This window comes from Pagrus major, chromosome 2 (genome assembly GCF_040436345.1).
Source record: "Pagrus major chromosome 2, Pma_NU_1.0".
NCBI classification, from domain to species: Eukaryota; Metazoa; Chordata; class Actinopteri; order Spariformes; family Sparidae; genus Pagrus; species Pagrus major.
The window spans coordinates 35,702,349-35,846,527 of record NC_133216.1 but is presented as its reverse complement, the minus strand read 5'-3'; the positions used below and the strand labels follow the sequence as shown (position 1 = coordinate 35,846,527).

At 42.2% G+C, this 144,179-nt stretch overlaps 3 protein-coding genes across 3 annotated transcripts; 2 read left to right on the top strand and 1 right to left on the bottom strand.

Annotated features, from left to right (window-relative positions):
* The first annotated feature begins 43,962 nt into the window (after positions 1–43,962).
* On the top strand, positions 43,963–47,131 carry LOC140991991 (uncharacterized). The gene is made up of 4 exons (XM_073462182.1): positions 43,963–44,556; positions 44,587–45,235; positions 45,278–45,972; positions 47,102–47,131. The coding sequence occupies exons 1-4, from the start codon at positions 43,963–43,965 to the stop codon at positions 47,129–47,131; spliced, it is 1,968 nt and encodes a 655-aa protein (XP_073318283.1).
* Positions 47,132–47,265: 134 nt separating this feature from the next.
* Positions 47,266–62,651, top strand: LOC140991981 (uncharacterized). The gene is given in 3 exon segments (XM_073462169.1): positions 47,266–49,606; positions 60,300–60,571; positions 60,573–62,651. Coding segments are annotated over 3 exon segments (4,692 nt in total).
* Positions 62,652–91,426: 28,775 nt separating this feature from the next.
* Positions 91,427–112,045, bottom strand: LOC141016076 (EF-hand domain-containing protein D2-like). The gene is made up of 2 exons (XM_073490333.1): positions 111,757–112,045; positions 91,427–91,480 (listed from the first exon to the last, which is right to left on the bottom strand). The coding sequence occupies exons 1-2, from the start codon at positions 112,038–112,040 to the stop codon at positions 91,447–91,449; spliced, it is 318 nt and encodes a 105-aa protein (XP_073346434.1). The 5' UTR covers positions 112,041–112,045; the 3' UTR covers positions 91,427–91,446.
* Positions 112,046–144,179: the final 32,134 nt, after the last annotated feature.

Below are 144,179 nucleotides of genomic sequence, written 5' to 3'. Positions count from 1 at the left end.
TAACACCTTCGTCAGTTGTCCTCAGGAGGCCATTGGCAATCAGTGTACCAAGTTTTGTGTTAATCCGACCAACCGATGTCGAGATATAAAATACTTCAATTTAAATAGCGCCACCTAGTGGTCATGGGCCAAGATTTTGCACAGAGCCTTAGGGGCTCATGGGGAAGTAGTGTTCTGAGTTTCATGTCATTTGGACACACCAATGTGGAGATATGCAACACTTCCTGTTTTGACCCAACTCTACAGGAAGTTGTTATTTAATAACTTGAGTATTGTTTGGAATAGCACAATTCTTTTAATAACTTTTTGTCAGGAGGGTCCACAGATGCTGTGTGCAAAGTTTGGTGCAAATCGGTGAAATTGCCTGGGAGGAGTTCGAAAAAGTAGGTTTGCGACATTTCGCGAGCTAGCGAAAAAAAACGGTAGGCGAAAATGGGCGTGGCCTATATCAGGAGATTCAGCAACATTCACTGAACGCGTGGATATAAGGTTTTTGAATGTGCGACAAAGTCTGTGGGAGTTATTAGCCAAAACACACTTTCCTTAATTATTGCGCCACCTAGTGGTGGAAGTTCACAACGACATCAGATTATCAAATTTTTCGCCAAGCCTAATGACTTTGCCAAATAAAATCGCGTTTTCATTCATATTCAGGCAGTGAAAAATGCGATCATTTTGGCAGAAAAAATAAAATAATAATCACTACAATTACAATAGGGTCCTCGCAGTTTCACTGCTCGGGCCCTAATTAAAGCTGCAAGCAGCGATGAACGGGCCCTCGCAGTCCACGCGGGTCGGGGCGTGCTGCCGTCGGGACATGCTGCTGTCGTGACATGCTGCTGTCGGGGCTTCTACTTGCAACAACTTCCATTGAGGAAATGAAAGTGAAGGCAGTCAAGCTGTCATTTCGTCATTTAGCAATAAAAGCGCCACCTATTGGTGGATATGCACCGAATTTGGCACAAACCCTCATGTGGGCATGGAAGACAAATCAAAAAAGTTTTGTGTTAATCGGACTGTATTTCATCAAGATATGCAAGACTGTGTGGTTTACCACAACATGCAGGAAATTGTTGTTTTATATTTTGGTCGTTCTTTAGACTATCACAATTCTTTTAATAACTTTTTGTCAGGAGAGTCCACAGATGCCGTGTGCAAAGTTTGGTGCAAATCGGAAAAATTGCCTGGGAGGAGTTCGAAAAAGTAGGTTTGCGACTTTCGGCGAATTTGCGAATGGAAATTCAGTGCGAACGTGGGTGTGGCCTACATCACACGGTTCAGCTGTATTCAGGGAACATATAGATATAATGTTTAACGATGTGCACCATATTATGTGGGAGTAATTAGCAAAAAACGTTTTTTCTTGATGATAGCGCCACCTGCTGGTGATTTTTGGTGTGTGAGTTACAGATGCCAGTCTATACCACCCCAATCAGTTTCATATCCATAAGTGTTATGGTGTGGGCACAGTGCCAATTATAAAATGAAACTGCCACCAGAGCGCCACCTAGTGTCAGATCGATAACACCTTCGTCAGTTGTCCTCAGGAGGCCATTGGCAATCAGTGTACAAAGTTTTGTGTTAATCCGACCAACCAATGTCGAGATATAAAATACTTCAATTTAAATAGCGCCACCTAGCGGTCATGGGCCAAGATTTTGCACAGAGCCTTAGGGGCTCATGGGGAAGTAGTATCCTGAGTGTGACGTCATTTGGACAAACCAATGTGGAGATATGCAACACTTCCTGTTTTGACCCAATTTTACAGGAAGTTGTTATTTAATAACTTGAGTATTTTTTGGAATATCAAAAATCTTTTAATAACTTTTTGTCAGGAGGGTCCACAGATGCTCTGTGCAAAGTTTAGTGCAAATTGGTGAAATTGCCTGGGAGGAGTTCGAAAAAGTAGGTTTTCGACATTTCACGAGCTAGCGAAAAAAAACGGTGGGCGGAAATGGGCGTGGCCTATATCAGGAGATTCAGCACCATTCACTGAACGAGTGGATATAAGGTTTTTGAAGGTGCGACAAAGTATGTGGGAGTTATTAGCCAAAACACACTTTCCTTGATTATAGCGCCACCTAGTGGTGAAAATTCACAACGACAGCAGATTATAAAATTTTTCGCCAGGCCTAATGTGTTTGCCAAATAAAATCGCGTTTTCATACACGTTCAGGCAGTGAAAAATGCGATCATTTTGGCAGAAAAAAAAAAAAAAAATTAAAGCTGCAAGCAGCGATGAACGGGCCCTCGCAGTCCACGCGGGTCGGGGCGTGCTGCTGTCGGGACGTGCTGCCGTTGGGGCATGCTGCTGTCGTTACATGCTGCCGTCGGGGCATGCTGCTGTCGAGGCTTGTTCATGCAACAACTTCCATAGAGGAATCAAAACTGAAGGCAGTGAAGCTGTCATTTCGTCATTTAGCAATAAAAGCGCCACCTATTGGTCGATTTGCACGAAATTTTGTAGAAATGCTCATCGTGCCATGGAACACAATTGCCAAAAGTTTTGTGTTCATCGGACTGTATTTCATCAAGATACACAAGAATGTCTGTTTGACCACAATGCGCAGGAAATTGTTGTTTTATATTTTGGCCGTTCTGTGGACTAGCACATTTCTTTTAATAACTTTTTGTCAGGAGGGTCCAGAGATACTGCGTGCAAAGTTTGGTGCAAATTGGAGAAAGTGCCTGGGAGGAGTTCGAAAAAGTTGGTTTGTGACATTTTGCGTATTTGCGAATGGAAATTTTGCCCAAAAAGTGGGCGTGGCCTACATCATACAATTCAGGTGAATTCAGGGAACACGTAGATATAAGGTTTAACAATGTCCGACAAATTATGTGGGAGTTATTAGTCAAAAACTGCTTTGTGTTGATAATAGCGCCACCTGCTGGTCATTTTTGGTGTGTGGGTTACAGGGGCCAGTCTATACCACCCCTATGAATTTCATATCCATAAGTGTTATGGTGTGGGCACAATGCCAAATCTAAAAAGAAACTGCCACCAGAGCGCCACCTAGTATCAGATCAGTAACACCTTTGTCAGCTGTCCTCAGGAGGGCAGTGGCAATGAGTGTACCAAGTTTGGCGTCAATCCGACCAACCGATGTCGAGATATAAAATACTTCAATTTAAATAGCGCCACCTAGTTGTCATCAGCTGAAATTTTGCACAGAGACTTTGGGGCTCATGAGCAAGTAGTATCCTGAGTTTGACGTCATTCGGACAAACCAATGTGGAGATATGCAACACTTCCTGTTTGGAACGAAATGTGCAGGAAGTTGTTATTTAATAACTTGAGTATTGTTTGGAACACCAAATTTCTTTTAATAACTTTTTGTCAGAAGGGTCCACAGATGCTGTGTGCAAAGTTTGGTGCAAATTGGTGAAATTGCCTGGGAGGAGGTCGAAAAAGTAGGTTTGCGACATTTTGCGAGCTAGCGAAAAAAAACGGTAGGCGGAAATGGGCGTGGCCTATATCAGGAGATTCAGCACAGTTCACTGAACGCGTGGATGTAAGGTTTTTGAATGTGCGACAAAGTACGTGGACGTTATTAGCCAAAACACACTCGCCTTGATTGTAGCGCCACCTAGTGGTGAAAATTCAGAATGACAACAGATTATAAAATTTTTCGCCAGGTGTGACATATATTCCAAGTTTGGTGAGTTTTGGGGTATGTTCAGGCAGTGAAAAATGCGTTCATTTGGGAAAAATAAAAATAAAAATAATAATAATAATAATCATTACAATTACAATAGGGTCCTTGCAGTTTCACTGCTCGGGCCCTAATAATTAAAGCTGCAAGCAGCGATGAACGGGCCCTCGCAGTCCACGCGCGTCGGGGCGTGCTGCTGTCGCGGCGTGCTGCCGTCGTTACATGCTGATGTCGTTACATGCTGCTGTCAGGGCTTGTTAATGCATCAACTTCCGTTGAGGAATCAAAAGTGAAGGCAGTCAAGCTGTTATTTAGTCATTTAGCAATAAAAGCGCCCCCTATTGGCCGATTTGCAACAAATTTGTCAGAAATCGTCATGTGGCCATGGAACACAACTGGAAAAAGTTTTGTGTTAATCGGACTGTATTTCATCAAGATACACAAGAATGTCTGTTTGACCACAATGTGCAGGAAATTGTTTTTTTATATTTTGGGCGTTCTGTGGACTAGCACATTTCTTTTAATAACTTTTTGTCAGGAGGGTCCACAGATGCTGCGTGCAAAGTTTGGTGCAAATCGGAGAAATTGTCTGGGAGGAGTTCGAAAATGTAGGTTAGCGACATTTTGCGCATTTGCGAATGGAAATGTTGCGCAAAAGTGGGCGTGGCCTACATCATACAATTCAGGTGAATTCAGGGAACACGTAGATATAAGGTTTCACAATGTCTGACAAATTATGTGGGAGTTATTGGTCAAAAACTGCTTTGTGTTGATAATAGCGCCACGTGCTGGTGATTTTTGGTGTGTGAGTTACAGATGCCAGTCTATACCGGCCCAATCAGTTTCATATCCATAAGTGTTATGGTGTGGGCACAGTGCCAATTATAAAATGAAACTGCCACCAGAGCGCCACCTAGTGTCAGATCGGTAACACCTTCGTCAGTTGACCTCAGGAGGACATTGGCAATCAGTGTACCAAGTTTTGTGTTAATCCGACCAACCAATGTCGAGATATAAAATACTTAAATTTAAATAGCGCCACCTAGTGGTCATGGGCCAAGATTTTGCACAGCGCCTTAGGGGCTCATGGGGAAGTAGTGTCCTGAGTTTCACGTCATTCGGACACACCAATGTGGAGATATGCAACACTTCCTGTTGTGACCCGAATCCACAGGAAGTTGTTATTTAATAACTTGAGTGTTCTTTGGCGTATCAAAATTCTTTTAATAACTTTTTGTCAGAAGGGTCCACAGATGCTGTGTGCAAGGTTTGGTGCAAATCGGTGAAATTGCCTGGGAGGAGTTCGAAAAAGTAGGTTTTCGACATTTCGCGAGCTAGCGAAAAAAAACGGTAGGCGGAAATGGGCGTGGCCTATATCAGGAGATTCAGCACAGTTCACTGAACGCGTGGATGTAAGGTTTTTGAATGTGCGACAAAGTATGTGGACGTTATTAGCCAAAACACACTTGCCTTGATTGTAGCGCCACCTAGTGGTGAAAATTCAGAATGACAACAGATTATAAAATTTTTCACCAGGTCTGATCTATATTCCAAGTTTGATGAGTTTTGGGGTATGTTCAGGCAGTGAAAAATGCGATCATTTCGTCAGAAGAAAAAAAATAACAAAAAATAATAACCATTAGAAAAACAATAGGGTCCTCGCAGTTTCACTGCTCGGGCCCTAATTAAAGCTGCAAGCAGCGATGAACGGGCCCTCGCAGTCCACGCGGGTCGGGGCGTGCTGCTGTCGGGCGTGCTGCTGTCGGGGCATGCTGCTGTCGGGGCATGCTGCTGTCGTGACATGCTGCTGTCGGGGCTTCTACTTGCAACAACTTCCATTGAGGAAATGAAAGTTAAGGCAGTCAAGCTGTCATTTCGTCATTTAGCAATAAAAGCGCCACCTATTGGTGGATATGCACCGAATTTGGCACAAACCCTCATGTGGGCATGGAAGACAAATCAAAAAAGTTTTGTGTTAATCGGACTGTATTTTATCAAGATATGCAAGACTGAGTGGTTTACCACAACGTGCAGGAAATTGTTGTTTATATTTTGGTCGTTCTTTAGACTATCACAATTCTTTTAATAACTTTTTGTCAGGGGACTCCACAGATGCTGTGTGCAAAGTTTGGTGCAAATTGGAAAAATTGCCTGGGAGGAGTTCGAAAAAGTAGGTTTGCGACATTTGGCGAATTTGCGAATGGAAATTCAGTGCGAACGTGGGCGTGGCCTACATCAGACGGTTCAGCTGTATTCAGGGAACATATAGATATAATGTTTAACAATGTGCACCATATTATGTGGGAGTAATTAGCAAAAAACGTTTTTTCTTGATAATAGCGCCACCTGCTGGTCATTTTTGGTGTGTGAGTTACAGGGGCCAGTCTATACCACCCCTATGAATTTCAGATCCATAAGTGTTATGGTGTGGGCACAGTGCCAAATATAAAATGAAACTGCCACCAGAGCGCCACCTAGTGTCAGATCGGTAACCCCTTTGTCAGCTTTCCTCAGGAGGGCAGTGGCAATGAGTGTACCAAGTTTTGTGTTCATCCGACCAACCGATGTTGAGATATAAAATACTTCAATTTAAAGAGCGCCACCTAGTGGTCATCGACCAAAATTTTGCACAGAGCATAAGGGGCTCATGTGGAAGTAGTATCCTGAGTTTGAGGTCATTTGGACACACCAATGTGGAGATATGCAACACTTCCTGTTTGGACTGTAATCTACAGGAAGTTGTTATTTAATAACTTGAGTATTCTTTGGAATATCATAATTCTTTTAATAACTTTTTGTCAGGAGGGTCCACAGATGCTGTGTGCAAAGTTTGGTGCAAATCAGTGAAATTGCCTGGGAGGAGTTCGAAAAAGTAGGTTTTTGACATTTCGCGAGCTAGCGAAAAAAAACGCTAGGCGGAAATGGGCGTGGCCTATATCAGGAGATTCAGCACAATTCACTGCATGCGTGGATATAAGGTTTTTGAATGTGCGACAAAGTATGTGGGAGTTATTAGCCAAAACACACTTTCCTTGATTACAGCGCCACCTAGTGGTGAAAATTCACAACGACACCAGATTATAAAATTTTTCACCAGGTGTGACATATATTCCAAGTTTGATGAGTTTTGGGGTATGTTCAGGCAGTGAAAAATGCGATCATTTTGGCAGAAGAAAAAAAAAAACAAATTAAAGCTGCAAGCAGCGATGAACGGGCCCTCGCAGTCCACGCGGGTCGGGGCGTGCTGCTGTCGGGACGTGCTGCCGTCGGGGCATGCTGCTGTCGTTACATGGTGCTGTCGGGGCATGCTGCTGTCGAGGCTTGTTCATGCAACAACTTCCATAGAGGAATCAAAACTGAAGGCAGTGAAGCTGTCATTTCGTCATTTAGCAATAAAAGCGCCACCTATTGGTCGATTTGCACGAAATTTAGTAGAAATGCTCATCGTGCCATGGAACACAAGTGCCAAAAGTTTTGTGTTCATCGGACTGTATTTCATCAAGATACACAAGAATGTCTGTTTGACCACAATGCGCAGGAAATTGTTGTTTTATATTTTGGCCGTTCTGTGGACTAGCACATTTCTTTTAATAACTTTTTGTCAGGAAGGACCAGGGATGCTGCGTGCAAAGTTTGGTGCAAATTGGAGAAAGTGCCTGGGAGGAGTTCGAAAAAGTAGGTTTGCGACATTTGGCGAATTTGCGAATGGAAATTCAGTACGAACGTGGGCGTGGCCTACATCACACGGTTCGGCTGTATTCAGGGAACATATAGATATAATGTTTAACAATGTCCACCATATTATGTGGGAGTAATTAGCAAAAAACGTTTTTTCTTGATAATAGCGCCACCTGCTGGTCATTTTTGGTGTGTGAGTTACAGGGGCCAGTCTATATCACCCCTATGAATTTCATATCCATAAGTGTTATGGTGTGGGCACAGTGCCAAATATAAAATGAAACTGCCACCAGAGCGCCACCTAGTGTCAGATCGGTAACCCCTTTGTCAGCTGTCCTCAGGAGGCCATTGGCAATGAGTGTACCAAGTTTTGTGTTAATCCAACCAACCAATGTCGAGATATAAAATACTTCAATATAAATAGCGCCACCTAGTGGTCATGGGCCAAGATTTTGCACAGAGCCTTAGGGGCTCATGTGGAAGGAGTATCCTGAGGTTCACATCATTTGGACACACCAATGTTGAGATATGCAACACTTCCTGTTGTGACCCGAATCCACAGGAAGTTGTTATTTAATAACTTGAGTATTCTTTGGCGTATTAAAATTCTTTTAATAACTTTTTGTCAGGAGGGACCACAGATGCGGTGTGCAAAGTTTCGTGCAAATCGGTGAAATTGCCTGGGAGGAGTTCGAAAAAGTAGGTTTTCGACATTTTGCGAGCTAGCGAAAAAAAACGGTAGGCGGAAATGGGCGTGGCCTACATCAGGAGATTCAGCAAGATTCACTGAACGCGTGGATATAAGGTTTTTGAATGTGCGATAAAGTATGTGGGAGTTATTAGCCAAAACACACTTTCCTTGATTATAGCGCCGCCTAGTGGTGAAAGTTCACAACGACAACAGATTATAAAATTTTTCGCCAGGTCTGATCTATATTCCAAGTTTGGTGAGTTTTGGGGTATGTTCAGGCAGTGAAAAATGCGATCATTTTGGCAGGAAAAAAAAAAAAAAAACAAATAATAATAATCACTACAAAAACAATAGGGTCCTCGCAGTTTCACTGCTCGGGCCCTATTAATAAATTAAAGCTGCAAGCAGCGATGAACGGGCCCTCGCAGTCCACGCGGGTCGGGGCGTGCTGCTGTCGTGACATGCTGCTGTCGGGGCTTCTACATGCAACAACTTCCATTGAGGAAATGAAAGTGAAGGCAGTCAAGCTGTCATTTCGTCATTTAGGAATAAAAGCGCCACCTATTGGTGGATAAGCACCGAATTTGGCACAAACCCTCATGTGGGCATGGAAGACAAATCAAAAAAGTTTTGTGTTAATCCGACTGTATTTCATCAAGATTTGCAAGACTGTGTGGTTTACCACAACGTGCAGGAAATTGTTGTTTTATATTTTGGTCGTTCTTTAGACTATCACAATTCTTTTAATAACTTTTTGTCAGGAGAGTCCACAGATGCTGTGTGCAAAGTTTGGTGCAAATCGTAAATATTGCCTGGGAGGAGTTCGAAAAAGTAGGTTTGCGACTTTCGGCGAATTTGCGAATGGGAATTCAGTGCGAACGTGGGCGTGGCCTACATCACACGGTTCGGCTGTATTCAGGGAATATATAGATATAATGTTTAACGATGTGCACCATATTATGTGGGAGTAATTAGCAAAAAACGTTTTTTCTTGATAATAGCGCCACCTATTGGTCGATTTGCACGAAATTTTGTAGAAATGCTCATCGTGCCATGGAACACAAATTCCAAAAGTTTTGTGTTAATCGGACTGTATTTCATCAAGATACACAAGAATGTCTGTTTGACCTCAATGCGCAGGAAATTGTTGTTTTATATTTTGGCCGTTCTGTGGACTAGCACATTTCTTTTAATAACTTTTTGTCAGGAGCGTCCACAGATGTTGTGTGCAAAGTTTTGTGCAAATCGGTGAAATTGCCTGGGAGGAGTTCGAAAAAGTAGGTGTGCGACATTTGGCGAATTTGCGAATGGAAATTCAGTGCGAACGTGGGCGTGGCCTACATCACACGGTTCGGCTGTATTCAGGGAACATATAGATATAATGTTTAACGATGTGCACCATATTATGTGGGAGTAATTAGCAAAAAACGTTTTTTCTTGATAATAGCGCCACCTGCTGGTCATTTTTGGTGTGTGAGTTACAGGGGCCAGTCTATACCACCCCTATGAATTTCATATCCATAAGTGTTATGGTGTGGGCACAGTGCCAAATATAAAAAGAAACTGCCACCAGAGCGCCACCTAGTGTCAGATCGGTAACTCCTTTGTCAGCTTTCCTCAGGAGGACAGTGGCAATGAGTGTACCAAGTTTTGTGTTCATCCGACCAACCGATGTTGAGATATAAAATACTTCAATTTAAATAGCGCCACCTAGCGGTCATGGGCCAAGATTTTGCACAGAGCCTTAGAGGCTCATGGGGAAGTACTATCCTGAGTGTGACGTCATTTGGACAAACCAATGTGGAGATATGCAACACTTCCTGTTTTGACCCGATTTTACAGGAAGTTGTTATTTAATAACTTGAGTATTCTTTGGCGTATCAAAATTCTTTTAATAACTTTTTGTCAGAAGGGTCCACAGATGCTGTCTGCAAAGTTTGGAGCAAATCGGTGAAATTGCCTGGGAGGAGTTCGAAAAAGTAGGTTTGCGACATTTCGCGAGCTAGCGAAAAAAAACGGTAGGCGGAAATGGGCGTGGCCTATATCAGGAGATTCAGCACAATTCACTGAATGGTTGGATATAAGGTTTTTGAATGTGCGACAAAGTATGTGGGAGTTATTAGGCAAAACGCACTTTCCTTGATTGTAGCGCCACCTAGTGGTGGACATTCACAACGACAACAGATTATAAAATTTTTCGCCAAGCCTAATGACTTTGCCAAATAAAATCGCGTTTTCATTCACATTCAGGCAGTGAAAAATGCGATCATTTTGGCAGGAAAAAAAAAATAATAATAATAATAATAATAATCACTACAATTACAATAGGGTCCTCGCAGTTTCACTGCTCGGGCCCTAATTAAAGCTGCAAGCAGCGATGAACGGGCCCTCGCAGTCCACGCGCGTCGGGGCGTGCTGCCGTCGTTACATGCTGGCGTCGTTACATGCTGCTGTCGTTACGTGCTGCTGTCAGGGCTTGTTCATGCATCAACTTCCGTTGAGGAATCACAAGTGAAGGCAGTCAAGCTGTTATTTAGTCATTTAGCAATAAAAGCGCCCCCTATTGGCCGATTTGCACCAAATTTGTCAGAAATCGTCATGTGGCCATGGAACCCAACTGGGAAAAGTTTTGTGTTAATCGGACTGTATTTCATCAAGATACACAAGAATATCCGTTTGATTGCAATGTGCAGGAAATTGTTGTTTTATATTTTGGGCGTTGTGTGGACTAGCACATTTCTTTTAATAACTTTTTGTCAGGAGGGGCCACAGATGCTGCGTGCAAAGTTTGGTGCAAATCGGAAAAATTGCCTGGGAGGAGTTCGAAAAAGTAGGTTTGCGACATTTAGCGAATTTGCGAATGGAAATTCAGTGCGAACGTGGGCGTGGCCTACATCACACGGTTCGGCTGTATTCAGGGAAAATATAGATATAATGTTTAACAATGTGCACCATATTACGTGGGAGTAATTAGCAAAAAACTTTTTTTCTTGATAATAGCGCCACCTGCTGGTGATTTTTGGTGTGTGAGTTACAGGGGCCAGTCTATACCACCCCTATGAATTTCATATCCATAAGTGTTATGGTGTGGGCACAGTGCCAAATATAAAATGAAACTGCCACCAGAGCGCCACCTAGTGTCAGATCGGTAACACCTTCGTCAGTTTTCCTCAGGAGGCCATTGGCAATCAGTGTACCAAGTTTTGTGTTCATCCGACCAACCGATGTTGAGATATAAAATACTTCAATTTAAATAGCGCCACCTAGTGGTCGTCGCCCAAAATTTCGCACAGAGTCTTAGGGTCTCATGGGGAAGTAGTGTCCTGAGTTTCACGTCATTCGGACACACCAATGTGGAGATATGCAACACTTCCTGTTGTGACCCGAATCCACAGGAAGTTGTTATTTAATAACTTGAGTATTCTTTGGCGTATCAAAATTCTTTTAATAACTTTTTGTCAGAAGGGTCCACAGATGCTGTGGGCAAAGTTTGGTGAAAATCGGTGAAATTGCCCGGGAGGAGTTCGAAAAAGTAGGTTTTCGACATTTCGCGAGCTAGCGAAAAAAAACGCTAGGCGCAAATGGGCGTGGCTTATATCAGGAGATTCAGCACAATTCACTGAACACGTGGATGTAAGGTTTTTGAATGTGCGACAAAGTATGTGGGAGTTATTAGCCAAAACGCACTTTCCTTGATTGTAGCGCCACCTAGTGGTGAAAATTCACAACGACAACAGATTATAAAATTTTTCGCCAGGTCTGATCTATATTCCAAGTTTGATGAGTTTTGGGGTATGTTCAGGCAGTGAAAAATGCGATCATTTGGGAACAATAAAAATAAAAATTAAAGCTGCAAGCAGCGATGAACGGGCCCTCGCAGTCCACGCGCGTCGGGGCGTGCTGCTGTCGCGGCGTGCTGCCGTCGTTACATGCTGATGTCGTTACATGCTGCTGTCAGGGCTTGTTAATGCATCAACTTCCGTTGAGGAATCAAAAGTGAAGGCAGTCAAGCTGTTATTTAGTCATTTAGCAATAAAAGCGCCCCCTATTGGCCGATTTGCAACAAATTTGTCAGAAATCGTCATGTGGCCATGGAACACAACTGGAAAAAGTTTTGTGTTAATCGGACTGTATTTCATCAAGATACACAAGAATGTCTGTTTGACCACAATGTGCAGGAAATTGTTTTTTTATATTTTGGGCGTTCTGTGGACTAGCACATTTCTTTTAATAACTTTTTGTCAGGAGGGTCCACAGATGCTGCGTGCAAAGTTTGGTGCAAATCGGAGAAATTGTCTGGGAGGAGTTCGAAAATGTAGGTTAGCGACATTTTGCGCATTTGCGAATGGAAATGTTGCGCAAAAGTGGGCGTGGCCTACATCATACAATTCAGGTGAATTCAGGGAACACGTAGATATAAGGTTTCACAATGTCTGACAAATTATGTGGGAGTTATTGGTCAAAAACTGCTTTGTGTTGATAATAGCGCCACGTGCTGGTGATTTTTGGTGTGTGAGTTACAGATGCCAGTCTATACCGGCCCAATCAGTTTCATATCCATAAGTGTTATGGTGTGGGCACAGTGCCAATTATAAAATGAAACTGCCACCAGAGCGCCACCTAGTGTCAGATCGGTAACACCTTCGTCAGTTGACCTCAGGAGGACATTGGCAATCAGTGTACCAAGTTTTGTGTTAATCCGACCAACCAATGTCGAGATATAAAATACTTAAATTTAAATAGCGCCACCTAGTGGTCATGGGCCAAGATTTTGCACAGCGCCTTAGGGGCTCATGGGGAAGTAGTGTCCTGAGTTTCACGTCATTCGGACACACCAATGTGGAGATATGCAACACTTCCTGTTGTGACCCGAATCCACAGGAAGTTGTTATTTAATAACTTGAGTGTTCTTTGGCGTATCAAAATTCTTTTAATAACTTTTTGTCAGAAGGGTCCACAGATGCTGTGTGCAAGGTTTGGTGCAAATCGGTGAAATTGCCTGGGAGGAGTTCGAAAAAGTAGGTTTTCGACATTTCGCGAGCTAGCGAAAAAAAACGGTAGGCGGAAATGGGCGTGGCCTATATCAGGAGATTCAGCACAGTTCACTGAACGCGTGGATGTAAGGTTTTTGAATGTGCGACAAAGTATGTGGACGTTATTAGCCAAAACACACTTGCCTTGATTGTAGCGCCACCTAGTGGTGAAAATTCAGAATGACAACAGATTATAAAATTTTTCACCAGGTCTGATCTATATTCCAAGTTTGATGAGTTTTGGGGTATGTTCAGGCAGTGAAAAATGCGATCATTTCGTCAGAAGAAAAAAAATAACAAAAAATAATAACCATTAGAAAAACAATAGGGTCCTCGCAGTTTCACTGCTCGGGCCCTAATTAAAGCTGCAAGCAGCGATGAACGGGCCCTCGCAGTCCACGCGGGTCGGGGCGTGCTGCTGTCGGGCGTGCTGCTGTCGGGGCATGCTGCTGTCGGGGCATGTTGCTGTCGTGACATGCTGCTGTCGGGGCTTCTACTTGCAACAACTTCCATTGAGGAAATGAAAGTGAAGGCAGTGAAGCTGTCATTTCGTCATTTAGCAATAAAAGCGCCACCTATTGGTCGATTTGCACGAAATTTTGTAGAAATGCTCATCATGCCATGGAACACAATTGCCAAAAGTTTTGTGTTCATCAGACTGTATTTCATCAAGATACACAAGAATGTCTGTTTAACCACAATGCGCAGGAAATTGTTGTTTTATATTTTGGGCGTTCTGTGGACTAGCACATTTCTTTTAATAACTTTTTGTCAGGAGAGTCCAGAGATGCTGTGTGCAAAGTTTGGTGCAAATTGGAAAAATTGCCTGGGAGGAGTTCGAAAAAGTAGGTTTGCGACATTTGGCGAAGTTGCAAATGGAAATTCAGTGTGAACATGGGCGTGGCCTACATCCCACTGTTCGGCTGTATTCAGGGAACACGTAGATATAATGTTTAACAATGTGCACCATATTATGTGGGAGTAATTAGCAAAAAACGTTTTTTCTTGATAATAGCGCCACCTGCTGGTCATTTTTGGTGTGTGAGTTACAGGGGCCAGTCTATACCACCCCTATGAATTTCATATCCATAAGTGTTATGGTGTGGGCACAGTGCCAAATATAAAAAGAAACTGCCACCAGAGCGCCACCTAGTGTCAGATCGGTAACTCCTTTGTCAGCTTTCCTCAGGAGGGCAGTGGCAATGAGTGTACCAAGTTTTGTGTTCATCCGACCAACCGATGTTGAGATATAAAATACTTCAATTTAAATAGCGCCACCTAGCGGTCATGGGCCAAGATTTTGCACAGAGCCTTAGAGGCTCATGGGGAAGTAGTATCCTGAGTGTGACGTCATTTGGACAAACCAATGTGGAGATATGCAGCACTTCCTGTTGTGACCCGATTTTACAGGAAGTTGTTATTTAATAACTTGAGTAATCTTTGGCATATCAATATTCTTTTAATAACTTTTTGTCAGCAGGGTCCACAGATGCTGTGTGCAAAGTTTGGAGCAAATCGGTGAAATTGCCTGGGAGGAGTTCGAAAAAGTAGGTTTGCGACATTTTGCGAGCTAGCGAAAAAAAACGGTAGGCGGAAATGGGCGTGGCCTATATCAGGAGATTCAGCAAGATTCACTGAACGCGTGGATATAAGGTTTTTGAATGTGCGACAAAGTATGTGGGAGTTATTAGGCAAAACACACTTTCCTTGATTGTAGCGCCACCTAGTGGTGGACATTCACAACGACAACAGATTATAAAATTTTTCGCCAAGCCTAATGACTTTGCCAAATAAAATCGCGTTTTCATTCACATTCAGGCAGTGAAAAATGCGATCATTTTGGCAGGAAAAAAAAAACAAAAACAAATAATAATTAAAGCTGCAAGCAGCGATGAACGGGCCCTCGCAGTCCACGCGGGTCGGGGCGTGCTGCTGTCGGGGCATGCTGCCGTCGTTACATGCTGCTGTTCGGGCATGCTGCTGTCGAGGCTTGTTCATGCAACAACTTCTGTAGAGGAACAAAACTGAAGGCAGTGAAGCTGTCATTTCGTCATTTAGCAATAAAAGCGCCACCTATTGGTCGATTTGCACGAAATTTTGTAGAAATGCTCATCGTGCCATGGAACACAATTGCCAAAAGTTTTGTGTTCATCGGACTGTATTTCATCAAGATACACAAGAATGTCTGTTTGACCACAATGCGCAGGAAATTGTTGTTGTATATTTTGGCCGTTCTGTGGACTAGCACATTTCTTTTAATAACTTTTTGTCAAAAGGGTCCAGAGATGCTGCGTGCAAAGTTTGGTGCAAATTTGAAAAATTGCCTGGGAGGAGTTCGAAAAAGTAGGTTTGCGACATTTGGCGAATTTGCAAATGGAAATTCAGTGCGAACGTGGGCGTGGCCTACATCACACGGTTCGGCTGTATTCAGGGAACATATAGATATAATGTTAACAATGTCTGACAAATTATGTGGGAGTTATTAGTCAAAAACTGCTTTGTGTTGATAATAGCGCCACCTGTTGGTCATTTTTGGTGTGTGAGTTACAGGGGCAAGTCTATACCACCCCTATGAATTTCATATCCATAAGTGTTATGGTGTGGGCACAGTGCCAAATCTAAAAAGAAACTGCCACCAGAGCGCCACCTAGTGTCAGATCGGTAACCCCTTTGTCAGCTATCCTCAGGAGGGCATTGGCAATGAGTGTACCAAGTTTTGTGTTAATCCGACCAACCGATGTTGAGATATAAATTACTTCAATTTAAAGAGCGCCACCTAGTGGTCATCGGCTAATATTTTGCACAGAGCCTTAGGGGCTCATGTGGAAGTAGTGTCCTGAGTTTCACGTCATTCGGACAAACCAATGTGGAGATATGCAACACTTCCTGTTTGGAACGAAATCTGCAGGAAGTAGTTATTTAATAACTTGAGTATTGTTTGGCGTATCAAAATTCTTTTAATAACTTTTTGTCAGAAGGGTCCACAGATGCTGTGTGCAAAGTTTGGTGCAAATCGGTGAAATTGCCCGGGAGGAGTTTGAAAAAGTAGGTTTTCGACATTTCACGAGCTAGCGAAAAAAAACGGTAGGCGGAAATGGGCGTGGCCTAAGTCAGGAGATTCAGCACCATTCACTGAACGCGTGGATATAAGGTTTTTGAAGGTGCGACAAAGTATGTGGGAGTTATTAGCCAAAACACACTTTCCTTGATTATAGCGCCACCTAGTGGTGAAAGTTCACAACGACAGCAGATTATAAAATTTTTCGCCAGGCCTAATGTGTTTGCCAAATAAAATCGCGTTTTCATACACGTTCAGGCAGTGAAAAATGCGATCATTTTGGCAGAAAAAAAAAAATAATAATAATAATAATCATTACAATTACAATAGGTCCTTGCAGTTTCACTGCTCGGGCCCTAATTAAAGCTGCAAGCAGCGATGAACGGGCCCTCGCAGTCCACGCGGGTCGGGGCGTGCTGCCGTTGCGGCATGCTGCCGTCGTTACATGCTGCCGTCGTTACATGCTGCTGTCGTGACATGCTGCTGTCGGGGCTTGTACTTTCAACAACTTCCATGAGGAAATGAAAGTGAAGGCAGTGAAGCTGTCATTTCGTCATTTAGCAATAAAAGCGCCACCTATTGGTCGATTTGCACGAAATTTTGTAGAAATGCTCATCGTGCCATGGAACACAATTGCCAAAAGTTTTGTGTTGATCGGACTGTATTTCATCAAGATACACAAGAATGTCTGTTTGACCACAATGCGCAGGAAATTGTTGTTTTATATTTTGGGCGTTCTGTGGACTAGCACATTTCTTTTAATAACTTTTTGTCAGGAGGGTCCAGAGATGCTGCGTGCAAAGTTTGGTGCAAATTGGAAAAATTGCCTGGGAGGAGTTCGAAAAAGTAGGTTTGCGACATTTGGCGAATTTGCAAATGGAAATTCAGTGCGAACGTGGGCGTGGCCTACATCACACTGTTCGGCTGTATTCAGGGAACACGTAGATATAATGTTTAACAATGTGCACCATATTATGTGGGAGTAATTAGCAAAAAACGTTTTTTCTTGATAATAGCGCCACCTGCTGGTCATTTTTGGTGTGTGAGTTACAGATGCCAGTCTATACCACCCCTATGAATTTCATATCCATAAGTGTTATGGTGTGGGCACAGTGCCAAATCTAAAAAGAAACTGCCACCAGAGCGCCACCTAGTGTCAGATCGGTAACCCCTTTGTCAGCTATCCTCAGGAGGGCATTGGCAATGAGTGTACCAAGTTTTGTGTTAATCCGACCAACCGATGTTGAGATATAAAATACTTCAATTTAAATAGCGCCACCTAGCGGTCATGGGCCAAGATTTTGCCCAGAGCCTTAGAGGCTCATGGGGAAGTAGTATCCTGAGTGTGACGTCATTTGGACGAACCAATGTGGAGATATGCAACACTTCCTGTTTTGACCCGATTTTACAGGAAGTTGGTATTTAATAACTTGAGTAATCTTTGGTATATCAATATTCTTTTAATAACTTTTTGTCAGAAGGGTCCACAGATGCCGTCTGCAAAGTTTGGTGCAAATCGGTGAAATTGCCTGGGAGGAGTTCGAAAAAGTAGGTTTTCAACATTTCGCGAGCTAGCGAAAAAAAACGGTAGGCGGAAATGGGCGTGGCCTATATCAGGAGATTCAGCACAATTCACTGAACGCGTGGATGTAAGGTTTTTGAATGTGCGACAAAGTATGTGGATGTTATTAGCCAAAACACACTTGCCTTGATTGTAGCGCCACCTAGTGGTGAAAATTCAGAATGACAACAGATTATAAAATTTTTCACCAGGTGTGACATATATTCCAAGTTTGATGCGTTTTGGGGTATGTTCAGGCAGTGAAAAATGCGATCATTTGGGAAAAAGAAAAATAATAATAATAATAATAAGAATCATTCGAAAAACAATAGGGTCCTCGCAGTTTCACTGCTCGGGCCCTAATTAAAGCTGCAAGCAGCGATGAACGGGCCCTCGCAGTCCACGCGGGTCGGGGCGTGCTGCTGTCGGGGCGTGCTCCTTACCCGGACCCATTGCCCCGTCATTGTGCGCGCATGTCTTAACTGATAGCCAAAAACGGTTTAGTGTTGATAATAGCGCCACCTGCTGGTGATTTTTGGTGTGTGAGTTACAGATGCCAGTCTATACCACCCCAATCAGTTTCATATCCATAAGTGTTATGGTGTGGGCACAGTGCCAATTATAAAATGAAACTGCCACCAGAGCGCCACCTAGTGTCAGATCGGTAACACCTTCGTCAGTTGTCCTCAGGAGGCCATTGGCAATCAGTGTACCAAGTTTTGTGTTAATCCAACCAACCAATGTCGAGATATAAAATACTTTAATTTAAATAGCGCCACCTAGCGGTCATGGGCCAAGATTTTGCCCAGAGCCTTAGGGGCTCATCGGGAAGTAGTATCCTGAGTTTCACGTCATTTGGACACACCAATGTGGAGATATGCAACACTTCCTGGTTGGAACGAAATCTGCAGGAAGTTGTTATTTAATAACTTGAGTATTTTTTGAAATATCAAAATTCTTTTAATAACTTTTTGTCCGAAGGCTCCACAGATGCTGTGTGCAAAGTTTGGTGCAAATCGGTGAAATTGCCTGGGAGGAGTTCGAAAAAGTAGGTTTGCGACATTTTGTGAGCTAGCGAAAAAAAACGGTAGGCGGATATGGGCGTGGCCTATATGAGGAGATTCAGCACAATTCACTGAACGCGTGGATATAAGGTTTTTGAATGTGCGACTAAGTATATGGGAGTTATTAGCCAAAACGCACTTTCCTTGATTGTAGCGCCACCTAGTGGTGGAAATTCACAACGACAACAGATTATCAAATTTTTCGCCAGGTCTGATCTATATTCCAAGTTTGGTGAGTTTTGGGGTATGTTCAGGCAGTGAAAAATGCGATCATTTGCGACAAAGAAAAACAAATAACTAAAAATAACAAAAAATAATCACTACAATTACAATAGGGACCTCGCAGGTTCCCTGCTCGGGCCCTAATTAAAGCTGCAAGCAGCGATGAACGGGCCCTCGCAGTACACGCGGGTCGGGGCGTGCTGCTGTCGGGGCATGCTGCTGTCGTGACATGCTGCTGTCGGGGCTTGTACATGCAACAACTTCAATTGAGGAAATGAAAGTGAAGGCAGTCAAGCTGTCATTTCGTCATTTAGCAATAAAAGCGCCACCTATTGGTGGATATGCACCGAATTTGGCACGAACCCTCATGTGGGCATGGAAGACAAATCAAAAAAGTTTTGTGTTAATTGGACTGTATTTCATCAAGATATGCAAGACTGTGTGGTTTACCACAACGTGCAGGAAATTGTTGTTTTATATTTTGGCCGTGCTTTAGACTATCACAATTCTTTTAATAACTTTTTGTCAGGAGAGTCCACAGATGCTGTGTGCAAAGTTTGGTGCATATTGGAAAAATTGCCTGGGAGGAGTTCGAAAAAGTAGGTTTGCGACATTTGGCGAATTTGCGAATGGAAATTCAGTGCGAACGTGGGCGTGGCCTACATCACACGGTTCGGCTCTATTCAGGGAACATATAGATATAATGTTTAACGATGTGCACCATATTATGTGGGAGTAATTAGCAAAAAACGTTTTTTCTTGATAATAGCGCCACCTGCTGGTGATTTTTGGTGTGTGAGTTACAGATGCCAGTCTATACCACCCCAATCAGTTTCATATCCATAAGTGTTATGGTGTGGGCACAGTGCCAATTCTAAAATGAAACTGCCACCAGAGCGCCACCTAGTGTCAGATCGGTAACACCTTCATCAGTTAACCTCAGGAGGACATTGGCAATCAGTGTACCAAGTTTTGTGTTAATCCGACCAACCGATGTCGAGATATAAAATACTTCAATTTAAATAGCGCCACCTAGTGGTCATGGGCCAACATTTGGCACAGAGTCTTAGGGGCTCATGGGGAAGTAGTATCCTGAGTTTCACGTCATTCGGACACACCAATGTGGAGATATGCAGCACTTCCTGTTGTGACCCGAATCCACAGGAAGTTGTTATTTAATAACTTGAGTATTCTTTGGCGTATCAAAATTCTTTTAATAACTTTTTGTCAGGAGGGTCCACAGATGCTGTGTGCAAAGTTTCATGCAAATCGGTGAAATTGCCTGGGAGGAGTTCGAAAAAGTAGGTTTTCGACATTTCGCGAGCTAGCGAAAAAAAACGGTAGGCGGAAATGGGCGTGGCCTATATCAGGAGATTCAGCACAATTCACTGAACGCGTGGATATAAGGTTTTTGAATGTGTGACAAAGTATGTGGGAGTTATTAGCCAAAACGCACTTTCCTTAATAATAGCGCCACCTAGTGGTGGAAATTCACAACGACAACAGATTATAAAATTTTTCGCCAGGTGTGACATATATTCCAAGTTTGGTGAGTTTTGGGGTATGTTCAGGCAGTGAAAAATGCGATCATTTTGGACAAAGAAAAACAAATAACAAAGAATAATTAAAGCTGCAAGCAGCGATGAACGGGCCCTCGCAGGCCACGCGGGTCGGGCCGTGCTGCTGTCGAGGCGTGCTCCTTACCCGGACCCATTGCCCCGTTATTGTGCGCGCATGTCTTAACTGATAGCCAAAAAGCGGTTATGTGTTGATAATAGCGCCACCTGCTGGTGGTTTTTGGTGTGTGAGTTACAGATGCCAGTCTATACCACCCCAATCAGTCTCATATCCATAAGTGTTATGGTGTGGGCACAGTGCCAATTATAAAATGAAACTGCCACCAGAGCGCCACCTAGTGTCAGATCGGTAACACCTTCGTCAGCTATCCTCAGGAGGCCATTGGCAATCAGTGTACCAAGTTTCGTGTTAAGTCGACCAACTGACGTCGATATAAAATACTTCAATTTAAATAGCGCCACCTAGTGGTCATGGGCCAAGATTTTGCACAGAGCCTTAGGGGCTCATGGGGAAGTAGTGTCCTCAGTTTCATGTCATTTGGACACACCAATGTGGAGATATGCAACACTTCCTGTTTTGACCCAAATCCACAGGAAGTTGTTATTTAATAACTTGAGTGTTCTTTGGCGTATCAAAATTCTTTTAATAATTTTTTGTCAGAAGGGTCCACTGATGCTGTGTGCAAAGTTTGGTGAAAATCGGTGAAATTGCCTGGGAGGAGTTCGAAAAAGTAGGTTTGCGACATTTCGCGAGCTAGCGAAAAAAAACGCTAGGCGCAAATGGGCGTGGCCTATATCAGGAGATTCAGCAAGATTCACTGAACGTGTGGATATAAGGTTTTTGAATGTGCGACAAAGTATGTGGGAGTTATTAGGCAAAAATGGTTTGTGTTGATGATAGCGCCACCTGCTGGTCATTTTTGGTGTGTGAGTTACAGGGGCCAGTCTATACCACCCCTATGAATTTCATATCCATAAGTGTTATGGTGTGGGCACAGTGCCAAATATAAAATGAAACTGCCACCAGAGCGCCACCTAGTGTCAGATCACTAACCCCTTTGTCAGCTGTCATCAGGAGGGCAGTGGCAATGAGTGTAACAAGTTTTGTGTTCATCCGACCAACCGATGTCGAGATATAAAATACTTCAATTTAAATAGCGCCACCTAGTTGTCATCGGCCACAATTTCGCACAGAGCCTTTGGGCCTCATGAGCAAGTAGTATCCTGAGTTTCACGTCATTTGGACAAACCAATGTGGAGATATGCAACACTTCCAGGTTGGAACGAAATCTGCAGGAAGTTGTTTTTTAATAACTTGAGTATTTTTTTGAATATCAAAATTCTTTTAATAACTTTTTGTCAGGAGGGTCCACAGATGCTGTGTGCAAAGTTTGGTGCAAATCGGTGAAATTGCCTGGGAGGAGTTCGAAAAAGTAGGTTTGCGACATTGCGCGAGCTAGTGAAAAAAACGCAAAGCATAAATGGGCGTTGCCTATATCAAGAGATTCAGCACAATTCACTGAACGTGTGGATATAAGGTTTTCGAAGGTGCGACAAAGTATGTGGGAGTTATTAGCCAAAACGCACTTTCCTTGATAATAGCGCCACCTAGTGGTGCACATTCACAACAACAACAGATTATAAAATTTTTCGCCAAGCCTAATGACTTTGCCAAATAAAATCGAGTTTTCATTCACATTCAGGCAGTGAAAAATGCGATCATTTTGGACGAAGGAATAAAATAATAATAATAATAATAATAATAATAATAATCATTCGAAAAACAATAGGGACCTCGCAGGTTCCCTGCTCGGGCCCTAATAATCACTACAAAAACAATAGGGTCCTCGCAGTTTCACTGCTCGGGCCCTAATAAGAATCATTCGAAAAACAATAGGGTCCTCGCAGTTTCACTGCTCGGGCCCTAATAATAATAAGAATCATTCGAAAAACAATAGGGACCTCGCAGGTTCCCTGCTCGGGCCCTAATTAAAGCTGCAAGCAGCGATGAACGGGCCCTCGCAGTCCACGCGGGTCGGGGCGTGCTGCCGTCGCGGCATGCTGCCGTCGTTACATGCTGCCGTCGTTACATGCTGCTGTCGTGACATGCTGCTGTAGGGGCTTGTACTTGCAACAACTTCCATTGAAGAAATGAAAGTGAAGGCAGTGAAGCTGTCATTTCGTCATTTAGCAATCAAAGCGCCACCTATTGGTCGATTTGCACGAAATTTTGTAGAAATGCTCATCGTGCCATGGAACACAATTGCCAAAAGTTTTGTGTTCATCGGACTGTATTTCATCAAGATACACAAGAATGTCTGTTTGACCACAATGCGCAGGAAATTGTTGTTTTATATTTTGGGCGTTCTGTGGACTAGCACATTTCTTTAAATAACTTTTTGTCAGGAGGGTCCAGAGATGCTGCGTGCAAAGTTTGGTGCAAATTGGAAAAATTGCCTGGGAGGAGTTCGAAAAAGTAGGTTTGCCACATTTGGCGAATTTGCAAATGGAAATTCAGTGCGAACGTGGGCGTGGCCTACATGACACTGTTCGGATGTATTCAGGGAACACGTAGATATAATGTTTAACAATGTGCACCATATTATGTGGGAGTAATTAGCAAAAAACGTTTTTTCTTGATAATAGCGCCACCTGTTGGTCATTTTTGGTGTGTGAGTTACAGAGGCCAGTCTATACCACCCCTATGAATTTCATATCCATAAGTGTTATGGTGTGGGCACAGTGCCAAATATAAAATGAAACTGCCACCAGAGCGCCACCTAGTGTCAGATCGGTAACCCCTTTGTCAGCTATCCTCAGGAGGGCATTGGCAATGAGTGTACCAAGTTTTGTGTTCATCTGACCAACCGATGTTGAGATATAAAATACTTCAATTTAAAGAGCGCCACCTAGTGGTCGACGGCCAAAATTTCGCACAGAGCCTTTGGGGCTCATGAGCAAGTAGTATCCTGAGTTTGACGTCATTCGGACAGACCAATGTGGAGATATGCAACACTTCCTGTTGTGACCCAAATCTACAGGAAGTTGTTATTTAATAACTTGAGTATTGTTTGGAATAGCAAAATTCTTTTAATAACTTTTTGTCAGGAGGGTCCACTGATGCTGTGTGCAAAGTTTGGTGCAAATCGGTGAAATTGCCTGGGAGGAGTTCGAAAAAGTAGGTTTGCGACATTTCGCAAGCTAGCGAAAAAAAACGGTAGGCGGAAATGGGCGTGGCCTATATCATTAGATTCAGCACAGTTCACTGAACGCGTGGATGTAAGGTTTTTGAACGTGCGACAAAGTATGTGGACGTTATTAGCCAAAACACACTTGCCTTGATTGTAGCGCCACCTAGTGGTGAAAATTCAGAGTGACAACAGATTATAAAATTTTTCACCAGGTGTGACATATATTCCAAGTTTGATGCGTTTTGGGGTATGTTCAGGCAGTGAAAAATGCGATCATTTGGGAAAAAGAAAAATAATAATAATTAAAGCTGCAAGCAGCGATGAACGGGCCCTCGCAGTCCACGCGGGTCGGGGCGTGCTGCCGTCGCGGCATGCTGCCGTCGTTACATGCTGCTGTCTTTACATGCTGCTGTCGGGGCATGCTGCTGTCGAGGCTTGTTCATGCAACAACTTCCATGGAGGAATCAAAACTGAAGGCAGTGAAGCTGTCATTTCGTCATTTAGCAATAAAAGCGCCACCTATAGGTCGATTTGCACGAAATTTTGTAGAAATGCTCATCGTGCCATGGAACACAATTGCCAAAAGTTTTGTGTTCATCGGACTGTATTTCATCAAGATACACAAGAATGTCTGTTTGACCACAATGCGCAGGAAATTGTTGTTTTATATTTTGGCCGTTCTGTGGACTAGCACATTTCTTTTAATAACTTTTTGTCAGGAGGGTCCAGAGATGCTGCGTGCAAAGTTTGGTGCAAATTGGAAAAATTGCCTGGGAGGAGTTCGAAAAAGTAGGTTTGCGACATTTGGCGAATTTGCAAATGGAAATTCAGTGCGAACGTGGGCGTGGCCTACATCACACTGTTCGGCTGTATTCAGGGAAGATGTAGATATAATGTTTAACAATGTGCACCATATTATGTGGGAGTAATTAGCAAAAAACGTTTTTTCTTGATAATAGCGCCACCTGCTGGTCATTTTTGGTGTGTGAGTTACAGGGGACAGTCTGTACCACCCCTATGAATTTCATATCCATAAGTGTTATGGTGTGGGCACAGTGCCAAATATAAAATGAAACTGCCACCAGAGCGCCACCTAGTGTCAGATCGGTAACACCTTTATCAGCTGTCCTCAGGAGGGCATTGGCAATGAGTGTACCAAGTTTTGTGTTAATCCAACCAACCAATGTCGAGATATAAAATACTTCAATTTAAATAGCGCCACCTAGTGGTCATGGGCCACGATTTTGCACAGAGCCTTAGGGGCTCATGGGGAAGTAGTGTCCTGAGTTTCACGTCATTTGGACACACCAATGTGGAGATATGCAACACTTCCTGTTGTGACCCGAATCCACAGGAAGTTGTTATTTAATAACTTGAGTATTCTTTGGAATATCAAAATTCTTTTAATAACTTTTTGTCAGGAGGGTCCACAGATGCTGTGTGCAAAGTTTCGTGCAAATCGATGAAATTGCCTGGGAGGAGTTCGAAAAAGTAGGTTTTCGACATTTTGCGAGCTAGCGAAAAAAAACGGTAGGCGGAAATGGGCGTGGCCTATATCAGGAGATTCAGCAAGATTCACTGAACGCGTGGATATAAGGTTTTTGAATGTGGGCCAAAGTATGTGGGAGTTATTAGCCAAAACACACTTTCCTTGATTATAGCGCCACCTAGTGGTGAAAATTTACAACGACAACAGATTATAAAATTTTTCACCAGGTGTGACATATATTCCAAGTTTGATGAGTTTTGGGGTATGTTCAGGCAGTGAAAAATGCGATCATTTTGGCCTAAAAATAATAATAATAATAATAATAATAATAAGAATCACGAGAAAAACAATAGGGACCTCGCAGGTTCCCTGCTCGGGCCCTAATAATAAGAATCATTACAAAAACAATAGGGACCTCGCAGGTTCCCTGCTCGGGCCCTAATAATAAGAATCACTACAAAAACAATAGGGACCTCGCAGGTTCCCTGCTCGGGCCCTAATTAAAGCTGCAAGCAGCGATGAACGGGCCCTCGCAGTCCACGCGGGTCGGGGCGTGCTGCCGTCGTTACATGCTGCCGTCGTTACATGCTGCTGTCGTGACATGCTGCTGTCGGGGCTTGTACTTGCAACAACTTCCATTGAGGAAATGAAAGTGAAGGCAGTGAAGCTGTCATTTCGTCATTTAGCAATAAAAGCGCCACCTATTGGTCGATTTGCACGAAATTTTGTAGAAATGCTCATCGTGCCATGGAACACAATTGCCAAAAGTTTTGTGTTGATCGGACTGTATTTCATCAAGATACACAAGAATGTCTGTTTGACCACAATGCGCAGGAAATTGTTGTTTTATATTTTGGCCGTTCTGTGGACTAGCACATTTCTTTTAATAACTTTTTGTCAGGAGGGTCCACAGATGCTGCGTGCAAAGTTTGGTGCAAATTGGAAAAATTGCCTGGGAGGAGTTCGAAAAAGTAGGTTTGCAACATTTGGCGAATTTGCAAATGGAAATTCAGTGCGAACGTGGGCGTGGCCTACATCACACTGTTCGGCAGTATTCAGGGAAACACGTAGATATAATGTTTAACAATGTGCACCATATTATGTGGGAGTAATTAGCAAAAAACGTTTTTTCTTGATAATAGCGCCACCTGCTGGTCATTTTTGGTGTGTGAGTTACAGGGGCCGGTCTATACCACCCCTATGAATTTCTTATCCATAAGTGTTATGGTGTGGGCACAGTGCCAAATATAAAAAGAAACTGCCACCAGAGCGCCACCTAGTGTCAGATCGGTAACCCCTTTCTCAGCTATCCTCAGGAGGGCATTGGCAATCAGTATACCAAGTTTAGTGTTAATCCGACCAACCAATGTCGAGATATAAAATACTTCAATTTAAATAGCGCCACCTAGTGGTCATGGGCCAAGATTTTGCACAGAGCCTTAGGGGCTCATGGGGAAGTAGTATCCTGAGTGTGACGTCATTTGGACAAACCAATGTGGAGATATGCAACACTTCCTGTTTTGACCCGATTTTACAGGAAGTTGTTATTTAATAACTTGAGTAATCTTTGGCATATCAATATTCTTTTAATAACTTTTTGTCAGAAGGGTCCACAGATGCTGTGTGCAAAGTTTGGAGCAAATCGGTGAAATTGCCTGGGAGGAGTTCGAAAAAGTAGGTTTGCGACATTTTGCGAGCTAGCGAAAAAAAACGGTAGGCGGAAATGGGCGTGGCCTATATCAGGAGATTCAGCAAGATTCACTGAACGCGTGGATATAAGGTTTTTGAATGTGCGACAAAGTATGTGGGAGTTATTAGGCAAAACACACTTTCCTTGATTGTAGCGCCACCTAGTGGTGAAAATTCAGAATGACAACAGATTATAAAATTTTTCACCAGGTGTGACATATATTCCAAGTTTGTTGCGTTTTGGGGTATGTTCAGGCAGTGAAAAATGCGATCATTTGGGAAAAAGAAAAATAATAATAATAATTAAAGCTGCAAGCAGCGATGAACGGGCCCTCGCAGTCCACGCGGGTCGGGGCGTGCTGCCGTTGCGGCATGCTGCCGTCGTTACATGCTGCCATCGTTACATGCTGCTGTCGTGACATGCTGCTGTCGGGGCTTGTACTTTCAACAACTTCCATGAGGAAATGAAAGTGAAGGCAGTGAAGCTGTCATTTCGTCATTTAGCAATAAAAGCGCCACCTATTGGTCGATTTGCACGAAATTTTGTAGAAATGCTCATCGTGCCATGGAACACAATTGCCAAAAGTTTTGTGTTGATCGGACTGTATTTCATCAAGATACACAAGAATGTCTGTTTGACCACAATGCGCAGGAAATTGTTGTTTTATATTTTGGGCGTTCTGTGGACTAGCACATTTCTTTTAATAACTTTTTGTCAGGAGGGTCCAGAGATGCTGCGTGCAAAGTTTGGTGCAAATTGGAAAAATTGCCTGGGAGGAGTTCGAAAAAGTAGGTTTGCGACATTTGGCGAATTTGCAAATGGAAATTCAGTGCGAACGTGGGCGTGGCCTACATCACACTGTTCGGCTGTATTCAGGGAACACGTAGATATAATGTTTAACAATGTGCACCATATTATGTGGGAGTAATTAGCAAAAAACGTTTTTTCTTGATAATAGCGCCACCTGCTGGTCATTTTTGGTGTGTGAGTTACAGATGCCAGTCTATACCACCCCTATGAATTTCATATCCATAAGTGTTATGGTGTGGGCACAGTGCCAAATCTAAAAAGAAACTGCCACCAGAGCGCCACCTAGTGTCAGATCGGTAACCCCTTTGTCAGCTATCCTCAGGAGGGCATTGGCAATGAGTGTACCAAGTTTTGTGTTAATCCGACCAACCGATGTTGAGATATAAAATACTTCAATTTAAATAGCGCCACCTAGCGGTCATGGGCCAAGATTTTGCCCAGAGCCTTAGAGGCTCATGGGGAAGTAGTATCCTGAGTGTGACGTCATTTGGACAAACCAATGTGGAGATATGCAACACTTCCTGTTTTGACCCGATTTTACAGGAAGTTGTTATTTAATAACTTGAGTAATCTTTGGTATATCAATATTCTTTTAATAACTTTTTGTCAGAAGGGTCCACAGATGCCGTCTGCAAAGTTTGGTGCAAATCGGTGAAATTGCCTGGGAGGAGTTCGAAAAAGTAGGTTTTCAACATTTCGCGAGCTAGCGAAAAAAAACGGTAGGCGGAAATGGGCGTGGCCTATATCAGGAGATTCAGCACAATTCACTGAACGCGTGGATGTAAGGTTTTTGAATGTGCGACAAAGTATGTGGATGTTATTAGCCAAAACACACTTGCCTTGATTGTAGCGCCACCTAGTGGTGAAAATTCAGAATGACAACAGATTATAAAATTTTTCACCAGGTGTGACATATATTCCAAGTTTGATGCGTTTTGGGGTATGTTCAGGCAGTGAAAAATGCGATCATTTGGGAAAAAGAAAAATAATAATAATAATAATAAGAATCATTCGAAAAACAATAGGGTCCTCGCAGTTTCACTGCTCGGGCCCTAATTAAAGCTGCAAGCAGCGATGAACGGGCCCTCGCAGGCCACGCGGGTCGGGCCGTGCTGCTGTCGGGGCGTGCTCCTTACCCGGACCCATTGCCCCGTTATTGTGCGCGCATGTCTTAACTGATAGCCAAAAAGCGGTTTTGTGTTGATAATAGCGCCACCTGCTGGTGAATTTTGGTGTGTGAGTTACAGATGCCAGTCTATACCGGCCCAATCAGTTTCATATCCATAAGTGTTATGGTGTGGGCACAGTGCCAATTATAAAATGAAACTGCCACCAGAGCGCCACCTAGTGTCAGATCGGTAACACCTTCGTCAGCTGTCCTCAGGAGGCCATTGGCAATCAGTGTACCAAGTTTCGTGTTAATCCGACCAACTGACGTCGAGATATAAAATACTTCAATTTAAATAGCGCCACCTAGTGGTCATGGGCCAAGATTTTGCACAGAGCCTTAGGGGCTCATGGGGAAGTAGTGTCCTCAGTTTCATGTCATTTGGACACACCAATGTGGAGATATGCAACACTTCCTGTTTTGACCCGAATCCACAGGAAGTTGTTATTTAATAAGTTGAGTATTCTTTGGCGTATCAAAATTCTTTTAATAACTTTTTGTCAGAAGGGTCCACTGATGCTGTGTGCAAAGTTTGGTGAAAATCGGTGAAATTGCCTGGGAGGAGTTCGAAAAAGTAGGTTTGCGACACTTCGCGAGCTAGCGAAAAAAAACGCTAGGCGCAAATGGGCGTGGCCTATATCAGGAGATTCAGCAAGATTCACTGAACGCGTGGATATAAGGTTTTTGAATGTGCGACAAAGTATGTGGGAGTTATTAGGCAAAAACGGTTTGTGTTGATAATAGCGCCACCTGCTGGTGATTTTTGGTGTGTGAGTTACAGATGCCAGTCTATACCGCCCCTATGAATTTCATATCCATAAGTGTTATGGTGTGGGCACAGTGCCAATTATAAAATGAAACTGCCACCAGAGCGCCACCTAGTGTCAGATCGGTAACACCTTCATCAGCTGTCCTCAGGAGGCCATTGGCAATGAGTGTACCAAGTTTTGTGTTAATCCGACCAACCGATGTCGAGATATTAAATACTTCAATTTAAAGAGCGCCACCTAGTGGTCATCGGCCAAAATTTAGCACAGAGCCTTAGAGCATCATGAGGAAGTAGGATCCTGAGTTTGACGTCATTTGGACAAACCAATGTGGAGATATGCATCACTTCCTGTTTGGAACGAAATCTGCAGGAAGTTGTTATTTAATAACTTGAGTATTTTTTGGAATATCAAAATTCTTTTAATAACTTTTTGTCAGGAGGGTCCACAGATGCTGTGTGCAAAGTTTGGTGCAAATTGGTGAAATTGCCTGGGAGGAGTTCGAAAAAGTAGGTTTTCGACATTTCGTGAGCTAGCATAAAAACGGTAGGCGGAAATGGGCGTGGCCTATATCAGGAGATTCAGCACAATTCACTGAACACGTGGATACAAGGTTTTTGAATGTGCGACAAAGTATGTGGGAGTTATTAGCCAAAACGCACTTTCCTTATTACAGCGCCACCTAGCGGTGAAAATCCACAACGACAACAGATTATAAAATTTTTCGCCAGGTTTGATCTATATTCCAAGTTTGGTGACTTTTGGGGTATGTTCAGGCAGTGAAAAATGCGATCATTTTGGCCGAAAAATAATAATAATAATAATAATCATTCGAAAAACAATAGGGTCCTCGCAGGTTCCCTGCTCGGGCCCTAATTAAAGCTGCAAGCAGCGATGAACGGGCCCTCGCAGTCCACGCGGGTCGGGGCGTGCTGCCGTCGGGGCGTGCTCCTTACCCGGACCCAATGCCCCGTTATTGTGCGCGCATGTCTTAACTGATAGCCGTCGTTACATGCTGCTGTTGTTACATGCTGCTGTTGGGGCTTGTTCATGCAACAACTTCCATAGAGGAATCAAAACTGATGGCAGTCCAGTTGTCATTTCGTCATTTAGCAATAAAAGCGCCACCTATTGGTCGATTTGCACGAAATTTTGTAGAAAGGCTCATCGTGTCATGGAACACAATTGCCAAAAGTTTTGTGTTCATCGGACTGTATTTCATCAAGATACACAAGAATGTCTGTTTGACTACAATGCGCAGGAAATTGTTGTTTTATATTTTGGGCGTTGTGTGGACTAGCACATTTCTTTTAATAACTTTTTGTCAGAAGGGTCTACAGATGCTGCGTGCAAAGTTTGGTGCAAATCGGAGAAATTGCCTGGGAGGAGTTCGAAAAAGTAGGTTTGCGACATTTGGCGAATTTGCGAATGGAAATTCAGTGCGAACGTGGGCGTGGCCTACATCACACGGTTCGGCTGTATTCAGGGAACATATAGATATAATGTTTAACAATGTGCACCATATTATGTGGGAGTAATTAGCAAAAAACATTTTTTCTTGATAATAGCGCCACCTGCTGGTGATTTTTGGTGTGTGAGTTACAGGGGCCAGTCTATACCACCCCTATGAATTTCATATCCATAAGTGTTATGGTGTGGGCACAGTGCCAATTCTAAAATGAAACTGCCACCAGAGCGCCACCTAGTGTCCGATCGGTAACACCTTTGTCAGTTCTCCTCAGGAGGCCATTGGCAATCAGTGTACCAAGTTTTGTGTTAATCTGACCAACCAATGTCGAGATATAAAATACTTCAATTTAAATAGCGCCACCTAGCAGTCATGGGCCAAGATTTTGCACAGAGCCTTAGGGGCTCATGGGGAATTAGTATCCTGAGTGTGACGTCATTTGGACAAACCAATGTGGAGATATGCAGGACTTCCTGTTGTGACCCGAATCAACAGGAAGTTGTTATTTAATAACTTGAGTATTCTTTGGAATATCAAAATTCTTTTAATAACTTTTTGTCAGAAGGGTCCACAGATGCTGTGGGCAAAGTTTGGTGAAAATGGGTGAAATTGCCCGGGAGGAGTTCGAAAAAGTAGGTTTTCGACATTTTGCGAGCTAGCGAAAAAAAACGCTAGGCGCAAATGGGCGTGGCTTATATCAGGAGATTCAGCACAATTCACTGAACACGTGGATGTAAGGTTTTTGAATGTGCGACAAAGTATGTGGGAGTTATTAGCCAAAACGCACTTTCCTTGATTGTAGCGCCACCTAGTGGTGAAAATTCACAACGACAACAGATTATAAAATTTTTCGCCAGGTCTGATCTATATTCCAAGTTTGATGAGTTTTGGGGTATGTTCAGGCAGTGAAAAATGCGATCATTTGGGAACAATAAAAATAAAAATAATAAGAATCACTACAAAAACAATAGGGACCTCGCAGGTTTCCTGCTCGGGCCCTAATAATAATAATAAGAATCATTCGAAAAACAATAGGGTCCTCGCAGTTTCACTGCTCGGGCCCTAATTAAAGCTGCAAGCAGCGATGAACGGGCCCTCACAGTCCACGTGGGTCGGGGCGTGCTGCTGTCAGGGCGTGCTCCTTACCCGGACCCATTGCCCCGTTATTGTGCGCGCATGTCTTAACTGATAGCCAAAAACGGTTTTGTGTTGATAATAGCGCCACCTGCTGGTGATTTTTGGTGTGTGAGTTACAGATGCCAGTCTATACCACCCCAATCAGTTTCATATCCATAAGTGTTATGGTGTGGGCACAGTGCCAATTATAAAATGAAACTGCCACCAGAGCGCCACCTAGTGTCAGATCGGTAACACCTTCATCAGCTGTCCTCAGGAGGCCATTGGCAATGAGTGTACCAAGTTTTGTGTTAATCCGACCAACCGATGTCGAGATATTAAATACTTCAATTTAAAGAGCGCCACCTAGTGGTCATCGGCCAAAATTTAGCACAGAGCCTTAGAGCATCATGAGGAAGTAGGATCCTGAGTTTGACGTCATTTGGACGCACCAATGTGGAGATATGCAACACTTCCTGTTGTTACCCGATTCCACAGGAAGATGTTATTTAATAACTTGAGTATTCTTTGGTGTATCAAAATTCTTTTAATAACTTTTTGTCAGAAGGGTCCACAGATGCTGTGTGCAAAGTTTCGTGCAAATCGGTGAAATTGCCTGGGAGGAGTTCGAAAAAGTAGGTTTTTGACATTTCGCGAGCTAGCGAAAAAAAACGGTAGGCGGAAATGGGCGTGGCCTATATCAGGAGATTCAGCACAATTCACTGAACGCGTGGATATAAGGTTTTTGAATGTGCGACAAAGTATGTGGGAGTTATTAGCCAAAAAGCACTTTCCTTGACTGTAGCGCCACCTAGTGGTGAAAATTCACAACGACAACAGATTATAAAATTTTTCGCCAGGTGTGACATATATTCCAAGTTTGGTGAGTTTTGGGGTATGTTCAGGCAGTGAAAAATGCGATCATTTGGGACAAAGAAAAAAAAAAAAAAAAATAATAATCACTACAATTACAATAGGGACCTCGCAGGTTCCCTGCTCGGGCCCTAATAATCATTCGAAAAACAATAGGGACCTCGCAGGTTCCCTGCTCGGGCCCTAATAATCATTCGAAAAACAATAGGGTCCTCGCAGGTTCCCTGCTCGGGCCCTAATAATCATTACAATTACAATAGGGTCCTCGCAGTTTCACTGCTCGGGCCCTAATCATTACAATTACAATAGGGTCCTTGCAGTTTCACTGCTCGGGCCCTAATAATCATTGCAATTACAATAGGGTCCTCGCAGTTTCACTGCTCGGGCCCTAATTAAAGCTGCAAGCAGCGATGAACGGGCCCTCGCAGTCCACGCTGGTCGGGGCGTGCTGGTGTTCTGGCATGCTGCTGTCGGGGCGTGCATGTCTTTCCTTTAGAAAATTTAGGACAAATATCATTTCGGCTGTGAATAGATGTTTGGCCAAATGTTTGAGCAGAGCTTCAATGGCTTTAAAAGTAGTATTGTCAGATTCTCCTGTCATTTCAACTAAAGCGAATTTGTAACAACTTGTCAAATTTCCAATACTTATTGAATTGTTTTTCTGCTTTCTTTTCACAGTATAACCAAAATCAGATTGTTGTGAAACACAAACTTGCTCTGCCATTCAACAGTAAAGACCGCCATCAGGTACACTTGAAGTGTTTATTAATGTACCACAAATACATCCAATAATTTTGGCCTACTGGCTGACTATGTTACTGTATTGTAACTACTCTACAGTGATTTAATTTGATGTAGTGCTGTTTTTTACTGATGCATGTCAATAAAGGTGAAAAAGATTTAGCAGAGGACAGCAGTTTGTATTGTAAGCACTTCTGCCTTCTCTGCATTACTTGTTGCATGTAAATGTCCTCTGAAAGGGCTATGACATTTGTTTGTCTGCTTGAAACAGGATATAATGAGTTTGGATTTAAAACTGTGAGGAATCCAGTGTAGTCAGTGTTAATGTTGGCTGGGACTGTCCTTAGCTTTTTAATGATTGTGATTGTAAAATGTAGCAGTTATGAAGAATACATTTATTGTGTCATCATAGAAATGTGAACATTGTCAGTGTTTTCTGTTGTATATAATGGCAGATTGAAAATGCATATAATTTTAACAATGTCCACATGATTAATTTTGTTATCACAAAAACCTGAAAATAAGTTGTAGCCATGTTTATCAGTAAGTTGTCAACTTTGTTGCCTTCTCCTTAACGGTGATGTTTCTGCTTGAATGTAAACATATAGTTTTACAACTATGTGTTATTTGTATAAATGTGCTATATCAATAAAGTCTGATTGATGGATGTGAGGCTGACTTCCTATTTTCAGTGGGTGGTGTCTTGGAAAGGTGTCTACCTAAATATGATACATGTTACCCAAAACACAACAGTGACGGTTTTCATCTGCAATCTGTAGGAGATGTTACTTAAATTTGTGCCTGTGTTATGTGTGAGAGAATGTGTGTGTGCGTGTGCGTATGTATGTGTGTGTGTTTGTGTGTGTTTGTCTGTCTTTGCTTTTGTGTGTCTGGCTTTTGTTGTATTGTTTTGACACTTTGAAGAAAAATCACTGGACTACACAACACACTAAGGACACTGCACTACACACTGACCGTTTTTATATGGGGACTCATGTGTTTCGCCAATTGTCCGATGTTGTTTGTACACACATGGCCAGCACCTCCAGCGTAAAGGACTAACCAGACTGTAATTCACACAGCAAGCCGACACTCCTCCTGCAAAAGGTGCGTCACGGTGCACGTCATAATGATCACGTGTGTGTTTGTCTCAAGGTGGTTCCCCGGTGTCCTCCTGGTAATTTGAAAGTATACTCGCTGACTGTTTTAAATCATAGAGATGTCTTTTAATGTGTTGTCATTGACGTCCTCGCCCACCAATCGTCATGGAAAGTGACAAAGTGACGATTTGCGTTTTAAATTACATAATAACATAATCGCCATCAGTGAACATGACGCTGTCTGACTCATTCTGTCGCGGGGAGGGAGGCTGTTTTCTGGGGGAAACTTCACTGAAGTGAAGGAAGGGATAATCGTCGCGGTACCGCGACAAAGACTTTGTGAGTTAGAGTGTTATGGCGGAGATTGACGTTGTTTTTCTGGCAGACATGTCACTAAGAGTGTGTCGAACCGACAGGCTGAAAGACACTTCTCGACGTATAACTGCGGTATTTTTTATTCGCATAAGTTGCCAAAGACGGTATGAATTACTACGTCACTGGTGTTTTGTCCTGTAAAGTTGCTTTTTGGGAAATTTGTCTGTATTTTGTTGAGTGAACGACATGTTTAGTTATCGGACTGTCAGATCGACTACGCCTCTGACAGGCTACCACCTCCGGAGGCGCATCAGAGTCGGATGCGGATGCGGAGAATTAGCTCGGAGTTCCCGCATGTAAATGACAGTGTGAATGTGGTAACTGTACACTCTTAACAGGGTAAATTTCCCAAATCTCAGAAATTACTTAGCTAGTTATCGCTATCTCGTCGCTATTGTTTTCACTCTTTCGCTGACGTCACTTTGACAACTTTCCGCTGTTGCTGAGCAACCAAATACCGTGCGCTGCCATGTCATTTGTAGATTGATTAATGTGTTGCATTTCTCCATCAATAATCACAGGGTGTGGTCATTTTCATGTTCTCGCAATCAATTTCGTTTGCGAGCACTGTCCTGAGAATATTTATCGTTTTTCCTTCAGCAAACGCACATCAAACGTGAGTAGAACATATTGTCATTATGTAAATTATTTTTCATAAGTGTGGTTTTACTTTGCTTAGCAGCAAATGCAAGAAGTGGTATATAGTCAGAAGTAGGCACTTTCGATACAAGTTGTGGAAGACAACGATTCGGCTGCGTGTGGTTGCGTATGGTTGTTACGTCAAGTGCGACGTGATTGTCAGTCAACGTTGTCTCCATGGATTCCAGAGATTTCTGATAGGTTGTTTGAAAAACGTCTACTCCCATCTTCTAGCAGGCTATAAATTTCGCGGTACCTCTGCTTTGCCGGTCTTTTTCTCTGCGGAATAAAAGGTAAGTACCTCACCTCTCATTCACCTGTAAGACAACAGCTAATATGACAATATTAAAGGTTAACAACGACACATACCTATTAGTAACACTGATAGTTGTTAAGTTAGGTTGTTTTATCTTTTGGAAATTGTGTTGAAAGTGTCTACTCATGTTGCAAGTTATTGCTGGTTAGCTAGTTATCTGATTAACGTCAGCTATGAAGTGGCAACGTTTGCGTTGGGTGAACACAAATTAAAAAGTGCATTTTACAAGTAATATTAATATTGGTGTTGTTAGTGCTGTGATTGAGTGATATGTAATAATTGTAGATGGGTTGTATTTTTCTACAGAAAATGGCTTTTCTACACTCGCCGACGAAGCTCCCCAAGAGTGAAGACCCTGAGATCAGGCAGCTCAGGGACAAATTCAGTCTTTTTGCTGTAAGTGTGCCTATTTATGTTGCTTTGAGTGAGAGTGGTGTAATGTAATGCATGGATTAAAGTTTTCGGTCGCTACGATTCAAACTTCACAGAGGCGACTTGTGAGATCAATGTAGATTAGAGTAGAACTGTTGGCTGATATTTATTGACAGAGTTTCGAACTGTACAGCCAATTGTATCGTTAACAGCGTGTTTGCGCCTGACCAATGACAGTGCAGTGACCCACACAGAGCGGGATGTCAGCACGGAGCGGCGCTATAGTGTAGATGCTTAGCTAGCAAGGATTCGTCTCGCTGCTACGTTATCAATTGAGTTCAGTCAGCACGTGAGAACTCGTGTGACACGGAGATTCTCATGTTGTGTGCTACATGTGTGAATTAACAACTGTCGTCTGGACTTTGTGTGCAGTGTATGTGTGTAAATGGCTTCATTCAGCATCTCTCCCTTACCTGTGGCACTGTGCGTTATCATGGTTAGAGGAACGTCCTGAAACTTTATAATTATCAATAAGAAGTTTCTGGTTAGTTTAACTGTACAAAATCATGAATGTTGCCTGTTTGTAGCTCAATGCTTAAATCTTGTATTATAACATATACAACAAAGCGTCAGAGCTTCCTTGAGTACTAACAGTATGTTAGTGATGACAGAAACGTCATAACTCCCCTTCACACTGACAGGGCTGCTAAAGTTGTTGTTTGTTTGATGTATTTTTATGTGAAACGATGAGAGGTTCACGTTAAACAATATTATTAATAATAATAATTAATAGTGATGCGAAGAAGAAGTAGAAAAATAGCTTTCTGAAAATTTGTGTAGATTGTTGATTATGTAAAAGAGTAGAACTTGAGAGAAGCTTGGCAAGAAAAGGCACAAATTGATTTCATAGATAGAAAATGACGTTGAAAAGACAAAAAACATTTTAACTGTGAACAGAATAGTTTTTTAGATGATGTTACGACAAAACAGTGTTGGTCAAATATTCAACTGTCATTTTTGCACTACACAGCATGTTGTAGGGTGAGGTTGTAAATGTTTTTAATTTTTTTAGCACCTATCTAGTAAAATGGTGTGTAACATGTATGAGAACTTACAAATTGGGAATATGATTTGGCTACAGCTTGACGAACCATTTCAGTCAACATATTTTTCTTTTTCTTTAATACATGTGTAATGTGTGTTAGTGTGCGAGTTGTTTTACTTGTGAGTGTTGTTAGGTAAATTTGTGTACGTTGTGTATGTTGCAGTATGGTTGTCTCGACCCAGCCATAAAACCAGATGACCGCTACCGTCAAATACTTCAACTTGGCGAGGAGAGTATCGATATTGCCATGAGGCACAAAAGAAAGGCCAGTGCTGCCTCTCAGCAGGTGGCGGTTTTGAGGCGGGAGTGCCAGAAGAAAGGCACTGCACTTCTTCAGCTGCAGGCACAGCTGGAGGAGTGCAAGGAAAAGCTGCAGCCTGTTACAACTGGTAAGTATGGTCATTGTGTAGGAAGCGCAGTACAGCGTTAGTGCTGGTAAGTAGAGTTACTGTGTAAGCTAGCAATATAAGTGTATGGAAATGAAGTGTGGGAATAACTTAACGACTTCATGTAACAGAATGGTGATTGTGGGTATTTTCAGAAATCAGTGACGCAGAGATGCTGGCAGCATGTGAGGACGGTAAGTGTTAAATTTGCCTTTATATGTGAGTGTAATTGAAGTGTAATAAGTTATTTGATTGTGTGTTTTATGTTGTTGTAGGAGCAGAAGGTGGCGGTCCTGCAGCTCCTCCTGGCTCTGCTGCCATGTAAAAGTTCATGTTCATGTTCCTGTTCGTGTTTGTTGTTTTAATTGTTAAATAAAGTTATTGTTTGAAATTTGGATGTGTGTTTGTTTATTTCTGTGTACATTTTGTATGGTGTTGAGGGCGTTTGAAATTGTCATAAGTTTTCACACAAACAATCATAATTTTACAGTATTGGGGGGTAAAGTCTTCCAGATGTGTTAGTGTTAGTCATTAGTTATCTTTGTGTTTGTAAAAGATGGAAGTCAATTTTTGTGATGTTTGACTAGCATGTGAGAGGTGGTTGGTTTTGTAATGAAAAACTTAACATCATTGATGGAGGCAAGTAAGCATTATTTGAAGTATAAAGTTAAGTTTATATTTCTCCTTAAAAGCTGTTTACTTTGACTTGTTTGGTGCTATTGTTTTCAGTACAATTTCAATTGTGTGATTTTAGACTTTAGACTTTGATTCATCCCACATTGGGGAAATGTAATTGTAATACAAGAGCAGGTACACAGACCTCCAACATGTACAGGGGACAACAAACAAGTAGACTTAAAAAATACTGAAAAAAGATTTAAATAAGACAAAGAAAAAATATAAAAATGTAGGAAAAAAAATATTGCACAGAGTAATTGCAGAAGATGGTGGAGGTAGAAATGTTAAGTAGTGCAAGATAAGAAAGGTGCTTATGGTGATACATTACTTTTCCTGTAATATTTTCATTTTGACATGTTGTATTAATATATTTAACTTAAAATCGCACAAAAAATACAATGTCAGTAGGAAAAAGTGCGATTTATTACTGTCAACACATTGTCTTTTTCCACCAATAAGAACAGGGGGTTATTTTGCCTGCATGGAGTGAGGCTGTGTGTCGCTGCTACGTTATGTAAAATCTGTCATCTGCCACCTTCTCGTCATTTTTGGTGTGTGAGTTACAGTCGCCAGTTTATATTACCGATGAATTTTGTTGACATAAGTGTTCTGGTGTTGGCACATGGCCAAATGTTTAATATATCAGACTGAAGAATTAGGTGGCATTTATGGTAATCTGTGTCTTTCTCGCGGTAATATGCCTACCTGGCGGCTATAGTCTAACAATGTATCATATCTGTTGTTTATGGAAAACGCTGCGAAATAGCAGCGGAGTTTGATTTGACTTAGCTTTTGAAATGGATTTGAACGCATCAACCAATCACGTCGTGAGAAGAACGTGACGTCACAGCTGCAACGTTTGAATGTCTTTGTCTGTTATCTGGATTCCGTCCTGTGCAGACTCATCTACCTTGGCTCTACTGATTTTTCACCACATACACAGAGATTTACAAAGATACATTTCCAAAACCTTTCGGATTAAGACAGCAGCATTCTTTCAAGGAACCTCAACTTGCTCAACACGGTGAGTTAATTTTGATTAAGTTCGCTGTTTGCCGTCGCGGCACACAGAGGGCTTCTGTGCCGCGATACGAGCTAACATCCAGGCTAGCTGCCTCATCGACCTGTAATGTTGAATGTGTAGTTCTGAATTTATCTAAAATACTGCTAACTTTAGTAAGGTTAATTGCGTGTATATGGTTTGGAAATGAGTATTATCAGTGCTGTTATTAACACTTTTGGCTGGTTTGCTGTAACGACAGAGCTAGTTAGCAAACTTTGTTAGCATTGCTCGGCAGCAGAAACCTTTGGGTGCTTTGTTCTAAACGAGCTGAACGTTACCGAGCCTTCTCCTGCTGTAGCTACTGTAACCAGCTGCCCTGTTGTCATAGTAGAGGTGGTTGGCTGTTAGCACAGTTATAACCACATGTTTGTTAGCATATGAGTGCCTTTGGGGACTATAACCACGTCTTTGGTAGCATATGAGTGCCTTCGGTTTGTTTGCTAACACAGCTACAAGCTACTAGCAGTGCTAGTCTTTAGACAATGTTCATTTATTTTAATATCACAAGTCATTTCAAGTGTCACATCGACGCAATGGTAAACAACTACGTTATTGCGCTGCGATTGGTGCGAGTAATTTCAAATTTCGCTGGTGTTGTCGCGCGGTGGTTGTCGGGAGTACATTTTCAACCTCGAGCCGTTTTTCGCCATGATTGGCTAGAGCACAATTTTGAACTTCGCCGGTGTTGTAATGCTTCACTGCAGACAGAGAGAGAAAAAGGTGTGTGTCTGTGTGTGTGTGTGTGTGTATATATATATATATATATATATATATACACATACATACATACATACATACATACAGCAAGCATGTATTTGGGAGAATGTTATTGTAAAATGGCTACATGAAAATAATTCCTGTGTTTTCATGGTCAAAAATGACTGGCACAGGAAATGAAAGGGTCCTAGATGATTTTTGTTCTTCTCTCTGTGTCTCTGTCTTTCACACATTCACTCACTCAAATACTCACTCAACTCACACACACAGAGATGACTTTTCATGTTGATTTTCTGATGTTCTGTGAATTTGGTTTGTGTTTTGATGATTGTTCTAATTTTCAGTGTCTATTGTTTGGATGTTCACTGCAGTTATTGATGTTCACTGCTAGTTAGAAACATTATTTACAGCATTAAAAGGTGTTAAATAGAATTTGGTGCTGATTATGTTTGAATGATGTGTTTTTGTAATGTTAATGTAAGAGCAGTTACACCAGAATGGTCAAATTTGAGTGGGAACACCAAAGTAATGGGGGTGAAACAAACATCATACAAGGGTTAAAGTAAATTATCACCATTTTAGTGTAGTATTTTGCGTGTATGAATATTTAAAGTTAAGTCACAATTTAATTCTTCTTCTTCCATCACTGGTTTTTTGTTAAATGTGTGTTTGAGATGTATTTGTCCAATTTTGCAGGCTAAAGATGGGTTGTAATGTCAATATTAATCAATTGTCTACATGTTATTAGATGCCACGGGGCAAGTCTTATCGTCGTTCGGAGGCAGCCAAAAGACGCATGGCAGAACGGCGAACGGTTGACGTGGAACCGCAGCAGTCCGCCAATGTCTCTGTTGCACGTATGTACAATTTTTCCTTGTATGGTGTATAGATTTGCCTAGTGGCAAGGTGTGTTGTGTTTACATGATTTGTAAGGTTTCATTAACAGTGTGATCTTGATGTATTTTTTTTCTCTGTGTATTAATAGAGCACGGTACTGGTTACCGCAACCCTGTGCGACAATGGCCAAAGTCGTCACTGACGGGACGACAGCACAAGTTGGTCATTCCGCGCCAACTCCCTGACGAGAAGGTAAAATAATGATAATAACAACAACAACAGCATTTGTAATAATTAGTGCATTTCATTCTATAACAGTCCAATTTTTGTTCCAGTTCGTTCTTCTTGTAGGAGATTCCCATCTGCGTGCTATCGCAGATGGCTTTGTCCCGATGCCAGAGGGCTCCCTCTCCTTTGGCATCATGTCCACGCCCGGGGGCTGTGCGAGGGAGCTGAGGACCGAGTTGCTGCATGCTGCTGTTCCTCGGTCTCCTGACGCAGTCCTGGTCTTGGCACCTAGCAACAACCTGACATCCAGCAGGACCATCGACGAGGCAGGGGCAGACTTCGCTAAGCTCCTGCACGCTGCCTGCGATCGATGGTCTAACGTAGGTTTTTTTCTATTGTATGTATTGATATATTACCATAGTTAATGTAGTTGTATGAACTGTTGCAGAATAATGTATATTTATATTATTAGTTATGGCATTTTCAGACAAAATGTATTTGTTATTAACAACTACTTTGCTCTACAGGTGTGTGTCGCAGACTTCCCACCTTGTTTGGCCGCTGAAGTCCTTCAGCAAGACTTCATGCGTCAAGAGTTCCGCCGTGTGGCAGCACGTATGGGTAAGCTTTAAAAAGACTAGTTCGACCACAGTTCCATGTATGATGCATGATATGTTGTTAGGCAGACTGTTTGAATGAATATTATAATTTCCATAATCATTCCTTTAAAATTTAGATATTACATAGAGAGATATTACAATAATGTTTGTTATTTTTCTGTTTTAGGTGTCAGGTACTTCCCTACAGCTGAGCATTTCCCGATGAACCGCCGTGAGCTGTGGAGCAGAGATGGTGTAAGTAGAACACATAGTGTCATCTACACTTTCTCTGTAGTTGAATGACAAGTTTATTGCAGCTCCATATCATTTAATCTGTTTCATTTTTGTTATTTTCACAGGTTCACCTCAGCGATAGTGACGGCATGCCCATTCTAGCTGAGCTGCTGTGGACGGCTGCGTTCGAACAACTGCAGCCTCCAACACCAAAGCTACTGGTCGCTCCCAGAACATCGCCGCCTCGTAGGCACGTCGTCCCAAAGGTGGTTGTCATGGGACAGGTCACCGTACCTCGTCCATCAAACCCCTTTGGGTGGACAGCTGTTGGCAAGGGCGGGAAGGTAATTGTTTACACATTGTAGCGGTGTGGTTGATGTAATATTGATCAGCTGACCTCTGTAATGGTTGACAGGGTGTTTAATACAGAATATCTTATTTTGTCATTACAGAGGAGAGCACCTGAGGAACTTGAGCAGTCCTCTGGTGCAGAGAGGGTGGTTCAGCAGCAGGTATGTTACGATCGATTGAACCTGGACTGTTTTTTGACATGATTGTTGAGAAGATGATGGCGATTTGACAGAGCAGTCGTTCTCTATATGTATTTCACAGGTTGACGCAAGTGCACTGCAGCACTGTTTCATCCAGCCAAACCCTGTTTGGTTCAGCAGTTCAGTGTTGGCTGCGATGGATGCTGCTGTTCCATCCCATCTTCCTAGCCCTGAATCAACTGATGTTCCACGAAGCTCAAAGGTAAACTGCATGCAAGTTGTATATGTTGGTTTGTTGAAGTCTGTTTAGTGTCTTCTTTTTGCTGATACACTCACAACAACATGCAAAACTGCACAATATGTTCCACAATGACTTTTGCTCAAATATGGCTTAATAAAGTGTATTTTGTTTTTCTTCCATTAGCGTCCAAAAGTGGAACATCGTCGGACTTCTGCGAGCCAGAAGGTTTGTCTTGATTTTATTCAATATTTCAGTTATTGTGACTTTTTTTTGGTGCGTGTCTGCAGTATTACGTCAATAATTGGATAATCATTGTAAAAAATCTTGTCTAGGTCCCGGCGAGAGCTTTGCCCATGGTGAAACGTGTGCCACCGCCTGCAACTGCTCATGTGAAAGTGGACGCCAGGGGGGAGGTTAGTACAGTTTGTGCAAAATGTGTGTCTAGTACCTTTTTATAATAATGGTAGCACAGTTTATTTGTCCAGATTATTTAATGGGTTTTTTTTTTTTTCTAGGTCGCCACCGCCGTCGCCGCCGCTGCCACCGTCGTCGCTGCGCCGGGGGGGGACCTTCAGCCTGTCGTCGATCTTGGTGTCTCGCCGACACCAAGGTCCAACAATGGTAAGTGTGACGCTAACCCCGTTTCTTGCAGGTGTGCAGAGTCCCTGCAGTCTGTTGTTCCTGGTATTTATGTCAGAAGTGCACCAGTCACTTATGACATAAATACACCCATGGCATGTGGTGTTGCAGCAGTTATGCAACATGTCATGTCTCCAGTGTGTACGTGGAAAGGGACAGATATTGATAACATAGGCGTAGAAGGTGGCAAACTGGGAAGTTACATTGAAGCTAGGCAGAAGAGCGGTGCTAAACAGGAGTTGTGCAAGTTGATTGAACAGCACAATGTGTTTGGTAGGCAGTGGCAGGTAGCGATTCCTCCTCCAGCACGTAGTGATTTTAATTGGCTGGATGAGGACACCTTGATGTACGAGAAGCTGCAAGAGCACTTGTTTAACCACGGCACGTGTCTGTTGAACCTCGGGGGTGCGGTTAGTGCCATTATTCTCCATAACGAGTATTTTGTGGTTGTTGATTGTGGTACGCGTGATGCATCTGGGATGGCATCTAGTATTGGCACATCTGTGGCTGTTTTCAACACGTGCCTTAATGACTTGATGCTTCACATCAGTCATTTGAAGGAGTCTTTAGGTGCGAAGTGGTATGCCGTCCATGGCATTTCTGTCGTGTTGTGTCCAGTTGATGGCGACAGGGAGAGTGCTACATTGTTTGCAGGCGAGACTGTCGATGTTGGTGTTGCAGCAGAGGTCCAGGACAGCATTTCAGTAAGGCCAGAGATTGACGTAAGTTCCATCAGGGGAACTTTTCATCAAGGGGACGATCGGTTCCAACACGCAGGGCTCCAGTGTATGGCTGTAAGTTTGGTAGCTTTAGCCAAACACAGCATCGATTCTGTGTTTTCGTGGCAGTCTGGTGATCTGGATAAGGTTGTAGAGTTAGGGGATGAGCTCTACACGTCGTTGCGGGAAAGTAATTCCATCAGTGGGAGGTCTCAACTGCTGTGTGTTCCAGATTTGCCCAAAGAGTCAATTATTGATGGACAGAAATTTCAGTTTGAGTATGGTGACTACGTTTCTGGTGATGTTGATGTGGTTGACAGACAGCTTATTGATGCAGGCGTGTACACCACTCTCAGGAATGGTTTGAGAAAGATGTGTAGTAAATATGACACATGCTTTCTGACTGTGAGTGGCACCACGTGTGCTATCATTGGTCAAGATGGGCAGTATGCCGTTGTTGACTCCCACGCACGCGATGCAGATGGCATGGTAGATGAGAACGGGTTAAGCGTTGTTGTGTATTTTAGTTGCCTTGACCATGTGTTTGATCACATATGCAAATTTGCCACCGCAATGAACGCTCCAAAGCTGTTTGAGATTGCCGGTGTTTGTGTCACTCACAAAAGTCAAAGTGCAAATGAGGAAAGCAGAGAGGTTGACTTTGGTTGTAGCTTACCTCTTCAGCCAGCACTTAAAGTGTTGGCTGAACAGGTAACACTTGACAGCACTCATCAGAGAGGTGTGAAGCGCAAGATTTCAGTGGGTGATCGTGGATCGAAAAAGTTGAAAAGCAGGGATGTTAATGTGGTTAATTCAGACGTTGTATTTGTCAGCGATGTGACAAGTAAAAGTCTTGAGTTTAATCCGCTGCGTAGTGACATTGTACAAGCTTTATGCAAACAGTTGAACGTAGAGTCAGAGAAACTTTATCTGGTATCGACAGAGGTCGGTGCATTAGGGGCTCCTTGTAAGAACGAGCAAATAGTTGGTGATGGTAATTGTTTCTTTAGAGCGGTTAGTCAAGCTGTGTGTGGCACACAGAAGAATCATCGAAAAATTAGATTAGCTGTGTTTAAGCAATTACGTGCCAATCCTTTAGCATATACTTTGCGTCCTGAGTATTGCTCGATGGCAGATTATCTCAGTAGATCGAGAATGAGTTATCTTGGTAGTTGGGCCACTGAAGTAGAGATTCAAGCAGCAGCAGATTGTTTAGGAGTGAATATTTTCACATATTGTGGTGATCGCTGGCTTGAATACAGTTGCAAGAATAGGCGGTTGTCCAATCAGGCAGTGTATTTAGAGAATTGTAACGGTAACCATTATGAGAATGTTGTTTGTGTCATGCGGCCTCAGATGCAGACTTGTTATATGTACTGCAAAGTGAGCAGGTCCTGTTCTGGAGGGTACAATTTTAGAGTTCAAAGTAGAGAGGGTCGTGTTTGTGCTGTGAGTTCAAGTCCAGTTGTAGGTACAGGTTGTGTAGCTGAAGAAGTTATCGATATTGAAGATAATGTTAAAGAACAGCAGGATAGTACTGTGTGTACGCAAGAGCAGACTTCATTTACATTTAACACAACTAATGTTAGTCCTTCTAAGTATTTGAAAAGTAAAAAGAACTTAAAAAGTAAAATAAAGTACCAGGTAAATGATTTTAGGAAGAAAGTCATTGAAATCAATAAAAAGAAATATATGGAAAATGTTGTACATAAGCATAAACTTAAGGAGATGAGTAAAATGAAATATAGGGAAAATGTACTACATGAGCATAAAGTTAAGGAGATGAGTAAAATGAAATATAGGCTAAATGTAGTACATAAGCATAAAGTTATGGAGATGAGTAAAATGAAATATAGGCTAAATGTAATACATAAGCATAATGTTAAGGAGATGAGTAAAATGAAATATAGGCTAAATGTAGTACATACGCATAACGTTAAGGAGATGAGTAAAATGAAATATAGAAAAAGTGAAGTGCACAGGCAGCATGTAAAAGCCATCAGTACAAGTAAGTATTATGGAAGTCTTGAGCATAAGAAGCGGGTTATAGCTAGAAACAAATTGAAAAGGGAACAAAATAAAGAAAAGGCAGAGCAGTTTGATTATGTTAGAGAACAGTTTTGGGATAAAGTTAAAGATGGGCCAGATTTTGTGTGCTGTGTGTGCCACAGAGGGTTGTTTAAAAAGCAGGTTTTAAAGTGTAAAAGAGATGATTACACAAAAAGTAAAGAAATAAGTGTAATTGCAGATAAATGTATTAGTGAAAAGTATTTACATAAATGTGATGAAGACTGCGTATTGCCATGTAAATGGTTGGACACAGCTAGAGGAGAGCTATGGATTTGTAGCACTTGTCATTCTAAGATTAGTAAAGGTGTGGTGCCACCTGAATGTGCTTTGAACAATTTGGCGGTTTGTCCCATTCCACCAGAATTGGCGTGTTTGAACAGTTTAGAGCAACATTTGATAGCGTTGCATATTCCATTTATGAAGATGTTGGCGTTGCCTAAAGGTGGGCAAAATGGAGTACACGGACCTGTAACATGTGTTCCTGCAAATATTGTGCAGACGAGCAATTTGCTGCCACGTACAGAGATGGAAGGATCTTTGTTGCCAGTAAAGTTGAAGCGGAAGCTAACTTATAAAGGACATTATGAGTATCAGTTTGTTGATACTATGCGCGTAAGGCAGGCTTTGCAATATTTGAAACAGACAAATGTCCATTATAAAGATGTAGAGTTTAATGAAGCGTGGATAAACCAGTTTTGTAGGGAATTGGATACTGATTGTAATGGTGGTGGTGAAGCATCTGCAGATGTTGGGGAAGATGAGCTTCTGCATGATAGACAACAACATTGCATGTTCCAGGACACTTGTCTTATGCCTGTAGATATTGGTCAGGAAACACTGGATCAATACTTTGATGATATATTGAATTTGGCTCCAGCAGAAGGGAACTCTCCTGTCAGGTTGTTGTCTGATCATACAAATGAAGCAAAATGCTTCCCGGTGTTGTTTCCTGGTGGACTTGGTACATATCGTGATAGTAGACAGCATCGTTTGACTTTGTCGCGTTATTTTAATAACAGGATTTTACATGCTGATGGTAGATTTGCACAAAATGTTGAATACATCTTTTTTGCTCAGTACTTATCTGAGGTAGAACAGGTTGTGTCAAATGTATCAATAGCATTGCGGAAGGGTAAAGGAGGTGCTAGATCTCAAAAAGTTAGCAGAAATTTATTGAATGACGAAGAATCTTTGAAAAAGTTGTTGCAGTTTGATGATGGGTTTCGTTTTCTTAAACCTATTCGAGGTACCCCATCTTTTTGGCAGGCAGCCCAGCGTGATTTGTTGGCTTGTGTTCGTCAGTTGGGTGTCCCCACCTGGTTTTGTTCGTTTTCTTCAGCTGACATGCGGTGGAGAAATCTCCTCAATAGTATTTTGAAGCAGGCAGGTAGAACAGAGACAGCTGAACAGTTAGAATGGGCAGATAGGTGTCAACTTTTGCGTGGCAATCCGGTCACTGCGGCCACAATGTTTGATTTTCGCTGGCATTGTTTTTTAAGAGAGGTGCTCATGTCTCCATCTAATCCTATTGGCAAAATAAAGGATTATTTTTATAGGGTGGAATTCCAGCAGCGTGGATCACCACATGTTCACTGCCTCTTTTGGATAGAGAATGCCCCAATAATCAATAAAAACACAGATGAAGAGGTAGTTAAATTTATTGATCACTATGTCACATGTGAATTACCTGCACAGGATGAAACATTATTGGACATCGTTACATCTGTGCAACAACATTCAAAACGACATTCAAAATCTTGTAAAAAGAATGAAACTGTTTGTCGTTTCAATTTTCCTAAGCCGCCGTCTGCAAAAACTTTTATTTCATGTGAAGTTGGTGAAGAGGACGGCACAAAATCTTGTAAATGTAAGGTAGATGAAGCACAGAAATTGGACAGCTGTGCGTGCAAAAATGAGGGGCAGAAAAAACCTGAGATCATGAAAAAAGACATTGCAGTCGCCATTATGACAAAAATTAAAACAGCTCTTTCAGATGAGAATGCCAGTTTTGATAGTGTGGAACAGTTGTTTAGACATTTAGGATTAAATCAAAGTGTTTTTGAGGCCGCGTACAATCGTGTTGGCAGGAAGACGCATGTTGTTTTGAAGAGGCAGGCGAACGAGGTTTGGATAAATCAGTATAGCAAACCACTTTTAAAATGCTGGAATGCTAATATTGACATCCAATATGTCGTTGATGCCTATGCTTGTGTCGTGTACATTATTTCTTACATCTCCAAGGCAGAAAAGGAGATGGGGTTGTTGTTAGGAAGTGCTCAGAGGGAAGCAGCTAAAGAGGGTAATAGTAGTGCTAAAGATGCATTGAAAAATTTAGGAAGTGTGTATTTACACAACAGGGATGTTTGTGCTCAAGAGGCAGTGTATAGATTGACAAACATGCATCTTAAGGAGTGCTCTAGGAAAGTTGTGTTTGTGCCGGTAGGGGAGAACACAGTTAGAATGAGTTTGCCTTTAAGTGTGTTAAAACAAAAGGCATCATCACATGATCTTAACGATGAAGATATGTGGATGAGGAACACTGTTGACAGGTACAAGAATAGGCCGAAGGATGGTACATTTAATGACATGTGTTTGGCAACATTTGCATCAGAGTATCGTGTTGTGAGTAAAAATGAAACGTGTGTCAATAGGGTTAAATTAAACAATAATTGTGGATTTGTTGTGAAAAGAACACGCACGCAGCCTGCTGTTGTTCGTTACGTGCACTTTTCGGAGACTAAGAATCCGGAATTGTTCCATCAGAGCATTTTGCAGTTGTTCCTGCCGTATTGTCAAGACAGCCATCTCAAACCGGCAGGGTTTGAGACGTTTGAGCAGTTTTATAGTCATGGTCATGTGAGATTAGGTGATAAACTGCTACATTCGGTTAAAGTGATTGTTGATCAGAATAGATGCAAATTTGAAAGAGATGCAGACGGGCTTCCGGGTGGGACACGGACAAGATGGCAGCTTAGTTAGGGAGCTCCCGTCTGCACCCTCTACAAAGTCATTGAATTAACCCCCCAAAAAGCGAAATATCACTTTTATATACTCTGTTAAGCGGGGGTAACGATGGATACCAGGCTAAAAGGCAAGAGGGGGACTCAGCAGCCAGAAATAAATGTCGACGAAAGACCAGGCGACACGCAGACCACCGCTAGCAAACAGGCTAACGCAATGCCAGGCGAAGAGAAAGTTGATCTGGACTTGATCCTTCGGGAGCTGAGGGGCTTTCGCCAGGACAACAAGCAACAGTTGGAGGACATTAAGGGGGAAATTTCAAAGACCAACGTAAGACTAGACGAGGCGGAAGAGCGAATAATGAAAGTCGAGGAACGAGTCCAAAACACAGAGGATATCTTAGCAGAAATGCTTAAGCTACACAACTCGCTGGATGCCAAGATAACCGACCAGGAGAACCGGTCGAGACGTGAAAACATACGGCTCTATGGGGTCACCGAGGGAGCCGAAAAGCAGTCCCAATCCATGACTTCATTTGTGGAAAAGTTACTCCGCGAAAACCTCGACATACCCGACGACATGCCCTTGCACCTGGAAAGAGCGCACCGTGCGCTCGGTCCACAGCCACCTGAGGACGCAGCGCCGAGATCCATCCTGGTGAGATTCCTCAGCTCCAAAACAAAAGAAAATGTTCTCCGCTTAGCCTGGCAGAAAAAGGGTTTTACCTGGCAAGGGAGGCGAATAAACCTGGACAACGATTATGCGCCGCGTACTCTTCAGAAAAGAAGGGCATATACAGAAATACGCAAGATCCTGAAGGAGCGCCAGATCCCGTTCCAAACCCTGTACCCAGCGCGGCTTAAAGTCAAATACAACGACGAAACCCAGATCTACGAGAGCGCCGAGGAAGCGGCAACTGACATGTCAAACAGAGGATACCCGGTAGAGATCGTCAAACCTCCAGAGACTCTGATGGACAAAATGCGGCAGCTGACGTGGGTGAGGAACAGCCAGCGGAGGGGGAGACGCGCATCCCACTCCAGACGAGAGTCCAACTTCAAGGAGAGACTACAATCTTTCAGGCGGGCCTCACCTCCAACAACTTCAAGTTAAGACTGGTCATGTTTATCTGGTAAATGAGCCCCCCTTCATTTTCATTTTTTTTATTTTTATTTTTCCCCTTCAAAGTCAGGTAGATTGGGCTGGTGTATTTACAAATATAAAAACCTAAATCTAAACGGGGAAATGTCACTATTACCTGGTCATTCTGATCAATGATGTTAAATTACTAAATGCAAGACTACAGGGTGCAGAGGGGGTCTTGTTGGTGCAGCTATCTTCAGTAGGGCCCCCTCTTCTGGATTCAGGGAGGGACTTTCCCTAGAGACTCTAGTAGGGTCACATCAAAGACCTCTGAAGTGGAAGTCATACACAGTTTTGTTATATTTCATGTTTATTTGTTCTGTATTTTTGGTTTAACATTCTTTTTCTACGTTCATTCCCTGTCAGTTCTTTCAGGGAGGGGAGGCTTCCCTAGGAAGTATATGGAGACTGATTTCTGTTCACATGTATGCAAGGTAAAACTCTAAAAGTAGCTTCTTATAATGTAAATGGTATACATAGTCCAATCAAAAGAGGGAAAATTTTGTCCAAATTAAAAAAAGAAAAAATTCAAATCGCTTTTCTACAGGAAACACATTTGAGTGATATAGAGCACGATAAGCTAAACAAAATGGGCTTCAAATACATATATTCATCTTCTCACAAATCAGGACGCCGCAGAGGAGTCGCTGTATTGATATCTGGTCAAGTTAAATATGAACTGTGGAGGGGGCGTGGTGCATCGGCTGCAGGAGAGAGGTGTGGGGAGGGCTCAGGAGAGCAGCGCCAGGTGAGAGTGATTGGCACACCGGTTTCCTGTTGAGCTAATCACTCTCTCCTTTAAAACACAGTAGCGTGCTGGACCTGGAGGAGGACGAGTGAGCCACACATGGACGGATGCTCCTGGCGGTCGGCAGCAAAGGACGCCTGTGATCGACCCCGAGAGAGCTATTGTGTGGCCTGAGTGTAGAGAAATAAAAGAGCGTAAAAATCATCCCTCCGTGTGTCTTTTCCTGCCGAGAAACCCACAGTGGCATCAGACTACGCCACATTGGCGCCCAACGTGATTCGGCAGGCGAACGCAGAGACGGGGGATGACAGAACCGCAGCAACCAATTATGGCGCTGGCTCAGATGCTGGCAGAAATAGCGGCCATGAACCGAGACCAGGCCATGCTCAGCAGGCAGCAGCTGGCAGCGCTTCAGGGTCAGGCCGAGAAACAGACCCAGCTGTTAGAGGTGATGGTGAATCGGGCGGGGGCAGCGGCACCGGCCCCCTCGCTCGTTGGGTTGGCGCTCCATAAAATGTCGGAGCAGGACGACCCACAGACATTTCTGGGGATGTTTGAAGAGACGGCGAAGGCATGCGGCTGGCCGGAGGCGGAGTGGGCCGTGCGACTGCTCCCCCTTCTGTCGGGGGATGCTCAAACTGCGGCGCTCGGCCTGCCTGCCCCCTCCCGACAGTACGAGAACATAAAGAGGGCCATCCTGGACCGACTGGGATTCTCCGCGGAGGACCATCGCCGCAGGTTTCGGGGAGCCAGGCTCGGACCCGTAGAGCGGCCGTTCGTCTTCGCACAGCAGCTGAAGGACGCGGCAACGCGATGGCTGCAGCCCGGGGATTCCGCCGGCGAGGTCCAGTTGGTAGACCAGGTCGTCTTGGAGCAGTTCACGGAGGGGCTTCCAGCTGCCACCTCGGACTGGGTGCACTGCCACCGCCCGGTGGACCTGACCGCGGCCATCACACTGGCGGAGGACCATCTGGCCGTGCTCTCCAGAGCCCGGGCACATGAGGGTCGGCCAGCCGCTCCCGCCCGCCCCACGCCGGCACCCCGGAGAAGACCTGCGCCCGACCCACACACATACACGCACACACCCGCTCGACCCTCTCCTCCTCCCCGATCTAATCCCCCTTCTCCTCTCTTTCCTTCCCAGGTTCCAGCCGCTACAGGGGCTGCTCTCAGCCCACAGAGGGTTCCTCAGGCGGCAGGGCAGGAGTGCTGGAGGTGTGGACAGCCCGGACACTTCCGCCGTGAATGCCCACTCATGGAGGTCGGTCAAGTGATTCGGGTTGTCGGCCCTCCAGCACCTTCCCCCGGTCCAGGAGGGACGTACAGCGTTCCGGTAAGGATTCAGGGGGGTACATATCAGGCGATGGTGGACTCGGGCTGCATGCAGTCTATAGTTCGCCAGAGTCTGATTCGACCCGGGGCTCTGATAGAGGCTGGATGGGTGGATATTAGGTGTGTGCATGGGGATATTCACAGATACCCTGTAGTACCAGTGGAAATTCGGTTTAAGGGAAAAAAGCATAGTGTGAAGGCTGCGGTTAGCTCCCGCCTAACGCACCCCCTGATTCTGGGTACTGATTGGCCGGGGTTTGATAAGCTAGTGGGGCAGTGTGTGGGGGTGCGCTCACGGCCGACAGGGACATGGGATATGTGCGCTGTGCTCAGCGGTGACGCGAGGTTGTCCGACACTGCAGACGGGGAGGGGGAGCCAGCGGAGCCTTCTCAGGAGGCTCCGCAGGTTCCTGTGTTTGACTCCATGGAAGATTTTCCACTCGAGCAGTCTCGTGATGATACTCTACGCTTTGCCTTTGACCAAGTGATAAAAATTGATGGTCACACGGTGCGCCCTGACACGTTAACATATCCACACTTTTCATTACGTAGGGACAGACTTTACAGAGTGAGCCGTGACACTCAGACAGGAGAAATAATGACCCAGTTGTTGGTACCGAAAAGCCGCCGGGAAATGGTCTTTCAGGCGGCTCATTATAACCCGATGGCTGGACATATGGGGTGTGAAAAGACACTTAACCGTGTAATGGCCCGATTCTATTGGCCTGGTATTTGGGCGGACGTGCGCCGCTGGTGTGCGTCTTGTCCCGAATGCCAGTTGGTTAACCAACCGGCCACCCCGAGAGCGCCTTTGCGCCCATTACCACTGATTGAGGTCCCTTTTGACCGTATTGGGATGGACCTCATCGGGCCATTTCACCGGAGCGCACGTGGATATCGCTTTGTGTTAGTTCTTGTGGATTACGCAACACGATATCCAGAGGCAGTGCCGCTGCGCACCATCTCTGCAAAGAGTGTGGCGCAGGCGCTGGTTCAAGTTATCTCCCGAGTCGGGATCCCGAAAGAGATCCTGACTGACCAAGGCACCCAATTTATGTCACGAACACTGAGAGAACTGTACGGATTATTGGGCATCAAGTCAATTCGGACCAGTGTTTACCACCCTCAAACTGACGGCCTCGTTGAGCGCCTGAATAAGACGTTGAAGTCCATGATCCGTAAATTTGTTCACGATGATAGTAGCAATTGGGATAAGTGGCTAGATCCTCTGTTGTTTGCAGTACGCGAGGTACCCCAGGCCTCCACGGGATTTTCTCCCTTTGAACTGCTGTTTGGCAGGAGACCACGCGGGGTTTTGGACCTGGTTAAAGAAAGCTGGGAGGAAGGTCCAAGCCCCAGTAAAAACGAAGTTCAATACGTCCTGGACCTGAGAGCAAAACTCCACACACTAGGACAGTTATCACGTGAGAATTTGCTCCGGGCCCAGGAACGTCAGCAGCGGCTGTACAACAGAGGATCTAGGTTAAGACAATTCTCACCGGGAGATAAAGTGCTTGTATTGCTCCCATCTTCCAACTCCAAATTACTCGCCAAGTGGCAAGGGCCCTTTGTGGTCACACGGCGAGTGGGTGAGGTTGACTATGAGCTTGTGCAATCTGACCGGGGAGGGGCTACACAGATTTATCACCTCAACCTCCTTAAAGCTTGGAGAGAGGCGGAGTCTGTTTCCCTGGTGACGGCAGTGGCAGAGAGAGATGAGTTGGGGCCTGAGGTACCAAAATCGACCAATCCTGCCTCGCTCCTATGTGAAAACCATCTCTCGCCGTCCCAGAGAGCAGACATTGCCAGGTTGCAGCAGCGTTACGCTGATGTGTTCTCCCCCCTGCCAGGACGCACAAGCCTTATTCAACACCACGTGCAGACTCACCCGGGCGTGACAGTGCGTTCACGGCCCTATCGTTTGCCTGAACACAAGAGAAAAGTGGTCCAGGCAGAATTGAAAGCCATGTTGGAGATGGGGGTAATAGAAGAGTCCAACAGTGCCTGGTGTAGCCCCATCGTTCTTGTAACCAAGAAAGATGGGTCTATCCGGTTCTGTGTGGACTATCGTAAGGTGAATGATGTTTCACGGTTTGACGCCTATCCTATGCCCCGGGTCGACGGACTCCTGGACCGCTTGGGCACTGCTCGTTTTTTCACGACGCTGGATTTGACCAAAGGCTACTGGCAGATTCCCTTATCTCCAGAGTCTAGGGAGAAAACGGCCTTCTCCACTCCGTACGGTTTGTACCAATTTGTTACACTTCCATTCGGGTTGTTCGGGGCCCCAGCCACGTTTCAACGCCTCATGGACCGGGTGCTGCGTCCACATGCTGTATATGCTGCCGCCTACCTGGATGACGTCATCATCCATAGTAACACCTGGGTGGAGCATGTGCAGCAGGTGGCCGCGGTGCTCGAGTCACTGAGGCAGGCGGGGCTCACGGCCAACCCGAAGAAGTGTGCAGTTGGACGGAGGGAGGTACGGTATCTGGGGTACCACTTGGGCGGCGGGCAGGTGCGTCCTCAGGTAGATAAGACAGCAGCGATTGCAGCCTGCCCAAGGCCCAAGACCAAAAAAGAGGTGCGGCGGTTTTTGGGGCTGGCCGGCTATTACCGGCGATTTATTCCCAACTTCGCAGAGCTGACCAGCCCCTTGACTGACCTCACCCGAAAGGGTGCCTCAGATCCGGTCCAGTGGACGGAGCAGTGCCAGGGGTCGTTTGAGAGGGTTAAGCAGGCCCTCTGTGGGGAGCCTCTTCTCCACACACCTGACTTCTCTCTCCCTTTTGTCCTGCAGACTGATGCGTCGGGCAGAGGGCTGGGGGCCGTTCTGTCCCAGCAGGTGCGGGGCTTCGACCGCCCAGTGCTGTACATCAGCCGCAAGCTGTCCGAGAGGGAGGCCAGGTACAGCACGGTGGAGAGGGAGTGCCTGGCCATCCGGTGGGCGGTCGATGCTCTGCGGTACTACCTGCTGGGGCGCCCATTCACCCTCTGCTCGGACCACGCTCCCCTCCAGTGGCTCCACCGCATGAAGGATGCCAACGCCCGGATCACCCGGTGGTATCTGGCTCTTCAGCCGTTTAAGTTCACGGTGATCCATAGGCCGGGGGTGCAGATGGCTGTGGCCGACTTCCTTTCCCGCTCTCATGAGGAGGGGGGGGGGAGTGGGTTAGGCCGGACGGCTCCCCGGCCTAAGTCGGGCGGTGGAGGTATGTGGAGGGGGCGTGGTGCATCGGCTGCAGGAGAGAGGTGTGGGGAGGGCTCAGGAGAGCAGCGCCAGGTGAGAGTGATTGGCACACCGGTTTCCTGTTGAGCTAATCACTCTCTCCTTTAAAACACAGTAGCGTGCTGGACCTGGAGGAGGACGAGTGAGCCACACATGGACGGATGCTCCTGGCGGTCGGCAGCAAAGGACGCCTGTGATCGACCCCGAGAGAGCTATTGTGTGGCCCGAGTGTAGAGAAATAAAAGAGCGTAAAAATCATCCCTCCGTGTGTCTTTTCCTGCCAAGAAACCCACAGTGGCATCAGACTACGCCACATGAACACGTGTCAGAAATTAGGGACAAGGAAGGAAGATTTGTTTTGGTTACTGGGAAAATTAACGGAGCCTTAATAACCCTTCTGAATGTCTATATCCCCCCTGGAAGTGACTGGCTATTTTACAAGAAAATATTTGAAATAATGACTACAAAAAGCCAGGGCACTTTAATCTGTGGAGGAGACTTTAATATTCGTTTGAATCCTAGATTAGACTCCTCCAATAAAAAGTCAGACTTAAAAGCTATCAGTAAGAAAGTGAATGCTTTGATGAAAGAAGTGGGAATTATCGATGTTTGGAGAGAATTGTATCCGTCTGGCCGAGATTTTACCCACTTCTCCTCACCTCATGCAGTTTATTCCAGATTAGATTATTTTTTCACCTTTGGCAAAGACTTTCACAGAATAAGACAATGTAATATTGGCCCGATTACTTTATCTGACCATAGCCCCATATACATGTCAATACATTTAGACAATGAACCAAGATCTTTACCTTGGCGCCTGAATTCGAATCTTCTAAACAACTCACAAATTAAGGAAAAAATTAGGAAAGAAATTAAAATATATCTGGAGCTGAATGACAATGGGGAGGTGACGCCATCTGTGCTCTGGGATGCGCTCAAAGCAGTCCTCAGAGGGAAAATAATAGCTATCTCGTCGTACGAAAAGAAACTCAGAAAAGAAAGGCTCATTAATTTGGAAGAGAAATTAAAGGAATTACAAAGAGACCATGTAGAGACTCTAAATAAGGAAACTAGATTAAAAATGAATAAAATCAAAAAAGAAATAGATGAAATCAGTACTTTGGAAATACAGAAAATGCTGTTATTTACAAAACAACGTTATTATGAAGCTGGTGGAAAATCTCTTAAACTCCTATCTTACAGATTACGCAAACAACAAGCAGACAATTCAATATATAAAATAAGAAATCCTTATTCGGGGAACATTGAAACAAAAACGGAGAGAATTCAGCAAAGTTTTGAAATGTATTATAAATCGCTGTATTCCCAACCAAGAATGAATAATGACTTTCAGATTGAATCATTTTTAGCCACTCTTAATTTACCTACCATTACAAATGAGCAAAATGATAAACTATTGTCTGAAATAAAAATAGAAGAATTAAATGCAGCAATAAGTAAATTGAAAACAGGAAAGTCGCCGGGTGCAGATGGTTTCACCTCTGAATGGTACAGGACTATGAAAGAAGCACTGGCACCAGTACTATTGAGAACTTTTAATTGGGTGTTGAAGAAGAAAGAGATCCCGGCCTCATGGAGACATGCTATTATTTCTGTGTTACCAAAGGATGGAAAAGACAAGTTGGAGTGCAGCAATTACCGACCGATTAGTGTACTGAATATAGATTATAAATTATTTACAACTGTCCTGTCCAAAAGAATTGAAAATATATTACCAGAACTAATCCACTTGGACCAAACTGGCTTTGTAAAACAAAGACAAACACAGGATAATATTAGGAGAACTTTGCACATAATAGATCGGATTATCGAACAAGGAATAGAAACAGTCATTATTAGTCTAGATGCCGAAAAGGCTTTTGATTCAGTCAGGTGGTCCTTTTTGTATAAAGTTTTAGAAAAATTTGGCTTTCATAAATCTATTATTGAAGTATTTGAAGCCCTATATGATAAACCTTCTGCAAAAATTAAAATTAATGGTCACTTATCTAATCCATTCATCCTTGAAAGAGGAACGAGACAAGGCTGTTGCGCCTCACCTCTCCTCTTCTCTCTATTTATTGAACCCTTGGCCCAATGGATCAGACAAAATACAGACATTAAAGGAATAAATATGCCATCGGGAGAAAATAAATTGGCCTTATTTGCGGATGATGTATTGATATATTTATCACAACCTACACAGTCACTTCCAAAGCTTATGAACCTGCTAGAACAATATGGGTTGTATTCAGGATATAAACTTAATATACAAAAAACACAGGTAATCACCTTCAACTATAACCCACCTAATCACATCAGAAGCAAATACAAAATGAAATGGGATGCAGAATCAATTAGATACTTAGGGGTAAACTTAACAAAGGATATCACAAAATTATTTGATTCGAATTATAACCCCTTAAATTCCCAGTTGAAATCTGACATTTCGCGTTGGAATGTTATCCCTTTCTTGAGTCTAAGCTCCAGGGTGGAGTCCATTAAAATGAACATATTGCCGAGATTGCTTTATCTTTTCCAAAGTCTTCCAGTATCAATACCAACCAAGCAATTCATAGAATGGGATGTGATGATATCCAGGTATTTATGGCAGGGGAAAAAACCCAGGATTAAGTTTAAGACCTTACAACTAAGCAAAGAGAGTGGGGGTATGGGTCTCCCCTCCTTAAGAGAGTATTACTTAGCAGCACAGTTGAGGCCTCTGGTTTGCTTATGTACCCCAGCTTATACTGCACGTTGGAAGGAAGTTGAAATTGAGCTACTAGAAGGGATACCTATTGAAGCTACTATTGCAGATAATGAACTGTTAAATAAACAGCTGAACATAGGCAACCCTTGGTTAAACATACTATTGAGAACTTGGCAGGAAACTGCGAAAACTTGTAATTTAAATGATTCAATTAAACTACTGCGATGGTGTGCTTATGACACCGAATTCATTCCAAACAGATCTGATGGTAAATTTAAAAAATGGGCTGCCAAAGGTCTAACAAATTATTTCTCATTTACGAAGGAGGGGACATTCCATAGTTTTGAGTACCTAAAGAAAAGATATAATCTTGAACAAAAGGATTTCTATAGATACCTTCAAGTTAGAAATTACTTTAACCAGAATCTGAGACCAAATTTAGGTAAAATAGAAACAGGAATTCTGAAAATTCTTTTGTTGGTATCAGAATCTCCCTGTACTAAGATTATCTCTAAACTATATAAAGCTATACTTCATCACAAATCAGGAAATACCTGGTATATAAAAGAAAAGTGGGAAAGAGAAGGCAATTTGATTATAACAGAGGATGCTTGGAAAAGAATATGTCTCATACAGTGGACTTCATCCTGCTCGACTATTTGGCGTGAATTCTGTTGGAAGAGTGTAATTAGGTTTTTTATTACACCTTTACAAAAAAGATATGGGGGAGGGGGTTCCAGCTGCTGGAGACAATGTGGGATGGACAATGCCAATCATTTCCATGTTTTCTGGAATTGTCCAGTCATTGTTCCTTATTGGCAGGAAATCCACAAACATATTAACAATGTATTTGGAGTCAATATCCCTTTTACAATTGATGCAATTTATATGGGAGACATTCAATTTGACGGATGGAGAAGTAACGATAAAAAGTTGGTCCAAATTCTCCTAGCTGGAAGCAAAAAACTTATCACAAGAAACTGGCTGAAACCCCATCTACCCACTATAGATGAATGGATAGACATGATTTATGAAATTTATGTAATGGAGCGGCTGTCATATTCCCTTAAAGTCCAGAAAGATAGATTTTACATAATCTGGAGTAAATGGACTGAGTATATCAAACCTATAAGAATGGACTTCTCCTAAATTACTGAAGAAAGGTCAGGAAAACTGTTCTATTGACCTAGGTTTTTTCCTTTCTTTATTTATTTTTTTTAACCTGAACCTATTTATTTTGTTATATTGCTACACTGGCATTTTGTTTTCTATACCTCTCCAATGTGAAAGCTTCCCATGTTCCTTTCTGTTAATAGTTCTCAACAATGTTACATAAAATGTTAAAAACATCTGAAAGAGCTACATAGAAATATACGCAGGTAATCTGTGACTATTTATTTGATAATGTCATTGTATACATACATGTGCTTGAGGCTGTTTGCAACAGACTGTGGCATTGTCATTTGTAAATGCTCTTTCTAAATAAAAAATTTAAAAAAAAAAAGAAAGAGATGCAGACGAGTTGGATGATATTCAAATTTCAATCAGTAGTGATGGTGTTGTGGAAGATGCCTGGTGCGAGCTTTGCCCAGAGCAGGAGTTGGAGCGTTTAGAGTGTATAGAGGAACGTAGACAGACCGAACAGATAGTGGACGAACCTGTAGATAGCATTCCAGATTTAGCAGTAAACAATAAAGATGTTGCACATTTAGAAAAGAGGAACAATGTCCTCTGCAGACGTGACGGTTTGGCCTTAGTCAGGTCTCTGAATGAGACACAGATGTGTATTTTTTTTTCAGATTAGGCAGTGGTGCTTAGAGACAGTAAATGGAGCAAAGCCAAATCCGATACATGTGTTTATTACAGGTGGTGCGGGGACAGGTAAGAGCCATTTGATCAGGGCTATACAATACGAAGCAATGAGGTTGTTGTCGAGAGTGTGTCACGATCCGGACGACATTTGCGTTCTACTAACAGCTCCGACGGGGATTGCGGCACATAATATAAATGCGACTACTATTCAAAGTGCATTTAGCATTGGTAAAGATGTACGCTTACCTTACACTCCATTGGGTGAGGAGAAGCTGAATTCTTTACGTGCTAAATACAGTAGTTTGCAACTTTTGATAATGGATGAAATCTCCATGGTTGATCACAAACTATTGGCCTATATCCATGGAAGATTAAGACAAATTAAACAATCTGGTGACTATTCCCCGTTTGTAAATGTTAGTGTAATTGCAGTTGGAGATTTTTATCAGTTGCCTCCAGTGAAAGGGAGAGCTCTGTATTTAGACGACGAAGGTGTTAATTTGTGGTCTCAGTTGTTTAAGGTCGCAGAACTGAAAACTGTTGTTCGTCAAAAAGATAAGGTATTTGCAGACTTGTTGAACAGAGTTAGAACTCGTTCAAAAGGTACCCCGATGTTGGAGAGTGACATAGAAATGTTAAAACGTTGTGAAACCGGTGAAGTCAGCTCAGATTTGCACATATTTCCGACAAATAGACAAGTAAATGAGCATAATGTAAAGCAGTTGTTTGAAAGTTGTCCGGATTATGTTAGGATAGAGGCTCTGGATTATGTTAATAGTAAGAAAACAGGCAAGCTGGAGTTGATAAGTGGACATCATTCCAGAGCATACGACACATGTCTGGATGAGACACTGCTTTTAGGGAAAGATGCCCGTGTAATGTTGTTTAAAAACTTGGATGTAGCGGACGGATTAGTTAATGGGGTATGTGGCACTGTGACACACATAGTTTATCCAGAGAATGAGGAAAGGCGGTTTCCTCAGACGGTGTATGTGAAATTTGATGACGATAGGGTAGGCACACAGAAGAGGAAGCGCTGTGCATTTGCCTGTGCAGTAGAAATGGGTTCCACGGGCATTGAACCAGAAGAGGATAGAGCAACTACGAAAGGTGGAATGCGAAGGCAATTTCCACTGAAGCTTGCCTGGGCTTGTACTGTCCACAAAGTACAAGGCATCACAGTAGATAAAGCGGTAGTGTCGCTTGAAAAGATTTTTGCAGCTGGACAGGCGTATGTAGCTTTAAGTCGGGTTAGAAATTTGTCAGGGTTAGTGATTAGGGACTTTAAGGAGAAAGCCATTTATTGTAAGGAAACAATTAAAGAAGCAATTGAACAGATGCCTCCCTTCATGGTCACCAACATTACAAGCCACAAATTCAGTACGCAGACCTTTACTGTGTTTTTGATGAATGTGCAGAATTTGGCACAACATGTATCTGATTTGGCATTGTGTACACAGCATTTGCAGCTTAACTGCATTGCTGTTACAGAAACATGGCTGCCTGCAGTTTCCTCATTTGAAACTGTAAAGATGGATGGTTATGTCTTTCATAATCAGTCAAGGAACTTATCCTACAGTAGCAGCAACCCAATATTGACAGAAATTCAAGGCCAACAACATGGTGGAGTTGGCCTTTATAGTGCAGACAATTTGGCATGTAATGTTCTCCAGGTACCAAATGTAAATGTAGAATGTTTGGTTTACCACTGCACTACATACAGCATAATGATGGCAGTTATTTACAGACCACCATCTTATCCCATGACTTTGTTTAAACAAAATTTAAACAAACTACTTGATTGGCTGAATCCACAAAGTGATACAATTGCTATCATGGGAGATTTCAATGACGACATGTTGAAATCATCGTCAGTCGCCAAATTCATGACAAACAAAGGGTTTGTTCAATTTGTGAAACAACCAACAACAGAAAACGGCACACTAATTGATCATGTGTATGTGAAAACAACACATTATATTGTTGAATCATTAGTGGTGCCAACTTATTTCAGTGACCATGAAGGGATCATCTGTTCTTTTACATCTAGGACCTAGAAGAACTGTCAGGGACCAGAGCAGAAATAGCAGTAGTAATATATATATGCGAAATATATGCATGTTTCCTTTGGAGTTTTGTGTAGTTCCATATTGTGTGTTCAAGAAAAAAAAAAAACAACAAAAAAATTTCTATAAAAACACAAAAAAAAAGTTCTTCATAATGTTTAGTTATTTATATATGCATTTTTCCTTAGGAGTTCACTGTAGTTCTATATTGTGTGTTCAATATAAAAAATTGTAAAAAAAAAACACAAAAACAAATGTTAGATATAAAAAGGGTTTTGTTTCCTGCATTACAACAGCATTTTAAACTAAAACATGTTATAACAAATAGTAATAATAGTTCTAATCACTAATGTCAATGATACACATTTGGAGTTTTATAGGTCAAACATTTTATAGAAAACGTTAAAGCTGATATATAACACTGACTATACTGCAGTAATTGCACAATATCAATTGTTGCTAGTCATATGCTGTTGCTAATGCAGGTTTTGCTTTACCTGTCATGTAGTCTCAAAAAGCAAAAGGCACTGGTAATGGTACTCCTGGTTTACTGGGACGGGGTTCAATTCCCTGCGGTGTCCTGCTGATTGTTTTGGCATTTACATGAAGGGCCATATTTTACTCAATAAAATGTATAACAAGTGTGACTAAAGTCCATAACAGAAAATCAACATGAAATTGCCCCTTACATGACCACAAAGAAACATCATTCAAACACAATTATAATAATAATAATCATCTTTTGACGACCTATGGTTGCAGTGTCTGTGTTGTGTTTCTTGTGCTTGTCTGTTGTGTTTGCTTGCAGAGGTGCACTGGAAGGCTGGGCGGAGTTTACAATCTCGGGTAGCATCACACTCACGCACTTGCAGCTGCATGACAATCACTGCTTGCTAGGGATGGGCGATACCACACTTTTAGGATTCGATACGATACCGATACTTTTTCTTGCATTTTCATCGATACCGATACCGATACCATTAATTTCTTATTGGCAATTTTTGTCAGTCAAAATATTATTACTATTGTTATTATTTAAGACAAATCACAAGACAAATACAGACCATTTATACCACATTTATTATGGTCAATATATAATAAAAGTAAAATTTAAATAAATAACATAAATATGAAAAATAAATAGAAGACCCTGCACGAGAGTCTGCAAAAAAGCCAAGTGTATCCAGGTACAGACATTTGCATCCTACCTTTGACAGTGTAGTGATAAAGTAAAAATAAATTAAATATAAACAAAAATATACACATTTTAACTTTTCTTTTCTTTTCAAAAAGTCTTGGTAGAAAAAGCTTTAAAAAAAACAACTAATCATAACAATGTTATGCTTCGAACCTCTTTGTGGAAATAAACTTGTAACACTTCACTCAAGCAAAGTCATAATTTCCTTATCACAATAAACTAGGATTTCTTTATCCTATAAACCTGCATACAATGACAGTTCCCTGAGAAAATGAACTTGGAAAAATTAACTACAAAAATGTCTGACACCATCACACCTTTAGTGTACTCGAGATATGTCGTCACACAACACACTTTACTGAAGTCTCAGATTGCTGTTCAGAAAAAGTAACATGTTCACATTTTCTGCTTTGAGACGATTACGCCTTTGGCTGATTATTTCTCCGGCCTTAGCGAAGAGTCTTTCTGCTGGAACAGACGTCGGAACAGTTCCAAGGTATTTTTTCGCAACTTTGTTCAGCAGTGGGAATGTGGTATCATTTTTTTTCCACCAAACCAAAGGGTCCTCACTCCTTGGGATCACCTTTTCTTCCATGTATCTTCTCATTTCAACATATGCGTCTGTGTTTGCTGTGCGATTGCTCTGAAAAGCCAGAACACGACTGTCAAACTCCTGCCATAATCCCTTGGATGATGAGCACTCAGCAGGTGACTCTTGTGTCACAGTTGATGCAGTCGCGGCGGCCTCATGTCTCATTGACTGTGTTTCAGCGCAGGCCAGGGCTTGCATTTCTGTGATGATCCGTGATTTAATCATCTCCACATTTGCAGAATCACTGAACACAATGTTTTTGAAGCGAATGTCCAAAAAGGTGCTGGCTGCAAGAGTGTGGTTGTGTTCAATGTTTTGGAACCTTCGCTTGCATTGTGCTGCAAGTTGTGAAGCCAGACTGTTACCCTGGTCAGCAGATGTGGTTACTTTCTGGAGAAGACAGACCAGAGGTATGACTTTGGAAATCGTGACATAGTGCTCTGCTGAAACCTCCTTGGTGGCCTCTTCAAAAGGCCTGAGGACGTCAATGGCCTGTCTGATGTGGGACCATTCTTCATCACATAGGCACATGTTGTTTCTCCCAAGAAGACAAAGTGCTGTTGTGATGGCTTGTTGTTGCTCATACAGTCTGTCAATCATGTACAACACAGAGTTCCATCTAGTATCCACTGCTTGGATTAGTTTATGCTGTGGCAAGTTCAACTGATTTTGTACTTCTTTTAGCTTGTCAGTTGCTCTGGTGCTGTGATGGAAGAACCGAACAATGGCACTGCATTTCTCCAAGCTGGACTCAAGACCTGTGTCAGCCTTAACGGAGTCCTTCACAATGAGGTTGAGTGTGTGAGAAAAACAAGGAATATGTTTCCAACAAGTTTTACGCACAGCAGAGACCATATTGGCTCCATTGTCTGTAACAACTGCATGAACCTTACTGGTGATGCCCCATTCATCAGTTGTTTTTTTGAGGAGTTCAGATATATTGTCTGCTGTGTGCTGCACAGCTACATGGGTTGTTGCAAGATTGCAAAACTGCATCTGCCAGTCTTTGTCAATAAAATGTCCTGACAGAGTCAAATAAGCTTCAGTGGTTCTTGCAGTCCACATGTCAGTTGTTAAAACCACACTGCTTGCTGACTGCATGGAGTCCTTTACTGTTTTTTGTGCATGCTCGTACAGTTTGGGAATTTCACCTGTCATCATGGATTTCCGACTAGGGATCTGGTATCGAGGATCTACCACCTTCATGAAATGCCGGAAACCTTGGTCCTCCACCATTGAAATTGGTTGCAAGTCCTTCACAATCATTTTGGCAAGGCTCGTTGTGATCTCACGTGCTCTTTGAGACTCATCTGAAAAGAATAATATTTTCATGTCACAATAGGGAAGATAAAATGTATTTGTTATAAAAGATATTAAGGATTTAATTAGATATTAGGGCTTTCCAATTAACTGTCAAATCTGAAACACAAGAAGCTGCAGTTATTTTTTAAAGTTTGTGATATAATGAGCAGTTAATGAAATGTGAAATAGGCTAATGTTTTCGAAATGTCAGAAATCATGTTACAGATTAAAACCAAAATCACATTCAATCATATATTTCAAGATTTTCTTGGGAAAAAAAATAAAACTGTCATGCAAAGATGAAGAATCTCCAAATTTTATTTCAGATTTTCTTATCTTGTTTTAAATACTCAAGCAATTTTCAACTTCAGTAAATTCCCCTTTAAGGTGGAAATTATTTGAATTTAGGATAATCATTTAAACAAAAATATTCAGTAACCCTAAAAAAAAATGCCTGTTTTAAGTCAGCAATTGGACAACACTGGATACCTGAAGTGTCTGTTAAAAGTAGATTATGGTCGGAATATTTATAGACTTTATCACTACACTGTCAAAGGTAGGACGCTAACTGTCTGTACCTGGATACACTTGGCTTTTTTGCAGACTCTCGTGCAGGGTCTTCTGCCGGGCTGCGGGTGGCGGTGCAGGTTCTTTCACAGCAGCCTGAGCCTGTCTTTTTACCAGCTCACTGTGGCTCTCGGGATGTGTGGTCTTCATGTGTTTAAATAAATTGCTGGTGTTGCTGCTGTGTAGTACTTGCTTGTCACACAGTTCGCACCGTGCCGTGGCTTTGTCTACTGGTGAAAAATAACACCACACCACGCTTCGTTTCTTGTCTGCCATTATCGCGCCTCTGGCTTTTCCTCCGGCTCCCGCATCCGTGGCCGTGCTAGCCTCCTGGCCTAGCTGTGTCGCTGTCGGCTGTGTGTCGCACGTTGACGACGCTCATTCGCTGTCTCCTGTCACGTGACTGGGCCAGCTCAATACTCTGCCAGGTACAGGGGTGTCCCAGCACAAAGTAATTTAAGTAAGTAATCAAAAACAGCTGAAAGTGATGCATGCACCCCCACGCCCTTTTTTTAGTTTATATCGATACTTTTTTCAGAAAATTGATGCCAAATGAGTAGCGTGTGAGTATCGATATATCGATACCACAGGATCGATACGCCCATCCCTACTGATTGCTTAAAAGCCCTGGTCGTCACTGTAGCTGCTGCCAGAGGATTTTGTGAACGACACATGGTACAGGGCTGTGTAAATAGTGTTTTCTAGGCTTACTCTAGTCCACCTGTGTTTTCCAGTACAACGACAAACTGTGCCTTGCTTTGTGTACGGTCTCCATCTGAGCACCGACCAACGTGTGACTCTGCTCCAGCGCACCGATTCCTCAGCACCTCTGCAACACTCAACCTGTCTTGCAGTCGTCCGAGCAGCTAGACACCACACAGCTCTCCAGCAGCATCGACCTCAAACCATCATCAGCTGTGAATTCAGTTGTATTCAAATAAAGAACCTTTTTGTCCTGCTCCGGACTTGTGTCCACTTTTGGCTTCAACCAGGTTCTATCAAGTTTGCTCCGTCTAGAATCAACAGAGCTATGTAGGCTTGGAGGTGTACCATGTCCAATGCTCCACGTGCTAAATGTAAAATCAAAAGCGAAAATGAAGCTGTTCTTTCATCATTTAGCAATAAAAGCGCCACCTATTGGTGGATATGCACCGAATTTGGCACAAACCCTCATGTGGGCATGGAAGACAGATCAAAAAAGTTTTGTGTTAATCGGACTGTATTTCATCAAGATATGCAAGACTGTGTGGTTTACCACAACGTGCAGGAAATTGTTGTTTTATATTTTGGTCGTTCTTTAGGATATCACAATTCTTTTAATAACTTTTTGTCAGGAGAGTCCACAGATGCTGTGTGCAAAGTTTGGTGCAAATTGGAAAATTTGCCTGGGAGGAGTTCGAAAAAGTAGGTTTGTGACATTTGGCGAATTTGCGAATGGAAATTCAGTGCAAACGTGGGCATGGCCTACATCACATGGTTCAGCTGTATTCAGGGAACATATAGATGTAATGTTTAACAATGTGCACCATATTATGTGGGAGTAATTAGCAAAAAACGTTTTTTCTTGATAATAGCGCCACCTGCTGGTCATTTTTGGTGTGTGAGTTACAGGGGCAAGTCTATACCACCCCTATGAATTTCATATCCATAAGTATTATGGTGTGGGCACAGTGCCAAATATAAAATGAAACTGCCACCAGAGCGCCACCTAGTGTCAGATCGGTCACCCCTTTGTCAGCTATCCTCAGGAGGGCAGTGGCAATGAGTGTACCAAGTTTTGTGTTCATCCGACTAACCGATGTCGATATATAAAATACTTCAATTTAAAGAGCGCCACCTAGTGGTCATCCACCAAAATTTCGCACAGAGCATTTGGGGCTCATGAGCAAGTAGTATCCTGAGTTTCACGTCATTCAGACAAACCAATGTGGAGATATGCAACACTTCCTGTTTGGAACAAAATCTGCAGGAAGTTGTTATGTAATAACTTGAGTATTATTTGGAATTCCAAAATTCTTTTAATAACTTTTTGTCAGAAGGGTCCACAGATGCTGTGTGCAAAGTTTCATGCAAATTGGTGAAATTGCCTGGGAGGAGTTCAAAAAAGTAGGTTTTCGACATTTTGCGAATTTGCGGAAAAAAAACGGTAGGCGGAAATGGGCGTGGCCTATATCAGAAGAGTCAGCATAATTCACTGAATGCGTGGATATAAGGTTTTTGAATGTGCGACAAAGTATATGGGAGTTATTAGCCAAAACGCACTGTCCTTGATTATAGCGCCACCTAGTGGTAAAAATTCACAACGACAACAGATTAGAAAATTTTTCGCCAGGTCTGATCTATAGTCCAAGTTTGGTGAGTTTTGGGGTATGTTCAGGCAGTGAAAAATGCGATCATTTTGGCAGAAAAATAATCACTACAAAAACAATAGGGACCTCGCAGGTTCCCTGCTCGGGCCCTAATAATAAGAATCATTCGAAAAACAATAGGGTCCTCGCAGTTTCACTGCTCGGGCCCTAATAATCACTACAAAAACAATAGGGACCTCGCAGGTTTCCTGCTCGGGCCCTAATAAGAATCATTCGAAAAACAATAGGGACCTCGCAGGTTCCCTGCTCGGGCCCTAATAATCATTACAAAAACAATAGGTCCTTGCAGGTTCCCTCCTCAGGCCCTAATAAAGAAAGTTGGGAAGAGCCTGACCCCCCTCATCTATTGGTAATTGTACAGTCTTCATTTTTAGTCAAGGTTTCTTTCCATGCCATATAAAATTTGAGAGAAATCTTTCGATATCTAAATTAGTTCTCCTAGTAATCTTAAGTGGCAACATTTGCATTGGGTATAATATTCTAGGGAGCACATTCATCTTTATTAGGCTAATCCTACCCATCCATGACAGGGGGAGATCGAACCATCTGTTAAGATCACTTTTAACTGCTGCCATGGTTGGTGTTAAGTTTAGTTTATACAGCTCTTTAATATTTGCTGATACTCTGATACCCAGGCAAGTAAAGCCCGAAGGTGACCATCTGAAAGGGAAATTAACCAGGAAACCCCAGACATACCATGGTGGCTCCTAATATTTTCGGCCAATGGCTCCAGTGCAAGTGCAAATAATAGTGGTGAGAGGGGGCAGCCTTGTCATGTACCTCTACTCAAGTCAAAAATATCAGACATAGAGCCATTTACAAGAATTCTAGCAGTAGGAGATCTATATAGAAGTTTAATCCATTCAATAAAACTCGAGCCCAAGCCAAATCTATAGAGAACATCAAAAAGATACTCCCACTCTACGCGATCAAATGCTTTTTCAGCGTCTAATGAAACGGCGAGGACTTTTTTCTTTGTACTATATGAAAATTGTATTACATTCAGGAGCGTGCGAACATTGGAATAAGAATAAATATTTTTAACAAATCCTGTCTGGTCTGGCTTAACTAAAACAGGTAGCACCTCCTCCAATCTTCTAGCCAGGAGTTTTGATAGTAACTTGCAGTCAACCCCAAGTAAGCTTATCGGTCTGAAAGAAGCACACTGATCAGAGGGCTTATCTATCTTTAAAATCAGAGAGATGTGGGCCAGATTTAGAGTTGGTGGGAGCATGCCTCTTTCAAAAGATTCAATAAACATGTTGGTCAGAGGTCCAACCACCAACTTTGCCATCTTCTTATATAATTTGGGGCCAAACCCGTCAGGGCCAGGAGCTTTCCCACTCTGTAAAGATTTGATGGTCTCCAGGACTTCCTGAGCTGTAATTGGTCTACACAGATCATTTTTACATTCTTCAGATAATGTGGGAAGGTTTATTCTATCAAGAAAAGGTTTCCTTTGCTCTGAAGTGTTTTGGCACTCTGAAGAGTATAGTTCCAGATAAAAATCCTCATTATTTTACATATAGTTTTAGTTTCAAAGTGTTCTGTGCCAGCTCTATCCCTAAGTGATGGAACTGCATAAAGCCCTGTACGGCCCCTGGCCAGACGAGCAAGGAGCCTACTAGGTTCATTACCAGATTCAAATAATCTATGTTTAGCAAAGAATATTGCTGATTCTGCTTTTTGGGTTAGCAGTTGATCAAGAGCAGATCGTGCCGCTTCTAATCTTTTAAAAACAGATATTGAGGAGGTAGCTTTAAACTCTCTATCTAGTGTTGTAATTTGCTGTTCGAGTTCTATTTGTTTTGCTAATGTACTTTTTTTCTTTGCAGCTGTGTATGATATTATGGCACCCCTCAGGAAGGCTTTACCTGTTTCCCATAAGGTTGAAGCAGAGACGTCAGGCGTATCGTTTGTAGAAATAAAAAGTTCCCATTGTGATTCTAATTATGTTAAAAATGTAGGATTTAGACGCCAGTGTCTGGATGTGGGGTCAAAATAAGGTGGTAGAAGATCAATAGTGACTGATGAATGGTCTGAAAGGGTACATGTGTTAATAGAGCAAGTGTTGGTCCTGTCTAGAACTAATCTTGAAACAAATATATAATCAATTCTTGAAAAGGAATGATGAGGACGGGAGAAAAAAGTAAAATCTTTCTCTTGTGGGTTAATCATCCTCCATGCATCAAACAGACCGAGATCAGAACAGAGCGTCCTTGTGGCTCTAGCCATCTTGGAGAGAGGTAGGGCACTAGGTGGGCTATGATCCATACCTGGGGCCACACAATTAACCCTCTAGGCGCCAAAGTCGCATTATTGCGACAGGCAACATTGCTCATTAAAACAGCCCATATCTTTAAATCTACTGCCTTGTGCCGTTACTGCTTGCTACCACTAGATAGCCAATAGATTCAGCTTCAATCCTGACGTCATTTGGGGGTGTGTTTCTATGCAAAATACCTGAGAAAAAAAAGTTTGAAACCCGACACCAGCCGTCAGAGCGGCAGCGGCTAAACGGCAGAGTGGGAGAGGAGAGAGCCACGGAGCGGTGGCAGAAGTGTGCTGGACAGATCGAGAGACAGATAGCGATTTTTGTAATAAAAAACAAAATGCCCAAAAGACTTTACAGTGCGGATGAGGTGCTTGCACAGATCTTTGCTGATCGCGATTCAGAAGGGGACGATTTGCCCTCTGATGACGATCGCTCGTCAGAGACGAGTGACTGACGATGCTGCAGCTGCACACACTGTCACACAAGCAACACACGCTGATCACTGCGAGAGTTTTCTTTTCTTTTTACAAGTTAGATTAGGAAATTTACTCCTATCAGATTCCTGTTCATTTACTCTGAGGATGAGAGGATGAAAAAAATCTATGAAAAAATGAAATGAAAAAAAATCTACTGTGTAAATATGTTCAGAATTCCGTTTTACTGAATTTTACCTGGTGACATACAAATTAGATTAATAAATTTACTCCAATCAAACTCCTGTTCCTTTATTTTGAAGATGAGATGACAATATAAATATTTATTTTCTGTGTAAATATGTTCAAAAATCAGTTTTACTGAAAGTTACTTTCAGTCACCTGGTGACGTCACAATATGCAAATTAGATGATTAAATTTACTCCCATCACAAACTTTAGGTCATTATGAATATTTTTCTCATTTACACTATGGATTTATCTCTCACCACTTCCAAGCTACAGCCTTTTGAAATCTTACAATCCAAACGGAATATTTTCCTAAATAAACTCTGGCGCCTAGAGGGTTAAAATCCCCTCCAATTATTACTAGTGAAGGACAAAGAGAAGAGATATTGGCCAATAACTGAGAGTAAAAAGAGCTGTCAAAAGTGTTGGGGGCATAGATGCTTCCTATAAGAATATGTTCACCATACAGACACCCAGTAATGACCACAAACCTTACCTCTGTATCGTGTATGACTTTATCTAGTTTAAATGCCACATGTTTATTGATAAGTATTGCTACCCCCCTACTCTTAGAGTTAAAAGAAGAATAGTATATTTGGCCAACCCAATCACGTTTTAATTTTAAGTGTTCAAGATCAGTGAGGTGGGTCTCTTGTAATAATGCCACTTGTATCTTATCTTTTTTGAGCATAGAGAGTATTTTACGTCTCTTCACCACGTGATTGATACCTTTGACGTTCAGTGTAACGATTTTTATGTTACTCAGAGTGTAGATTACTTGTCTGGTGATAAAGGAAAATGATCCAATTCAAACAGGTATAGCCCATGACAAGAACAATGCAATTCACAACTGTTTTGCAAATAAACTGTACTGATATAAACATCTCCTACACATGGGGGAACAAGAACCTTCCCCATGCTCACAAAACAATACAAATATGAAAAAAGTGTAAGAGCATGAGAATTCAGGAAAAAAACAAAACAAAAACAAAGAGCTACCCAATGGGTAGTATTACAGGAGTACGAGCTGCTAAAAGGAGCATTCACTTCGGGAGAATAAAACCAAAACAACTTCCATATCTCACCCCCGCTCCCATAACATAAAATTATTGACAAGCATGTCGATATCCTGGTATTCTAAATGAACTTAACATTATCCTTCCTCTGCTAACACATCAACCTAACATATCAGATATGATTGTAACTGCAACATGGTGTATAAGACACTTAACTGAGCCAATTCAGATATGAAACCTTTTACAGTATTAAACAGACCGAGCGTGCTGTTTCTTTCTTATATCACACTGATATTCTGTTAAACAGAATAGGCTACTTCAGTATCAATACAATAAAACTTACTCAGTCCCTAATAGTGTGTGGTCATGTCATCCCACAGTAGACAAGTCACAGTCCAGTGCCATCCTTCGGAGTATTCCAGCTTATTAAGAAAGTTCTCTGCATCTCTCTGCGTTTCGAACCTGTGCTCCGTGCTGTTGTGGTTTACGGTGAGTGTAGCCGGGTAGCGCACGTTGAAGCGGACTCCCTTGTCTATTAAGGCTTGACACACTCCATTGAAAGCGCGACGCTTCTCTCGAACCGCAGGAGACAGATCCTGATGAATGAAGATCCGCTTTCCTTCATATTCCGAGTTAGTTTTCCCCCTTACTGCTGCCATTATCCTTGGTTTGTCCCTGGAGTTGTGGAGTTTGATAACCACCAGTCGGGGACGCGCTCCCCGCGGTCCCAGGCTGTGGTGTGCCCGGTCAACTTTAATGCGGCTCTTAGTGTCGGGGCTCGCCGTCAGGCCAAATACAGTGGGCAGCCAGACACAAATATTGTCCCTTCTGCTTCGGTTCTCCAAATCATCCATGCCATCAGCCATTTGATTCATTTTCTTTTCTGCTTCGGCAAGCCTGGTCTCCAGGTTGGCCACCACGTCCTCCACATCCGAGACTCGCTGCTCCGTGGCAGTGATGCGTTTGGACTGGCTCTCTAAAGTTGTGGAAATTTTTTCCAGCATCATGGAAAATTTCGAGAGTTTCTCCTCCATAACGTCGCTGAAACTTTGAGTTACCTCGTGAATCAGAGCTGTGGTTTCCATAGTCGGTGAAGCCTCGTCAGCTCGCAGTGGAGAGCTTGTTGCTTGGCTAGCATTAGCAGCTGCAGCATTAGCCCATTTTCGTGACTGAATCTAGATCTTTCAGCACTGTATTGATGTGACAGGTCCGGAAAGGGACACTAACTTACAGATAAATTAAATAAAATCATGTGGGAGCGGGAGCTCAGCGAAAACACATCTTCAGTCAGCCATGATCACATGACTCCTCCCGGAGACCTGATGTTTAATAAAGCTAAATTTAGTGAGTCAAAAACCAATTGTGTAATATTTTTTGGACAGTTTGGGTGCTGCTGTCCCTGGCTGTTTGCTCCTTGGTACGGGGGTTGAGGAGGCACTCCTTTCGGATGACAGTACAGGCCAACCAGCCCCAAACTGAAATTCTTACATATTGCAACAACCTTTAACAAGCGCAGTATTTACACTAGGGTTGTACCGATCCGATCACGTGACTCGGAAATCGGGGCCGATCACGCCACTGAAGACTCGATCGGGACTCGGACGTTACGACCCGATCAGAGATCGGTTTTATATATATTTATTTAGTCATTATTTGTATTAGATTGTTGATATATGGGCTATTGGTGATTCAAAATAAAAAAAATAAAATGAGTATTTACTACCACCGTTTACGACATGCGCATGCGCAGAAGACCAGCACGCCAGTTTGTTTTGAAGCGGAGTGGCGAGTTGTGGCGCACCATGTCTGCTGTGTGGAAGTATTTTAAAGTGAGTGACGAGAACGATGCAGTTGCAAACTGTCAGATATGTAAATTTGGGATATCGAGGGGTGGTAAGGACAAAGCTTCGTTTAATACCACAAACTTAATTCGACACTTGAAAAACAAACACCCGGCCGAACATGCGGAGTTTACGCAAGCAATCAAGCCGAAAACTAGCCACCAGCTCACAGTGGTAGATGCTTTCAAGAGGAAAGAGAAACTGCCCCATGACACAAAATGCACAACTATTGGCCTTACTTGAGTCACTTTTATTGATTCATTTGTTCATTTTATATATTTTAATTGCAATAAGTTCCAATGTTGCACTATGTTAATGTGAATACCTGTTCTGACTTGAGAATCTTCAAGCTACCTCATAAGTGCTCAGTTTACACACTGCACTGCTTGAATATTGGCTCATTTGTTTTATTTTATATTGTATTTATTTTTATTCTAGCACTTTAAGTTAAGATGCTGTTTGTTTTAATATGAGACTATTGAGTCTAAGTTGCACTACGTTCTAATGTGAAGAGTATTTTTTCTGTTTTGACTGGAGAATGTTCAAGCACTGCTTGCATGCAAAATTGTGTATGATGTGTTGTGTATGTTACTTATTAAAATATAATAAAAAATAAGGGACACCTTGGATAGTTTTCTTCGATCTTTTTAATTTTTTAAATGTATTATAAGAGTATCGGATCGGGACTCGGTATCGGCAGATACTCAAAAATCAAAGGACTCGGACTCGTATCGGGGGCAAAAAACCCTGATCGGAGCATCCCTAATTTACACACTCACGCCACAGTAAAGCTAGGCATACACTGTACTATTTTAGAAATGTTGTTTAATTCCAAATCATACTGTGCTAGTAAATCGTCTGCAATGTAAAGCCAAAGCTCACAATTAATGTGCTCACACTGTATGTCAAGCCACGACCTGAGAGCTCACACTCGACAATAAAGATTAGTTTGAAAGCTCCGAGGCAGATATTAGCAACAAGGCAGAAGCATGCTGCCTTGTTAATCTGTGTAATCCTGTGTGCCGAAATCTCCAAGAAAAAGGCACATTTGGACTCGCCAGTATGGCTTGTTGATTTTGCAGAGAGAAGTGGAGGTAAGCTAGCTACTTTTACTGTTGTTAACTTGATAGCTAACAGTAGCTATGCTAACATTCCTTGTTGTGCATTTGCTACCAGCCATAAACTGTTTTTGCCACTGACATTGGGGAATCGACTCATGGCTGCGCTTCACCTGTGCAAGAGCCTGCGTCGGCCAACCAAAATTTCTGACGTCAGAAATTCATCCGACCATCTGACGGCTGTTCCAGAGCAGATGATCGGTCCTTGCTCCCCCCTATACACTGCACGGCAAACAGCACCCAACAAAGCTGAAATTCGGCCACTCTAAAATGAGTCGTGCTATTCAAAAATTAAAATTAAAAATGCTAAAATCGCACAGTGTATGATTGGTTTAAGTGGCAGCATGCTCCTCTAAAGTTGGTCTGTGATCCAACAGTAAACACAGAGCATAAGGGAAACATGCTCTTGTTGTACTCATGATGTTAAACTACTGCACCTGGATAGAGCAATACAGTGTAGGGTAGAGAGCGAGGCATATCATTACCAGTGTGGACATTTTTAAAAAAAAGGTAAACAGTTTTAGAGGAAATCAACACAAATGTAATTTGCCACGCGTTCAGCGAGGAGGAAAGAACTTTGAGTTTTAAGAAAACAAATGTCATTAGAGCTGTGGAATATTAAATTATCCATCTTTGCTCACTACATCTTATTCTTTCTTACACCCAGGTGTATATAAACTTCAAGTTAGGATCTTCCTTTCATAAATAAAGAAATGTGAAATTATCAGTTATCTTATCTGTATTGACCATTAGAAGCAGGTAATTATCAGTACATCCATTTATCAAAGAGATAAAAGCAACTTCAAGAGCGCATTAAGGATTTGGATAATAGAGGACAACGCTGCAATGTCAAAATCCTGGGCATACTGGAGCTAAAAGAAGGGAATGACATGAATCAGTTTTTACAACAAGAAACCCCAATCATGCTGGAACATCGATTCCTGACACTGGAAAAAACAGTGCGCACATTGAGTTCCCACTGGCCTGCCGAGACGAGAACAGAGAGAGGGGAACCGACCGTGGCCCGTGATGGTCAACATACTCCATTACCAGGTGAAAGAGGAGATACTTCGAGCAGCCAGGGAAAAAGGTCAGATCATGTGGCAAGGAGCCAGGATCATGTTTTTTCCGGACTACTCTAAGCAGACCATGGAGCGGAAGGTGTCCTTCAAACAAGTTAAGACTGATCTGAAGAACAGAAGAGTCGAATACATGCTCCGCTTTCCCGCCACCCAGGAGATTAAACATAACGGAGTGTGTCATCGTTTCATCTCGCCCGAAGAAGCATCGGAGTTCCTCAAGAGGAAGATTATAAAGGAGAACTGAGCTAAGGACAAAACTTGGGGTAAATAATCAAACCCTGATAGGCTCATAATTATGTTGTAATGATTATTATGCTGATACTGCTACATATCAATGGAGCCTGTCAATTTTCTCTCTTCTTCTGACAATACTTCCTCTGCTGTTATACTCCACCTATTTACGTGTAACCTAGGCAGCAGTTAGTCAGATTCTTGGTTAGCCTTAGTGTTATAATAGCTCCCATCCCATATAATAGAGACTCAGGAAGGCCATATTTAAGGCTTTCTTTTTTTTTGGTTTCTGTTTTTCTTTTTCTCTTTTAAATTTTCTACTTTACGGGGGTCACGTGATGACGGCCTAGGAGACAGTCGTTTTTGCGGGAGCTCCGCCAACACCCTACATATTTTTGTACATTCTCTCTTAACTACACTGCCTTTTTGTAGTGCTTGTGCTGTGGTATGACTCTTGAGCACTTTTGGTCGAAACAATACCAAACAATGCCGAAGGGAAAAACTAAGTCACGGCAGCCAACTGACGAAACGGCTACGGAGCTAGCCCAACATGGCAGCGAGCATGAAGAAGATGGCGAGGAGGCAGAACTTGAACCCGGACTCGCTAAAGCGCTGGACTTGATGACCACGAAACTAATGGTGGCTATTAACGACAAACTCAATCCTTTGGCTAAAACAGTCCTCTCTCATACTACCGAGCTGAAGAGGGCTAGCGGCCGCTTGGACGAAGCAGAGGCTAGGATACTACAGCTTGAGACCGCTAACGAGCCGCAAGCTAATCGCATATCGACTCTGGAGAAAAAAGTCGAATCCCTCCTCGACCATATTGACGATCTGGAAAACAGAGGACGGCGGAAAAATATCCGCATCTTCAACCTGCCCGAGAAAATGGAGGGGAGAGATGCTGTGGACTTTTTTGAACACTGGCTGCCGTTTTTTCTTGACATGGATGCTAAGGGGGGACGAGTCAAGCTAGAACGGGCTCACCACTCTCTAATGCCCAAGCCCGGGTCTGACCAGCGTCCGCGCCCGGTCATCATTCGTTTCCACGCGTTCCCGGACAAGCAGAGGGTGATGGCAGCTGTACGGCGTAAAGCAGCGGGCGGGGATATTACTGTGGAGGGAAGGAAAATATCCTTCTACAGTGACCTCTCCGCCACAGTACTTCGCAAACGGAAAGAGTTTAATGAAGCCAAACAACACCTCAAGAAAATCGGTGCTGATTACTCCATGCTCTTCCCTGCAAAGCTACAAGTGTCGCTGAACGGCACCAAGACAACCTTCCTCTCCCCCACAGAGGCTCTGACCTTCGCAACCAATGCAGCACGTCAGGAATGACGGATTCTCCGACCACATGAGAGCTAAGTGTGGACACTCGGTTAGCTATGTATTCTGGTGACTATACTCTTTGATTCATCTTACATTCATGTGAATGACTATTCGCTGTCACAATGTCTATTAAGAGGTCCCCCTTGCTTAATCATACTCGAGTGTCCACCCAGTTAAACCCAACTGGTTTAAAAATAGATGGCGATTCATACTACAAAAAAAAACAACTTTTGTTTATCATTTAATAATCGGGTGTTGCTGTGAGCCCCGGTCATCTGGGTTATGTCACTTGCTTTGTTTTCTTTCTGTTCACATGGTGTGAGAAACACACTCGGCCCTAATGGAGATGGCTTACAGAACAGCAATTCCCCGCAATCTGGGGAAGGATCCCCATTATCCATCCTCTTTTCTTTTAACATTTCCTTTCTCTTTTCTTTTTTCTTTTCTTTACATGTGCAGTTTCTTATTGTTATGGTTCTGTGTTTCTTATAGTTCATGCTCAGTACTGGTCTCTTACAGTTCAGTGTATCATGTCGTCGTATTTGGACAAATTACATAAAAACATGCCCCTAAAAGCAATACAACCTAGTAGAGACTATATACAACTGCATTTTTGGTCATCTGTATGGATGTTCAATTCAGTTCATTATATTTTCCAACAGAATGATGCCACCTTTTAAGTTAAAACTCTGTTCATGGAATATAAGGGGTTTGAGGGGCAATGTGAAGCGTAGAAAGGTTTACTCTTTATTGAAGAGGGAGGGAGTAGATGTGGCTCTATTACAGGAGTCCCATTTAGATGATAATGAGCATCTCAAACTTAAATACAGTTGGGTTGGCCAGGTGTACTTTTCCTCTTTTACTACCAGCAGCAGAGGGGTTGTTATATTGATACACAAGAATCTACCATTCCAATTAAAAAAGTGTATAAAGGACACGCATGGAAGATTTGTGATTATAAATGGTGTCTTAAATGGTAAAGATATTACTATTATGAATCTTTATTGCCCACCTAACTATTCACCAGATTTATTAACTAAAGCATATTCAGAATTTGCAGAAGTGTCTTCACCACTGGCCTTGGTGGGAGGCGACTTTAACTGTCTACTTAACCCTCGACTTGATAGACACCCCCCACGAAATTCTCCCCTGTCAAACCAGGCTAGAGCCCTCCTGTCAACTTGTGGGGAAATCAACCTGGTTGATACATGGCGAATATTACATCCTTCTGATAGAGAATTTACCTTCTACTCCTCTCCTCACAAATGCCACACACGGATTGATTATTTTTTCATACCCCAGACTGTGATGCAATGTGTATCTTCCTGCTCAATAGGCAATATTGTGGTTAGCGATCATGCAATTCTGCTCCTAGAATTGTCTCTTGACATTGAATCTACGAAAAGTAAACGCTGGAGATTTGACACGCGTCTCCTAAAAGATAACAAATTTGTGTCTTATCTGAAAAGTGAATTTAGGATATTTCTGTCTATTAATTCACAATCTACTCACAACCCATCCTTACTGTGGGAAACTTCCAAAGCATACATCAGGGGTATAATTATTGCCTACTCAGCTTCAAAAGAGAAAAAACAATCAGAACAATACCTAAAACTTGAAAAAGAACTGTCAGATATTAAAAGTGCACTTTGTTTAACATCAGACCCGTTACTGTTGCAGAGGAAATGCGCCATACAGGCTGCTCTAGACACTTTACTAACCCAGCAAGCAAAGAATGCTCTTCTCTTCTCAAAGCAAAAGCTATATGAGTATGGGGATAAGCCCAGTAAATATTTATCTCATTTGACCAAAATTAAAATGGATCCTCAGGTGATTCATTCAATTTTAGATGCGAATGGCACCCGTCATTTTGATAACAAGAACATTAATAATACTTTCAGGCAATTTTACGCAAAGTTGTATGAATCAGATCAACCACAGGGAGTTACAGATAGGATGGAATCATTCCTAGGGAGACTAACCCTTCCAACCATCTCTGATTCCCAAAAGCGTGAGTTAAACGCTCCCATCTCCAGGGAAGAGGCCTTATTAGCACTTAAAGGCCTACAGTCAGGCAAGACACCAGGGCCTGATGGTTTAAGCAGTGAATTTTATCGGGAATTTCAAGATGTGCTTATAGATCCCTTCCTAGAAATGCTAGAACATTCTTTCATCACTGATAGCCTTCCCAACTCACTAAGAGAAGCCGACATCACTTTAATTTTAAAAAAAGGAAAGTCCCCGAGGACTATTCAGGATACAGGCCTATTGCTCTTCTGAATCAGGACATTAAAATATTATCCAAAATTTTAGCATTACGTCTCGAGAAAGTTCTACCTTTTCTCATCAGAGAGGATCAGACGGGCTTTATCAAAGGTAGGAGTTCTAGTTACAATGTTAGGAGGCTTCTACATATTATTAATATTTGTCAGACACAGGAAATTGATAGCATGGTCATTTCATTGGATGCAGAAAAGGCATTTGACCGTGTCGAGTGGTCATACCTGTTTAATGTCTTACATAAATTTAATTTGGGAGACAATTTCATCAAATGGGTCAAACTACTATATAAAAGCCCCATGGCCGCAGTCATCACCAATGGCTATAGATCTGACAACTTCCCACTTCATTGCTCAACACGTCAAGGCTGCCCTCTTAGCCCCGCCCTTTTTGCTCTTGCAATAGAGCCTCTTGCTGAGGCCATAAGGCAAGACCCTGAAATAATAGGCTTAACTGTGGGTGGGATTCAACATAAAATTTCTCTGTACGCAGATGACGTTTTACTGTATGTGCTGGAACCTGAAACTTCTGTTTCACGTCTTGTTGATGTAATTAGTGCTGTCAAGAGATTAAAAAAATTGAGAGATTAATTAATTATGATCTGTAATTAATTGATCTAATTAATCTCTTTATTAATCTCACCTAAAAATTGCTGAGAAAAACCCTCAACTTGAGGTATTTTCATTTAAATTCATTACATTATTGTGGCAGATCAAAAGATTGATAAATAACAAAAAAAGTGGCTTTATAAAGTCATTTATTGTTTTTAACAGATGCAGTCCTAGCCATTTACATTCCGCTGTATTTGAGACCAGGCCCAAGTGCTGCCTGCAACCTTTAGTTTCGACCTTTTGTCAATCTCCAAATAATTAGAAAATAAAAATAAAATAAAACATCAGGTCCATATAAAGTGCTGTAAGTTAACACATCAAAAAACAGTAAGAACACTTTTCTGAGCAATACAAGTATTGAACACTGAACTTGTTGCTTTTCCTCTGCTTCAGATAATATAAAATAAATAAAACAGACCCATCAATCACAGTGCTGTAAGTTAGCACATCAAAAATAACATTGTTCATCATCACAAAATAAAGTGCTGAAATAACATCAAGCAATCACTTCTAGTAGGCTACAGATGACATAGCAGCTATGCTGACCTCATGCTTCTTATTTCTTCTTCTTCAGCCAGTCGCTGAGACAGACCAGCTTGGTCACATTTTCTGGGAGCAAGGCTGCCCTTTTCTTTTGCACTATGTGGCCTGCGAGGCTAAACAGTCTCTCACAAGGTACGGAGGTTGCCGGGGAGGCCAGGTACTTGCGTGCTAGGGCTGACAGCTTTTCATAGGCTCCTGAGTGAGCATACCACCACTGCAGGGGACAGTCATCAATACTGATGCTGGGCTCTGCTCTGTAGCGCTGCAGCTCTCCAGACTCCATTCCATCTTCTTCTGAGTCAGAGTTGGACCCCAGCAGGAGAGCGCTCCTCTTCTTCTTCTGAGCTGGTTCATCATCCTCTGTGGAGGGCTGGAGAGTAGCTGCTCTTCTGGGCTCTGCTGCTTGGAGCATGTTCTCCAGACTGGTCCACACCTGAATGAATGAATGAATGAATGAATGAATGAATGAATAGATGGATAGGTGGATGAATGAATGATTGTCATTAATACTAAGTGCAGTAGGCCGGTTTTATTTTATTTTGTGAAGCACTTTGTGTTGCATTTCTTATGTGTGAAAAGTGCTATATAAATAAAGTTTGATTTGATAAATTGGACTCAATAGTCCTTATCCTTATAGTCTTTACCTGTTCCCTCTTTTCTCTTGGAAGACATTTCAAATCCTTGAAACGTGGATCCAGTGTTGTGGCCACCTTGAACCATGTCTCGTTGGCAACAGCTCGCCGTGCTGCCAGGTCCCTCTGGAAGGCATTCTTGAACTTCACCACATAGGCTGGATCATCATCAGTGATGTCCATGACACGGTCCAGATGGCAAAAAGCAGGCAGCACTACAGAGCAAGAGACGTAGGCCTCACCACCCAGCAGCTCAGTCACATACCTGCAGAGGTGGATAAGTTTGAAAAATAAACTTAGCTGGATATTTAAATTTAAGTGTAACTGATTTCCAATTTAATTGTCCATAGAAGTAACTGCCTAATGTTCATTCATTTTTGGATTACATATGTGACAGTAGTTTATTTCATTAAAATGGACAGGTGTTTATTTGGGCTTACCTGCATGGTTCAAGCAGGACCACCAGCCTCTGCAGTTTCCCCCACTCAGCTTCGGTTGGCATGACCAATCTGTGGTTGTTCTGTTGGTCCAACGTAGCCTGGACAGCCTCTCGGTTGCGTAGGAGGCGTGAGACCATTGCGAGTGTCGAATTCCACCTGGTCGGTACATCTTGTATAAGTTGCTCGCTCTTTTTTCCAAGTACAACTTGTTGCTGGTTAAGTTCTGTGGTACTCGCAGGGCTTTGTTTGAAATGGCCAACAATCTTGCGGCACTTTGCTAGTACACCGGCAAACCCACTGCTATCGAGGCAGACTGTGATGGTCCTCTGGAGAATGTGAGCATTGCAGGCGATGTGCTCGTATGGAAGAGCTCTCATAGCAGCCAGCATGTTTGCTGCGCTGTCTGTACCGATGGTGGATATCTTGTTTTCAATTCCCCAGTCATTTGCCACCTTGAGGAACTGTTCGGCGCATTTATCAGCAAAGTGCCTGGTTTCTGTATTCATGACGGTCAGTGCAAACGAGTTGAGATTCCACTCACCATCAATAAAGTGTCCGGTCACCCCCAAATAGCTGTGGTTGCCAGCTGAGGTCCAGTGATCTCCGGTTATAGCAACAAAGTTGGGCGAATCCTCCACCAAAATCTCAAGTTTGTTTTTCTTTTCGCCGTCGTACATCTTGCTGATTTTGGTCGTCACTGTAGTCCTGCACGGTGGCTTGTATGATGGGTCATTGGAAGCAGTTTGCAACACCTCTGTTAACCCCTCGTCTTCCACTATGTTTATCGGCCTGCAGTTCATCGCTATCCACTTGGCAAGAACATTCGTCAGTCTGTCGGTCGCAGACTTGCTCATACGCGGGGTGTTCTCCTCGAGTTTAGTTTGGCGAAGAGCTTTGCTATGGCTCGCTAAATTGCTAACGTTTTCGCTGCTAACGTTAGCTGTGGCTGCACTTTTGACTGGGTGCTTTGCGTTGATGTGGTAGGCTAAACTTGAGCTGCTTCGGTGTTAAGCAAACTCCTTCTTACAAAGAAGGCATATCACTCTACATTTATCAATGGTGCCGTCGGGGCGTTTGTGAAATATAAATTTCCCATTCACTGGACCGACAACTCTCACATGCTCCTCCATTTTCACGTCTCCTCTCCGCTACTCACCACTCCTCACCTTGCCCTCCCAACTACAATGGGAACCTATCATCAGCTTATGCTAAACCATCCCAAACACAATAACAGCCAATCAATGTCCACTTCAGGGTGTGACTGACCATTGTTTTCCACCCCCAACAACTCAAGCACAAGAAGCCCAATGCATAAAAATGGATTTTATAAAAAGGCAACTCGCATACAGAAACAGTAAAGTTACAGATTAAAAAATAGATTAACGCGATTAAAAAACATAACGCGCTAAATATGACTGTAATTAATTAATCGCAATTAACGCGATAATTTGACACCCCTAGATGTAATCACTACGTTTGGATGTTTTTCAGGTTACAAAATCAATTTTTCAAAATCTTTGGCTATGCCAATGGGAGGCCTTAGAGATAGAACTAATACGCTACCGTCATTCCCGTTTAGATGGTCCATTACAGGTTTTGTCTATCTGGGCATTAACATTACTCCTTTGTTTCACGAAATGTTTAAAGCTAATTTTAACCCCCTCCTAGACTCCATAAAGAAGGACCTGAACAGATGGTCCCCACTCCCCTTGTCACTGCTCGGTAGAGTCTCCATCATCAAAATGAATATTTTACCAAGATTGTTATACCCCCTACAAATGATCCCATTACTCTTGTCAGGCAAGGTACTGAAATCGCTCAATGGATGGTTAAGTGACTTCATTTGGAACAAGAGAAAGCCAAGGCTAAAAGTAACAAAACTACAACTCCCTAGTTTGAAGGGTGGTTTAGATCTCCCCAACATCAAATGGTATCAACTAGCATCCCATTTAAAATTTATAGCAGAATGGGTCAAGGAGGATCCTACCTCTGATTTGCTGAGTCTAGAAAAGTCACAGACCTCAAGCTCCCTGTCAGGCCTTTTGGCCTTCAAAGACTTAAAGACAGCCAGGAGCCATTTTAAAAACAACCCTATAATATCTAATACGTTAAAAGCATGGTTTATTACGAAAAAGCTTGAAGGGAGGTCTGGACAAACGTCTCCATTGGTCCCAATTCAGGGCAATCCTAACTTCCTACCAGGCATGATGGATGTTGGCTATAGCACTTGGACAGCTCAAGGGATAAAGAGGATGCGTGATTTATTCCAGGGAGCATCAATGCTATCATTTGCACAACTTCAAGAAAAGTATAGTCTCCCCAAACACGATTTTTTCAAATACCTGCAGATTCGGGACTTCATAAATAGGGAAACTACTCTCAATACTGATGCTACCACATCTGCAGTTGAACAATTACTCCTCCTTGGCCCAGCCAAGAAATGCATTACTCGCTTTTACAATGTTTTAAGCCAGACTGATGTGATAAATGTACAAGATGTTATGCAGATGTGGCAACACGAACTTGGTATAAATATTGATGGGGATAAATGGACTAAGATATGGTCTCAAACAAAGAAAATTTCTGTATGTAACCGTGCCAGATTGCTGCAATTCAAGATTAACCACCGTTTACAAATCTCTCCTAACAAAAGACATAAAATGAACTCTCAACTCTCACCTGTATGTTTAAAATGTAAAATCTCAGTGGGTACCTATACTCATTGTATTTGGTCTTGTCCTAGAATTCAAGCATATTGGATAGATGTTTTGCAGGATTTGGAAAACATTTTTGGCGTTGTGTTACACATGGACCCTCTCTCTTTAATTCTGGGTTACCCCAGTCAAGATACTATTGTGGATGCCAACTCTACCAGACTGTATAACATCCTTACATATGCAGCAAGGAAGAACATCTTCTTGTCTTGGATAAACGACAAACCCCCCACCAAATCAAACTGGCATAAGATAATTATGGAATGTTTTCCCCTTGAATACCTGACCTGTCTGCTTCACTCATCTGAAGGACAGTTTATGGACATTTGGACTCCATATCTTCACTTTTCCAATTCCACAGTGGCTTCAGTGCTCTCAAGTGTTGTCCTTGGCTAGCCTTTACACTTTGCCTCAGTACCTGTACAACACTGTACCTTGAACCTGATCATTTGAAACTTGCAGAACTGTGATCTGGGGTGTATTTCTTCTTTTCCTTCTTTATTGATTTTTTATTTTTATGTTGTGAAATATGTGTGTGCACTGGCTGTCCAGACCAATGTTGTACTGTGCATTATTGTCGATGTTATTATGTGTTGTTATGTTAATATAAAAAACTCAATAAACATATTTGAGAAAAAAAAATAAATTCTACTTTACACAATTAATGAGGAGCTTTATTTAAGTTTTGATACTCCCCATTTAATACAGCTGATAAGGGATTAAACATATGCAAGTGTTGGGTTACGGAAAGTCGAGTTCGGGTGACAATTCCAGGTTTCCTAGTTTTGGTGAGTTTATGACCTGGTTTACATGCTTATGTCCCATTCTTTTGAATCTGACTGGGTTTGTTCATAGTTTGTTCTTTTATGTCTGTAATATTTGTTTGCCACCACACTGTACTATTTTGGTAGTAATAATGCACACAAGATCTATGTACGCTTTACTACTTCATGGCTAGCACAACTGATTTGAAAATTGCCAGTTGGAACCTTAAGAGCCTTAACAATGTAATTAAGAAAAAGAAAATCCTGATATATTTGAAATCATCTAAAGTCGATATAGCCTTTGTCCAGGAAACACATCTAAACATGAAAGAATCCTTGAAACTGAGGTGCTCGTGGGGGGGGGGGGGGGGGGGGGGGGTTTCTCAAGCCCAGGAACTGGCAAAAGCAGAGGGGTTTCCATTTTGATTAATAAGGCAGTTAACTTTAATGAAACAGATGTGCTAATAGACTCAGATAGTCGATATGTGATAGTGTACGGTCAACTACTGGATACACCAATTGCTCTTTGTAATATCTACGCACCCAATTTCAATAACCCAGAATTTTTTCACAACTTATCACAACTTCTCTTGGACCTCGGTGATATTCAGATAATACTAGGTGGAGATTTTAACCAAATACTGGATCAAGATCTTGACAGATCATTGCCTAGATGCAATACAGAAAGCAGATCAGTGGCTGCCATCTGACAGCTTGCCAATGATTTGGGTCTAAAAGACATTTGGAGATTAATGCACCCAGATGGAAGAGATTATTCATTTTTTTCTTCTCCCCACAATGTCTACACAAGGATTGATTTTTTTTAAATTTCTCAATCATTAGTTGATTATTGTCAAAACAAACAAACAAACAAACAAAATTTTCACAGGCACCTAAAAACCGGAGATGGCGCCTAAATGTATCCCTACTGAAAGATAACTCATTCCTCGAGATGATACTGAATGAAACATCACTTTTTAAGGAAACAAATAGTGAGCAGGTTAGCACCATTTCTATTTGGTGGGATACTTTTAAAGCTTATTGGAGGGGGAGAATTATCTCTTATGCCTCTTTCAGAAAGAGATTAGCTAATGAGAAATTCAACAAATTAGAGAGTGAACTTAAAACGCTTGAAGTCTCATATTCTTGGACCGGGGACAGGTCGACACTAAACAAGATAATTGCCACTAAATTTCAATTAAATAAATTATACCATAAAAAAGCTGAATATGCCTAATAATAGGCCGCCTACTGGCCTACCGCTTAAAGCAACAGGACAGTATCAATCATATAGCTGGCACGCGACAGCCAGATGGCCATATCTCTACCTCCTCTAAGCAGATAAATGAAAGTTTTAGATCCTTTTATAACACTCTTTATTCATCACAAGGTGATTTGGATAAACAGAAGTTTGATAGTTTTTTCGCTGATCTTAATCTCCCACAATTAACTGACAGAGACAGAGACTTTTTAGAAGCGCCAATGAAAATAGAGGAGATCTCTCAAGCAATTAGAAGCATGCCACCAAATAAATCTCCCGGGCTAGATGGACTCCCTGCTGATTTTAATAGAACATTTGAAGATATTATAAGCCCTATGTTGCTCCAGGTTTACTCTGATGCATTTAAAGCTGGCACCTTACCACAGTCTATTCACACTGCAGTTATATCTCTCATTCACAAAAAGGGGAAAGATGATTTAGACCCTAGTGGCTATCGACCTATTTCCTTACTCAACTGTGATCAAAAGATCTTAGCAAAGGTATTAGCAAATCCCTTGTCAAAAGTCATTGTCAAGTGTAATTCACATGGACCAATCAGGCTTCATCCAAAATCGCCTTAGCTCCGATAATATTAGATGGCTAGTCAATTTACAGTATCTAGTATACGACTCCATCCATCCAACAATCACTTTGTCACTAGACGCCACTAAGGCTTTCGATTGCGACAAATGGACTTATCTTTTCGAAACACTTGAAAGATTCGACCTTAGGCAAAATTTTATTACATGGATCACAACTTTATATAATACCTCCTATGCTTGTGTTTTGACAAATGGTCTTATATCTAATCCATTCCAGCTGCATAGGTCCACAAGACAAGGTTACCCCTTAAGTCCAGGCTTGTTTCTGCTTGCCGTGGCGCCTTTAGCGCAGAAACTGAGGAATAATTCAGATATACATGGGATCACAGTGGGCAGTATCCATCACAAACTTTTACTGTACGCAGATGATATGTTAGTACTACTAACGCAACCAGAAAAATCCATACCCACTTTATTCAACTGTATTGAGGAGTTCATATTTTTATCTGGATATCGCATCAATTGGGACAAATCCGAGGCCATGCCTATAATCAGGGTATTGCCCATCTACCCTCTTCCATCAGTGGAAATTTCGCTGGGCTTCGAAAGGTATCAAATATTTAGGCATCCAATTAACTCCTGATTATAAAGATATGGTCCGAGAGAACATTAACCCACTGCTTCAGAAAATGAAATCAGATTTTGGCAGGTGGACTAAAATCCACCTTTCGCTCTGGGGAAAAATACAAATGATGACTGCACCTGTGATTTATTACATACTATCTCACCTTCCTCTGAATATAACAGAGTCCTACTTTAGAGATTTTGACACCCTTATTTTAGATTTTCTCTGGGGCAATTCACATCACCGTTTAGGAATAAAGAAATTCCTACCACCGACCACTCCCACTCTGCCTGGTGGTCTGACATGCTCTGACTGTTTTTTGCAGATATAGGTGTCTGACTGCCCAGATATAGGTGTCTGACTGCCCGCTCAGAGTGTTAAGCCATCTTCTCAGGTAGTAAGTAGTGAGTCTCTCAAGGCCACTTCTACAGTTCGTCCCACCTGTGCAGTGACGCCTGTGCAGTGACGCCTGTGCAGTGACACTGTGCGTGGCTGTTTGGCCTCTTTACACAGTGACTGGAAAGCAAAAGAGGCTCCACAAAACTTGATAGATTATGTGAATGGTTTCAGACACCGTTTGTATCGGGCCAACACGCTGGCAAAAGAAAATCTACAGGCAGCTCAGCACAAAATGAAAAGTCTCCATCATCGGCGTGCAGAACATCGGGAATTTAGTCCTGGTGATCAAGTTTTGGTGCTTTTGCCTTTAGTGGGATCTCCATTACAGGCTAAGATTTGTGGCCCTTAAATGGGGTCAAAAAAGTGTCTGACCGTACTTCGCTCGGTCTCCAGTGACAGGACCTGGGTTGTCACCTTCTTGTGTTGCTGTAGCAGTTCCAGCGGATCAGGTACACATACCATCTGATTTGGCAGTAGACGCAGAGGAAGAATTGTGTACACCGGATGATGGCATGTTGAAACGTCAACTTAAAAACTCTTAGTCTCTTGGGAATCTGGATGAAATATTGACCCATTTGCCTGAACCAAGGCGATCAGAGTTAGTGAAGCTAGTTAAAAGTTACCCCTGCCAGTTTGCAGATACCCCATCTTGTACTCATCTTATTGAACATGACATTGATGTGGGAGATGCTCAACCAGTTAGACAGCGGTTTTAAGGCAACAGTTACCTACCTGGGTAAGGTCGTTGGCCATGGGCAAGTGGGTTTTGTAAGAACTTCTCCACAGTGGTCGCTTCCTTAACTTCTCTTCTTAATCCAAAAGTTAAGTTTGAGTGGTCTCTTACCTGTCAAGAAGCTTTTGAGTCTGTTAAGTCTTTTTTGTGCTCTGCCCCTGTCCTAGCATCCCCGTAGATGGACAAGTCTTTCTCACTGTATGTGGATGCTAGCAAGGTGGGAGCGGGGGCTGTCCTCATGCAGACTAATGACCATGGTTTTGACTGTCTGGTGAGTTTCTTTTCCAAAAAATTCAACATACATCAGTTGAACTACTCTATCATTGAAAAAGAGGCACTGGGGCTCATCTAGGCACTGAGACATTTTGAGGTTTATGTGGGCAGTGGAGCAAGTCCTTTAGTAGTCTACACTAGGGTTGGACAATATGTTAAAAATTTCCAACCGGCCACCGTCAGCTCATCAACCGGCGGTTGCCGATATATTCGGCAGTTGTGTGTGTGGTGGAGCAAAAAAAAGAGGGGGGATGTTGCATTCATATGATGTCAGAAAAAATCTAAAAATGACTTTCAGAATGGGATAAATCACATGAACGCCACCTCATGTCAGAAAAACAACTTGGCAACTCGGAACTTCCAACACCACATGAAGCAAAAAAGTTTAGCGTGCTTTGCGGGCGCAGGGGGCAAGGTCTCAGGCTACTGCCATGGAGGAACAGCTCGTTGCGAAAAAGAACACAAAATCCCCTATTTGGGATTATTTTGGATTTAGACCTGACGCAACAGGCAAGCCCAAAGACAAGTCTGGTCATTTGCCGTCCATGCAAACGAGTGGTGCCAGCAAAAGAACACCACCAATTTGCACGAGCATTTGCAAATACATCATCCTGAAGAGCACGCCAAGCTAACACCAAGAGAGGCGGCTCCCTCAACTGCCACTGGAAAAGCCACGCTTCACCCGTCTTGTGAAAGACTCGTCGGAAATCATGTGTGAAGCTGCCAGTTCCAATACGCACACACTTTGAATTGTGCTCTACATAGTAATTATGAACTATATGTACCGTGTTGAATTATGTGGAGGCAGACCATTAATTAAGCAAAATAAACCAAACCAAACCAAAAATTTAAAAAAAAATTCTCCACTCACTCCAAAATCCAAACCAACGGCAGATGCGTTGGTGTCTTTTCCTGCAGCCTTTTCATTTGGATCTATGGCATGTAAAGGGAACTGATAATACAGTTGATGCCATGTCACAAGCGATGTCAAGCGAAGTTGTTTTTTTTTCTCCCTGCATGGTCTCTTTCAGTTCGTTTTGGTGTTATCTCCTCTTAATCTGCTTCCTAGGTACCATGGTTGCTGAGGTTTCTTTTAGCATACCAGAGTGTTTAATTTCCTTAGTAATTTTGTTGGCTATTGAGGGCTTGTGTTGTGGTAGTTTAATTGTGGGGATCCTGGTCAGGATCCTCATTTGAAGGCAGGGGGTGTGACGACCCCTCCCACTCTGCCTGGTGGTCTGACATGCTCTGACTGTTTTTTGCAGCTATAGGTGGAGCTGGGAGGGTCGTCTGCCTGTACCTGCCTTTCTGGGCTGGGCTTCCAGAGCATATATAAGGAATGCCTTTAGGGGTGTGTCTCTCTCTCACCTGGGCCTGCAGCAGGGCCCTCAGCCTCTTTTTCCTTTGTTTGGTTTGATGCACCTGACAACACACAATACACCATATCTTCACTCATCCACACACTGCTAACACCACTGATACCTTACCTATTGTACACATCCCACTAATTAGTTAACATTTATCCTGGTTTGAGTTAAATAAATTACTTTTTGCTTAAGATGTCTGTGTGTGGCCTCCCTTCTTGTTGCCATCCTTGAGCCAGGTGGTAACACAGGCCCACACAAAAAGAGGGGGATTTTCAATTCCCAACTTCAGATGGTACTGCTGGGCTTTCAATATGAAACACATAAGAACATGATTACCTAATGACAAGGCAGGAGATAAGCCAAGTTGGGTCCAAATAGAGGCTGAAGTAAGTTGGGGGCAGTCCCCTTGGTCTGAGTTATTTAGTACAAAATTGCTATTACAGAATGATAACCCTATTATCGCTAACACTAAATTAATGTGGCATAAACTACATAGAGCAGGCAGTGGGGACTTTTTCAAATCCTCTCATGCACCTCTATGGAATAACAAGCAAATTCTAATTGAAACAAAACAGTTAACTGGACTATTTGGCAAAAAGCAGGGATAACCTATATTTTACATTTATTTGATAGCAATACCAAGCACTTTTTAAGCTTTAGCCAAATAGTGGATAAATACAAATTACCACATAATCAATACTGGAGGTATGTCCAAATGCAAAGCACCCTGTCTAAATGGTTAGGAGGCCCGCTTACCTGCCCTACGGGCAGCCCAATTGAAGGGCAGCTGATTAGATCAAGTTCAGGTAGGGGCATTACTCTTAAGCTCAATGGTTTATTACAGGAACAATTATGTGACCCTTTGCTCAAGGTTAAGAAACACTGGACAGGGGACTTGGCTATAGACATATCTCCTGAGGATTGGAAGTCATGTTTATAGCAACACTAGGTAGTTTTTCAACCTTAAAATAATGTTTCTAAACTAAGTTAAGTGGTAGAAAAACAGTTAATAGGATGAATGGTGACGTCTCTGCAGCCTGAGGGGGGTCGCGCCGGCAGAAACCCCACTGTATAACTTCTCAGAGTGGGTAGGAACCTATCTGCCGTAAAGGTGTCTAGTGCGACCTGCTTTACGGCATACGTCACACGTTTATTCGTCGGTGGATTTAGCCAGCAGCCACTTGGATTTTTCGTAAACCAACGCCATGGCTGAGCCAGCTAAAACAGCCAAGAAGGTATTGTCTGAGGAGGCGAAGAAAAGAAAAAGTGATAGAACACAAGCCCGGACACGGATAAATATTGGACCAGCTTACACTCGGTGGCGTGAGCTGAGTTAGAAATGGGTTTCAAGACTGATGGAGACCTAACCTAAGTCATATATTACATATATACATATTTATTATTATTATTTGTTGTTATGTGGTGTTCACTGGGGCACTATTTGTCCACAGTTTATAACCATAATAAAGCCGGGAGATAATCTAATGCTGTCCATTTCGATAGCTTGCACGTTTTTGTGTAGTGACTGTAAACGATGACTAACCTACTAAAACACTGTCTTCAAAAGTTGCAGATTCCTTCGTTCATGCCGATAATCAACATAATTGTTGAACAGTGTGGTCGGGAGGTAACGTTAGGCTATTGTTGTTATCGGTAACGTTAGCATGACCTTACTAAACACATTCACGCCCAAGCGTCGTGTTTTGGAAGTAACTTAGTTGGTGCAGTCACTATAACCAACTCGGTATGAGAATAATTCTAGCATGCTAATGTGCTGTGCAGCCTATATGCTTACTATCTATCCGCTTACTATCTATCTCTGAATCTAGCTTGTTGTTGGCACTCGAGTGAGGTTTTTTCAGACGATTTCGTGATCCGCCGGCTCCGTCAACAAATTCACGTGTATTCATTTTCCCCAGGGGTGCTTGTACAGCGACAGTATTTATGACACTGGTAACAGATATTTGCGCTTCTCAACCAGCTGGTGGTAGTAATGAGTCCAAACTACCTAGTGTTGCTTTAAATAACATTAATACAATGTACAGGGCAATGGGTAATAGGTTTATTCAACTGAAAATAATACATAGATGGCATCGGATGCCACAACAAGTTTATAAATGGAACTTAATACCAGTAGACTCTTGCTGGAAATGTGACGGGAGTGGTGCCTCTATACTACATATACTCTGGACATGTCCAGCACTTAAGGACTGTTGGAATAACATCCATCAGATTATATTTGAAGTCCTGCACAAAAAGTTCCAAATCTCTGCAAAGCTATCTATCTTGGGATCGACCACTGAGCTTCAGGACAGTGACTTTTCGTGTTTTGAGAAAAGATGGATTATTTTGGCTCTCACAACAGCTAAACAGATACTACTAAGACACTGGAGGAAAAAATACCCACCTCCTTATGAAGAATGGTCTACAACAATGGCACAGCTAGCTGCTTACGAGAGGGTGACATACTCTCTACTGGACAAACTGGACCAATATATGTTTACTTGGAGCCCTTTTACTGGCTGTCTGTAAATTAATGGTTATCTTGATAATGCAATGCTGCCAATAATTTATTGTGCTTATCTATTGAGAAGTATCAGCATGGTGGTCTATGTTTTTGTTTGTTTTGTTTTGTTGTTTCATTTGTTTTGTTTTTGTTTTTATACTCAAACTATACAAAAAATTTAGAGAGTAAATATCTGGCCTGGCTCCCTGATTGAGTGAATTGATCTCTCCCTGTCTGTATTATTTGTGTGTTAAACTTCAATAAAAATGTTCATTACAAAAAAAAGGAGATAAAAGCAGCACGTCCTCACATTTCAGAGGCTCCAACCAGCATGTTTGATATTTTTTCTTGATTAATGATAAAGTGATTAATTGATTATCAAAATTGCTGTTTATTAGTTTTCAGTATCAAATTACTCATCTACTAGTATTTTTTGTGGATGTCTGACAAAAACAATTAAACTTGTGGTCTGACTTTTTGGTTTGAATGAATTGAGCAAGCATCATAGAACTTCAGTGATCAATTTGGACAATTTGGTCAACGTTTAATCAAGCTAAGTGAGTTCTTCTTGTGGAAACAAAAATGCATTGGTCTGAGATTTCAGAGGCATGCACACAAAGATACCATTGTCACATGGAGCAGGGTCTGCCCCTGAGGAGACTCCAAAAGACAATGGTTGCCTTTATCCTCTGGCTGAAATGCTTTCCAACTCCTGATGAATGTAAAATATGAAGTTTCAGAATCAGCCATTTGTCACCAACTTCTAAGAAGTCAAGAAAATGTTAACACATATAAACAGTAAGAGTTAAAAAAAAAAAAACAAGATTTACATTTCCATTTAACTCAAATTATCTGCTCAGTGGAAATGATCATTTTAGAGCCTATTGGCTGTTTTGTCCAATTTAGAGCCATGACTCTTACCACCTCCAAATCTAAGGCCAAAAGTTACTTTTAGCTGGGGATATATCAATACCGCGATATGTGACTACATATCATCTTAGATTTTGGATATTGTTATATCGTGATATAGCATAAGTGTTGTCATGTCCTGGTTTTAAAGGCTGCTTTACAGTAATGTAATTTTCTGAACTTTTACCAGACTGTTCTTTATATCTGTCATTATATCCATATTACTGATTATTATCTATCAAAAATGTTGTTGTGTTAATATTTTGTGAAAGTATCAATAGTCTGTATTGCCCAGATATCTATCTGACATTATTTGGACAACAATATTGTCCATATCGCCCATCCCTAGTTAATGTCTATCTAGTTGGGTCTCTACCAACTCCTGAGAAAAAATATCTGGTCCCTCTTCAGCAAAATGCTCCATCAGCTAGTCTTTAACTGTGACTGTCTGCTGTTTGCTACTCAGCAGGTAGCATACAGTGGGTTTTTTTAGAGCTTTATCACTGAAAACTGCTGCCTGCTCCTGCTGGAAACAATGATGATGAGAGCCAAGAGACTCAACCAGAACAGTAAATTAGTGGGCTGTAAAGCCAAAACAATGAGCTGAAAGACACTAAAAAGCTCTGTAGCTCAGCACTGGTAGTCTAAATGCTGGGTTTGAGTTATGTGGGAGCCAATGGGAGCTGAGCTCCCATAAAGGTAGGGTCTGAGCTCCCATGAAAGGTGGCAGGCAATGGCAGAGTGACAGCAATATCCCAGACTCCCTTACAAATCATGTGATTTATGAGTTGCAGGAGGAGAAACTTAACAAACTTTGTGAAACGAGAGATGATTCTAAATCGCTGGTGCCTTCTTGGAAATTTGACATTTAATACTATACATTAAGATGTTTCTTTCTTTGTAAAAAGTATCAGTTTCTCGTGGCATTGCTGTAAAAGCCTGTCTGTTTTTTGTGTTATAAGTGCATCCTGTCTGCCTCCATGTCTGAGTAGCGTTGTACCTCTGAGCAGCGGTAAATGTACATGTCAAGTAACTAATATTGGCTTCTTTGTCATCCGTGAAGTAAGTCACCAGCCTCCCTTGAAAAAACGCTAAATTTTGAGACTTTGAAACTGTATACATTTTGTGCAACACACAAGTCAGACATAATTGTTAATTTAGCAAACTTTATTTCTAAAAAAGGCCAACAGCATGGCAAACAGCAGAGACTGCTTATGTACATTAGTTTCATTTTGATTATTCGGCATCTCTAAAACTGCATTCTAAAGTTAGCTGAAGATTCCTTAACCCTCAGAGGTGAACCTGACATTGACCATTGGCAGAAACAGAGCTTAGCAAGTCATACCAGCCCACAACATAGGTTCAAAAGACTGCATTTTGGATTCTGACTGATGCTAATTGGAAAAAACATTGTGATATCACCATCTATCTGCGTTCCCCCCTTAGATTTTAAAAATATGTATTTATATAATATATTTTTATTGGGTGCTACTGCATTTTTGTTGTATTGTCGTTACTTTCAACCCAGCTGAGAGATCTCTCTCTCTAATGAGCCTGTTGTCTGTGCGATGTGCAAGGGGCAGGGCAGCTTGATCAGCCTGCACACAGACACAGCGGCTGTTCTGATGTGTACAAAAGTCTGGTTAAACTTAACTAGAATCAACGCAGGCAGTGCTTGTAAGTGCAACAAGGCTTTTGCATGTAAGGGCTGAAACACGAGCAATCTTTCCAGACATCTAGTGGGAGTGCATCATATACAGGTGGGGAAATGCACAACCAGTGCACTGCCAAACTTGTAGTTCATCTCTCATTTCTTAATCCACCTAAGGTGTGTTATAGATGTCAATTACACAAAAGTCGGTTTATAACTGAAAGTACATATTAGCCTGCTATGGTGCGTTCATAAATACAGTCAGATAGGGTTGTTAAGAAATGTATAGTTCCAGTGCTCAAAACACACCCTCAGATATTTTTGGTTATAATTCATCTAATAGAATTGAAAATTAAAAGAGATACAATAAAGAGATGACTTTTTTTATTACACGGGGAGGAATAACCAGGCTGCAATTTAACTAAAAAAAGAAAATGGAAATTGAATAAGCACATTTAAAATGACCCATTTGTATTCCTAGCCAACTGCTTCAAATGAATAGGGGGCAGTATTTCCCCCCTTCTCAATGTTTATATCAAACCCTTTTTGTTATTTCTTATATATTTCATTGTTGCAAGTTGTTAAAATTGTAAAGACCGAAATAATTACTACTATGCATGTATTTATTTACCCACATATTCACCTTTCTTCAGTTGCACTGTTGCAATCTTTTGTCACACAATAAGGGCTAAATAAAACTTTTGGAGGTATACACTGATACTAAATTCTGAGAACAGCTCAGTTGCTGTGCGATTAATGAAAATGATCTTGAATTGAAAATTCAGTCATAACCTACTCCTCCCCATCCCAGTGGAAAGTTAGGTGAAGTTTCGTATTCCACAAAACATTTCTGGAGCTTCAAAAACAGCAGCATTCTCCTAAACAACTGAAATAGATGGGGACATAAAAAACAACTGAAAAAAAACAAACAAAGCCTAGAGCAGCTCCATGCCATTCATCCACTTTAAATCAAGTCTCCAGAAGTGCTGAGTTCCCAAATTGATTTACAAATGTGTTATTTACATCCTTGATGTGTAGTCGAGACCATCCTGTGCACTACCCCTGTTAGCTTGGCAACTACAAAGAGATTTTGCCTTAAAACAGGTGTAAGGTGTTTTTTTTTTCAATCAATTTGGGATCTCAGGCTTTGAATTACGCTGGACAAGCAGTATGGAGCCATTTTTAGGGCCCGAGCAGGGAACCTGCGAGGTCCCTATTGTTTTTCGAATGATTATTATTATTATTATTATTAGGGCCCGAGCAGTGAAACTGCGAGGACCCTATTGTAATTGTAATGATTATTATTATTAGGGCCCGAGCAGGGAAACCTGCGAGGACCCTATTGTTTTTGTAGTGATTATTTTTAGTTATTTGTTTTTCTTTGTCCAAAATGATCGCATTTTTCACTGCCTGAACATACCCCAAAACTCACCAAACTTGGAATATAGATCAGACCTGGCGAAAATTTTATAATCTGTTGTCGTTGTGAATTTTCACCACTAGGTGGCGCTACAATCAAGGAAAGTGCGTTTTGGCTAATAACTCCCACATACTTTGTTGCACATTCAAAAACCTTATATCCACTTGTTCAGTGAGTTCTGCTGAAACTCCTGATATAGGCCACGCCCATTTCCGCCTGGCGTTTTTTTTCGCTAGCTCGCGAAATGTCGCAAACCTACTTTTTCGAACTCCTCCCAGGCAATTTCACCAATGTGCATGAAACTTTGCACACAGCATCTGGGGACCCTTCTGACAAAAAGTTATTAAAAGAATTTTGATATTCCAAACAATACTCAAGTTATTAAATAACAACTTCCTGCGGATTTTGTTCCAAACAGGAAGTGTTGAATATCTCCACATTGGTTTGTCCAAATGACGTCAAACTCAGGATCCTACTTCCTCATGAGGCCCTAAGGCTCTGTGCTAAATTTTGGACGATGACCACTAGGTGGCGCTCTTTAAATTGAAGTATTTTATATCTCAACATCGGTTGGTCGGATTAACACAAAACTTGGTACACTCATTGCCAATGCCCCCCCGAGGACAGCTGACAAAGGGGTTACCGATCTGACACTAGGTGGCGCTCTGGTGGCAGTTTCATTTTAGATTTGGCACTGTGCCCACACCATAACACTTATGGATATGAAATTGACAGGGGTGGTATAGACCGGCCCCTGTAACTCACACACCAAAAATGACCAGCAGGGGGCGCTATCATCAACACAAACCGTTTTTGCCTAATAACTCCCACATAATATGGTGCACATTGTTAAACCTTATATCTACGTGTTCCCTGAATTCAGCTGGACTGTGTGATGTAGGCCATGCCCATTTTCTCGCCAGAGCTCAATTTGCAAATTCGCCAAATGTCACAAACCTACTTTTTCGAACTCCTCCCAGGCAATTTCACCAATTTGCACAAAACTTTGCACACAGCATCTGTGGACCCTTCTGACAAAAAGTTATGGCATCTGTAACTCACAGACCAAAAATCACCAGCAGGTGGCGCTATTATCAACACAAAACCGTTTTTGGCTATCAGTTAAGACATGCGCGCACAATAACGGGGCAATGGGTCCGGGTAAGGAGCACGCCCCGACAGCAGCACGCCCCGACCCGCGTGGACTGCGAGGGCCCGTTCATCGCTGCTTGCAGCTTTAATTAGGGCCCGAGCAGTGAAACTGCGAGGACCCTATTGTTTTTCGAATGATTATTATTTGTTATTTTTCTTTGTCGCAAACGATCGCATTTTTCACTGCCTGAACATACCCCAAAACTCACCAAACTTGGAATATAGATCAGACCTGGCGAAAAATTTTATAATCTGCTGTCGTTGTGAATTTTCAGCACTAGGTGGCGCTATAATCAAGGAAAGTGCGTTTTGCCTAATAACTCCCACATACTTTGTCGCACATTCAAAAACCTTACACCCACGCTTTCAGTGAATTGTGCTGAATCTCCTGAGATAGGCCACGCCCATTTCCGCCTACCGTTTTTTTTCGCTAGCTCGCAAAATGTCGAAAACCTACTTTTTCGAACTCCTCCCAGGCAATTTCACCGATTTGCACGAAACTTTGCACACAGCATCTGTGGACCCTTCTGACAAAAAGTTATTAAAATAATTTTGATACCCCAAAGAATACTCAAGTTATTAAATAACAACTTCCTGTGGATTCAGGTCACAACAGGAAGTGTTGCATATCTCCACATTGGTTTGTCCAAATGACGTGAAACTCAAGACACTACTTCCCCATGAGCCCCTAAGGCTCTGTGCAAATTCTTAGCCCATGACAACTAGGTGGCGCTATTTAAATTGAAGTATTTTATATCTCGACATTGGTTGGTCGGATTAACACAAAACTTGGTACACTGATTGCCAATGTCCTCCTGAGTAAAACTGACGAAGGTGTTACCGATCTGACACTAGGTGGCGCTCTGGTGGCAGTTTCATTTTATAATTGGCACTGTGCCCACACCATAACACTTATGGACATGAAACTGATTGGGGTGGTACAGACTGGCATCTGTAACTCACACACCAAAAATCACCAGCAGGTGACGCTATTATCAACACAAAACCGTTTTTGCCTATCAGTTAAGACATGCGCGCACAATAACGGGGCAATGGGTCCGGGTAAGGAGCACGCCTCGACAGCAGCACGCCCCGACCCGCGTGGACTGCGAGGGCCCGTTCATCGCTGCTTGCAGCTTTAATTATTATTATTTTTTTCCTGCCAAAATGATCGCATTTTTCACTGCCTGAACATACCCCAAAACTCATCAAACTTGGAATATATGTCACACCTGGCGAAAAATTTGATAATCTGTTGTCGTTGTGAACTTTCACCACTAGGTGGCGCTACAATCAAAGAAAGTGCGTTTTGGCTAATAACTCCCACATACTTTGTCGCACATTCAAAAACCTTATATCCACGCATTCAGTGAATCTTGCTGAATCTCCTGATATAAGCCACGCCCATTTTCGCCTACCGTTTTTTTTCGCTAGCGCGCGAAATGTCGCAAACCTACTTTTTCGAACTCCTCCCAGGCAATTTCACCGATTTTCACCAAACTTTGCACACAACATCTGTGGACGCTCCTGACAAAAAGTTATTAAAAGATTTTTGATACGCCAAAGACAGCTCAAGTTATTAAATAACAACTTCCTGTGGATTCGGGTCACAACAGGAAGTGCTGCATATCTCCACATTGGTGTGTCCAAATGACATGAAACTCAGGATACTACTTCCCCATGAGCCCCTAAGGCTCTGTGCAAAATCTTGGCCCATGACCACTAGGTGGCGCTCTTTTAATTGAAGTATTTTATATCTCGACATCGGTTGGTCGGATTAACACGAAACTTGTTACAGTCTTTGCCAATGCCCTCCTGAGGACAACTGACGAAGGTGTTACCGATCTGACACTAGGTGGCGCTCTGGTGGCAGTTTCATTTTATAATTGGCACTGTGCCCACACCATAACACTTATGGATATGAAACTGATTGGGGTGGTATACACTGGCCCCTGTTACTCACACACCAAAAATCACCAGCAGGTGGCGCTATTATCAAGAAAAAACGTTTTTTGCTAATTACTCCCACATAATATGGTGCACATTGTTAAACATTATATCTATATGTTCCCTGAATACAGCCGAACCGTGTGATGTAGGCCACGCCCACGTTTGCACTGAATTTCCATTCGCAAATTCGCCAAATGTTGCAAACCTACTTTTTCGAACTCCTCCCAGGCAATTTCATCGATTTGCACCAAACTTTGCACACAGCATCTGTGGACCCTCCTGACAAAAAGTTATTAAAACAAATGTGCTAGTCCACAGAACGGCCAAAATATACAACAACAATTTCCTGCGCATTGTGGTCAAACAGACATTCTTGTGTATCTTGATGAAATACAGTCCGATGAACACAAAACTTTTGGCAATTGTGTTCCATGGCACGATGAGCATTTCTACAAAATTTCGTGCAAATCGACCAATAGGTGGCGCTTTTATTGCTAAATGACGAAATGACAGCTTCACTGCCTTCAGTTTTGATTCCTCCATGGAAGTTGTTGCATGAACAAGCCTCGACAGCAGCATGCCCCGACAGCAGCATGTAACGACAGCAGCATGCCCCGACAGCAGCACGCCCCGACGCGCGTGGACTGCGAGGGCCCGTTCATCGCTGCTTGCAGCTTTAATTAGGGCCCGAGCAGGGAACCTGCGAGGTCCCTATTGTAATTGTAGTGATTATTATTTTTTTTTTTTTTTTTTTTTTTCCTCTGACGAAATGATCGCATTTTTCACTGCCTGAACATACCCCAAAAGTCATCAAACTTGGAATATAGATCAGACCTGGCGAAAAATTTTATAATCTGTTGTCATTGTGAATTTTCAGCACTAGGTGGCGCTATAATCAAGGAAAGTGTGTTTTGGCTAATAACTCCCACATACTTTGTCGCACATTCAAAAACCTTATATCCACGCGTTCAGGGAATCTTGCTGAATCTCCTGATATAGGCCACGCCCATTTCCGCCTACCGTTTTTTTCCGCTAGCGCGCGAAATGTCGCAAACCTACTTTTTCGAACTCCTCCCGGGCAATTTCACCGATTTGCACCAAACTTTGCACACAGCATCTGTGGACCCTCCTGACAAAAAGTTATTAAAAGAATTTTGCTATTCCAAACAATACTCAAGTTATTAAATAACAACTTCCTGTGGATTCGGGTCACAACAGGAAGTGTTGCATATCTCCACATTGGTGTGTCTGAATGACGTCAAACTCAGGATCCTACTTCCGCATGAGGCCCTAAGGCTCTGTGCAAAATCTTGTCCCATGACAACTAGGTGGCGCTCTTTTAATTGAAGTATTTTATATCTCCACATTGGTTGGTCGGATCAACACAAAACTTGGTACACTGATTGCCAATGGCCTCCTGAGGACAACTGACGAAGGTGTTACCGATCTGACACTAGGTGGCGCTCTGGTGGCAGTTTCATTTTATAATTGGCACTGTGCCCACACCATAACACTTATGGATATGAAACTGATTGGGGTGATATAGACTGGCCCCTGTAACTCACACACCAAAAATGACCAGCAGGTGGCGCTATTATCAAGAAAAAACGTTTTTTGCTAAGTACTTCCACATAATATGGTGCACATTGTTAAACATTATATCTATATGTTCCCTGAATACAGCCGAACCGTGTGATGTAGGCCACGCCCACGTTCGCACTGAATTTCCATTTGCAAATTCGCCAAATGTCGCAAACCTACTTTTTCGAACTCCTCCCAGGCAATTTTTCAAATTTGCACCAAACTTTTCACGCAGCATCTCTGGACCCTCCTGACAAAAAGTTATTAAAACAAATGTGCTAGTCCACAGAACGGCCAAAATATACAACAACAATTTCCTGCGCATTGTGGTCAAACAGACATTCTTGTGTATCTTGATGAAATACAGTCCGATGAACACAAAACTTTTGGCAATTGTGTTCCATGGCACGATGAGCATTTCTACAAAATTTCGTTCAAATCGGCCAATAGGTGGCGCTTTTATTGCTAAATGACGAAACAGCAGCTTCACTGCCTTCAGTTTTGTTTCCTCTACAGAAGTTGTTGCATGAACAAGCCTCGACAGCAGCATGCCCCGACAGCAGCATGTCCCGACAGCAGCACGCCCCGACGGCAGCACGCCCCGACCCGCGTGGACTGCGAGGGCCCGTTCATCGCTGCTTGCAGCTTTAATTAGGGCCCGAGCAGTGAAACTGCGAGGACCCTATTGTAATTGTAATGATTATTATTAGGGCCCGAGCAGTGAAACTGCGAGGACCCTATTGTAATTGTAATGATTATTATTATTATTATTATTTTTTTTTGTCTGCCAAAATGATCGCATTTTTCACTGCCTGAACGTGTATGAAAACGCGATTTTATTTGGCAAACACATTAGGCCTGGCGAAAAATTTTATAATCTGCTGTCGTTGTGAACTTTCATCACTAGGTGGCGCTATAATCATGGAAAGTGTGTTTTGGCTAATAACTCCCACATACTTTGAGGCACGTTCAAAAACCTTACATCCACGCGTTCAGTGAATTCTGCTGAATCTCCTGATATAGGCCACGCCCATTTCCGCCTACCGTTTTTTTTCGCTAGCTCGCAAAATGTCGCAAACCTACTTTTTCGAACTCCTCCCAGGCAATTTCACCAATTTGCACCAAACTTTGAACACAGCATCTATGGACCCTCCTGACAAAAAGTTATTAAAAGAATTTTGATATTCCTAAAAATACTCAAGTTATTAAATAACAACTTCCTGCATATTACGTTCCAAACAGGAAGTGTTGCACATCTCCACATTGGTTTGTCCAAATGACGTGAAACTTAGGATCCTACTTCCGCATGAGGCCCTAAGGCTCTGTGCAAAATTTTGGCCGATGACCACTAGGTGGCGCTATTTAAATTGAAGTATTTTATATCTCAACATCGGTTGGTCGGATGAACACAAAACTTGGTACACTCATTGCCAATGCCCTCCTAAGGACAGCTGACAAAGGGGTTACCGATCCGACACTAGGTGGCGCTCTGGTGGCAGTTTCATTTTATATTTGGCACTGTGCCCACACCATAACACTTATGGATCTGAAATTCATAGGGGTGGTACAGACTGGCCCCTGTAACTCACACACCAAAAATGACCAGCAGGTGGCGCTATTATCAAGAAAAAAGGTTTTTTGCTAATTACTCCCACGTAATATGGTGCACATTTTTAAACATTATATCTATATGTTCGCTGAATACAGCCGAACAGTGTGATGTAGACCACGCCCACGTTCGCACTGAATTTCCATTTGCAAATTCGCCAAATGTCGCAAACCTACTTTTTCGAACTCCTCCCAGACAATTTCTCCAATTTGCACCAAACTTTGCACACAGCATCTGTGGACCCTCCTGACAAAAAGTTATTAAAAGAAATGTGCTAGTCCACAGAATGCCCAAATTATAAAACAACAATTTCCTGCACATTGTGGTCAAACAGACATTCTTGTGTATCTTGATGAAATACAGTCCGATTAACACAAAACTTTTGGCAATTGTGTTCCATGGCACGATGAGCATTACTACCAAATTTCGTGCAAATCGACCAATAGGTGGCGCTTTTATTGCTACATGACGAAACAGCAGCTTCACTGCCTTCAGTTTTGTTTCCTCTACGGAAGTTGTTGCATTAACAAGCCTCGACAGCAGCATGCCCGGACAGCAGCATGTAACGACAGCAGCTTGCCCCGACAGCAGCATGCAACGACGGCAGCATGCCCCGACGCGCGTGGACTGCGAGGGCCCGTTCATCGCTGCTTGCAGCTTTAATTATTATTATTATTTTTTTCCTGCCAAAATGATCGCATTTTTCACTGCCTGAACATACCCCAAAACTCATCAAACTTGGAATATATGTCACACCTGGCGAAAAATTTGATAATCTGTTGTCGTTGTGAACTTTCACCACTAGGTGGCGCTACAATCAAAGAAAGTGCGTTTTGGCTAATAACTCCCACATACTTTGTCGCACATTCAAAAACCTTATATCCACGCATTCAGTGAATCTTGCTGAATCTCCTGATATAAGCCACGCCCATTTTCGCCTACCGTTTTTTTTCGCTAGCGCGCGAAATGTCGCAAACCTACTTTTTCGAACTCCTCCCAGGCAATTTCACCGATTTTCACCAAACTTTGCACACAACATCTGTGGACGCTCCTGACAAAAAGTTATTAAAAGATTTTTGATACGCCAAAGACAGCTCAAGTTATTAAATAACAACTTCCTGTGGATTCGGGTCACAACAGGAAGTGCTGCATATCTCCACATTGGTGTGTCCAAATGACATGAAACTCAGGATACTACTTCCCCATGAGCCCCTAAGGCTCTGTGCAAAATCTTGGCCCATGACCACTAGGTGGCGCTCTTTTAATTGAAGTATTTTATATCTCGACATCGGTTGGTCGGATTAACACGAAACTTGTTACAGTCTTTGCCAATGCCCTCCTGAGGACAACTGACGAAGGTGTTACCGATCTGACACTAGGTGGCGCTCTGGTGGCAGTTTCATTTTATAATTGGCACTGTGCCCACACCATAACACTTATGGATATGAAACTGATTGGGGTGGTATACACTGGCCCCTGTTACTCACACACCAAAAATCACCAGCAGGTGGCGCTATTATCAAGAAAAAACGTTTTTTGCTAATTACTCCCACATAATATGGTGCACATTGTTAAACATTATATCTATATGTTCCCTGAATACAGCCGAACCGTGTGATGTAGGCCACGCCCACGTTTGCACTGAATTTCCATTCGCAAATTCGCCAAATGTTGCAAACCTACTTTTTCGAACTCCTCCCAGGCAATTTCATCGATTTGCACCAAACTTTGCACACAGCATCTGTGGACCCTCCTGACAAAAAGTTATTAAAACAAATGTGCTAGTCCACAGAACGGCCAAAATATACAACAACAATTTCCTGCGCATTGTGGTCAAACAGACATTCTTGTGTATCTTGATGAAATACAGTCCGATGAACACAAAACTTTTGGCAATTGTGTTCCATGGCACGATGAGCATTTCTACAAAATTTCGTACAAATCGACCAATAGGTGGCGCTTTTATTGCTAAATGACGAAATGACAGCTTCACTGCCTTCAGTTTTGATTCCTCCATGGAAGTTGTTGCATGAACAAGCCTCGACAGCAGCATGCCCCGACAGCAGCATGCCCCGACGGCAGCACGCCCCGACCCGCGTGGACTGCAAGGGCCCGTTCATCGCTGCTTGCAGCTTTAATTATTATTATTATTTTTTTTTTTTTCCTGCCAAAATGATCGCATTTTTCACTACCTGAACATGTATGAAAACGCGATTTTATTTGGCAAACACATTAGGCCTGGCGAAAAATTTTATAATCTGCTGTCGTTATGAATTTTCAGCACTAGGTGGCGCTACAATCAAGGAAAGTGCGTTTTGCCTAATAACTCCCACATACTTTGTCGCACATTCAAAAACCTTATATCCACGCGTTCAGTGAATTGTGCTGAATCTCCTAATATAGGCCACGCCCATTTCCGCCTACCGTTTTTTTTCGCTAGCTCGCGAAATGACGAAAACCTACTTTTTCGAACTCCTCCCAGGCAATTTCACCGATTTGCACCAAACTTTGCCCACAGCATCTGTGGACCCTTCTGACAAAAAGTTATTAAAAGAATTTTGATACGCCAAAGAACACTCAAGTTATTAAATAACAACTTCCTGTGGATTCGGGTCACAACAGGAAGTGTTGCATATCTCCACATTGGTGTGTCCGAATGACGTGAAACCCAGGACACTCCTTCCCCATGAGCCCCTAAGGCTCTGTGCGAAATTTTGGCCGACGAACACTAGGTGGCGCTATTTAAATTGAAGTATTTTATATCTCAACATCAGTTGGTCGGATGAACACAAAACTTGGTACACTCATTGTCAATGGCCTCCTGAGGACAGCTGACAAAGGGGTTACCGATCTGACACTAGGTGGCGCTCTGGTGGCAGTTTCTTTTTAGATTTGGCACTGTGCCCACACCATAACACTTATGGATATGAAATTCATAGGGGTGGTATAGACCGGCCCCTGTAACTCACACACCAAAAATCACCAGCAGGTGGCGCTATTATCAAGAAAAAACGTTTTTTGCTAATTACTCCCACATAATATGGTGCACATTGTTAAACATTATATCTATATGTTCCCTGAATACAGCCGAACCGTGTGATGTAGGCCACGCCAACGTTCGCACTGAATTTCCATTTGCAAATTCGCCAAATGTTGCAAACCTACTTTTTCGAACTCCTCCCAGGCAATTTTTCAAATTTGCACCAAACTTTGCACGCAGCATCTCTGGACCCTCCTGACAAAAAGTTATTAAAAGAAATGTGCTAGTCCACACAACGGCCAAAATATACAACAACAATTTCCTGCGCATTGTGGTCAAACAGACATTCTTGTGTATCTTGATGAAATACAGTCCGATGAACACAAAACTTTTGGCAATTGTGTTCCATGGCACGATGAGCATTTCTACAAAATTTCGTGCAAATCGGCCAATAGGTGGCGCTTTTATTGCTAAATGACAAAACAGCAGCTTCACTGCCTTCTATTTTGTTTCCTCTATGGAAGTTGTTGCATGAACAAGCCTCGACAGCAGCATGTCCCGACAGCAGCACGCCCCGACAGCAGCACGTCCCGACCGCAGCACGCCCCGACCCGCGTGGACTGCGAGGGCCCGTTCATCGCTGCTTGCAGCTTTAATTATTATTATTATTTTATTCCTTCGTCCAAAATGATCGCATTTTTCACTGCCTGAATGTGAATGAAAACTCGATTTTATTTGGCAAAGTCATTAGGCTTGGCGAAAAATTTTATAATCTGTTGTTGTTGTGAATGTGCACCACTAGGTGGCGCTATTATCAAGGAAAGTGCGTTTTGGCTAATAACTCCCACATACTTTGTCGCACCTTCGAAAACCTTATATCCACACGTTCAGTGAATTGTGCTGAATCTCTTGATATAGGCAACGCCCATTTATGCTTTGCGTTTTTTTCACTAGCTCGCGCAATGTCGCAAACCTACTTTTTCGAACTCCTCCCAGGCAATTTCACCGATTTGCACCAAACTTTGCACACAGCATCTGTGGACCCTCCTGACAAAAAGTTATTAAAAGAATTTTGATATTCAAAAAAATACTCAAGTTATTAAAAAACAACTTCCTGCAGATTTCGTTCCAACCTGGAAGTGTTGCATATCTCCACATTGGTTTGTCCAAATGACGTGAAACTCAGGATACTACTTGCTCATGAGGCCCAAAGGCTCTGTGCGAAATTGTGGCCGATGACAACTAGGTGGCGCTATTTAAATTGAAGTATTTTATATCTCGACATCGGTTGGTCGGATGAACACAAAACTTGTTACACTCATTGCCACTGCCCTCCTGATGACAGCTGACAAAGGGGTTAGTGATCTGACACTAGGTGGCGCTCTGGTGGCAGTTTCATTTTATATTTGGCACTGTGCCCACACCATAACACTTATGGATATGAAATTCATAGGGGTGGTATAGACTGGCCCCTGTAACTCACACACCAAAAATGACCAGCAGGTGGCGCTATCATCAACACAAACCATTTTTGCCTAATAACTCCCACATACTTTGTCGCACATTCAAAAACCTTATATCCACACGTTCAGTGAATCTTGCTGAATCTCCTGATATAGGCCACGCCCATTTGCGCCTAGCGTTTTTTTTCGCTAGCTCGCGAAATGTCGCAAACCTACTTTTTCGAACTCCTCCCAGGCAATTTCACCGATTTTCACCAAACTTTGCACACAGCATCAGTGGACCCTTCTGACAAAAAGTTATTAAAAGAATTTTGATACGCCAAAGAACACTCAAGTTATTAAATAACAACTTCCTGTGGATTTGGGTCAAAACAGGAAGTGTTGCATATCTCCACATTGGTGTGTCCAAATGACATGAAACTGAGGACACTACTTCCCCATGAGCCCCTAAGGCTCTGTGCAAAATCTTGGCCCATGACCACTAGGTGGCGCTATTTAAATTGAAGTATTTTATATCGACGTCAGTTGGTCGACTTAACACGAAACTTGGTACACTGATTGCCAATGGCCTCCTGAGGATAGCTGACGAAGGTGTTACCGATCTGACACTAGGTGGCGCTCTGGTGGCAGTTTCATTTTATAATTGGCACTGTGCCCACACCATAACACTTATGGATATGAGACTGATTGGGGTGGTATAGACTGGCATCTGTAACTCACACACCAAAAACCACCAGCAGGTGGCGCTATTATCAACACATAACCGCTTTTTGGCTATCAGTTAAGACATGCGCGCACAATAACGGGGCAATGGGTCCGGGTAAGGAGCACGCCTCGACAGCAGCACGGCCCGACCCGCGTGGCCTGCGAGGGCCCGTTCATCGCTGCTTGCAGCTTTAATTTATTTTTATTTTTTTACATTTTAAAACAAGTCCCCAACTACTTCAGTTGCTTAGGGGAAGGCTGTCACACTGTTTTTCTGTGAAGCTCCAGAAATGTTTTCTGAACTACGAAACTTCACCAGGTGTGGATGAATTAAAAATACATTTTTGGGTGAAGTGTTCCTTTAATGTGACTAAATGCAATTCTTGATTATGTTAACTCTTACAGTAATACAGTTAGTATATTACACAGTACATCACTACTTCTTCACTTGAAATTTGGTGGATGATCTTGTTTTTTTCTATATTTCTCCATTATCTATTTGGCTATTGTTGTAATCAGTGTCTAATATGTAAAATCTGAATCACGTAAAGGTACCTTCATCAGTAACTTTGGCCCACTGTCAAACATCTTTAATCCAACTACCCATGCTGCTGTCTCTAGCAGGTGGCAGCAGATTACGAGTTGCCACAATAATAATGGCGCTAGAAAGCGGAAAAAATAAATCGGTCACTTGATTTGTCTATACTAGCTAGATTTAGCGGTGACAGGCCAATATTAGCCCACCAATATGTTGATTCAGGCTCTACCACACACAAGGACATTCAACAACCATCATTCAAAATTGTTCTGAAAATGCCTCACAGTTTTACAGAATGTCAGCTCTCCCAAGAACACTGGAAGAAGAAAGATAAGACTTATACCCCCTTTTAACTGGTCAAAAATCCCACTTAAACCCGCTTAGATCAGGCTTTTGTGCTGAATGGGAATGTGTTAACCCGGCATTTACACTTGGGTCAATCGACTCTGCAGTAGACCCAGGTTTTTATCACCTCGGCTCGGCTTTGATCTAAGCGTAAGCCCCGGGTGAACACCTGACCCCACGATGAGCGCCAGGCTTTGAAGCCAGTTTTCGTAATGGCCAAACTGTGGACTTTTCCCCTAAGCTAACATTGTGAAAGAAGAGTCTGTAAAACGGTGGATACATTTTTTTGAGCATCACAACCCCCACAAAGTGATTCGTTTCACTGTCAGAATTTGAGCCATTCGGTCCAATAACATTTGGAAAGTCTTGAAGAGTCGCACGATTAAATTATTTTATCCCCAGCCCAAAAAGATCAACTTCCTGGGTATGAAAATACCTGGATCACTGACCGGGCCGGGTAACTTCCAGTTTAGGACCCGGCTAACTTGAATGGGGATAAAATAATCTAGTCTTGCTGCTCATCTAGACTTTCCAAAGGTAATTGGACCGAATGGCTCAAATTATGACAGTGAAATGAGTCATGTCGCGGTGGTTGTGACGCTCAAAAGAATGTATCCACTGTTTTACAGATGTTTCTTTCACAGTGGGTCTATTGTTGTTTTTTCTTCTGTTACAACTGTTTCTGGTGCATTCGTGGCGTGAAACAGTTGTAACGTCAGTGACATACAATGTCACGCTTCAGATAAAAATCACAGGTGGGCTGCCTTGCCTGCTGGAAATGGGAATGGGGTCAATGTTTTTTACCCACATTTAAAAAACCTGTGTAGACCCACTAATTTTGATGGAAAACCGGTAATACTGTACTTAACTAATCTCCTTGGGAGAAATTAAATGGAAACAAATAATCATTTAAGGGGAAAAAACACTCAAATAATTTAGATCTAAAACAATTGTTTGATTAATACGCCAAGGTGATTTTTCTGATAATAGTTAACTCCTTTACACATTTTTAAAGAAGGCTTGAAAAAAAGCCAAACATCCAGCATCTCAACTGTAATTATTTGCTTGATTAAAATTATCGTTTAATCCGTTATGACATATTATTTTAGCCTGACAAATCTTGGACTCCATCACACGGCCTGCCCAGATTATATTGGTCATTTGGGGTCGTTAATATACCCAAACCCCCAATTTGTGTGTGACGAGTTTACCATGCTTCATAAACTGTAGCCTCCCTGAGCAGCTCACGGGTCCCTCCTCTGATCACGACACAACATCAGACAGCGAAAGGGTCATAAAGCAAGTTAAAGGGCCTGTAGTGAGCAATGAGTGAGTCTGTTTTAATCACTTTGCCAGTGCTTCCACCTGAAGGCTTCATGTCAGCAGCAGCAGTTTAATCTCACCATGAGCTTCAAGCCGCCCATGCTCATTCAGTCCCAGTCCCCACGACAACAAGTAAACATGTCGGACCTCTGTCCATGTGGAAATGACCAAGAAAAATTAACCTTAGCTTCAGCCTTACCGTTTGAACATCGCCTCCATGTCTTTAATCTGCTTGCGGGAGAACTCCTTAAACTCCGTGTAGGGGTTGAAGACGCGGGTCGGTCGAGGAGCAGCGTTGCCGTCGTTGATGTCCAGCCTGCGGGTCAGTTTGGCGCACAGCTCGGAGGACGAGTCTCCGCAGGCTGCGTCGGGCTCCTGCGGTTTGGGTCGGACCGGGCTCTGTTCGTGCTCCGGCCTCGGCTCAGCCTCCTGCGTAGCGGCCAGCCGCGACTGCAGCTTCCTAGCTAGCTCTTCAGATGCCATGCCGGGGATGCGACGGTGCTCACTGAAGCTGTACGGGAGAATGGAGTCTGAGCAGCCTCCTACTGTCAGTATGCGTGTGACCCACCGACAACAGAGCAGTGATTCCGGTCGCACTTTTTCAGAATAAGAGTAAACTGCTTAGAGTGGCTGCAGCTCTGACCTGCTAAGAATTTTTCTCTAATGAGGCTAACAAATATGGTGTGTTTGTCTTCCACATCTGTGGTAAACGTTTAATGTTAAGTGCCTATTTTCTGCCACAAACAGTTAAGGGTGGTATATTTGTTTCCCCTTGTCAGTTTGAAAAGATGGAATAAAAACAGAATCCACAACCGCAGTAACAAGAGTGAACTGCTGCCGTTTGAAAAAAGTGGCGTTTAAAAACAGGAATTCGAAGACGGTAAAGATGAATAATATGTCACAAACAGCGTGAAATGAATGAAATAGTTAAATAATTTTTTTAGCTGAAAGAAAAAAGATTTGTGGCAATGGTTGTTTTCTTCATAAAGTCTTGAGGTATTTTGTTCATTGGTCTTCACTGTTCAACAAACAACAAGATTTCTTGTTAAATATTTAACTTCTTTTTTTGTTAGTTACAGTTGTATGGATCGATTGATTGATTGATTGATTGATTGATTGATTGAGATTTAATCAGGTTTAGTTAGGCTAAACCTGATCAACCTCTGCTTGATTGTCTGGACAAAGTGAAGTTGTGGCTGTCCTCAAACTTTTTAAAATTAAATGAGAGCAAGACAGAAGTTATTGTGTTTGGCTCCCCACTGCCATTGGGGGATGAACCTATCCTTGGGCCTATCTCCTCAAATATGCTCAATTCTGTGAAAAGTCTGGGAGTGCACCTTGATAGTTCTTTTAAATTTGGAAAACAAATTTCATCGGTGGTCAGCTCAAGCTTCTTCCAATTGAGATTAATAAGCAAAATAAAAGCCTACCTTCCCCCGGGTGACTTAGAAAAAGTGGTACGCTTTTATTACAAACCGGCTGGACTACTGCAATGCTCTGTATGTGGGCCTAGACCAGTCCTCTATCCAATGTCTCCAGCTGGTCCAAAATGCGGCTGCTCGCCTTTTAACAGGCACCAGGAAAACTGAGCACATAACCCCAGTGTTGAGGTCTCTCCACTGGCTTCCTGTTTGCCAGAGGATAAGTTTTAAAATTTTATTATTGACTTCAAGGCCATGAATGGCTTGGCTCCCCCTTATCTAGGTGACCTGCTTGTTGCCCACACTCCATGTAGAACATCACGGTCAGCCGACCAATTCCTCTTCAACATACCAAAATCTAGGCTAAAAACAAGAGGTGATCGAGCCTTCGCGGTCGCTGCTCCAAAACTTTGGAACAACTTGCCACTCTGCATTAGAACAGCTCCAAATTTAGAAAATTTTAAATCCCTGCTCAAAACCCACCTCTTCTCCCTGGCTTTTAACACTCCTAACTGACTGATTGTTTTATCATGACAGTTCTTATTGTTTCTTATATTTTATTTTATTGTTTATTTTATTGTTTATTTTATTGTTTATTTTACTGTTTTATTGTGTTTTATTGTGCTTTTAACTGATGTATGTAATTGTAATTGTAATTGTTTTTAATTGTAAAGCACCTTGGCTAAAGGTGCTATATAAATAAAGCTTGACTTGACTTGACTTGACTATATGTTGCAAGTTTTCACTGTTGACCACGGGTGGCCAAGCATTTTCCCTAGGAGGGTCAAAACTGAAACTTAATGGACCACAGGCCAAAAGCAAACACCTATTGTATTGTATTGTATTGTATTGTATTGTATTGTATTGTATTGTTAAGATGCAAAATGGTACTGTAGGGATGTTATGAGAGGCAGAGAGAAGTCTCTGAGAGGCAGCAGAGAGCAGCAGCAGCACTGAGAGCGAGTTTTAACATTTTACAGCATTTTTGGAACAAACTTCTACCAAATTCTGATTTGTTTCTATCAATGGTGACTGTGGAGTGCTTGTGGTCAACTTATAGAAGTTGATTGACAGTTTAAGGGGAGATATCTGGTGGATGCAGATTTGGGCCTGTCTGTCTGCATCAAACAGCAGCCTAGCTACCTGGCCTCACCTGATCAGATACCATCAAGCAGCAGCAGCTACTACCTGGTTCTAGCAGCAGCCACCACCAGGCCCCAGCAGTGGAAGCTACCTGGACTCAGCTGCTAAGACACCATCAAGCAGCAGCAGCTACCACCAGGTCTGCAGCAGCAGAAGCTACCTGGTCCCAGGAGCAGCTGCCATCAAGCTTCAGCAGCAGCTCAACCACCAGGCCTCAGCAGTAGCTCAACCACCAGGCTTTAGCAGCAGCCCATCTATCCATCCATTCATCCATCCACCAGACTAGACCCAGGCCTCCCTCAGTAACAACATGCCACCTAAGCAGAAGCCAGAAGTGAAGTCTGAGGAGGAGTGTATTACGCTTGCACAGGTGAATGAACTAATGCAACAACAGAGAGAGATGTTTTTAGCACTCTTGCAACAACAGCAAGAGAATTTTAAAGGCTTTGTCAAAATAATCTTGGACTCAACAAACACACGACTGGATGATATTTCAAAGGAAGTTCAAGAAATTAAAGCCAGTATTCATTTCACACAGAAAGAGGTCGATGACATCAAAATGGGTAACATCAAGCAGACTGATCACTGTAAAGACATGCAATCTGAAATTTTCAAGATATGTGAGAGTCTGTTGGCCGTTACTGACAAGATGGATTATCTAGAGGGTCAGTCCAGAAGAAACAACTTGGTCATAGATGGAATCGAGGAGACACCAGGAGAAACATGGGCTGATTCGGAGGAAAAGGTCAAGAGAGTCTTCATGGATAAACTACAACTGCAGGGGATGATTGAGGTGGAGCGGGCTCAACGTGCAGGGAAACCTGCGTCAGGGAGTGACAGACCCAGGCCGATTGTAGTTAAGTTTGTTAAGTACAAGGACAGATTATTGATTCTCCAGAGGGCTAAATACCTTAAAGGCTCCAAAATTTACATAAATCAGGACTATACAGATGCCGTCCGTCAGAAAAGAAAAGACCTGATGCCTAAGTTGAAAGCTGCTCGAGACAGAGGGGACATCGCTTTTCTCCGTCACGACAAGCTGATCATACATCCTCGCAGCAGCACTCCAAGACAGCAGGGTAATGTCTAACCCCAGCAGCTTTTCTCATGATTGAATCTTTTAACCCATTCACTACAAATAATTATAATTATATGGACCGCATTGATTCACATGACCCTGATGTCAATTTCTTTAGCAGATTTAATAGAGAATCTAATTCATGTAACTACTATAATGAAGATGAATTTCATATGTTGACTGGCAACTTAACCAGTAATTCCAATGTCTTCTCTACAATCCACTTAAATATACGCAGCCTTCCTAAGAATAATGATCAATTTATGCATTTCTTGTCAATGCTAAAACATGAATTTTCAATCATTGCCTTGACAGAAACATGGCTTTCTGATGAAAGTGTTGAGCTTTACAACATACCTCAGTACACTTTAGTATTTTCAAATAGGAAGGAAAGAGCTGGAGGAGGAGTTGCTGTTTTTGTTCATAACCAATATCAGATTAAAGTAAGAAAGGATTTGGATTTAATCTCAAATGAAACTAAGGTTGAATCTGTCTTTTTGGAATTAATGTCTTGCCCTGTTTTTGGTGGCAGAAACGTCATAATTGGTTGTATTTATCGTCCACCTCATGCTGAAATTAATTCTTTCAATGACACACTCACAGTTTCACTTGATGTTATTAATAAGGAAGGTAAACTTTGTTATTTGCTTGGAGATTTTAAAATAAATCTTATCAATACTGAGAACCATTCTTCTACTGTTAATTTTCTAAATGTGTTATATTCATCCTATTTTCTTCCTCTTATTGACAAGCCAACCAGAATGACCTGTAAAACAGCCACTCTTATTGATAACATTATAACTAACACATTTGATTATCCAGTAAACTCAGGAATATTATATTCTGACATTTCTGACCACTTTCCTGTATTTCATATCACTACAAGTAATACTTTCAAACATAAGGGCCCAAATGTCAGAACAGGTTTCTGCAAATTTAATGAAGATAACATCAAACGCTTTAGAGAAATGCTTGAAAAAGTAAATTGGGATGATGTTTATGATCAGCAGGATGCCAACAAAGCCTATCAATCTTTTATTCATCTGTTCAAGACCGTATTTAATGAGTGTTTTCCACTTGTGAGCCTCAAAATCAATAAAAGACATGGTTTTAATAAACCCTGGTTCACTACTGGATTCTTAAAATCCTCAAGGAAGAAAAACAGATTATATAAAAGGTTTATTTCAAATCCAACTCCACATAACTCTAATACATATAAAAAATATAGAAACAAGTTCACTTATTTACTTCGTATGGCAAAGAAGAAATATTATTCTGATAAATTCAAAGAATCTACTAACAACATAAAAAATACATGGAATATTATTAGTGAACTATTAAACAAGAAAAAGGCACATCCAAAATTTCCATCCCAATTTACTGATGGCAAGTCCACATTCTCCAATCTCTCTGACATAGCAAATGAATTTAATAATTTCTTTGTAAATGTTGGTAGCACCTTTGCCAAGAAAATCTCTCCATCTAATAACTGCCCTACAGATAATATTACTGGTGTCTTCCCTGCCCTCCAAAACTTCGAAACACCCACAGTTAATGAAGTGATCGACATCATTGTAAATCTTAATAATTCAGCAGCGGGTCACGACGAAATCAAGGCTAAGCTCCTAAAGGAAGTAGTTCCCTTCATTAGCAAACCTTTAACACATGTCTTTGCTGTGTCACTAAAGACTGGGGTAGTCCCTAGTGATCTTAAAGTGGCAAAGGTCTTACCTCTTTTTAAAGAAGGCGAACCCAGTGTCTTTAACAATTATAGACCAATTTCTATCTTACCGTGCTTTTCCAAGGTCCTCGAAAAGTTAGTTTACACAAGAGTTATTTCACACCTCAATGATAATGACATATTGTACAAACACCAATAAGCACTCAACATATATGGCTCTTTTGCAACTTATTGATAAAATTTCTACTGCTCTGGACAAAAATATGTTTGCTATTGGTATTTTTTTGGATCTCTCAAAAGCGTTTGACACAGTTGACCATGATATTCTCCTGTCAAAACTCCACCGATATGGTCTTCAAGATGTTGTGATCAAATGGTTTAGTGATTACTTTTGTAACAGAGAACAATATGTTTGTATTAATGGTCATGAATCTAAGAAAGCAAAACTATACTATGGTGTGCCTCAAGGGTCAATTCTTGGGCCCCTTCTGTTTCTAATTTTTATTAATGATTTTGCTGTAATGTCTGAGTCTTCTTTGCCCATTTTATTTGCGGATGATACTAACTTTGCCATGTCTCACTCTGACTTTGGATGTCTAATCAGAAATGCCAATACCATGCTGGAATACGCCTCAAGATGGTTTCAGATGAACAAGCTTTCCTTGAATGTAAACAAATCAAATTATATACTTTTTAGAAACAAAAATAAAACTTTTCCTAAGCAGGACTCAAAGCTGCAAATTAATAACATTGAAATCAAACAAGTCTCGTGTGCAAAATTTCTTGGTATATTAGTAGATGAAAGATTGTCCTGGGGAAACCATATTGAGTATGTATGCAAAAAAATTATGAAGTCCTATGGCATTATCAGAAGAGTCTCTTCCTTAGTTAATCAGTCCTGTCTTATGACATTATATCACAGTTTAATTTATCCATATTTGACATACTGTAACATTGTTTGGGGTGCTTCATATTCCTCGTACCTTAATCAGTTATTCTCAATTCAGAAAAGATTCTTGAGAATGATTTCAAATTCTACTAATCAAGTGCCATCTGCACTATTATTTAGCAAATTTAAACTTTTATCAATTTTTTCTATTAATATGTTTCAAACATGTCTGTTTATGTTTAAATTCATTCATTACAAACAAGACATTCCAGGCACTTTTCATAAGTTTTTTTTGTTATCATCAGATATTCACTCTTATTCAGTGAGAGGCCTGAAGAACTTTCATTTACCTCTTTGTCGTACCTCCAGTCATAAATCTTGTATTAAATTCCATGGCCCCCAACTCTGGAACTCTTTAGATAGGTCTCTTAAGCTTATATCATCCTACAAAATAAAAATAAAATAAATAAATAAATAAATAAATAAATAAATAAAATTAGTGAGAAAAATTCTGGTGTCCATTTTGTAAGTCTCTCATGTGTATGACTCATGCCAAGATCTCCACCCTTTTTTTGGTCCCTCGGGGTTTCCGTAGGCTAGGATCCCAACCTCCTTGAATTGACTGACTTCCTGCACAAAGTGTCATTCTGCTTGCTATGCTCAGTTTCTAAAATATAACAACAATAATTCATATAATTCAGATCATACATATTTATAGAGCATGTTTACCTCACAAAAAAACTTAAATAGCATTAACAGTGATTCATGTTATAATTTTCTTTTAATTAATTAATGAATTTTCTCATTAGAATATAGAAAAGATGATGCTTAAAATTGATTGGAACCATAAGACTACAAGATATGGATTAGAACAGTGGTTCTCAACCTTTTTTGGGCCAGTGCCCCGCTATCCATTATCGAGGTCCCTTACTTACTCCCCATCAAATAAAATGTAGGCGACGTCTCTTCCCTGAATTGTTGATGATTAATCTGTTTAGAATTATGGTTATTATGATTATTACTCTTGCTATTATTTATCATATTACATTGTGTTTTTCTTATTATATTTTTTATATATATTTATATAATATTCTTATATTGTTATTATATTGTATCCTATCATCAGAAAGCATTAAAAAGCATGTAATTAAATGCCACATAGTCCAGGTGATATTTGAAAAAAACATTCACTTTTTCATAAAAGCATCAAACTTATTAGAGTTTTACAGTTTTGGGCCTGCACATTGTCAGAGATAGAGCCATCGCAAAAACGCCACGTGGTGGCCATGGTGGCCATTTTACATTCTACCATATCTGAATTATGTATTTTGCATCATATCTCCTGACCTAAACATGACAACACAGAAAAGGGGATGTCTACTCTTATGTTTTGATGGTCAAGAATTACAATGATACCATAAACAACAAGATCATAAATTGTTCAGGTGAAGAGGTCATGGTGAATTCTTTTACAACGTGAGGAAGAACCTAGAGACCATCTTGCAATGGGAACACACCAGCCATGATGCCCATTAACATGTTGACCCATGAGTGCTTAGTAGTTGTTACTACATTATTACATGAATACTCAGTAATCATGGGTCAGACCACACCCATCTTCCAATTCAGCCTTCATTTTGATCTCAACTACACACCTGTAAAGTTTCATGACTGCATCATGCGCAGTTATGGTGCTCACATGATCACACTGACAAAAATTTGTTCTTCTTCTGTGGCTGGTTCCCACTACAGTACGTATCACCAGGACCACATTTTGCCATGATGACACACACACACACAAACACACAGACACATACACACATACAAACATTCACACGCACACACACATAGACTGCCAAGGTGAAAACATAACCTGTCATGTAATCACAGTATCTGAGAAACTTTGACAGACTTTAAAATAATATCATGCCTGCATGTATTCACTCCCAGTATTGTTAATACTGTTTTTAAACACACCTGTTTGCAAAATGCATAGCAATGAATTAATGTATCAATTTGTGGCTATGAAAGATTATTATATATGTATGCAAAATATGATATGGGTTTATCGTAACTGGTTCACCTCGACTCGTATTTGAGCTGAGCCATGTATAATCCTGTGGAATCGCTCTCTCCCTTTCCTCCCTCTAAACAGGGGCTGTGTTGAAGGACTTCAGCAGATTTTTAAATAGGCCCACCCCTCCCTCAATGTCTCATTGATTTAGGCCCATGATATCTCTGGGGGCTCAACAGTGGAATCAGCGCTCTGAAAAATTTAGTGGAGGTGAATCATCACCTCTACTAAATGATGTTGTTAATATGACGATAGTAAAACAAATGAAACTTTGGTTAACTCACCGTTCATATTTGTTACATGTACCCCTATAGCTTACAGACTGGGTTGCTTGGTAAAAGTAATTTTGCTGAGAAAGCTGAAATCAACATTCCTGATCACATACTTGTCAAGGAGGAAGAGGACCAATTCAGGATTGGTTTCAAATCCTAAAAGATTAAGATTAAGATTGTCTTTATTTATCCCACAATGGGGAAATTCACATATTACAACAGTACAAGTAAGAATAAAAATATGCATAGAAATATTAAATAGAAAAACACAAGATATTTACAAAAAACAATAAGATATTTACAAAAGCAACAAGTGGGTGGAAGTTATCGGGTAGTGCTTGAGTTAAACAGTGTGATGGGGGGGGGGGGGCGCGCTCGTGCACAGTAATGGAGTAGACGTGTTTCCCGAACGCTCCGTGTCATCTCCTCTATTTTATCCTTAAAACACCACACTTGAACTTTATTTTCCGCTTGTCAGAATTAAAGAAGGGAAAGAAAAGGGCAGCCCGACTGATTTTGTCTCATAGTTGATCCCGGAGCTACTCGGCCAAGACAACTTCAGCAGGCCTGTGAAAATTGATCGAGCCCACCGGAGCCTGAGACCCAAGCCGCAGCCTAACGAATGGCCACAGGTCATCATCGCCAAGGTCCACAACGAGCGGGACGTGATCAACATCCTTCAGCTCAGTCGTCACCATGCTCCCCTGCGCTACCTGGGCGAGAGGGTTTCCATATTCCCGGACTACACGGCGGAGGTATCGTCACAGCGGCAGGCTTTCAACAACGTGAAGAGGCGACTAACCGAAGCAGGTGCTAAATGCTTTCTGCGCTTCCCAGCCAAGCTACTTGTCGACCATAACATCACATCTAAGACATTTGTCTCAGTAGCTGATGCCAAACGGTTTGCCAACACCTTAGACTTAGCAGACAAATCCTAGCTCCTGGTACATATTATCTTCCTGGCTTTGCCATCTTTTTAGGCAGCTACATTACCAATGATCAGATTTGACAGTACACCACTCAAACCTGTATTGGTGGAGTGTTAATGGTTTCAAAACGCTTTTGCACTGGGAAGGGGACACTTAACCTTTTTTACTTATAATGGAGCACCTTTTATGCACTCTGTCTCTTGATACTAAAACATCCATGGTCATGTCACACACACAGACATCCCCTGTGTGAGGTAGCTTCTTTCAGTATCTTAAGTTGACATGGCCCATGTTGAGACAAGGTGGGATTATGTATTTACTTTTTCTACCTTTTGTTTGTACTATATCGATGTTGAATATTAAACAGTACAATGTTTGTATCTGAAGAACAGTTTATTAGGCAATACTGCATTTACCCAGGTACATACAGTACACGCTGGGACTCTTTACTTTAATATCCTTGGGACTTAATACCGGCTGACCAGCCCGATGGGTACCCTTTTTTCTTTTCTTTTTGTTAATTGAATTAATTAATTAACATGTTCAGTTATTTCTCTTGTCTCTTTTTTTTAAAGTTGTATGTTCATGTGCTGCTCCAGCTGTGCCACCTTCCCGGATAACCTACCAACTGTTCGATCTGAAAATTCCCTTCATTACCTGTATAATTCTGATAGTGCAGTGTTGTAGTCAAGACCGCACCAACCGAGACCAAGACATTACCGAGACCAGAGAGTACCGAGACCGAGATAAGGCCAAGACACTTGGAGGTCGGTACTGAGACAAGACCAAGACTTTTAGAGGTCAAGACCGAGACAAGACCGAGACCATATATATCAAAGGAAAATCATAACAAAACATCAAAATGTGAGTTTTCTTTTTTTTTAGCTGGGGGAAATCTTTACACTACCAATGATTTGAAGTTATTAGCTGTTTTTGAGAGGGTCCTTTTTCACACTTATCAGTAAGGCATGGACAAAAAGCCTATCAGCGGTGGTCTTGACCGGTCTTGTTCAAAAAACCTGAGTCCGCCCAGTCCGAGACTGACACAAGACCAAGTAAAAATGCCCTCGATTCCAAGACCTCAAAAAATGGTCTGGAGACCGATCTCGAGTACTACAACACTAGTGTTAATGTTAGTTTACATGTTGGAGATGCACGCGGCGCTTAGTTTAAGTGGGTTTTTTAGCGTGCAGTTTGGCTGGCTCTGTTACCCGGCAGCCTCCTTGTTAACTAGTGGGATGTACCGTTTGGTTCTTTTAGCAGGCCTGAGCGTTTTGGGGGTTTTATATGTTTTCCTTTGTTTCTCCCTTGTTGTTGATGTTACTTGTCACACTGCCAGCCCTTTGTATGTCACATGTCAACTTTCACTTTTTGTCCCTCTCTTTAAACCCATGTTTATCACTCACTCAAGTCAGGAATGAGCCAAATCACTTTTACCTCTTGGAATTGTAGGGGTATGGGCAAAGCCCTCAAACGAGGCAAAGTGTTTTCACATTTAAGTTTCCTGTCGTCTGACATTGTTTTTTTACAGGAGACCCATATCAGACCTTCAGAGCAGAGGCACTTGAGAGCTGTGTGGGTGTCCCAGGTGTACCTGTCCACCTTTTCCTCCAAGGCAAGGGGGGTTGCCATTCTTGTCCATAGAACTATTCCATTTGTATTTAAATCCCGGCCTACTGACCCAGGTGGGAGGTTCATTCTTGTTAGTGGCACGGACAACTCACTTCCTATAGCTTTCTTAAATATCTACGCCCCTAATTTCGACTCCCCCAAATTGTTCTGTGAGGTATTTAACCTTGTTACTGAATATAATAACCATAATATTATTGTTGGCGGGGATTTTAATTGTTACTTTGATGCTCTGCTGGACAGATCCTCCTCGAAAGGAGCCCCGTTGTTGAAATCTGTCCCCGTTCTCAATAATCTTGCAAAATCACTGGGCCTGGTGGACATCTGGAGACATCAGCACCCTTTAGAAAGGCAATATTCTTTTTTTTCCCCTGTGCATGGTAGTTTTACCAGAATTGATTATCTGTTGGTTGACTCTAGACTAATTTCAAAAGTAATAAATACCACGTACCACGGTATTTTAATTTCCGATCATGCCCCCCTCTCAATGGAGATCAACTTCAATCTCCATGCTCCTCATTATAATTGGAAACTCAACCCTTCTCTATACTCAGAGGCTCCTTTCAGTAGCTATATCTCAGCCAATATTGCAGATTTCCTGCACATAAATGACAATGGCGCCGTCTCAGACTCTAATCTCTGGGAGTCCTTTAAAGTCGTTATACGAGGCCACATCATCTCGTACCAGTCGTCTCGTAAAAGGGCCAGGCTGAAGCGTTTAACGGACATTGAGACCAAGCTATTAGAATTGGAGGACTCTTATCGAATCACAGGCTCTGAAGACACACTTAGCTCCATTTTGAAAGTAAAATATGAGTACAATCATATCCTTGGTGAGCAGGTCGGGAACTATATTCGTAAATTAAATCAGAAGCATTTCGAGTTAGGTGATAAGGCCGCTAAATTGCTTGCCAGGCAGCTGAAGGGAGTCCAAGCTGACAGGGCAATACATAAAATCTTTTCGCCTACTGGACAGCTACTTACAGACCACAAACAGATTAACGATAGATTTTCTAGTTTTTACAGTCAGCTATATGCCTCTAAATCTACTGCCACCAATTCAGATATTGCAAATTTTCTCGATACACTAGATATTCCTGTCCTCACAGAAGCTGCGAGACAGGAACTCGTCTCTAACTTTACACTGGAGGAGATCAAAATAGCCATCCGTTCCTTTCCTAGTGGCAAAGCTTTTGGCCCTGATGGCTTTGGTATATAATTCTACAAGAATCACATAGACATCATAGCCCCTCTTCTGCTCCGGATGGTTAATTGCCTGGTGAAAAATGGTGCTTTTCCTTATACTCTGTATGACGCTCACATTTGTGTCCTCCTGAAAAAAGACAGAGATGAAACAAATGTTGCATCCTATCGACCCTTAAGCCTGCTCAACTCCGGCCAAAAAATAATTGCAAAAGTCCTGACGAACCAGTTAAACAAATATATTGGCATGCTAATTCACCCTGATCAATCAGGCTTCATCCCTGATAGATACTCTTTCTCCAACACCAGATGTTTATTCAACTAAGCTGCCCCACGCAGCTGTTGTCTCTACCCCAGATGGCCTGAGATAGAGTCCTGTAAGGCTGTATCACCTACCAGAGCCTCCTTGGATGCCATTGTATTTTCTAAACCTAATATTAATTTCAAATCGTTGAACAATGACTTTTTGTTATGCAACTCGCTTAAAATTTTAAGGCAAATTAAGGGCATCCTGGGTCTCCCAGAATTGTCCATTAATGCTCCTGTATGCCAGAACCCCTGTTTTAAGCCAGGACTGATGGATGCAGTTTTTAAGCACTGGTCAGATAAGGTGTTAGCCACCATCAAGGATCTCTACATTGATAATCACTTTGCTTCTTTCGCCCAGTTTCAGACGAAGTTCAAGCTTCCTTCTTGTCAATTTTTTTGTTATTTGCAAATTAGAAACTTTGCTAAGCAATTTTTTCCTCGCCTTGAATCGATCGCAACTACATGCTTTTTATGATACCATGACCAAAGCTCCTACCTCCAAACACATGATCACCCAGTTTGTTAACCCCTTCTCCATGGCAACCCCCTCTCTCCAGATTAAAGAGGCATGGATCAAGGACACTGGTGAAATTATCTCAGATGAGTTATGGGGAAAAAGGCAAAAGAGGATAAAAGCATGCTCTATTAATGCTAGACTTCAGCTCATCCAGTTTAAAGTAATTCACCGGTTGCACTTTTCTAAGACTAAACTGAATAGAATCTTCCCATCTGTCTCTGCCACTTGTGACAAATGTAAATCAGCGGACAGGACTCTCTGACATCTTTTCTGGTCCTGTTCTAAGATCACAAGTTTTTTGGGCTGACATTTTTCATTTATATAGTGTCGTATATAACAGACATGTGGCTCCAGATTGTCTCCTAGTGATATTGGGCTGTTCTAATTAGGGCCCGAGCAGGGAACCTGCGAGGTCCCTATTGTTTTTCGAATGATTATTATTATTATTAGGGCCCGAGCAGTGAAACTGCGAGGACCCTATTGTAATTGTAATGATTATTATTATTATTATTATTAGGGCCCGAGCAGTGAAACTGCGAGGACCCTATTGTAATTGCAATGATTATTATTATTAGGGCCCGAGCAGGGAACCTGCGAGGTCCCTATTGTTTTTCGAATGATTATTATTATTATTAGGGCCCGAGCAGGGAAACCTGCGAGGTCCCTATTGTTTTTGTAGTGATTATTATTAGGGCCCGAGCAGTGAAACTGCAAGGACCCTATTGTAATTGTAATGATTATTAGGGCCCGAGCAGTGAAACTGCGAGGACCCTATTGTAATTGTAATGATTATTATTATTATTATTATTATTATTATTATTATTATTTTCCTTTGTCCGTAATGATTGCATTTTTCACTGCCTGAACATACCCCAAAAGTCACCAAACTTGGAATATAGATCAGACCTGGCGAAAAATTTTATAATCTGTTGTCGTTCAGAATTTTCACCACTAGGTGGCGCTACAATCAAGGACAGTGTGTTTTGGCTAATAACTCCCATATACTTTGTCGCACATTCAAAAACCTTATATCCACCCGTTCTGTGAATTCTGCTGAATCTCCTGATATAGGCCACGCCCATTTCTGCCTACCATTTTTTTCGCTAGCTCGCCAAATGTCGTAAACCTTTTTTTTCGAACTCCTCCCAGGCAATTTCACCCATTTGCGCCAAACGTTGCACACAGCATCTGTGGATGCTCCTGACAAAAAGTTATTAAAAGAATTTTGCTATTCCAAACAATACTCAAGTTATTAAATAACTACTTCCTGCAGATTTCGTTCCAAACAGGAAGTGTTGCATATCTCCACATTGGTTTGTCCGAATGACGTGAAACTCAGGATACTACTTGCTCATGAGCCCCAAAGGCTCTGTGCTAAATTTTGGCCGACGACCACTAGGTGGCGCTATTTAAATTGAAGTATTTTATATCTCGACATTGGTTGGTCGGATTAACACAGAACTTGGTACACTCATTGCCAATGGCCTCCTGAGGACAGCTGACAAAGGTGTTACTGATCTCACAATAGGTGGCGCTCTGGTGGCAGTTTCATTTTATAATTGGCACTGTGCCCACACCATAACACTTATGGACATGAAACTGATTGGGGTGGTATAGACTGGCATCTGTAACTCACACACCAAAAACCACCAGCAGGTGGCGCTATTATCAACACAAAACCGTTTTTGGCTATCAGTTAAGACATGCGCGCACAATAACAGGGCAATGGGTCCGGGTAAGGAGCATGCCCCGACAGCAGCACGCCCCGACCTGCGTGGACTGCGAGGGCCCGTTCATCGCTGCTTGCAGCTTTAATTAGGGCCCGAGCAGTGAAACTGCGAGGACCCTATTGTAATTGTAATGATTATTATTAGGGCCCGAGCAGTGAAACTGCGAGGACCCTATTGTAATTGTAATGATTATTAGGGCCCGAGCAGGGAACCTGCGAGGTCCCTATTGTTTTTCGAATGATTATTATTATTATTAGGGCCCGAGCAGGGAACCTGCGAGGTCCCTATTGTTTTTCGAATGATTATTTATTTTTTGTTATTTTTCTTCTTCCCAAATGATCGCATTTTTCACTGCCTGAACATACCCCAAAACTCATCAAACTTGGAATATAGATCAGACCTGGCGAAAAATTTTATAATCTGTTGTCGTTGTGAATTTTCAGCACTAGGTGGCGCTATAATCAAGGAAAGTGTGTTTTGGCTAATAACTCCCACATACTTTGTCGCACATTCAAAAACCTTATATCCACGCGTTCAGTGAATCTTGCTGAATCTCCTGATATAGGCCACGCCCATTTCCGCCTACCGTTTTTTTTCGCTAGCTCGCGAAATGTCGCAAACCTACTTTTTCGAACTCCTCCCGGGCAATTTCACCCATTTGCTCCAAACTTTGCACACAACATCTGTGGACCCTTCTGACAAAAAGTTATTAAAAGAATTTTGATACGCCAAAGAACACTCAAGTTATTAAATAACAACTTCCTGTGGATTCGGGTCACAACAGGAAGTGTTGCATATCTCCACATTGGTGTGTCCGAATGACGTGAAACTCAGGATACTACTTCCACATGAGCCCCTAAGGCTCTGTGCGAAATCTTCGCCCATGACCACTAGGTGGCGCTATTTAAATTGAAGTATTTTATATCTCGACATTGGTTGGTTGGATTAACACAAAACTTGGTACACTCATTGCCAATGGCCTCCTGAGGACAGCTGACAAAGGGGTTACCGATCTGACACTAGGTGGCGCTCTGGTGGCAGTTTCATTTTATATTTGGCACTGTGCCCACACCATAACACTTATGGATCTGAAATTCATAGGGGTGGTATAGACTGGCCCCTGTAACTCACACACCAAAAATCACCAGCAGGTGGCGCTATTATCAAGAAAAAACGTTTTTTGCTAATTACTCCCACGTAATATGGTGCAAATTGTTAAACATTATATCTATATGTTCCCTGAATACAGTTGAACTGTGTGATGTAGGCCACGCCCACTTTTGCGCTAAATTTCCATTCGCAAATGCGCAAAATGTCGCAAACATACATTTTCGAACTCCTCCCAGGTAATTTCTCCGATTTGCACCAAACTTTGCACGCAGCATCTGTGGACCCTCCTGACAAAAAGTTATTAAAAGAAATGTGCTAGTCCACAGAACGGCCAAAATATAAAACAACAATTTCCTGCGCATTGTGGTCAAACAGACATTCTTGTGTATCTTGATGAAATACAGTCCGATTAACACAAAACTTTTGCCAATTGTGTTCCATGGCACGATGAGCATTTCTACAAAATTTCGTGCAAATCGACCAATAGGTGGCGCTATTATCAAGAAAAAACGTTTTTTGCTAATGACTCCCACATAATATGGTGCACATTGTTAAACATTATATCTATATTTTCCCTGAATACAGCCGAACCGTGTGATGTAGGCCACGCCCATGTTCGCACTGAATTTCCATTTGCAAATTCGCCAAATGTCGCAAACCTACTTTTTCGAACTCCTCCCAGGCAATTTTTCCGATTTGCACCAAACTTTGCATGCAGCATCTGTGGACTCTCCTGACAAAAAGTTATTAAAAGAAATGTGCTAGTCCACACAACGCCCAAAATATAAAACAACAATTTCCTGCACATTGTGGTCAAACAGACATTCTTGTGTATCTTGATGAAATACAGTCCAATTAACACAAAACTTTTCCCTGTTGTGTTCCATGGCCACATGACGATTTCTGACAAATTTGGTGCAAATCGGCCAATAGGGGGCGCTTTTATTGCTAAATGACAAAATAACAACTTGACTGCCTTCACTTTTGATTCCTCAACGGAAGTTGTTGCATGAACAAGCCCCGACGGCAGCATGTAACGACGGCAGCATGTAACGACGGCAGCATGTAACGACACCAGCACGCCCCGACGCGCGTGGACTGCGAGGGCCCGTTCATCGCTGCTTGCAGCTTTAATTATTATTATTATTATTATTTTATTCCTTCGTCCAAAATGATCGCATTTTTCACTGCCTGAATGTGAATGAAAACTCGATTTTATTTGGCAAAGTCATTAGGCTTGGCGAAAAATTTTATAATCTGTTGTTGTTGTGAATGTGCACCACTAGGTGGCGCTATTATCAAGGAAAGTGCGTTTTGGCTAATAACTCCCACATACTTTGTCGCACCTTCGAAAACCTTATATCCACACGTTCAGTGAATTGTGCTGAATCTCTTGATATAGGCAACGCCCATTTATGCTTTGCGTTTTTTTCACTAGCTCGCGCAATGTCGCAAACCTACTTTTTCGAACTCCTCCCAGGCAATTTCACCGATTTGCACCAAACTTTGCACACAGCATCTGTGGACCCTCCTGACAAAAAGTTATTAAAAGAATTTTGATATTCAAAAAAATACTCAAGTTATTAAAAAACAACTTCCTGCAGATTTCGTTCCAACCTGGAAGTGTTGCATATCTCCACATTGGTTTGTCCAAATGACGTGAAACTCAGGATACTACTTGCTCATGAGGCCCAAAGGCTCTGTGCGAAATTGTGGCCGATGACAACTAGGTGGCGCTATTTAAATTGAAGTATTTTATATCTCGACATCGGTTGGTCGGATGAACACAAAACTTGTTACACTCATTGCCACTGCCCTCCTGATGACAGCTGACAAAGGGGTTAGTGATCTGACACTAGGTGGCGCTCTGGTGGCAGTTTCATTTTATATTTGGCACTGTGCCCACACCATAACACTTATGGATATGAAATTCATAGGGGTGGTATAGACTGGCCCCTGTAACTCACACACCAAAAATGACCAGCAGGTGGCGCTATCATCAACACAAACCATTTTTGCCTAATAACTCCCACATACTTTGTCGCACATTCAAAAACCTTATATCCACACGTTCAGTGAATCTTGCTGAATCTCCTGATATAGGCCACGCCCATTTGCGCCTAGCGTTTTTTTTCGCTAGCTCGCGAAATGTCGCAAACCTACTTTTTCGAACTCCTCCCAGGCAATTTCACCGATTTTCACCAAACTTTGCACACAGCATCAGTGGACCCTTCTGACAAAAAGTTATTAAAAGAATTTTGATACGCCAAAGAACACTCAAGTTATTAAATAACAACTTCCTGTGGATTTGGGTCAAAACAGGAAGTGTTGCATATCTCCACATTGGTGTGTCCAAATGACATGAAACTGAGGACACTACTTCCCCATGAGCCCCTAAGGCTCTGTGCAAAATCTTGGCCCATGACCACTAGGTGGCGCTATTTAAATTGAAGTATTTTATATCGACGTCAGTTGGTCGACTTAACACGAAACTTGGTACACTGATTGCCAATGGCCTCCTGAGGATAGCTGACGAAGGTGTTACCGATCTGACACTAGGTGGCGCTCTGGTGGCAGTTTCATTTTATAATTGGCACTGTGCCCACACCATAACACTTATGGATATGAGACTGATTGGGGTGGTATAGACTGGCATCTGTAACTCACACACCAAAAACCACCAGCAGGTGGCGCTATTATCAACACATAACCGCTTTTTGGCTATCAGTTAAGACATGCGCGCACAATAACGGGGCAATGGGTCCGGGTAAGGAGCACGCCTCGACAGCAGCACGGCCCGACCCGCGTGGCCTGCGAGGGCCCGTTCATCGCTGCTTGCAGCTTTAATTAGGGCCCGAGCAGGGAACCTGCGAGGTCCCTATTGTTTTTCGAATGATTATTATTATTATTATTATTATTATTATTATTTTATTCCTTCGTCCAAAATGATCGCATTTTTCACTGCCTGAATGTGAATGAAAACTCGATTTTATTTGGCAAAGTCATTAGGCTTGGCGAAAAATTTTATAATCTGTTGTTGTTGTGAATGTGCACCACTAGGTGGCGCTATTATCAAGGAAAGTGCGTTTTGGCTAATAACTCCCACATACTTTGTCGCACCTTCGAAAACCTTATATCCACACGTTCAGTGAATTGTGCTGAATCTCTTGATATAGGCAACGCCCATTTATGCTTTGCGTTTTTTTCACTAGCTCGCGCAATGTCGCAAACCTACTTTTTCGAACTCCTCCCAGGCAATTTCACCGATTTGCACCAAACTTTGCACACAGCATCTGTGGACCCTCCTGACAAAAAGTTATTAAAAGAATTTTGATATTCAAAAAAATACTCAAGTTATTAAAAAACAACTTCCTGCAGATTTCGTTCCAACCTGGAAGTGTTGCATATCTCCACATTGGTTTGTCCAAATGACGTGAAACTCAGGATACTACTTGCTCATGAGGCCCAAAGGCTCTGTGCGAAATTGTGGCCGATGACAACTAGGTGGCGCTATTTAAATTGAAGTATTTTATATCTCGACATCGGTTGGTCGGATGAACACAAAACTTGTTACACTCATTGCCACTGCCCTCCTGATGACAGCTGACAAAGGGGTTAGTGATCTGACACTAGGTGGCGCTCTGGTGGCAGTTTCATTTTATATTTGGCACTGTGCCCACACCATAACACTTATGGATATGAAATTCATAGGGGTGGTATAGACTGGCCCCTGTAACTCACACACCAAAAATGACCAGCAGGTGGCGCTATCATCAACACAAACCATTTTTGCCTAATAACTCCCACATACTTTGTCGCACATTCAAAAACCTTATATCCACACGTTCAGTGAATCTTGCTGAATCTCCTGATATAGGCCACGCCCATTTGCGCCTAGCGTTTTTTTTCGCTAGCTCGCGAAATGTCGCAAACCTACTTTTTCGAACTCCTCCCAGGCAATTTCACCGATTTTCACCAAACTTTGCACACAGCATCAGTGGACCCTTCTGACAAAAAGTTATTAAAAGAATTTTGATACGCCAAAGAACACTCAAGTTATTAAATAACAACTTCCTGTGGATTTGGGTCAAAACAGGAAGTGTTGCATATCTCCACATTGGTGTGTCCAAATGACATGAAACTGAGGACACTACTTCCCCATGAGCCCCTAAGGCTCTGTGCAAAATCTTGGCCCATGACCACTAGGTGGCGCTATTTAAATTGAAGTATTTTATATCGACGTCAGTTGGTCGACTTAACACGAAACTTGGTACACTGATTGCCAATGGCCTCCTGAGGATAGCTGACGAAGGTGTTACCGATCTGACACTAGGTGGCGCTCTGGTGGCAGTTTCATTTTATAATTGGCACTGTGCCCACACCATAACACTTATGGATATGAGACTGATTGGGGTGGTATAGACTGGCATCTGTAACTCACACACCAAAAACCACCAGCAGGTGGCGCTATTATCAACACATAACCGCTTTTTGGCTATCAGTTAAGACATGCGCGCACAATAACGGGGCAATGGGTCCGGGTAAGGAGCACGCCTCGACAGCAGCACGGCCCGACCCGCGTGGCCTGCGAGGGCCCGTTCATCGCTGCTTGCAGCTTTAATTAGGGCCCGAGCAGGAAACCTGCGAGGTCCCTATTGTATTTCGAATGATTATTATTTTTAGTTTTTTTCCTTCCTCCGAAATGATCGCATTTTTCACTGCCTGAATGTGAATGAAAACGCGATTTTATTTGGCAAAGTCATTAGGCCTGGCGAAAAATTTGATAATCTCTTGTCGTTGTGAATTTCCACCACTAGGTGGCGCTACAATCAAGGAAAGTGCGTTTTGGTTAATAACTCCCACATACTTTGTCACACATTCAAAAGCCTTATATCCACGCATTCAGTGAATCTTGCTGAATCTCCTGATATAGGCCACGCCCATTTCCGCCTACCGTTTTTTTTCGCTAGCGCATGAAGTGTCGCAAACCTACTTTTTCGAACTCCTCCCAGGCAATTTCACCAATTTGCACCAAACTTTGCACACAGCATCAGTGGACGCTCCTGACAAAAAGTTATTAAAAGAATTTTGCTATTCCAAACAATACTCAAGTTATTAAATAACAACTTCCTGTAGATTTGGGTCAAAACAGGAAGTGTTGCATATCTCCACATTGGTCTGTCCGAATGACGTCAAACTCAGGATACTACTTCCCCATGAGCCCCTCAGGCTCTGTACAAAATCTTCGCCCATGACCACTAGGTGGCGCTCTTTAAATTGAAGTATTTTATATCTCCACATCAGTTGGTCAGATTGACGCCAAACTTGGTATACTCATTGCCACTGCCCTCCTGAGGACAGCTGACAAAGGGGTTACAGATCTGACACTAGGTGGCGCTCTGGTGGCAGTTTCATTTTATATTTGGCACTGTGCCCACACCATAACACTTATGGATATGAAATTCATAGGGCTGGTATAGACCGGCCCCTGTAACTCACACACCAAAAATGACCAGCAGGTGGCGCTATTATCAAGAAAAAACGTTTTTTGCTAATTACTCCCACATAATATGGTGCACATTGTTAAACATTATATCTATATGTTCCCTGAATACAGCCGAACCGTGGGATGTAGGCCACACCCACGTTCGCACTGAATTTCCATTCGCAAATTCGCCAAATGTCGCAAACCTACTTTTTCGAACTCCTCCCAGGCAATTTTTCCAATTTGCACCAAACTTTGCACACAGCATCTGTGGACCCTCCCGACAAAAAGTTATTAAAAGAAATGTGCTAGTCCACAGAACGGCCAAAATATAAAACAACAATTTCCTGCGCATTGTGGTCAAACAGACATTCTTGTGTATCTTGATGAAATACAGTCCGATGAACACAAAACTTTTGGCAATTGTGTTCCATGGCAGGATGAGCATTTCTACAAAATTTCGTGCAAATCGACCAATAGGTGGCGCTTTTATTGCTAAATGACGAAATGACAGCTTCACTGCCTTCAGTTTTGATTCCTCTATGGAAGTTGTTGCATGAACAAGCCTCGACAGCAGCATGCCCGGACAGCGGCATGTAACGACAGCAGCATGCCCCGACAGCAGCATGTAACGACAGCAGCATGCCCCGACGGCACCACGTCCCGACAGCAGCACGCCCCAACCCGCGTGGACTGCGAGGGCCCGTTCATCGCTGCTTGCAGCTTTAATTATTCTTTATATTTTGTTATTTTTCTTCTTCCCAAATGATCGCATTTTTCACTGCCTGAACATACCCCAAAAGTCATCAAACTTGGAATATAGATCAGACCTGGCGAAAAATTTTATAATCTGTTGTCATTGTGAATTTTCAGCACTAGGTGGCGCTATAATCAAGGAAAGTGTGTTTTGGCTAATAACTCCCACGTACTTTGTCGTACATTCAAAAACCTTATATCCACGCGTTCAGTGAATCTTGCTGAATCTCCTGATATAGGCCACGCCCATTTCCGCCTACCGTTTTTTTTCGCTAGCTCGCGAAATGTCGCAAACCTACTTTTTCGAACTCCTCCCAGGCAATTTCACCGATTTGCACGAAACTTTGCACACAGCATCTGTGGATGCTTCTGACAAAAAGTTATTAAAAGAATTTTGATATGCCAAGGAGTACTCAAGTTATTAAATAACAACTTCCTGTGGACTCGGGTCACAACAGGAAGTCTTGCATATCTCCACATTGGTTTGTCCAAATGACGTGAAACTCAGGATACTACTTCCCCATGAGCCCCTAAAGCTCTGTGCAAAATCTTGGCCCATGACCACTAGGTGGCGCTATTTAAATTGAAGTATTTTATATCTCGACATTGGTTGGTCGGATTAACACGAAACTTGGTACACTGATTGCCAATGTCCTCCTGAGGACAACTGACGAAGGTATTACCGATCTGACACTAGGTGGCGCTCTGGTGGCAGTTTCATTTTATAATTGGCACTGTGCCCACACCATAACACTTATGGATAAGAAATTCATAGGGGTGGTATAGACTGGCCCCTGTAACTCACACACCAAAAATGACCAGCAGGTGGCGCTATTATCAAGAAAAAACGTTTTTTGCTAATTACTCCCACATAATAGGGTGCACATTGTTAAACATTATATCTACGTGTTTCCCTGAATACAGCCGAACAGTGTGATGTAGGCCACGCCCACGTTCGCACTGAATTTCCATTTGCAAATTCGCCAAATGTTGCAAACCTACTTTTTCGAACTCCTCCCAGGCAATTTTTCCAATTTGCACCAAACTTTGCACGCAGCATCTCTGGACCCTCCTGACAAAAAGTTATTAAAAGAAATGTGCTAGTCCACAGAACGGCCAAAATATAAAACAACAATTTCCTGCGCATTGTGGTCAAACAGACATTCTTGTGTATCTTGATGAAATACAGTCCGATCAACACAAAAGTTTTGGCAATTGTGTTCCATGGCACGATGAGCATTTCTACAAAATTTCGTGCAAATCGACCAATAGGTGGCGCTTTTATTGCTAAATGACGAAATGACAGCTTCACTGCCTTCACTTTCATTTCCTCATGGAAGTTGTTGAAAGTACAAGCCCCGACAGCAGCATGTCACGACAGCAGCATGTAACGACGGCAGCATGTAACGACGGCAGCATGCCGCAACGGCAGCACGCCCCGACCCGCGTGGACTGCGAGGGCCCGTTCATCGCTGCTTGCAGCTTTAATTAGGGCCCGAGCAGTGAAACTGCGAGGACCCTATTGTTTTTCGAATGATTATTATTAGGGCCCGAGCAGGGAACCTGCGAGGTCCCTATTGTAATTGCAATGATTATTATTATTATTATTATTATTATTATTTTTATTTTTAGTTTTTTTTCTTTGTCCAAAATGATCGCATTTTTCACTGCCTGAATGTGAATGAAAAGTCAATTTTATTTGGCAAACACATAAGGCTTGGCGAAAAATTTTATAATCTGTTGTCGTTGTGATTTTTCACCACTTGGTGGCGCTACAATCAAGGAAAGTGCGTTTTGGCTAATAACTCCCACATACTTTGTCGCACATTCAAAAACCTTACATCCACGCGTTCAGTGAATCGGGCTGAATCTCTTGATATAGGCCACGCCCATTTCCGCCTACGGTTTTTTATGCTAGCTCGCAAAATGTCGCAAACCTACTTTTTCGAACTCCTCCCAGGCAATTTCACCGATTTGCACGAAACTTTGCACACAGCATCAGGGGACCCTCATGACAAAAAGTTATTAAAAGAATTTTGGAATTCCAAACAATACTCAAGTTATTAAATAACAACTTCCTATAAAATCGGGTCAAAACAGGAAGTGTTGCATATCTTCACATTGCTTTGTCGAAATGACATGAAACTGAGGATACCACTTTCCCATGAGCCCATAAGGCTCTGTGCGAAATTGTGGTGGACGACCACTAGGTGGCGCTCTTTAAATTGAAGTATTTTATATCTCGACATTGGTGGGTCAGATTAACACAAAACTTGGTACAATTCTTGCCACTGCCCTTCTGAGGACAGCTGACGAAGGTGTTATTGATCTGACACTAGGTGGCGCTCTGGTGGCAGTTTATTTTTAGATTTGGTACTGTGCCCACACCATAACACTTATGGATATGAAATTCATAGGGGTGGTAAAGACTGGCCCCTGTAACTCACACACCAAAGATGACCAACAGGTGGCGCTATTATCAACACAAAGCAGTTTTTGACCAATAACTCCCACATAATTTGTCAGACATTGTTAAACCTTATATCTACGTGTTCCCTGAATTCAGCTGAATTATATGATGTAGGCCACGCTCACGTTTGCGCTAAATTTCCATTCGCAAATGCGCAAAATGTCACAAACCTACATTTTCGAACTCCTCCCAGACAATTTCTCTGATTTGCACCAAACTTTGCACACAGCACCTGTGGACCCTCCTGACAAAAAGTTATTAAAAGAATTGTGATATTCCAAAGAATACTCAAGTTATTAAATAACAACTTCCTGTAGATTACAGTCAAAAGAGGAAGTGTTGCATATATCCACATTGGTGTGTCCAAATGACGTGAAACTCAGGACAGTACTTCCCCATGAGCCCCTAAGACTCTGTGCAAAATCTTGGCCCATGACCACTAGGTGGCGCTATTTAAATTGAAGTATTTTATATCTCGACATTGGTTGGTCGGATTAACACAAAACTTGGTACACTGATTGCCAATGGCCTCCTGAGGACAGCTGACGAAGGTGTTACCGATCTGACAATAGGTGGCGCTCTGGTGGCAATTTCATTTTATAATTGGCACTGTGCCCACACCATAACACTTATGGATATGCAACTGATTGGGGTGGTATAGACTGGCATCTGTAACTCACACACCAAAAATCACCAGCAGGTGGCGCTATTATCAACACAATACCGTTTTTGGCTATCAGTTAAGACATGCGCGCACAATAACGGGGCAATGGGTCCGGGTAAGGAGCACGCCCCGACAGCAGCACGGCCCGACCCGCGTGGCCTGCGAGGGCCCGTTCATTGCTGCTTGCAGCTTTAATTAGGGCCCGAGCAGGAAACCTGCGAGGTCCCTATTGTAATCGTAGTGATTATTAGGGCCCGAGCAGTGAAACTGCGAGGACCCTATTGTTTTTGTAGTGATTATTATTCTTTTTTTTAGTTATTTTTCTTTGTCGCAAATGATCGCATTTTTCACTGCCTGAACATACCCAAAAACTCACCAAACTTGGAATATAGATCAGACCTGGCGAAAAATTTTATAATCTGTTGTCGTTGTGAATTTTCACCACTAGGTGGCGCTACAGTCAAGGAAAGTGCTTTTTGGCTAATAACTCCCACATACTTTGTCACACATTCAAAAACCTTATATCCACGCGTTCAGTGAATTGTGCTGAATCTCCTGATATAGGCCACGCCCATTTCCGTCTACCGTTTTTTTTCGCTAGCTCGCGAAATGTCGAAAACCTACTTTTTCGAACTCCTCCCAGGCAATTTCACCGATTTGCACCAAACTTTGCCCACAGCATCTGTGGACCCTCCTGACAAAAAGTTATTAAAAGAATTTTGATACGCCAAAGAACACTCAAGTTATTAAATAACAACTTCCTGTGGATTTGGGTCACAACAGGAAGTGTTGCATATCTCCACATTGGTGTGTCCGAATGACGTGAAACTCAGGACACTACTTCCCCATGAGCCCCTAAGGCTCTGTGCAAAATCTTGGCCCATGACCACTAGGTGGCGCTATTTAAATTGAAGTATTTTATATCTCGACATCGGTTGGTCGGATTAACACAAAACTTGGTACACTGATTGCCAATGTCCTCCTGAGGACAACTGACGAAGGTGTTACCGATCTGACACTAGGTGGCGCTCTGGTGGCAGTTTCATTTTATATTTGGCACTGTGCCCACACCATAACACTTATGGTTATGAAATTCATAGGGGTGGTATAGACTGGCCCCTGTAACTCACACACCAAAAATGACCAGCAGGTGGCGCTATTATCAAGAAAAAATGTTTTTTGCTAATTACTCCCACATAATATGGTGGACATTGTTAAACATTATATCTATATGTTCCCTGAATACAGCCGAACCGTGTGATGTAGGCCACGCCCACGTTCGCACTGAATTTCCATTCGCAAATTCGCCAAATGTCGCAAACCTACTTTTTCGAACTCCTCCCAGGCAATTTCACCAATTTGCACAAAATTTTGCACACAGCATCTGTGGACGCTCCTGACAAAAAGTTATTAAAAGAAATGTGCTAGTCCACAGAACGGCCAAAATATAAAACAACAATTTCCTGCGCATTGTGGTCAAACAGACAGTCTTGTGTATCTTGATGAAATACAGTCCGATTAACACAAAACTTTTGGCAATTGTGTTCCATGGCACGATGAGCATTTCTACAAAATTTCGTGCAAATCGACCAATAGGTGGCACTATTATCAAGAAAAAACTTTTTTTGCTAATTACTCCCACATAATATGGTGCACATCGTAAACATTATATCTATATGTTCCCTGAATACAGCCGAACCGTGTGATGTAGGCCACGCCCACGTTCGCACTGAATTTCCATTCGCAAATTCGCCAAATGTCGCAAACCTACTTTTTCGAACTCCTCCCAGGCAATTTGTCCCATTTGCACCAAACTTTGCACACAGCATCTGTGGACTCTCCTGACAAAAAGTTATTAAAAGAATTGTGATAGTCTAAAGAACGACCAAAATATAAAACAACAATTTCCTGCACGTTGTGGTAAACCACACAGTCTTGCATATCTTGATGAAATACAGTCCGATTAACACAAAACTTTTTTGATTTGTCTTCCATGCCCACATGAGGGTTTGTGCCAAATTCGGTGCATATCCACCAATAGGTGGCGCTTTTATTGCTACATGACGAAATGACAGCTTGACTGCCTTCACTTTCATTTCCTCAATGGAAGTTGTTGCAAGTAGAAGCCCCGACAGCAGCATGTCACGACAGCAGCATGCCCCGACAGCAGCACGCCCCGACCCGCGTGGACTGCGAGGGCCCGTTCATCGCTGCTTGCAGCTTTAATTATTATTATTATTATTTTTAGGCCAAAATGATCGCATTTTTCACTGCCTGAACATACCCCAAAACGCATCAAACTTGGAATATATGTCACACCTGGTGAAAAATTTTATAATCTGTTGTCATTCTGAATTTTCACCACTAGGTGGCGCTACAATCAAGGCAAGTGTGTTTTGGCTAATAACGTCCACATACTTTGTCGCACATTCAAAAACCTTACATCCACGCGTTCAGTGAATTGTGCTGAATCTCCTGATATAGGCCACGCCCATTTCCGCCTACCGTTTTTTTCCGCTAGCTCGCGAAATGTCGCAAACCTACTTTTTCGAACTTCTCCCACGCAATTTCACCGATTTGCTCCAAACTTTGCACACAGCATCTGTGGACCCTTCTGACAAAAAGTTATTAAAAGAATATTGATATGCCATAGATTACTCAAGTTATTAAATAACAACTTCCTGTAAAATCGGGTCAAAACAGGAAGTGTTGCATATCTCCACATTGGTTTGTTCAAATGACGTCACACTCAGGATACTACTTCCCCATGAGTCTCTAAGGCTCTGTGCAAAATCTTGGCCCATGACCGCTAGGTGGCGCTATTTAAATTGAAGTATTTTATATCTCGACATTGGTTGGTCGGATTAACACAAAACTTGGTACACTGATTGCCAATGGTCTCCTGAGGAGAACTGACAAAAGGTGTTACCGATCTGACACTAGGTGGCGCTCTGGTGGCAGTTTCATTTTATAATTGGCACTGTGCCCACACCATAACACTTATGGATATGAAACTGATTGGGGTGGTATAGACTGGCATCTGTAACTCACACACCAAAAATCACCAGCAGGTGGCGCTATTATCAAGAAAAAACGTTTTTTGCTAATTACTCCCACATAATATGGTGCACATTGTTAAACATTATATCTATACATTCCCTGAATACAGCCGAACCGTGTGATGTAGGCCACGCCCACGTTCGCACTGAATTTCCATTCGCAAATTCGCCAAATGTCGCAAACCTGCTTTTTCGAACTCCTCCCAGGCAATTTTTCCAATTTGCACCAAACTTTGCACACAGCATCTGTGGACTCTCCTGACAAAAAGTTATTAAAAGAATTGTGATAGTATAAAGAACGACCAAAATATAAAACAACAATTTCCTGCACGTTGTGGTAAACCACACAGTCCTGCATATCTTGATGAAATACAGTCCGATTAACACAAAACTTTTTTGATTTGTCTTCCATGCCCACATGAGGGTTTGTGCCAAATTCGGTGCATATCCACCAATAGGTGGCGCTTTTATTGCTAAATGACGAAATGACAGCTTGACTGCCTTCACTTTCATTTCCTCAATGGAAGTTGTTGCAAGTAGAAGCCCCGACAGCAGCATGTCACGACAGCAGCATGCCCCGACAGCAGCGCGCCCCGACAGCAGCACGCCCGAGAGCAGCACGCCCCGACCCGCGTGGACTGCGAGGGCCCGTTCATCGCTGCTTGCAGCTTTAATTATTTTTAGGGCCCGAGCAGTGAAACTGCGAGGACCCTATTGTTTTTCGAATGATTATTATTTGTTATTTTTCTTTGTCGCAAACGATCGCATTTTTCACTGCCTGAACATACCCCAAAACTCACCAAACTTGGAATATAGATCAGACCTGGCGAAAAATTTTATAATCTGCTGTCGTTGTGAATTTTCAGCACTAGGTGGCGCTATAATCAAGGAAAGTGCGTTTTGCCTAATAACTCCCACATACTTTGTCGCACATTCAAAAACCTTACACCGAAGCTTTCAGTGAATTGTGCTGAATCTCCTGAGATAGGCCACGCCCATTTCCGCCTACCGTTTTTTTTCGCTAGCTCGCAAAATGTCGAAAACCTACTTTTTCGAACTCCTCCCAGGCAATTTCACCGATTTGCACGAAACTTTGCACACAGCATCTGTGGACCCTTCTGACAAAAAGTTATTAAAAGAATTTTGATACGCCAAAGAATACTCAAGTTATTAAATAACAACTTCCTGTGGATTCAGGTCACAACAGGAAGTGTTGCATATCTCCACATTGGTTTGTCCAAATGACGTGAATCTCAAGACACTACTTCCCCATGAGCCCCTAAGGATCTGTGCAAATTCTTAGCCCATGACAACTAGGTGGCGCTATTTAAATTGAAGTATTTTATATCTCGACATTGGTTGGTCGGATTAACACAAAACTTGGTACACTGATTGCCAATGTCCTCCTGAGGAAAACTGACGAAGGTGTTACCGATCTGACACTAGGTGGCGCTCTGGTGGCAGTTTCATTTTATAATTGGCACTGTGCCCACACCATAACACTTATGGACATGAAACTGATTGGGGTGGTACAGACTGGCATCTGTAACTCACACACCAAAAATCACCAGCAGGTGACGCTATTATCAACACAAAACCGTTTTTGCCTATCAGTTAAGACATTCACGCACAATAACGGGGCAATGGGTCCGGGTAAGGAGCACGCCTCGACAGCAGCACGCCCCGACCCGCGTGGACTGCGAGGGCCCGTTCATCGCTGCTTGCAGCTTTAATTAGGGCCCGAGCAGGGAACCTGCGAGGTCCCTATTGTTTTTCGAATGATTATTAGGGCCCGAGCAGTGAAACTGCGAGGACCCTATTGTAATTGTAATGATTATTATTATTATTATTATTATTATTATTATTATTATTATTATTTTCCTTTGTCCGTAATGATCGCATTTTTCACTGCCTGAACATACCCCAAAAGTCACCAAACTTGGAATATAGATCAGACCTGGCGAAAAATTTTATAATCTGTTGTCGTTCAGAATTTTCACCACTAGGTGGCGCTATTATTAAGGAAAGTGCGTTTTGGCTAATAACTCCCACATACTTTGTCGCACATTCAAAAACCTTAAATCCACGCGTTCAGTGAATTATGCTGAATCTCCTGATATAGGCCACGCCCATTTCTGCCTAGCGTTTTTTTTCGCTAGCTCGCGAAATGTCGAAAACCTACTTTTTCGAACTCCTCCCAGGCAATTTCACCGATTTGCACGAAACTTTGCACGCAGCATCTGTGGCCCCTTCTGACAAAAAGTTATTAAAAGAATTTTGATAAGCCAAACAATACTCAAGTTATTAAATAACAACTTCCTGCAGATTTCGTTCCAAAGAGGAAGTGTTGCATATCTCCACATTGGTTTGTCCAAATGATGTCAACCTCAGGATCCTACTTCCTAATGAGGCCCTAAGGCTCTGTGCTAAATTTTGGCCGATGACCACTAGGTGGCGCTCTTTTAATTGAAATATTTTATATCTCGACATCGGTTGGTCGGATTAACACAAAACTTCGTACACTGATTGCCAATGGCCTCCTGAGGACAGCTGACAAAGGGGTTACCGATATGACACTAGGTGGCGCTCTGGTGGCAGTTTCATTTTAGATTTGCCACTGTGCCCACACCATAACACTTATGGATATGAAATTCATAGGGGTGGTATAGACCGGCCCCTGTAACTCACACACCAAAAATGACCAGCAGGTGGCGCTATTATCAAGAAAAAATGTTTTTTGCTAATTACTCCCACATAATATGGTGCACATTGTTAAACATTATATCTACGTGTTCCCTGAATACAGCCGAACAGTGTGATGTAGGCCACGCCCACGTTCGCACTGAATTTCCATTTGCAAATTCGCCAAATGTAGCAAACCTACTTTTTCTAACTGCTCCCAGGCAATTTTTCCAATTTGCACCAAACTTTGCACGCAGCATCTCTGGACCCTCCTGACAAAAAGTTATTAAAAGAAATGTGCTAGTCCACAGAACGCCCAAAATATAAAACAACAATTTCCTGCGCATTGTGGTCAAACAGACATTCTTGTGTATCTTGATGAAATACAGTCCGATGAACACAAAACTTTTGGCAATTGTGTTCCATGGCACGATGAGCATTTCTACAAAATTTCGTGCAAATCGACCAATAGGTGGCGCTTTTATTGCTAAATGACGAAATGACAGCTTCACTGCCTTCACTTTCATTTCCTCAATGGAAGTTGTTGCAAGTACAAGCCCCGACGGCAGCATGTAACGACGGCAGCATGTAATGACGGCAGCATGTAACGACGGCAGCATGCCGCGACGGCAGCACGCCCCGACCTGCGTGGACTGCGAGGGCCCGTTCATCGCTGCTTGCAGCTTTAATTATTATTATTATTATTATTTTATTCCTTCGTCCAAAATGATCGCATTTTTCACTGCCTGAATGTGAATGAAAAGTCGATTTTATTTGGCAAAGTCATTAGGCTTGGCGAAAAATTTTATAATCTGTTGTTGTTGTGAACGTGCACCACTAGGTGGCGCTATTATCAAGGAAAGTACGTGTTGGCTAATAACTCCCACATACTTTGTCGCACCTTCAAAAACCTTATATCCACGCGTTCAGTGAATTGTGCTGAATCTCCTGATATAGGGCAGGCCCATTTTTGCCTATCGTGTTTTTTCGCTAGCTCGCGAAATGTCGCAAACCTACATTTTCGAACTCCTCCCAGGCAATTTCACCAATTTGCACCAAACTTTGCACACAGCATCTGTGGACCCTCCTGACAAAAAGTTATTAAAAGAATTTTGATATTCCAAAGAATACTCAAGTTATTAAATAACAACTTCCTGTAGATTACAGTCAAAACAGGAAGTGTTGCATATCTCCACATTGGTTTGTCCAAATGACGTCAAACTCAGGATCCTACTTCCTCATGAGGTCCTAAGGCTCTGTGCTAAATTTTGGTTGATGACCACTAGGTGGCGCTCTTTAAATTGAACTATTTTATATCTCGACATCGGTTGGTCAGATTAACACAAAACTTGGTACACTCATTGCCACTGCCCTCCTGAGGACAGCTGACAAAGGGGTGACCGATCTGACGCTAGGTGGCGCTTTGGTGGCAGTTTCTTTTTATATTTGGCACTGTGCCCACACCATAACACTTATGGATATCAAATTGACAGGGGTGGTATAGACCGGCCCCTGTAACTC

What these genes read in the sequence shown, in the direction of transcription:
- LOC140991991 (XM_073462182.1), top strand. Translation starts at nt 43,963, where the DNA reads ATGGCATGTGGTGTTGCAGCAGTTATGCAACATGTCATGTCTCCAGTG. An exon ending in TCAAAGTGCAAATGAGGAAA is followed by an intron (nt 45,236 to 45,277) that starts GCAGAGAGGTTG and finishes CTCTTCAGCCAG; the next exon opens with CACTTAAAGTGTTGGCTGAA. An exon ending in CTTGTTATATGTACTGCAAA is followed by an intron (nt 45,973 to 47,101) that starts GTGAGCAGGTCC and finishes CGTTGCCTAAAG; the next exon opens with GTGGGCAAAATGGAGTACAC.
- LOC141016076 (XM_073490333.1), bottom strand. Translation starts at nt 112,040, where the DNA reads ATGGCATCTGAAGAGCTAGCTAGGAAGCTGCAGTCGCGGCTGGCCGCT. An exon ending in ATGGAGGCGATGTTCAAACG is followed by an intron (nt 91,481 to 111,756) that starts GTAAGGCTGAAG and finishes GTGTGTTGTCAG; the next exon opens with GTGCATCAAACCAAACAAAG.